We start from the raw sequence: 143,234 nt of genomic DNA, 5'->3' as shown, positions 1-143,234 counted from the left end.
TTCTATGTTTCTATTCTGGGGGCTAAAGGTTTCAAGGATATGGGGGGAGACAGGAGCGGGATATGGAGTTTGACGATCAGCCATGATCATTGTGAATGGGGAAGCAAGCTTGAAGGGCTGAATGGCCTATTCCTGCTTCTTGTTTCTTTATTTACCTCAACTCCAACAGCCCATGTTGGCTCTGTAACCCTTGGTACCAGCACTTAAAGCAAAAGAAAATCTATCAGTTTCAAGTTTTGACATATTTAGTCAGCCCCCAACCTCAATAGTGCTGTGGGAAGGAAGTGAGGGGGGGAGATATTTCCAGACTTGCACAACCCTTTGAATGAAGAACAGCTTCCTGACCTCACGTCTCCCCTCCCATCAATAGGCTGGCTCTAATTTTAAGATGCCCCCCCACATGCAAGTCACCACACCTAGAGGAATTAGTTTCTCGCCTATGACCAGATCCTTCATTCATTCTGGATTCTTCCACTGGATAACCCCTCAATCGTCTATATCGAAGGGAATGCAAGTTTGAGTATGAACAAGTAGCGTATGTGATTGATTTCTTTTATTATTTCTACCCATCATGCGGTGCTCAGTACTGGTACACTGTGCTCTGGATTGGAGGTCTACCCAGAGATTTACATAACTAAACTTCTCATCCTCCTGTGCCCACCCAAGGCCAACATTCTTTCATCTCCAAAATTACATGTTCCGGTGCACTCTTCTTTTGTCTTAAAAAGTGGTTTTCTACATGGGTGCCTCAATTTTCCCTGCGGCATGGTGGCACAGTGGTTAGCACTGCTGCCTCACAGCACCAGGGAACCTGAGTTCATTTCGTGGCTTGGGTCACTGCTTGTGTAGAGTCTGCACGTTCTCCCAGTGTCTGTGCAGAGTCTGCAAGTTCTCTCCGGGTCTGTGCAGAATCTGTATGTTCTCCCTGTGTCTGTGCGGAGTCTGCATATTTTCCCTGTGTCTAAGTGTCTGCATGTTCCCCTGTGTGGAGTCTACACATTCTCCCTGTGTCTGTGCGGAGTCTGCATGTTCTCCCTGTGTCTGTGTGGAGTCTGCACATTCTCCCTGTGTCTGTGCGGAATCTGCATGTTCCCCTGTGTCTGTGCGGAGTCTGCATATTCTCCCCATGTCTGTGTGGAGTCTGCACATCTTCCCCGTGTCTGTGTGGAGTTTGCATGTTCTCCCCATATCTGCATGGGTTTTTTCCAGTGCTCCAGTTTCCTCCCACAGTTTGAAAGATGTGCTGGTTAGGTGCATTGGCCATGCTAAATTCTACCTCAGTGTACCCGAACAGATAACTGGAGTGTGGCGACTAGGGGATTTTCACAGTAACTTCATTGCAGTGTTAATGTAAGCCTGCTTGTGACACTAATAAATAAGCTGCTTCCAAACAGCTTACTATTTTGAAAATATTCTCCTTGGGTCCAAACGCTCAGATTTCCCCCAGGCTGAACTCTGTTCTGCTTGGTAACTTGATCCATCAGTCTACCTTTGTAATATTCTTGCTCCCCATTCTGCACAACCTACGTGGCACATTTGGACGTCTATTTACCAGAGGTTTTAAAATTACTAGGAATTTTAATTGAGTAAATAAAGATAAGATGTTTCCACCAGCAGCGAGCAAATAACTGAGAGGCAGATTTACGATAATTGGCAAAACAATCAGAGATGGGGAGATTTTGTTTCTATGAACAAGCTGGTTGTTATAAACTGTAACATGCAGCAGAAGAGGTGATGGGAGCACATTCCAGCAGTCGCTTTCAAAGGGTAATTCTCCACATACTTAACAAGGGGACAATCAGCAGGTCAAAGATGGAAAGGGCAAGGGAATGGTGCGAATTGGATAGCTTTTTCCAAGAGTCAGCACAAATGAGATGGGCTGAATGGTCTCTTTCATTGCTGCGGAAATTCATACCTATCTTTTCTCCCTTCCTTCCTGTCTCTCTTTGATTTGTTTTGATTTTTACTATCACATGTTAGTATAAGACATAGGAGCAGAATTTGGCCTCTCGGCCCATTGACTCTGCTCCACCATTCAATCATGACTGATATTTTTCTCATTCCCATTCTCCTGCTTTTTCCCTATAACCCTGATCCCCTTATTAATCAAGAATCTATCTATCTCTGTCTTAAAGACACCCAATGACCTGGCCTCCACAGCCTTCTGTGGCAAAGAATCCTACAGATTCACCATTCTCTGGCTGAAGAAATTCCTCTTCATCTCTGTTTTATGGATCGTCCCTTTAGTCTGAGGTTGTGCCCTCTGGTTCTAGCTTTTCCTACTAGTGGAAACATCCTCTCCGCGTGCACTGTATCCAGGCCTCGCAGTATCCTGTAAGTTTCAATAAGTTCCCCCCCTCATCCTTCCAAACTCCAATGAGTACAGACCCAGAGTCCTCTACTGTTCCTCTTACAACAAGCTTTTCATTCCAGCAATCATGCTTGTGACCCTCCTCTGAACCCTTTCCAAAGCCAGCATATCCTCCCTTAGATATGGGGCTCAAAACTGCTCACAACACTCCAAATGAGATCTGACCTGAGCCTTATACAGCCTCAGAAGTACGTACCTACTCTTGTATTCCAAGCCTCTTGACATGAATGCTAATATTGCATTTGTCTTCCTAACTGCCAAGTGAACCTTCACGTTAAGCTTAAGAGAATCTTGAACAAGGACACCCAAGTCCCTTTGTGTTTCTGATTTCCTAAGCATTTCCCCATTTAGAAAATAATCTATTCCATTTTTTAAAGTGCATAATCTCAGACTTTTCCACATTGTATTCTATCTGCCACTTCTTTACCCACTCTCCTAACTTGTCCAAGTCCTTCAGCAGCCCCCCCCGCTTCCTCAATAGTACCTGTCCCTCTATATATCTTTGTATCATCTGCAAACTTAGCGACAGTGCCTTCAGTTCCTCCTTCCAAATCGTTAATGTATATTGTGAAAAGCTATCGTCCCAGCACTGACCCCTGAGGCACACTACTAGTCGCCACTGCCATCCTGAAAAGACCTACTTTATCCCCACTCTCTGCCTTCTACCAGTCAGGCAATCCTCTATCCATGTCAGGATTATATCCTTAACACCATGGGCTTTTAACTTATTTAACAGTCTCCTATGTGGCACTTTGCCAAAGGCCTTTTGGAAATCTAAATAAATCATGTCTATTGGTTTTCCTTTATCTAACTTCCTTGTTACTTCCTCAAAGATCTCTAACAGATTTGTCAGACATGACCTCCCCTTGTCAAAGCCATGCTGACTCAGTCCTATTTTATCATGCACTTCCAAGTACTCCATGATCTCATTTTTAATAATGGATTCAAACCTCTTGCTAATGATTAAAGTCAGGCTAACCAGCCTATTATGTCCCATCTGCTGCCTCCCTTCCTTCATAAATAGTTTACAGTGAAACATGTGTTTCTTATGTGCCATACAGACAAAGCATACCATACATAGAGAAGGAAAGAAGGGAGTGCAGAATGTAATACTACAGTCATAGATAGGGTGTAGAGAAAGATCAATTTAATATGAAGTAGGTCCATTCAAATATCTGATGGCAGCAGGGAAGAAACTGTTCTTGAGTGGGTTGGTACATGATCTCAGACTTTCGTCTCCTTTTCCCAATGGAAGAGTATTTCTGGAGTGTGTGAGGTCCTTGATTACGCTGGCTGCTTTTCCGAGGCAGCGGGAAGTGAAGACAATGTTAATAGATAGGAGGCTGGTTTGTATGATGGATTGGGCTATATTTGTGACCCTTTGTAGTTTCTTGCAGACTTGGACAGAGCAGGAGCCATACAAAATATGAAATAACCAGAAAGGATGTTTCCTGTGGTGCATTTGTAAAAGTTGGTGAGAGTCATAGTGGACATGATGAATTTCCTTCGCCTCTTGAGAAAGTAGAAGCATTGATGGGCTTTTTTAACTAAAGCGTCCTCTATCTTGGTTTTGGATTGCCTTTCATTTGTGGAGATTTAGTGTTGCCCTGTCGCAGTCAAATAACTCAGGAGAAAATGTAGTAAAAAAATTGAATTCTCAGATACTTTTGACCAGTTTGCTTCCTCTAAGGTTTTACCCCAGTGCCCTTATTTGCAAGATGGACAAAGGACAAAGGTTCAACAAGTTTATTAATAATAACACTATTAACCCTTAAATTACCCACATAAAACAAGAGGATACCCCAGATTCAAGTATACTAGCTGCAAAGGTTGTTTGGTTAAACTGCAGGCTCGATTCTCTCAGTCCCTCTGTCCATCATCGCGAAGGTGAATCTCAATGGCAGCTTCTCCCTTCCTTCCTTCTCTGGTCAATCTTCTGGATGGTCAAGGTCGACTCCCTCATCGAGTCTTTGCTGCTGGTGTATCTGGAATGTGTCTCTTTATCCCCCTGCCTCTTTGCCTTTCCAGAAACGTCTCTGGCTTTTGGCCAATGAGGTCCCAGGAGGAGGTTCTAATACCCAGTGGGTTTCTTGATGGCTGCCTGACAGGACACCAGGGTCTGCTCCCAGCTGTCCATTTCCATGCTGTTGCTTACATGTAACCTGTTATCAGATAACGTAACTGCGGGAACTCTCGATAACAGAAAGTCTGGCCCAATCTGGGCTTCTAATAATAGGCCGGTGCATTTCAATGGAGTGCAATGGGTGCTAAGTATCAGTAGAGTGCAACAACCTTTGATGGGTGACTAATGGATCAGGCCCAGACATGTTTGGGTATTTGTACAATTGGCCTGTCTGAGATTTGACTGTGTTTGATTTTAATATGACCAATTCTTTAATTTAGGATATCCAATTTTATCAGCCTTAAAACTAGGTCCTGATTATATTACTACATTCCCTCCGTTGAGCATTAGCGAACCAGATCACACAATTCTTACCAAAACATCTCAACAAGCAAGTACCCCAAGTCTGGGATTGATAGTATTATCCTTAACCCACAAAAGTACCAACAAATTTAAATGAAGTAAAATAATTTTTAAAAATACATCAATAGGGTATATACAAAACAAAGCAATAAACAGTACAAAATGACAAGTGACTCTACATATTAAATATAGATGGGAGAGTATAAAAGCTGTTTATTGTAGAGCCTTTCCTGATGTCAGATGGTCCTTGCCAAGTCCAAGTTTCACAGAAATTCCTCCTTCCATCAGATGAATTTAAATGTGAGGATGGTTAGGTACACTGCCATAAGTAAGATTCCTATTATGGCCAGATATGACAGAATGTGGACGCGGGGGTGGATTTGGCTAGTTCAATGCACCCGTGGTTAGTGTATGTCCACCAATCACAAGTGAGGGTCCTTAGGGAGCAGTAATCAGAGCTCCCATTGTCTTTTCTGACCACTACTCTTTGCTTGTTACACCCATAGGTGATACTCTTATTGGGGTGTAACCATAGGATGCCATCTGGTGGGGTGAACCACATATATCCAGGGTATTGTAGGCTGACCTCCTGGTCTTTGGTTGATGTGGTGACTGTGGGTTGGTCTGAGACGAGGAGTGCCAGATAGCAGAGAAGTATGTAGTTCATTCTGGGGGAGATCAAGGTAGCAACTGTTAATTCTTATTAATATCTGATTCTCTTTTCTTTTTCTTTATTAGAATGTGTATGACTACCCTCTTTTAAAAAAAAGAAGTAAGTAAGTGAATAATAAAGGCCCAATATGAAGGGTTTTTGGCAATCAGTGTTTAATGGCATTGAGTGGGGTAAGGAGTTCACAAAGAACAATGGATCCTTCATCCCACAACCAAACTGTGATGTGTGGGAAGATTATGGCGCAGTATAATGTGGACAGAGAAGAAGCTCTTTTCAACTGGGTGATGCGTGGATGGATAAATCTATTTACAATTTGGACTGTGATGTCCTAATTCTTCCTCAGTGGAGGCAACCTACATGGGTGGGCTTTGACTGCTGGGTATCCACTGCATTACTACATCTGGTAGTGAGCGCCAGGTCAAATGGTTCTGTGAGTCCTGGTACCAGGAGCGTCATAGGGGGTAAGGTTTGCGAGTGCCCTATTTTTTTTGTCGGGGTCCCTGGGCCGGAGTTTTGATTGGGTTACCCGCAGTTATAACACTGTGCTTGTGGGGATATCTGGGGTTGGTTTTATCATGTTCCCTGAACTTGGAGTTAGGAATATATTGGGATTCTGTGTGGGGCTGCCATCTTCTGTATCGATGATTGGCAGAGGTATATGGGGCAGGGGCATGGTGGTGGTGGGGTGGGTGGTGGATGCCCTGAGTTTCTAAATCTCCTGTTTCCACCTCCCCCTTCATTATACCAAACAATAAGTTTATTAATAATAACACTATTAACTCTTAAATTACCCACATAAAACAAGAGGATACCCCAGATTCAAGTATACTACCTGTAAAGATGGTTTGATTAAACTGCAGGCTTGATTCTCTGAGTCCCTCTGGTCCATCGTCATGAAGGTGAATCTCAATGGCAGCTTCTTCCTTCCTTCCTTCTCTGGTCAGTCTTCTGGATAGTCAAGGTCGACTCCCTTGTCGAGTCTTCGCTGCTGTGTATCTGAAATGTGTCCCTTTATCCCCCTGCCTGCTTGCCTTTCCAGAAACTTCTCTGGCTTCCGGCCAATGAGGTCCCAGGAGGGGGTTCCAATACCCAATAGGTTTCTTGATGTCTGCCTGACCAGATACCAGGGTCCACCCCCAAGTGTCCATCCCCATGCTGTGGCTTACATGTAACCTGTTATCAGATAAGGTAACTGCAGGAACTCTCGACAGAAAGTCTGGTCAGATCTGGGCTTCTAACAATAGGCTGGTGCATTTCAATGGGGTGCAATGATCTCCTGCTAAGAATCAGTAGAGTGCAACGACCTTTGATGGGTGATTGATGGGTCAGGCCCAGACATATTTGTGTATTTCTATAATTGGCCTGCCCGAGGTTTGACCGTGTTTGATTTTAATATGCCCAATTCTTTAATTTAGAATATCCAATTTAATCAGCTTTAAAACTAGGCCCTGATTATATTACCACAATACAAATTAGGATCAGGAGTAAGCCACTCGACCCCTCAAGCCTGCTCTATCGTTCAATAAGATCATGGCTGATCTGATTGTATTCTCAACCCCACATTCCTGCCGACACCCGATAATATTTCACCCCCTCGTTAATCAAGAATCTATCCTAGCTCTGCCTTCAAAATATTCAAAGACTCTGTTTACATAAGAACATAAGAACTAGGATCAGGAATAGGCCATCTGGCCCCTCGAGCCTGCTCTGCCATTCAATAAGATCATGCCTGATCTTTTTGTGGACTCACCTCCACTTACCCGCTTGCTCACCATAATCCTTAATTCCTTTACTGTTCAAAAGTTTATCTATCCTTGCCTTAAAAACATTGAATGAGGTAGCCTCAACTGCTTCACTGGGCAAGAAATTCCACAGATTCACAACCCTTTGAGTGAAGAAGTCCCTCCTGAACTCAGTCCTAAATCTGCTCCCCCTTATTTTGAGGCTACGCCTCCTAGTTCTAGTTTCACCTGTCCATGATTCTATCTTATCTATTCCCTTCATAATCTTATATGTTTCTATAAGATCTCCTCTCATTCTTCTAAATTACAATGAGTATAGCCCCAGTCTATTCAATCTCTTCTCGTAAGCCAACCTTCTCAACTCCAGAATCAGCCTTTCCGTTTGAGGAAGAGATTGCCAGAGAATCACAACCTTCTTGGGAAATAAAAATTCTCATCTGTCTTAAGTAAGCGATCTCTTATTTCTAAACAGTGACCACCACCCATCCCCCCCAATCAAATATTGCAATAACTTTTCCCAACTACATAAAAAGGAAGAAATTTGTGGAAGTAAAGGGTGGCTCAATGGTTAGCACTGCTGCTTCACAGCACCAGGTACCTAGGTTCAATTCCCACCTTGGCTCAGTGTCTGTGAGGAGTCTGCACATTCTCCCCGTGTCTGCATGGGTTCCGTCCGGGTGCTCCGGTTTCCTCCCACAATCCAAAGATGTGTGGGATTGGCCATGGTATATTGCTACTTAGCGTCAGGTGGGTTAGCAGTGTAAATACATGGGGTTAAGGGGATAGGACCTGAGTGGGATTGTTCTCAGTGCAGTTCAGTGGGCCGAATGGCCTCCTGCACTGCAGGGATTCTATAATTCTAAATGTGGGTCCCTTGGAGACAGAGAAATAAACAAAGGGAAAATGATCATCAGGAATAAGGAAATGGCAAAGGTTTTAAACAAATGCCTTGTCCTCACAGTACGAAGCAACAAATTATGGGGAGCCAAGGATCTGACGAGAGTGAGGAACTTGTGATAACTGCCATTAGTAAAGAAGCAGTACTGAAAAAAAATAATGGTTTTAAAACCAGACCTGATGATTTTGAAGGAAATGGCTTCAGAGATAGAAGCAAGAAGGAAATAGCAAATACGACATGTGTCATAGCGATGATCTTGGAATTTATTATTGGGTTAACAGAGTACTTGGAAATCATAAAATATTAAGGCAGAAAACTTTATAAAGGGACATCATTTTTGACACTGGATTCTTTCAAGACCATTTGAGAAGATGCCACATAAGAGATTGTTACCAAAAATTAAAGCACACATGATTACAAATATATGAAATAGGGGGCCATTCAGCCCCTCCAGTCTGCTTCACCATTGAAAAAGATCGTGCTTAATCTGTGCGACAATAGTGTACCCTTAAGAGATGGTTCTTTCTCAATCATATTCTCTACAGTTGTAAACAGGCCCTTTCTGCCTTCAGTTATTTTCTCATTATGGCACCGGTTTGTCTGGAGGCATCTTTTTATTGCTGCTTAAACGGGGATTTGTTTATTTTTATTGGGATGTTAATAACTTAACATTGGTAGGAGAAAAACTGGTTGGCAGGTCAAGTGACAGGAGTTCTTTTGTTTTCAGTTTGAGCTGCTGTTCAGTTTGAGTTTTAGAAGGGACAGTGAGCTGAAAAGAAGTGTCTCTCTCTCTCTCTTTCTCTCCCTGGATTTGGAAATTCTGCGGTTAGCTAAAAGCCATCCTGGAGCAGAGAATCTGCTACTGGTGGCTTAAACAGAGTCTACCTGGGGTTCTGGGAGCTGATCTGACTTCAAACTGTTCTGAGTGTGTCAACTAAAGGACTCAATTTCAGTATCATGTGAGCATTAGACATTGCTGTGTTGAACTTGTTTAAAGGGTTTTGTCTATGGAAGGTTTTGGTTTGATTGGAACATTACAGATATATTTGTTGAGGGTCATACATTATCATAGTTGTTTTGTTTTTGTAATTGATAAATGTTATCGCTAATTTTCTTTCTAAACATGCTAACTATATTTTTAATTAAACTTTATTTGATAAAAGCTCCCTAATGGGTCATTTCAATCATGCCTGAAGTGAAACCTATCATGCTTACTCCAGCCAAATTCAAAATGCAAAAATTATGATCCAGATGGGCTTCATAAAACACTTTGGAGTTTCTGACCCAAACCATAACATCTGTTTGTTTCTCAAGAGTCACATTCCCCATCCACTCCAGCAATAACCTTTGATCCCCTTGCCTGACAAAAATCTATTTAGGTCCACCATAAAAATATTCAGTGATCCCTCCCCACCACCTTCTGAGGCTAAGTTCCAAAGTTGCACAATCCTCCAAGATTAGGAAAGAAATTCCCTTGTCTCTGTCCTAAAAGTATGATCCTTAATTTTGAAACAGTGTCCCCTAGGTCTGGACTCACCCACCGTTTAGGATTGTGTCGAGGAGAAGCCTTTTCCCTCAGTGAATGGTTAACCTGTGGAACGGAGTTGAGGAAGAACTTCTTCACTCAAAGGGTGGTGAATCTCTGGAATTCTCTGCCCGTTGAAGTGGTGGAGGCTACCTCGCTAAATATTTTTAAGACGCGGGTTGATGGGTTTTTGATAAGAGAGGGGATTAAGGGTTATGGGGAGAGGGCGGGAATGTGGAACTGAGCCACGACAGATCAGCCATGATCTTATTGAATGGCGGGGCAGGCTCGAAGGGCTAGATGGCCTACTCCTGCTCCTATTTCTTATGTTCTTATGTTTGTGTGATTTCCTTCAGGTTCTCCATTTTCTCCCACACTCCAAAAGAAGTGCAGGCTAGGTTGATTGGCTATGCTAAATTGTCCCTTAACATCAGGGGTACAAGCAGGGTAAATGCGTTGGGTTACAGGGAAAGGGATTGTTGTCAGTGCAAGCTCAATGGGCTGAATGACCTTCCTTTGAACTGTAGGGATTCTATGAATCTATGAAAAGGCTGCGGAAGTCATCACTGAATATATTTAACATAGGTTTCTAGACTATAATGGTGTTGAGGGCTATGGGGAGAGCGCGAGAGTATGTTGTGGAGATAGAGGAGCAGCCATTGTCATATTGAATGGCAGAGCAGGCTCGATGGGCTGAATGGTCTACCCCTGCTCCTGGTTTCCTTGTTTCTAAGAAGAAACATCCTTTCCACGTCCACCTTGTCAAGACCATTCAAGTCACCCTTCAGTCTTCCAAACTCCAGGGGACAGGCCCAGCCTGTCCAACCGATTGAATAAAACCTCATCATGGATTAAGGATTGGTTTGCAGACAAAACACAGTATAGTAATAAATCCAGAACTTTCAAGTTGGGAGGTTGTAACTTGTTAGGATCAGTACCCATGTCTGGGCTATTTTCAATCTATTTCAACAGTTCAGATGAGGGGACCGAGTGTAATATAGTCAACTTGGTGGGCCACATAAAGCAACATTGGGAATTAAACTGTGCGGAGGAATGCAGGGTGGCACAGTGGTTGGCGCTGCTGCCTCACAGTACCAGAGACCCGGGTTCGATTCTGGCCTCGGTTAGCTGCCTGTATGGAGTCTGCGTGTTCTCCCTGTGTCTGCGTTGCCTTCCTCCAGGTGCTGCAGTTTCCTCCCACACTCCGAAGATGTGCAGGTTAGGCTATGCTAAATTGCTTCTTATTGTTCCAAGACGTATGGAATAGGGGGATCAGTGTAAATACGTGGGGTCACGGGGATTGCCTGGATAAAGTTGAGTTTATTTATGAGTGTTAGAAGTAGGCTTGCATTAACATTGCAATGAAGTGACTGAAAGTCCTGTAGTCGCCACACTCTGGCACCTGTTCAGGTACACTGAGTGAGAATTTAGCATGACCAATGCACCTAACCAGCACATCTAAGATGCTCTATTGGGAGTCAGTGCAGACTGGATGGGCTGAATGGCCTCCTTCTGCACCGTGGGGATTCTATAAACCTTCCAAGTGGGATACAGACTGTTAAGTGGCCAAACAGCCAGAATATAATGGGAGAAAATATGAAATTATCCAGTTTTAATAGAAAGAATGGAAATACAGACTCCTTTTAACTGTAAACAATGGGAATCAGGGGGATTTGGACAACCTTGTACAGGAATCACAGTGGATTAATACGCAGGTTTAGAAAACAATTGGGAAGGCAAAAGTACTATTGTCTTTATAGTGAAGGAATTGAATTCATGAGTAAAGAAGTTTTGCTGCAATTACATGGGGTTTTAGTGAGACTACAGCTGGAGCAGTGTGTACAGGTTTGTCGCCTCATCTGAAGGACATCTGCTCATAGAGTGGAAGCAGTTAAAATTCCTGAGATGAGCGAGCCATTTCTTCAGGTAAGATTGAATAGATTGGACCCAGATTCCCTGGAGTTTAAAAGCATGTGGTGTGATCTCATTGAAACATGTAAACCTCTTAAAGGATCAAGCAGGATAATGCTATTCACCCTGAATCGCAGAATTATTACAGCCATTCAGCCCATCATGGCTGCACTGGCTCTTCAAATGAGCATCATGACTTAGTGCTAGTCTCCTGCCTTTTCCCCATACCCTGCATATTATTTCTTATTAAATAATCATCTAATCATGAATGTCTCAATTGAACCTGCCTCCACCACATTTCCAGGCAGTGCAGTCCAGACCCCAACCATTTTCTGCATGAAAAAGTTTTTTCTCACATCATAGTTTCTTCTTTGGCAAATCACTTTAAATCTATGTCCTCTCATTCTCAATGCTTTTATGAGCAGGGATTGTTGCCCCCTATCTACTCTGGCCAGCACCTCCTTCATGCTTTTAAACATCTCCATCAGATCACCTCTCAGCCTCATTCTCTCCAAGGAGAACATTCCTAACCTCCCCAATCTGTCCTTCTAACAAGTTTCTCATCCTTGGAGCCAGTCTTGTAAACCTCTTCTGTCACCTCTCTCCCATGCATTCACATCCTACCTATATTGCGGCACCCAGAATTGAACGTGATAGACCTCAGCTGGAATGACTTACATCTTGTACAAGTACAGCAAAACCTCTTTACCTCATACTCAACACTCCTCTTAGTACAGCCCAGAAAACAACGTGCTTTGTCAACTGATTAGAGAGATCTTCCAGTCTTAGAATAAGAGGTGGGCCATTCAGAGCTGAGATAAGGAGTCATGTCTTCCTCCCTGTTGCGATCAGACCTTTGAATGGACCTACCATATATTAAGTTGATCTTTCTCTAAACTCTCACTGTAACTGTAACACTACATTCTGCACCCTTCTTTTCCTTCTCTTTCATGTACTCTGTGAATGGTATGCTTTGTCTGCACAGTGCGCAAGAAACAATACTTCTTTCTAATCCCAATATGTGTATGATGATAAACCAAGTCTCTTCACTTAGTCAGTAGCGAATCTTTGAAACTCAGGACATCTGGAGACACTCAGGTTGCTAAGCTGGGGAGTGATGCTCCGAGGACTTGTGGTTTGGCCTGGCCTTGTGAGACTTCTTAATATGCCCACACCAGTCCAACACTGGCATCTCCACATCAGGACGCAAGGGCCTGAGTTATAGGGAGAGATTGGACAGGCCAGGACTTTTTTTTTGGAGTGTAGGAGATTAAGGGGTGATCTTATAGAGGTATATAAGGTCATGAGAGGCATGGCTAGAATGAATGCATTCAGTCTTTTTCCAAGGGTTGGGGAATTGAGAACTGGAGGGCATAGGTGTAAGACAGGAAAGAATTAATGCATACCTGAGGAGCAACTTTTTTACACAGAGAGTGGTACATATGTGGAATGAGCTGCCAGAGGAAGTGGTTGAGGCTAGGACATTGACAACATTTAAAAGGCATTTTTTTTTCAATCCAATTCAATTAAATCAAGTCAGCCTCAAGATAAAGGGGGGGCGGTTTAGAACGGAGTTGAGGAGGAACTTCTTCACTTAAAGGGTGGTGAATCTCTGGAATTCTCTGCCCGTTGAAGTGGTGGAGGCTACCTCGCTAAATATTTTTAAGACGCGGGTTGATGGGTTTTTGATAAGAGAGGGGATTAAGGGTTATGGGGAGAGGACGGGAATGTGGAACTGAGCCACGACAGATCAGCCATGATCTTATTGAATGGCGGGGCAGGCTCGAAGGGCTAGATGGCCTACTCCTGCTCCTATTTCTTATGTTCTTATGTTCTCAACAAGTTGAGACATTCCCGATCCAAGCTGACAAGACAGGGCTCTCACCTCCAGTCTTGGGCTTGATCTACATGATCCAAGCTGATTGGAATAGGCGTTGCACGTCCTCCAAGGCTTGATCTCATTTGCATCTTAGTCAAAAGGCTGAGATGCCCCTTTTAAAAATTGCTTTAAATGAAGCTAAAATGTAACCTAATGACTTCAACCAAGTACAGCATGTCCATACTACAGTTGATCTTTAAAAGTCTTGATATTTAAAATGCATTTGGACAGATACATGGATCGGACAGGTTTAGAGAGATAATGGGCTGAATGCTGGCAAATGGGGTTAATTTAGATGCACGTCTTGGCCGGCATGGACCAATTTGGGCCGAAGGCCCTGTCTCCGTGTCATAGATTCTATGATTCTAACTATTTCCAAGAGAAGATAGGTTTTTGACACATTCCCTGAATCAAGGGAATCATGGGAGTTGAGCTCAGGAGATGATCCGCAATTTCATGGAGGACTGGGTTTGAGACGTGTGGCCTGCTTCTCACAGGAACACAGTAAGCCCAAGACAGGAGGTGAGAGTCCTGTCTTGTCAGCTTGGATTGGGAATGTCTCACTTGTTGAGACTCTGAATTGGACTTGATTTAATTGAATTGGATTGAAAAAAAATGCCTTTTAAATGTTGTCTCAGGTTAAAGTCCAATAGGTTTATTTGGTAGCAAAAGCCATCAGCTCTCAGAGCGCTGCTCTTCGTCAGGTGAGTGAGATTTCAGTTCACAAACAGGGCATATAAAGACACAAATTCAATTTACAAAATAATGGTTGGAATGCGAGTCATTGTGAGTCACTGTCCTGGCTGGAGACAATAGGAAGAAGTCTCACAACACCAGGTTAAAGTCCAACAGGTTTATTTGGATGCATAAGCCACTAGCTTTCAGAGCACTGCCCCTTCATCAGGTGAGTGGGAATTCAGTTCACAAACAGGGTATATAAAGACACAAACTCAATTTACAATTGAGTTGCGCACCTTCACAGGTAATCAAGTCTTAAAAGTACAGACAATGTGAGTGGAGAGCATTAAGCACGGGTTAAAGAGATGTGTATTGTCTCCAGACAGGACAGTTAGTGAGATTTTGCAAGCACAGGCAAGTTGTGGAGGTTACAGATTGAGAGTCATGAACCCAAGATCTCAGGTGAGGCCATCCTCATATGTGCAGAATTTGGCTATCAGTGTCTGATGTGGAGATGCTGGCATTGGACTGGTGTGGGCAAATTAAGAAGTCTCACAACACCAGCTTAAAGTCCAACTGGTTTATTTAGTAGCAAAAGCCACAAGCTTTTGGAATGCTTGCTGCTCCTTCATCAGGTGAGTGGGAATTCTATTCGCAAAAAGGGCATATAAAGACACAAACTCAATTTACAAAATAATGGTTAGATGCGAATCTTTACAGGTAATAAATTCTCAAAGATACAGACAATGTGAGTCGAGAGAGTGTTAAGCACAGGTTAAAGAGATGTGTATTGTCTCCAGACAGGATAGTTAGTGAGATCTTGCAAGCCCAGGCAAGTCATGGGAGTACATTGGGGAGACCATGCAGGCGCTACAACAGCGGATGAATGAACACTGCTCAACAATCACCAGGCAAGAGTATTCCCTTCCTGTTGGGGAACACTTCAGCGGTCACGGGCATTCGGACTCTGATCTTTGGGTAAGCATTCTCCAAGGCAGCCTTCATGACACACAACAGTTCAGAGTCGCTGAGCAGAGACTGATAGCCAAATTCTGCACACATAAGGACGGCGTCAATCGGGATCTTGAGTTCATGTCACACTCTCTGTAACCCCCATGCCTTGCCTGGGCTTCCAAAATCTCACTAACTATCCTGTCTGGAGGCTATACACATCTGTTTGTGAATAGAACTCCCACTCATCTGACAAAGGAGCAGCAAGTGCATCAAAAACTAGTGGCTTTTGCTAGCAAATAGACATGTTGGACTTTAACCTGATGTTGAGAGACTTCTTACTATATCAGTCTTTGTTCAGCGACTCTGCATTGTCGTGTGCCATGAAGGCTGCCTTGGAGAAAGCTTACCCGAAGATCAGAGGCCAGATGCCCATGACCGCTGAAGCGCTCCACAACAGGAAGAGAACACTCTTACCTGGTGATTGTCGAGCGGCGTTCATTCATCTGTTGTATTAGCATCTGCATGGTCTCCCCAATGTACCATGCCTTGGGACATCCTTTCCTGCAGCGTACCAGGGAGACAACATTGGCTGAGTTGCAAGATTATGTACTGTGTACCTGGTGGATGGTGTTCTCATGAGAGCTGATGGCATCCATGTCAATGATCTGGCACATCTTGCAGAGGTTTCTGTGGCAGAGTTGTGCGGTTTTGTGGTCACTGTTTTCCTGAAGGCTGGGTAGTTTGTGGCGGACAATGATCGGTTTGAGGTTGTGCGGTTGTTTGAAGGCAAGAAGTGGGGGTGTGGGGATGGCTTTGGCAAGATGTTCATCTTCATCAATGGCATGTTGAAGGCTCCGGAGAAGATGTTGTAGGGAAGTACTGGATAATGAAGGGCACTCAGTCCGCCGTGTGCCGTGTTTGTCTTCTGAGGAAGTTGATGCAATTTTTTGCTGTGGTGTGTTGGAACTATCGATCGATGAATCGAGTGCCATATCTGGATCTTATAAGAACATAAGAACGTAAGAAATAGGAGCAGGAGTAGGCCATCTAGCCCTTCGAGTCTGCCCCACCATTCAATAAGATCATGGCTGATCTGTCGTGGCTCAGTTCCACATTTCCGCCCTCTCCCCATAACCCTTAATCCCCTCTGTTATCAAAAACCCATCAATCCGCGTCTTAAAAATATTTAGCGAGGCAGCCTCCACCACTTCAACGGGCAGAGAATTCCAGAGATTCACCACCCTTTGAGTGAAGAAGTTCTTCCTCAACTCCGTTCTGAACCGCACCCGCCCCCCCCCCCCCCCCCCGGCTTTATCTTGAGGCTGTGCCCCCTAGTCCTACTGTCCTTTCTGAGCAGGAAGAGTCTCTCCACCTCTATCCTATCCATCCCATTCATCATCTTATATGTCTCAATGAGATCTCCCCTCATTCTCCTAAACTCTAACGAGTACAAGCCTAGTTTATTCAGCCTCTCCTCATAGCTCAACCCCTTCAACTCCGGCATCAGCCTAGTAAACCTCCTCTCACTCCCTCCAAGGCCAAAATATCCTTGTGTAAGTGCGGCGCCCAAAACTGCACACAGTACTCCAGCTGCGGCCTCACCAATGCCCTATACAGCCGCAGCAAGACCTCCCTACTTTTATATTCAATCCCCCTCACTATGAAGGCCAGCATCCCATTTGCCTTCCTGACCACCTGCTGCACCTGCAAGCTGGGTTTTTGCGGCTCATGCACAAGGACCCCGAGGTCCCTCTGCACCGTCGCCTGCTGCAGTTTTTCGCCACGTAAGTAATATGAGGGCTTCTTTCAGCATCTGGAGGTGTCTGTTGCGATCCTCCACATCTGAGCAGATCCTGTGTATACAGAGGGCTTGTCCATAGGGGATGGCTTCTTTAACATGTTTAGGGAAGCTGGAGAAGTGAAGCATCGTGTGGTTATAGAACATAGAACACTACAGCACAAACAGGCCTTTCGGCCCACAAGCTGCGCTGATCATATCCCTACCTACCAGGCCTATCTATAACCCTCAATCCCATTTAATCCCATGTACTCATCCAGAAGTCTCTTAAGAGGCCCCAACAGGTTCGCCTCCACCACCACCCAAGGCAGCTGATTCCACTCACCCACCGTCCTCTGAGTGAAAAACTTACCCCTGCCTCTGTACCTACTCCCCAGCACCTTAAACCTGTGTCCTCTCGTATCGACCATTTCGGCCCTGGGAAATAGCCTCTGTGAATCCACCCTTTCTATACCTCTCAACATCTTATAAACCTCTATCAGGTCACCTCTCATCCTTCGTCTCTCCAAGAAGAAAAGACTGAGCTCCCTCAACCTATCCTCATAAGGCATGCCACCCAATCCAGGCAACATCCTTGTAAATCTTTCAATAGCTTCCACATCCTTCTTGTAGTGAGGCGACCAGAAATGCACACAGTACTCCAAGTGGGGTCTGACAAGGGTCTTATAAAGTTGCAGCATTATCTCCCAACTCCTAAACTCAATCCCTCGATTAATGAAGGTTAGTTCACCATACACCTTCTTGGCCACATCCTCCACCTGTGAGGCCAATTTAAGAGTCCTATGAACCCAGACCCCAAGGTCCTTCTGATCCCCTACACTGCTACGAGTCCTACCCTTGATATTATACTCCTTCATCCCACTGGACCTGCCAAAATGGACCACTGCACATTTATCCGTGAAGTCCATCTGCCGCTTCTCTGCCCAGTCTTGCATCCTATCTATGTCTCGCTGCAACTTCTGACATCTCTCCAGACTATCCACAACATCACCAACCCTCGTGTCGTCGGCAAACTTACCAACCCATCCCTCCACTTACTCATCCAGGTCATTTATGAAAATGACAAACAGCAAGGGTCCCAGAACAGATCCCTGGGGCGCTCCACTGGTGACCGACCTCCATGCAGAAAAAGACCCATCCACAACCACTCTGTCTTCTGCAGGCAAGCCAGTTCTGGATCCACAAGGCAACAGCCCCTTGGATCCCAAGCCCTCTCATTTTCTCAAGAAGTCTTGCATGGGGGACCTTATCGAATGCCTTGCTGAAGTCCAAATAAACCACATCCATCGCTCTTCCTTTGTCAATGTGTTTAGTCACATTTTCAAAGAACTCAACCAAGCTCATAAGGCACAACCTGCCCTTGATCAATGCCAGAGGCTCTGCAATCTCTTCCCTCACCTCCCACAGTAACCTGTACATCCCATCCGGCCCTGGCGACTTATCTATCTTGATGCAATTTAAAAGTTCCAACACATCCTCTCAAAGTCCACATACTCAATCTTTTCAGTCCACCGCAAACCTGCAGTACAACCACCCAGATCATTTTCCACCGTGAATACCGAGGTAAGGTATTCATTAAGCACCTCTGCCATTTCTACCGGTTCCGCACAAACTTTTCCCCCTTCACCTTTCATAGGTCCTATTCCTTCACATCTCATCCTTTTACTCTTTACATATTTGTAGAACGCCTTGGGGTTCTCCTTAATCTTACCCGCCGAGACCTTCTCATGATCCCTTCTGGCTCTCCTAATTTCCTTTTTAAGCTCTTTCCTACAGCCCATATACCCCTCTAGATCCTTAACATCGCCTAGCTCTCTGAACTTCCATAACGCCTTTCTTTTCTTTCTGACTAGGTTCATTACAACCTTCGTGCACCACGGTTCCTGTAACCGACCAAAACCTCCCTGTCTCATTGGAACATTGTCGTGCAGAGCTCCAGACAAAAATTCCTTGAAAATCCGCCACCTTCCTTCAGTACTTTTTCCCAAGAACACCTCCTTCCAATTTACTCATCTAATTTCCCCTTACTCCAGATAAACACTTCCCTAGCCTGCCTGATCCTATCTCTTTCCATTGCTATCGTGAAGGAGATAGAATTATGATCACTATCCCCAAGATGCTCTCCCACCAAGAGATCCAACACCTACCCAGGTTCATTAGCCAGTACCAGATCAAGTACTGCCTCTCCTCTTGTAGGCTTATCCACATACTGTGTCAGGAAACCCTTCTGAACACACCTAACAAACTCCTCCCCATCCAAACCCCTTACCCTAGGGATATTCCAATCGATGTTTGGGAAATTAAAGTCTCCCATCATGACAACTCTGTTATTACTACATCTCTCAGGATCTGTTTCCCTATCTGCACCTCAACGTTCCTGTTATTATTGGGCAGCCTATAGAAAACACCCAGCAAAGTTACTGACCCCTTCCTGTTCTGAACTTCCACCCACAGAGACTCCATAGACCATCCCTCCACGGCGTCCACCTTCTCTACAGCCGTGACACTATCCCTGATCAACAGTGCCACTCTGCCCCCTCTTTTGCCTCCCTCCCTGTCCTTCCTGAAACATCTGAATCCCGGCACCTGAAGTACCCAGTCGTGCCCCTGAGACATCCAAGTCTCTGTAATGGCCACCACATCATATTCCCAAGCAGAAATCCACGCTCTAAGCTCATCCACTTTATTCGCTACACTCCTGGCGTTAAAATAGACACACCTCAGACCTTGGGTCTGGGCGCTCCCCTTCTCCATCACCCGTCTATCCTCCCTCTTACATTGACTACAATCCTTCTCTACTGCGAGCTAACCTCCTCGCTCTCAGTCACCTCATCTCGATTCCCTCCCCCCAACCTTTCTAGTTTAAAGTCCCCCCAGAAGCCTTAGCCAACCTTCCCGCCAAGATATTGATCCCCCGGGATTCAAGTGCCACCCGTCTTTTTTGTACAGGTCACACCTGGCCCTGAAAAGGGGCCAATGATCCAGGAACCTGAATCCCTATCCCTTGCTCCAGTCCCTCAGCCACGCATTCATCCTCCACCTCACTCTATTCCTGTTCTCTCTCCCGCGGCACAGGCAGCCATCCCGAGATTACTACCCTTGCGTTCCTCTTTCTCAGCTGTCTACAAACTCCTGTATTCTCTTTTCGTGATCCCTTCCCTCTTCCTATGTCAGCAGTACCTATATATACACCACGACCTCTGGCTCCTCTCCCTCCCCCTTCAGGATTTCTGGGACGCGACCAGAGACATCCCGGATCCTGGCACCAGGGAGGCAAACCACCATCCGAGACTCCCGTCTGCGTTCGCAAAAATCCGTGGGCTTGTGGTATAGTGAAGTGCTGAGGTGACCGTTCTTGATGGAGATGCATATGTCCAAGAATGCAACTGATTCCGGAGAATAGTCCATGGTGAGTCTGATGGTGGGATGGAACTTGTTGTTGTCAACATATAGTTGTTTCAGTGATTGTTCACCATGAGTCCAAAGGAAGAAAATGTCATCGATGTATCTAGTGTATAGCATCGGTTGAAGGTCCTGTGCAGTGAAGAGGTCTTCTTTGAATCTGTGCATGAAGATGTTGGCATATTGAGGTGTGAATTTGGTCCCCGTGGCTGTTCTGTGTGTCTGGATGAGGAACTGGTTATTGAAGGTGAAAACATTCTGGTCCAGGATGAAGTGATGAGTTGTAAAACTGCACCTGGACACTAGCAGTTGTCAGCATTGAGCACTGAGGCAGTTGCATCAATGCCATCGTCGTGGGAAAAGCTGGTGTAGAGTACCCAGAGTGCTCTACCAACTAAATCTGTTGGAATTTAACCTGGTGTTGTGAGACTTCTTCCTGTGTTTACCCCAGTCCAACGCCAGAATCTCTACATCATGTCTCACAGGAACACCAGCAGATGGAGATAGAGAGGAAAGGGTGACTGAGTAAGGGCAGGGAGAAGGGAATACCAGTAGATGGAGATAGAGAGAGAGAGAGAGAGAGAGAGTGAGTGTGTGTGTGAGAGATAGTGTGTGCATGTGAGAAAGACAGAGGGAAAGATTGTGTGTGTGTGTGTGTGGGAGAGAGAGAGAGAGATAGAGTGTATATGAGAGGGAAAGAGAGAGATGGAGATAGTGTGTGTGTGTGTGTGAGAGTATAGTCAGTGTGTGAATGTAGACATGTAAATAGGTGAGAGATGCAGCGTATATCCAACAGGTGCGGTGGGGGAAGGAGGGGACAAGATTGCTGAAGATGTGCATTTACAAAGTGACAGCTTAATAAAGTCCCCTCAGTCCTGATGATATGTATTGGGATGGTGGGGTGGGGGCGGTGTGGTGGTGGTAGGGGACGATGGGTAAAGGAACCAGTTCTGTTCCTGTGTCCGTAACATTTGGGCAGCACAGCGGTTAGCAATGCTGCCTCACCATGCCCCGGACCCGGGTTCGATTCCCGACTTGGGTCACTGTCTGTGTGGAGTTTGCACACTCTCCTCATGTCTGCGTAGGTTTTCTCCCACAATCCAATCATGTGTAGGTTAGGTGGATTGGCCGTGGTAAATTGTCCTTTAGTATTATTGGGCTTAGCAGGGTAAATTTATGGGGTTATGGGGAACAGAGCCTGGGTGGGATGTGTATGTGCACACTCAGTGCACCAAAGGCCTCTTTCTGCACTGTAGGGATTCTATGAATGTACCATGAGAAGATTTGTAAAAAAACACAGTCTGGCTGAGTTTCTACAACAGTCATACTGTGGCTGTGAATCCCTCACTTCAATACAGACCCAAACACCATCGCAGCAGTGAATACCACCTCGTCAAACTGCAGAAACTTTAATTGTTTCTCTGCCATATAAAATCTTTACAAAAATACTGTACAATGCACACACAAACTGATATAAATATATATAAATTAACACATTATTTGGCTGTCTTGATCAAAGCTGTTCAGGCACTGTGTTCTGTACTTGGCTTACCCTCCAGCGACCAGACACAAGGGGTTAAAGGCGACAGAGCATGCTCTGGTCAGGGTGGACTCGGACTCACACTTTGGGTACGCTGCAATAAAATGGACAAAGTCAGTCAACATTAGTCACCATGATCACCACATGACAGTTCAGGATTAAGGACGTTAGTTATCCATCCAATAATATCACAGGGATAAAGGGGAAGAGATTACGTATTCAGCCAGTGGGAGCACAGGGTTAAAAGGGGAAAGCATCAGGTATTCATCCAATGACACTACAGGATTAAAGGTAAAGGGATTGTGTTTTCAGCCAATGGGAGCACAGGGTTAAAAGGGGAAGGCACTGTGTTCATCCAATGGGAAGTCTCTGATGTTTGGTCTCCTCCCACCACAGTGTTGGGGTTCAGTCAGAAATTTCAGGATTTGGTCCCAACGGCAGTGATGGAAAGACAGGTGCTGGTATGTCCTTCAACCTCCAACTCTTGCAAAGTCTCCACTCCCTCTTTGATTTGTTGCACTGAGTGCACCATATTCAGTACTGGACGAGGAGGAAGTTCCAGTCTCTTCCCTATTTATCCGCTGTTGAAACCCTCACCTGGATCTTTGTTACCTCCAGAGTTGACTATTCCATTTCCATCTTCCATCCATCAGTCTTCTGCCTGTGCTCTCAAACTGATTGCTGTAGGCCATGCTTACTGGCCTGGCCTACACTGCCTCTTGGTCCATCTTAAAATTTTCACCCCAATCTCAAATGGCCTCTATCACAGTAATCTCCAGACCCATCAAGATTGCTGTAGGGAGCAGCAGTAGCAAAGGGGAATTGTCACTGGATTAGTAGTCCAGAGACCAAGGGTAATGCTCTGGGGACCCGGGTTCAAATGGTGAAATTTGAATTCAATAAAAATCTGAATTTAATGACCATGAAACCATTACCAATTGTCATTAAAAACCCACTTGATTCACTAATGTCCTTCAAAGAAGGAAATCTGCCATTCTAGTCTGGCCTACATGAGACCCACAGCAATGTGGTTGCCTATTAAATGGTCTGGCAAGCCACTCAGTCCAACGTATGAGGCTGATGATATTAGGGCTGAGCAATAAATGCTCTCAGTGATGCCCATGTCTCACGTAAGAATTAAAAAAAAACCCTGCAACCTAATCACTCAACTTTTGTCCGTGTGTGTTTGCGCACACGTGTTTTCGTGCATGCACATTTGACCGATATGTGTATGTAGACGTGTGGACATTATGTGATGTACTGAAAATATGATGTGGATGTGCCAGCGTTGGACTGGGGTAAACACAGCAAAAAGTCTGACAACACCAGGTTTTAGTCCAACCGATTTATTTGATAGTAAACGCACAAGCTTTCGAGGTTTCCCTCTTCGTCAGGTGAATGGAGAGTTCTGGCCTCAGACAGAGCATATAAAGCACAGACAGTTTAGAGATTACTGATTAGAATGCGAATCTTTACACCTAACCTGCTGTTCAAGTCCTAAAGTGGCCGACAATGTGAGTGGAAGGAGCACTGATCACAGGTTAAAGAGATGTGTATTGTCTCCAGACAGCACAGTGAGTGAGGTTTTGCAAACCCAGGCAAGTCACGGGGGTTACAGATAGTGTGACATGAACCCAAGATCCCTGTTGAGACCGTCCTCATGTGTGCCCTTCCTGTTGGCGAACACTTCAGTGGTCACGGGCATTCAGCCTCTGACCTTTGGGTAAGCGTTCTCCAAGGCGGCCTTCACGACACACGACAGCGCAGAGTCGCTGAGCAGAGACTGATAGCCAAGTTCCGCGCACGAGGACGGTCTCAACAGGGATCTTGGGTTCACATCACACTATCTGTTACCCCTGTGACTTGCCTGGGTTTGCAAAACCTCACTCACTGTGCTGTCTGGAGACAATACACATCTCTTTAACCTGTGATCAGTGCTCCTTCCACTCACATTGTCAGCCACTTTAGGACTTGAACAGCAGGTTAGGTGTAAAGATTCGCATTCTAATCAGTAATCTGTAAACTGTCTGTGCTTTATATGCTCTGTCCGAGGCCAGAACTCTCCATTCACCTGATGAAGAGGGAAACCTCGAAAGCTTGTGCGTTTACTATCAAATAAATCGGTTGGACTAAAACCTGGTGTTGTCAGACTTTGTACTGAAAATACCCAGCAGGTGGAGCTTAGAGGGAGCGTGTCAGCGAGCGGGAGTGTGTGAACGTGTGCCAGACAGATTGGGAAACAGATGTACAAGCCTAAGCAGGGTTGCATTAACTTATTGACCTGACACTGATCTGGGGTTTATGGTTGGTGCTGTTCGCACTCACTGCCTGTACATCACCACCAACCTCAGGAAACCAGAGTCAAGAAGATGGAACAAATGACTTCTTATTTTAGCAGAAAAAATGCATTTCCCTCAATTCTGGGGTAACTTGTTGAACTTTGCCTAAATTTAAGATGCTCAGTGAAAGACTTCGAACTTAATTTTCTTTTCCTTCTTTGTAAAGCATTGCAATGTTACAACTGGTGATATAAGTCAAATTACCAACAATTACATGCAAAAAACCTTCACCTATCACTTTCTCACTTCCAGACTCAACAATTTCACCTCCGGTCTTCAGTGCTGTTGAGCTCATTTGACTGTCCATTTCCAAACTTGCATGGATCTCATTCGACCATCACATCCGTGTTTGCTGATGTGCTCCAGTTCCTGGTCCAACAATACCTCCACCTTCTATGTTCTCATTCTGAGTGTCAAATCCCTCCTTGGTCTCCCTCCCTACCGCCATCACACTCCCGAGATATCTGCATATTGGCCTCTCGTGAATCCCACGAATAATTGTTCGGCCTGTACCAATCCAACAGGATGACAGACGGGGTTGGGGATTGGGTGGCGGGGTGTGGGGGGTGGGGCAGATGTGCTAACATTTAGGATCCCTACAGAGCAGAAGGAGGCCATTCAGCCTATCGAGTCTGCACTGACCACAATCCCACCCAGGCCCCATTCCTGTAACCTTACACCCTGATACTATAATCAATTTAGCACGGCCAATCCACTTAACCAGCACATCTTTGGACTGTGGGAGGAAACCAGAGCACCCGGAGGAAACCTATGCAGACGTGGGAGAACGTGCAAACTCCACACAGTCATCCAAGGCTGGAACTGAACCCAGATCTCGGGCGGTGTAAGGCAGCAGTACTAAACACCATGCCATCCTAGATATCCCAGCTTCCCTCGAATCCTCGCTAGAAGATGTGGTACCTGTCAGTGTGTGAGCCGCCAGCTCCCGGACTCTGATCCCGAGGTACGAGGCAGATAGCACTCGGTCCCCTGGTGCCAAAGATTCCTGGCCAGAAACACCTCGCTGTTCCAAACTGCTGAAACAGAGAGAGAGAGGATTGGTGACCAACTCAAAAAAGGTTAAAGCAGATTTAAAAAGATACTTTTGTGTATAAGAGTCTGTACTTTTTATCAGATTGATACCTGCAATGCTGAATGAAGCTTGAAGTTATTTATTAGTGTCTCTAGTAGGCTTACATTAACACTGCAGTGAAGTTACTGTGAAAATCCCCTTGTCACCACACTCCGGCGCCTGTTTGGGTGCACTGAGGGGGAGTTTAGCATGACCAATCACCTAACCAGCACGTCTTTCTGATTGTGGGGGGGGAAACTGGAGCAGGAGAAGGTCAGGATTTCGAGGGGATTTGAGGAAAAACATTTTCACCCAGAGGGTGATGGGAATCTGAAACTTGCTGCCGGAAAGGGTGGTGGAGGCAAGAACCCTCACAACATTTAAGAACCATTTGAAATACAGCACCATACATGGCATAGCAGCAAGTGCTGGAAAATGGGATTAGGATAGATGGGTGCTTGATGGATGGCGCAAACACGATGTGCTGTAAAACTCTGTGATGATGTGACTGTCCAACAGGGAATGATTGAGAAGGCTGGGCCATTTATTCTCTGGACTTTAGAAGAATTAGCAGTGATCTCATCGAAATGTTGAAACATTCTTAAGAGGCTCAGCAGAGCAGGTGCAGGTAGGATGTTTCGCCTCAACAGAGCACGAGAGGCAGGCAGAGTGCGCACAAGAAGGGGAACTGGAGGGAAGGTGGGGGGAAACAAGTGACGGGAAGGAGTTACCTGCACTGAGACCTGACCGTGTGGCTGTAACATTACTGCAGCATCAAAGCCCTCACACCTTCTTCACAAGTGCAGACAGTGCGGTCAGCGGGCTGCGGGAGGTGGAGTGAGTCTTGGTGTACCTGAAAAACAGTTCACAATAGAAATATCCAGAGTCAGTCACTTCACACACCGTCCCGTTGTACACACCCATAGCCCTGTTGTACACACCCATAGTCCTGTTGTACACACACACACACACACACACACACACAGTCCCATTATACACACACAGCCCCGTTGCGGGTGTGCACACACAGCCCCACTGCGCGCAGACACTCACACAGAGCCCTGCTACACATGCACACACACACATGCAACCACACTGTACACACACACGTACACACAGCCCTGCTGTACAGACTGTTCCCTTCCTGTTGGCGAACACTTCAGCGGTCACGGGCATTCGGCCTCTGATCTTCGGGTAAGTGTTCTCCAAGGCAGCTTTCACAACACACGACAGCGCAGAGTCGCTGAACAGAGACTGACAGCCAAGTTCCACACACATGAGGACGGCCTCAACCGGGATTTTGGGTTCATGTCACACTATCTGTAACCCCCATGACTTGCCTGAACTTGCAGCATCTCATTTAGTGTTCTGTCTGGAGACAATACACATCTCTTTAACCTATAACTAATGCTATCTCCACTCACATTGTCTGCATCTTTGAGACTTGAATAGCAGGTGGGCTGTAAAGACTCACATTCTAATCAGTATTCTGTAAACCGTGTGTGCCTTATATATGCTCTGTTTGAGATCAGAACTCTCTACTCACCTGACGAAGGGGCAAACCCTGAAAGCTTGTGGGTTTACTATCAAATAAAGTGGTTGGACTTTAACCTGGTGTTGTGAGACTTCTTACTGTGTTTAAGCCAGCATCTCCACATCATGTACACACGCACACAGAGCCCCGCTATATACATACACACACAGCCCTGCTATACACACACACACACACACACACAGCCCTGCTATACACACACACACACTTGCACGATCTTTCGAGACTGCCTTTCACTGAGAATGATTGGTAATTTATGTATTATGTACTTGCTGCAAATCCTTTGCCTTGTAAGCACTAGGTGGTGGCAGCTCCTGAAGGAGGGAGAGTGTTATTTGGTGGGGTTTATTTTTAAAAAGATTAGTGAGTGCTTACAAGTCCAGCAGCGCTCTGGCCACCTCTTCATCTGTCTTCAGCTTCAAGCGTTCCTTCACCAAGTTCCAGCGCTCAATCTGTGCTCCGATGTCCAGCATCCCTGGACACTCACACTCGCAATGCCGCTCCGGACCGGCCGGCTCCTTTCTCCTCCTGGTTACTGCCTCCTCTGTCTCCAGCCCCTCTGTCTCACTCTCAGAGGCCGTGTCGAGCTGGCAATCCTCTTCCAGGCTGAGATCACTGTCAGACAGAGGAAGAATAGTTGTCAGAAAGCGAGAGAGAGAGAGAGAGAGAGAGAAAACATGAAGGGGTTTGGATAGATAGAGGAACAGACCCTTTCTAATGCCAGGAGGGTGGGTAACCAGAGGGCTCTGGGATGAGAGATGCTGGCACCGTGGTAATGTCGCCAAATCGGTAATCCAGAGACACAGGCCAATTCCCTGGGGAACAAATCCCACCACCAGCCATTACCAATCTAAGGTCAATTAATTAATAAATCTGAAATTGAAAACTGGTCTCAGTGATGGTGACCATGACAACTATCACTGATCGTTGTAAAAACCCAACTGGTTCACTAATGTCCTTCAGGGAATGAAATCTGCTGTCCTGGCCCAGTCTGGCCTACACGTGACTGCAGAGCCACAGCAACTGTGGTTGGCGCTTCACTGCACCTCTGCATGAGTCACTCTGTTCAAGGGGCAATTAGGGATGGATGAGAAAAGTGCTGGATCAGCCAATGACACCCACGTCCCACCAGCAGCAGAATTGGACAGAAATAGAAAGCCACCTGAAAAGAGGGACGAGTCGTTATAAGGAGGGAGGGTGACAGGGACTTTCCTTGGACAGCTCAATCGAATGGCCGCATGGTCTTTAGTCCGTTCTGCACGATTCCATTGAGCCAAGTGGAGAACACATGAAAACACACACACGTTTAACAGTGAATAATTCGCAAGCTGACCGACAGTCAGACAGACCGCAATGTCCACGTTCCCCCCTCTCCCGCCATGGTCCAAACTGCAGCGCACCCCCCCCCCCCCCCCCAAACCCCATTGCCAGAACTGCCCCCATCCCAGCCTGGCATGATTGGAGGCTTTTCTCCAGCTCATCGCTTTTCGACTCCTATTTCCCCAGGGTTGTGTGAACACCCCCATCCCGACCATAAGGTGTTTCCACCTCCCATCTCTCAACGTCAAAACCCTTTTGCCAATCAGAAGGGATCCTCCGCTCTGCCGGTTCCCCCTCCCCACTCATTCGCCCCGATCCCCCTCAGGCTGAACCGACAGGCAGGTCTGCTCCCTTACCTGCTCGGATGTGATAGCGTGATGGTGGTCTCGGAGCCCCCTGAGGGCACCGGCGATGGAGGGCTGCACAGGTCCTCTAGCTCTGTAGAGAGAACAACACAACCAATAAAAGACTCCCAAATTAGTTGAGTACCTTATGACAGCAGCATTAACCCCCCAGGCATCATCCACCGAATCCCCCCCCACCCCCAATACTATAATATACAGTCTCTCAAGATGCACTGCAGCAACCCACCAAGGCTCCTTAGGCAGCACCTTCCAAACCAGCAACCATCTAGAAGGACAAGAGCAGCAGATATCTGGGAACACGACCGCATGGAGGTTCCCTTCCAAGACACTCACCATCCAGACTTGGAAATATATTAGCTGTTACTTCACTGTTGCTGAGTCAAAATCCTGGGACTCCCTCCCTAAATACCAGGCAAAGCCAGATAGTGGTGGGATTAATTGTGACAGCTCTCTCAAAGAGCCAGTGCATGCTCGATGGGCCGAGTGGCCTTCATTTGTGCTGTCTACCCAATGCAGCATTAGAATGTGGCTGCCTCATCCTTGCTCTCTGAAAGGACTCAGGTCGAGGGCAATTAGGGATTGCTGGCCTTGCCACCGACGCCCACATCTGATAGGAGGAGGTTTTTAAATAAAAACCATCGTCCATCCTATGACAAGTGCACAGCAATCCTGAGTCCCATTAGACTCCTAGGAATTCCTACCTATTTTGACCGCAGGACAGGTCGAGCCACCTCCATCACTGACGTGGACCTGGATGATTTCCCCATCAGGAGATGGTCGCCTCTCAGGGTCTTCGGGAGGTCTGGGGAACACAATCACAAAGTCCAATGACTATTGGAACAGTTCCCACTACAGCCCTTCTCGCATCCCACTGCACTCACCCAGGCAAGCGGAGAGCACTCCTTCACACTCTCGTGTGACTGTCTGTGTGGAGGGAGGATTAGCAGGGTAAATATGTGGGATTACTGGGATAGAGGCTGGGTGGGATTGTTGTCATAATCATAGAATCCTATAGTGCAGGAGGCGGCCATTTGGCCTATCAAGTCTGCACCAACCACAATCCCATGCAGGCCCAATCCCCATAACCCATGCATTTATCCGAGCTAGTCCCCCTGACGCTAATGGTCAATTTAGCATGGCCAATCCACCTAACGCACACACCTTTGGAATGTGGGAAGAAACCAGAGCACCCGGAGGAAACCCACAGACATGAGGAGAACATGCAAACTCCACACAGACATTGACCCAAGCTGAGAATCGAACCCGGGTCTGTGACAACGTGAAGCAGCAGTGCTACCACTGTGGCACCCATAAGTTGTTGGTGCCGACTCAATGGACCGAATGCCCTCCTTTGCACTGTAGGATTCTATGATATATATGAGTTTGCACGTTCTGCGTCTGCATGGGTTTCCTCCGGATGCTCCGGTTTCCTCCCACAGCCTGAAGATGTGTGGGTTAGGTAGATTGGCCATGGTAAATTGCCCCTTAGTGTCCAAAGGATGTGTAGATTAGGGGGGAAAATCGGCCCTGGTAAACGTGCACGGTTATGGGGATAGGGCAGGGCAGAAGGCCTGAGTAGAATGGTTTCCTCTGCATTCTACGATGGACAGGCTTTTGGAAATAAGGAGGTCATTTACCACAGGATTCCCAGCCTCTGAGTTGCTCCGGTTTTCCATAGTATTCACATGGCTGGTCAAGTTCAGTTTCGATGTGGGTATGCCGGCGTTGGACTGGCGTAAACACAGTAAAAAGTCTGACAACACCAGGTTTTAGTCCAACCAATTTATTTTTGAGTCTATTATCAAATAAATTGGTTGAACTAAAACCTAGTGTTGTCAGACTTTTTACCAAGTTCAGTTTCCCCAGGATGTTGATATACTGTGGACTACCAGAGCAGTTCAGAGGCCGGACATCCTGCAGTGAGTCATTCACCTCCTGACTCCCCAAAGCCTGTCCATCAGAGCATCATAACAGCCCTACAGTGCAGAAGATGCCACTTGGCCATCGAGTCTGCACCAAGTCCCTGGCACAGTCTCTTACCCGGGCCCCCCTGCCTGCCGTATCCCCATACATTTACCACGTGCTCCCTCTTTCATTAAAGGAAGGGAATCGGTCAAAAAAGAGCGTTAGTATTACTCACATGTCTGCTGGGACAGTCGGACTCATCTCTGTGTTTCTCGGTTGAGGATCTTCGCTTTTGGAATCAACCCTGTGGCCCTCGCTGGCCGACTCCCAGTCCTCCGGTTCCACCTTGGCTGCAGGACTTGGGAGTGGCAGACGCTCAGACCTCCTGCTCACCATCCCTGGAGATTTGGAAGCGCTCTCTGAAAAAGAGTCTACGCCGCTGAACAGGGAGACGTCTGTGTCCTCCTCCAAGCTGCCAATGCTGAGAGAGGTCAGAAAGTAGAGACTAGGGAATGTTTACAACATTATAGAGTCATAGAGGTTTACAGCATGAAAACAGGCCCTTCGGTCCAACTTGTCCACGCTGCCCTTTTTTTCAAAATCACTAAGCTAGTTCCAATCGTCTACTTTTGGTCCCTATCCCTCAATAGCCATCGTACCCATGTAACTGTCTAAATGCTTTTTAAAAGGCAAAATTGTACCTGCCTCTCCTACTACCTCTAGCAGCTCGTTCCAGACACTCACCACGCTGTGTGTGACAGAATTGCCTCTCTGGACACTTTTCTATCTCTCCCCTCACCTTAAACCTATGCCCTCTTGTTTTAGACACACCCACCTTTGGGAAAAGATGTTGACTACCTAACTGATCTGTGCTGCTCATTATTTTATAGACCTCTGGAAGATCACCCCTCAGCCTCCTAGCCTCCAGGGAAAAAAATCCCAGTCTGTCCAGCCTCTCCTCATTATTCAAAGGACTAGTACCAGGAAAGAGCAAGTTGTTTTATGAGGAAAGCTCAGAGAGCTTGTTTCTACAACAGTTTAAAAGAGTGACAGGCAACTTGATCTAATCCTTTAAGATCCTGAGGGTGTGACAGGATGGAAGTGAGAGGATATTTCCTCTTGTGGGGGAATCTAGAACTAGGGGTCACTGTTTAAAATTTGTGGGTGGCACAGTGGTTAGCACTGCTGCTTCACTGCACTGGGGACTTGGGTCACCTTTTGTGTGGAGTTTGCACATTATTCCCATGCCTGCGTGTGTTTACTCCGGGTGCTCCAATTTCCTCCCACAGTCCAAAGACGTGCAGGTTAGGCAAATTGCTCCTTAGTGTCCCAAGATGTGTAGATTAGGGGAATTACCAGGGGAAATATAGGGATTACGGTGTGCGCCTGGGTAGAATGCTCTGTCAGTGCAGACTCGATGGGCCAAATGGCCTCCTTCTGCACTGTAGGGATTCCATGAAGGGGTCACCCATTTAAGACGAGATGAGAAGAATTATTTTCCTGCAGAAGGTCATGAGTGTCTTCATCCAAAGACAGCGGAAGCAGAATCTTGAATATTAAGGCAGAGCGCGATAGATTCTGAATGAACAAGGGAGGTGAAAGGTTATCGGGGGTCGGCAGGAATGCGGGGTTGAGGTTACAAACCATCATGATCTTATTCAATGGTTTAGCAGGTTCGAAGGGCCAAGTGGTTGAACCACTGCTCCTAATCCTAGCTTCGTAAAGGAGGGGAAATCGAAAAGGTGGCGATGAAGAATTGGGAACCAAAAATTGAGGAGATATTGCAGGAATAACACACAGAAATCATGGTATAATACATCTGTCTATGTAAAAAAAATTACGTGGGAGTTCTAGGACACACCATTGTGGAGAGTGGTGGGGGTGGGGGAGAAACATCATAGCACTGACATCTGACATTTCAGGGGAAAGTACCTGCTGGGATGCGATAAAGTCACAGTTGACTCCGATCCTTCTGACAGTGTTGGCACGCTGTCCAAGTCATCTTGGTCTGGGGGAGAAATAAAATCAGCAAAAGAATAAAATATTAAATTCTGGGGACGTAGGGCAGCACGGTACCACAGTGATTAGCACTTCTTCACAGCTCCAGGTACCTGGGTTCAATTCCCGGCTTGGGTCACTGTCTGTGTGGAGTTTGCACATTCTCCTCGTGACTGCAGAGGTTTCCTCCGGGTGATCCGGTTTTCCTCACACAGTCCAAAGATGTGCAAGTTAGGTTGATTTGGCCATGCTAAAATTGCCCCTTAGTGTCCTGAGATGCGTAGATTAGAGGGATTAGTGGGTAAAATATGTAGGGATATGGGGGATGGGGCCTGGGTGGGATTGTGGTTGGTGCAGACTCGATGGGCCAAATGGCCTCTTTCTGCACTGTAGGGTTTCTGTGATTCTATGGTTTCTATGATTTCGACGTCTGGAAAAGATGAGATAATCTTTCCCACAGCATTGTTCACAACCTCAGGAGGTCCTCAGAGCACCTTAAACACAATGGAATACTTTAGAACTCACTTCTGAAAGAGGTAGTTCCACTATCTGCCTGCAGGACACGGGTTGCATTTCCGTGCCAGACTCTTGCTGGTGCCCAGAGATGGTCACTGCGCCCAGTGGGTCAGCCAGGAGCCAATCCACTACGCACATCTCTGGGGGTTGAAAAAGCAACAGCTTTCTGCATTTTGGTATGCGGGAGGTGAGGGTGCCTTCTGCAATTCACACGGGTAGACAGAACTCACGTATTCAAGTGTCGGGAGTGCTGCAGGCCTCGAGAAATCTGGCAAAGTCTTGGGAATTTCCAAAAAAGGGCCTAACGGACCACGTTAAACATCAGGATGGAACTTGAAATAGACACAGTGCAGGCGCGGTGATGGCCGGACGGGTGTCGATAGCACACGCGTGGGAACACCGTCCCCTGCAAGTTTCCCTCCGAGCCACTCAAAATCGTGACTTGGAAGATATCGGCCGTAACTTCACTGTTGTTGGGTCAAAATTCCTGAAATTCACTCCCGAACAGCAGTGTGTGTGTACCTACACCACAGGGATTGCACTGACTCAAGAAGGCAGCTCACTACCACCTTCTCAAGGGGCAATTAGGGATGGGCAACAAACGCTGGGCCCAGCCAGCAACACCCACATTCTGTGAACAAATCAATAACGATAAAACCAGCTCCTTGAGTAAGAGACAGAACAAACACCAGGAGGGATCCAGGGATCTTGGACCTTGCGGCTTTCCCATATCGTTTCCAAAAAGCAATGGGGGTATTGAACGACCGATTTCTCTTTCCACGCGTCACAAACTCTGGTATTTGTAGTTTTATACGGACATGGGAACTTTGCATTATTTGTCAGCTATCCAATAAACATGACTTCTCATGAGGCAACAATTTTTTGTAGACATTACGGTCTTCCAGGTGACCCATCTCTTCCGGGATCACCCATCTCTCGACTACTTCCAGATTCGCAAAGCAAAGTGAACGGTTATGGAGATGGAAAAGTGAGCATCAGAGAAACATTGGAAAAAATTGGGATTCCACCCCAAAGTCAAGAAAGTCTTGACCCATATATTCAATTAAGGGTTATGGGGGAGCAGGCAGGAAAGTGGAACTGATCCACTTCAGATCAGCCATGATCTTATTGAATGGCGGGGCAGGCTCGAAGGGCCAAATGGCCTACTTCTGCTCCTATTTCTTGTGTTCTTATTAAGTCTCATCCCCAGCTTCATAAAAATTCCATGGCTTTTTAATGACTTTGGGCCCTGTTTATTTGGAAATTCCCTATGACTTTGCCAGATTTCTCAAGAGCTGCAGCACTCCTGGAGCTGACTTTTCCCTATTTCTCCTTGGTTTCATCCAGCTCATCGGAATAATATACGGAATTCATTCTTCCATACAGAATAAAGGCTTTTGGATGAAATTGTCACTCCTGCCCGTCCCCTTTCTGTCTCCATTCCGCCGGATCCAGAATACATCAAAGAACCATAAGAGAATAAGTACCGTTATCCTCCTTGACTGAACCGTGAGTGACGTCTGCTCCTTCATCAAGGCCAGCCTCCTGGATGGTACATCTCGATTCTGGTTGATTCATTCGCTTCTCTATAAACCTTGAAAATCCAAGCAATTCCGATTAAGTCTCAACTTGCAAAGGAAGTCAAGGAATGGGGGCATTGCAACAGATCTTGTGAAATTGCGGTTAAATTAAGGGAGTGCGAAGGCGTGGAGGGGAAGAGGGGAGAAGAGGGAAGAGAAGAAATACAAGGTGTCAGACTGAGCCTTTCCAAGCCCGGAACATGTCTTTGAGGTTGCTTAGGTGAATATTCAGACCATGTTAGAAGAGGAAGGGTTCCTCCTCTGTATTGTGACCCGAAATCGAGTCACAGGATGGTACGGTGGCTTAGTGTTTAGCACTGCTGCCTCACACCGCTAGGGACCCAGGTTCAATTCCAGCCACAGATCACTGTCTGTGCAAACACCACACATTCTCCCTGTGTCTGCTTGGGTTTCCTCCAGGTGCTCTGGTTTCCTCCCACAATCCAAAGATATGCAGGTTAACTGGATTGGCAATGCGAAGCGTCCAAAGATGTTTAGATTAGGTGGATTAGCGGGGTAAACGTGTGAGGTTACAGGGATGGGTCTGGGTAAAGATGTGATGGGCCGAATGGCCTCCTTCTGCACTGGAGGGACTCTATGACTGCCAATGCGCTGGTGGTGGAGGGAGTGAATGCTGAAGGTGGTGTCTGGGGTGTGCAGATCAACTGGCTGATGAGGATGTTGAGTGGCTTGGAGGGGAACCTCCAGGCGGTGGTGTTCCCAGATATCTGTTGCTCTTGTCCTGGACGGTAGAGGTTGTGGGTTTGGAAGGTGCTGCCTCAGCAGCCTTGGTGAGTTCCTTGTGCATCAGTGGTGGAGGGAATGGGTGATGGAGACAGTGGATGTTGAAGGTAGTGGATGGGGTGCCAATTAAGCTGGCTGCTTTGCCCTGTGGCGCCCACGTGACTTTGTGACACCTCATACAGGGTGTCACAAAGTCACGTGGGCGCCAGAGTTGAAGGGACAGTTCCGGATTGTGTTCCGAGCTTGCATGGCAAGGCTCCGGTGAGGGGAGGAGGTCCGGTGAGCAGAGGGGGCTGACGGGTACAGACTTACACATCCAGCAGAATCTTGGCCATCTCCTCATCACTCGGCATGCCAAGGTCGGCCTTCACCGAGCTCCACCGAGCCGCCTGCTCGCCGATGAAGACCCTGCTCCCAAGTCGCGGACTGTCCCGTCTGGGTCTCCCCGGCGTGGCCTCCTCCAGAGGGAGGGGGATGCTCCCCAGTGGCACCCTCCTGCCTGCCTGCGGGATGGGCTCGCTCTCCTGCACCCTCTTTGGAAGATCGGGGGAGCTGCTGCTTTCGGGCCTGGCCAACCTGAGAGAGCGAACGACATGTTATCCATGAACAAGCTCACCTCGTTCGCCCATTGACCCGCTCCCTTGGCGCTTCAGCCTCTCCTGTTCAGCACTGCAGGAAGCTAGGGGAGACAGTTAATAACAATGGTACTTTAATCAGGTACTTTAATCATCTGCAGGCTGAAGGCTGAATTTCTGTGCGACTTAGTCGACATATAAAATTATCAGTGTAAGTAATCAAGCAACGAACATAATTCAGCAAACTCATCATGCAAAGTGGAAACGGTGCATAGATATTAAAGGAAGGGTAATTAAAATTACAAATACACCAATCCTTCATTACAGACACTGACATACATATAATAGTGGCATAACAGTAATGTCCCTGGGTTAGTAATCCAGATGGTTCAAAGGATGTGCCGGTTAGGTGAAATGGCCAAGCTAAATTCTCCCTCAGTGTACCTGAACAGGCACTGGAGTGTGGCAACTAGGGGATTTCACGGTAACTTCATTGCAGTGTTAACATAAGCCTACCTGTGACATGTGACATGAATAAACAAACTTTTTTTTAATGCTCCTGGGACATGGGTTCAAATTCCGCAGCTGGAGGAATTTTAATTCAGGTAATAAAGTCTGAAATTATAAAGTTTGCTCGTGATTGCAACGACTATCACCGATTGTCAGAAAAACCTCTGGTTCACTTCAAGAAGGAAATCTGCCATCTTTAGCCTGGTCTGACCTACATTTGAGTCCAGAGGCGAAACGGCCTAGTGAGCCACTCAGTTTGAGAATAATTAGGGATGGGCGATGAGCGCTGGTCTTGTTAGTGATGCCCACACTCCGTGAAAGAAAATGTAAAGTGCAATTTGTTTGCCCCAATACGATTGGAGGATGCTGATGGCACTTCTCCCTGCCGTGTTCTACCCGGTACATGTCGGGTTTGGCCCTGTAATAATCTCGGGGGCATTGCAGTCTATTAGGTAACTTGTTCTTCCACCCAAGGGACGAAGGGTGTAATCAAGCATTTTATTTCACACTTCTAATTGCCCTTTGTGAAGATGGTGGTGAGCTGCCTTCCTGAACCGCTGCAATCCCTGAGATGTAGGTACATCCATAGTGCTGTTCGGGAGTTCCAGGACTTTGACCTAGATACAGTGAAGAAATGGCTGATATATTTCCAAGTCAGGATAGTAATTGGCTTGGAGGGAACCTCCAGGTGGCGGCATTCCTAGGTATCTGCTATTCTTGTCCTTCTACGTGGAAGCGGTCATGAGTTTGGAAAGTGCTGCCTAAGGAGCCTTGGTCAGTTCCTGCAGTGTGTCTTGTAGATAACACACAAGGCCAATACTGTGCATCGATGGTGGAGGGAGTGAATGTTTGTGCATGGGGTGCCAATTAAATGGACTGCTTTGTCCTGGATGGTCTTGAGCTTCTTGAGTGTTGCTGGAGCTGCACTCATCTAGGCAAGTGGAGAGTATTCCATCACACTCTGGCCCTACCTCCCAGTGTGATGATACTATGCTTTTTAATATATTTTCAGTTTAAGGTGGGGCTGCTTTAGGAGGCAGTGTTTTATTACAAGAGTCAATTTGTCTGAGAAACATGCAACAGTTGCTTAGAATGCAAATAACTGACTTTAGCTAGGAATTGATTACTTTGTAGAGATAATGGTCCTTTTGTTTATTTAGGTTCTCCAGGGATTTTAGGTTAGGGGTATGCACAGTAATGAGAGTTTTTGACTGGGTTGATTGACAGAGACAGTCAGATGATTAAAGAGAAGAGTTAAGCTTGCAGGAAAGCCCAGTTTCATTTTCATTTTTTAAAAATACAAGCAGTTGCTGATTGGACTTGTTCGAAGAGACAGATGTCTCTCTCTCTCTTCTCCAAAGTCTTTCTGAAAGCAACAAGCCTGGTAAATTAAATCAAAGCCTGTGTTTTACTGACTTATTTTAAAGATGGTGAGTCAAGTCTATGAGAAAAACATTGCTTGATTGGAACTAATAGAGACAGCACTTAAAAATTGTGTTCTGCCATGTTTAAGTATTGTTCAATTGTTAAAGGTTAAGCTAATTCATTTGTTATAGGAAAACTGTGCTGTTAAATAAAATTTGTTTTGATAAAAGCCCCCTGCTTCATCAGTAGAATCACAGCTGGAATGAAACAACTCACCCTCATTTATGCGAAATCGGAAAAACTGTCGAGGTCTAATCTGGCTTCACAATATACCCGGGGATTCTGATCTGGGACCCGAACACCTACAGACACAGTGAGACGACAATGGCCAGATAACTCGAGGGGATTTTTTTTTGCAGTGTTGGAGATGGGATAAATATTGGCCATGGCTCCGTGGATGACAATCCCAGTTTCTCTTCGAAGTAGTGCAATTGGATCGTATAAGTTCGTCCAAGACAGCCATGCTCTGCAGTCTCATCGAACAATAGCGCCTGTGACGGCACAGTACTCCCTCTGCACATCATAAGCATGTTTGAATTACTTTAGATAACCCACAACCTTGTGACTCCAAGGCGACAGTATGAGCACCATGCCAATTGTTGTAGGACACTGGATGCGGTAAATTACACACTCGCTGTTAGTCTTTATCAAACGGTGTAGTGAGGCATTAGAATTGGGACTTTATCCCTCACAATGTTGTGCAGTACCTGCCTGAACGCAACCGTCTCCCCCTGGGCTTCGAGTCACTGGGGACTTCCATCTTGCAGGATGCAGACGGGGAACTGAGTGTCCGTTCATTGCCGACAGTGCCCGCTGGCCAGAAAGGAACAGTGTTTTGGACATCCCCCTGTTCTAAAAAGGAGGAGCAAAGGGGAAGCAAATCACAAAGCATCCAACTCATGGCTCAGTTCAGTATCAAACAACAACAAATCTCTCGGCTGCAATAATTACACATCATCAACAAGACTCAGATTGGCTGCATCGCAGCATTCTAACTTCACATATAGAAGCTTCTAGATTAACGTGAGGTGAGGGAGGGTCAGCGCCGAGGGAGCGCCGCACTGTCAGAGAGGCAAAATTAATCCCTCAGCTGACACCAGGAATGATTGATCTGGTTGTTACCTCATTGCTATTTGTGGGATTTCACCATTTGGCTGCTGTATTTCTCTGCACAACAGCTGAACTGGCTGTGTGCTGCTGAGAGGTGATCTGTGAATTGTCCTGTTATTGTGGGTACTCTGACAGCTCGAGAATGGTGTAATGGTTATCTGAGTGAGGTCACCATTGTGAGCCGGGGAGCTAAACGGAGAACGTGGGGACATAACCTTATGTGACTGACCTGGGCCAATCCGCAATAAAATTAGGAACAGCTACTCTGCTTGCAGGGATCACTGGGATTCTCTCACTGGGGTCAGGTAAAGGCCAGGAGTGACAGACTTGCGTTAGCGAAGGGCTAACAAGTTAATGCAAGCTAATGGAATGGGCAGCAGGCTCGAGGCGCTGAATGGCCTCTTGTCCTCCAGGGTGGGTACTGGTAATGTCACTGGTCTAGTAACCAAGGGGTTAATATTCTGGGGTGGGAGACACGGCTTCAAATCCCAGCACCGTAGCTGGTGGAATTTAAGGTCAATTGATAAAATCTGTAATTGAAAGCTAGTCACAGTCACGGTGACCACAACTATCACTGATTTTTGTAAAGACCCGTCAGGTCCATTGTTTGCTGGAGCAGATGAGTGAAGGAGCAGAGAGAGAGCTAAGATTTTACCTGTTAAAAACCTGTTTAAAATAAGTTTAAAGCACTTTGTTCTTTGTAGAACTGTTTAAAGCATTTATTTATTGTATTTACTGCTTTAAGAATTCTGAGGGAGTGGTTAGCAGGCAGTTGTGGGACATCAGCTTTAAATCAGCGCCAGGTTTAAAAGGAGGCCTGGTGTAGACAGCGGGCAGCGTCTGAGCGGTAAGCAGAGTGAGCGGTAAGCAGAGTGAGCGGTAAGCAGAGTGAGCGGTAAGCAGAGTGAGCGGTAAGCAGAGTGAGCGGTAAGCAGAGTGAGCGGTAAGCAGAGTGAGCGGTAAGCAGAGTGAGCGGTAAGCAGAGTGAGCGGTAAGCAGAGTGAGCGGTAAGCAGAGTGAGCGGTAAGCAGAGTGAGCGGTAAGCAGAGTGAGCTATTAGGGCTTAATATCAAAAAGGGCTTGAAGGAAAAAAGGCCAGGTGAGTTCGTTTGAAAAGTAAGGGAAAAAAAACAAAAAAAATTTTTTTCCAAAACTACTACAGTGAATAATGGAGGGGCATGTGATGTGTGGTTTCTGTATGATGTGGGAACTGGTGGACCCCAGGGTCAATCCCAGTGACCATATCTGCAGTAAGTGCAGGTTGCTGGAGGAGCTCCAGCTCAGGGTAAATGAGCTGGCCTCTGAGCTACAGACACTGAGGCTCATCAGGGGAAGAGAGGGTGCCATTGTCAATGGGGTGCAAGTGACATCCACCCCCCCTAGACTGGCTAACTCTAAGGGTCAGGGACAAGAGGGGGCTGCTGGGAGGAGGAAGGGGGGTGAGGAGCGGAGGCCTCAGCCTCTTAATCTGCATAACAGGTTTGAGGTTCTTGCTTCCAGGCTGGACGAGAACGAGGCAGGTGAGGTTGGTGAGCAAACTGCACACGGTACAGTGATGCAGCAGGACATAGGCAAAGAGAGGGAGAAAAGGAACGTAGCAGTGATTGGGGATAGTGGGGTGAAGGGTATTGACACTGTCCTTTGTCACAATGACAAAGTGCACAGAAGGGTGTGTTGTCTGCCTGGTGCTCGGGTACGGGATGTCGCAGCTGGGCTGCAGAGGAACCTGGAGTGGGAGGGTGAGAATCCGGTCATTGTGGTACACGTGGGTGCCAACGACGTAAGCAAAATGCAGACTGAGGATCTGGGGAGGGAGTATGAAAAGCTGGGAATGGAATTAAAAAGTAGAACCGACAAGGTGGTCATCTCTGGGCTACTACCTGAACCGAGTGCAGACGGGTGTAGGGTTGACAGGATTAAGGAAGTGAATGGGTGGCTCAGGGATTGGTGTGGGAGGAATGGGTTTGAATTTATGGGGCATTGGCACCAGTATTGGGGTAGGTGGGACCTGTTTGGGCGGGATGGGGTTGGTCTGAACCGTGCTGGGACCAGAGTGCTGGCGAATCGAGTAAAGAGGACTGTAGACAGGGCTTTAAACTAATTAGGGGGGGGGAGGGTGCGAGGGTAGGTGATGTTACGAGGTCTAAAGTTAAGGAGAGGGTACAGGTAAGGGAAGAGGCCGAGGATGTCCCAATAATAGAGGGAGTAGGGGGCGTGAGTATGGTTGGTGGCGTTACGGCAAATAGGGTCCAGGTGAAGGCTGGGATGAAAGCGCTTTATCTGAATGCACGAAGCATTCGGAATAAAGTGGATGAGCTGGTGGTGCAGATCGACACAAATGGATACGATCTGGTGGCCATTACAGAGACGTGGCTGCAGGGTGACAGGGACTGGGAGCTGAATGTACAGGGCTATCAAGTGTTTAGGAAGGATAGACAGGAGGGAAAAGGGGGGGGGGGCGTAGCTCTGCTGATTAAGGATAGCATCACGGTGGTAGCAAGGGATGATATTGGAGCCAAGGAGCAGAGGGTGGAATCGTTGTGGGTGGAGATTAGGAACAGCAAAGGGAGGAAGACGCTGGTGGGTGTCGTCTATAGGCCCCCGAATAATGATCTGGAGGTGGGGCGGGCTGTTAACGCGCAAATAAGTGCAGCGTGCAGGAATGGGACGGCCGTAGTTATGGGGGATTTCAATCTGCATATTGATTGGTCGACCCATGTTGGACGCGGGGGGCTCGAGGAAGAGTTCTTGGAATGCTGCCGGGATAGTTTCCTCGAACAGTGTGTGTTGGAGCCGACGAGGAAGCGAGCTATCTTGGATCTGGTGCTATGTAATGAGGCGGGTAGAATTAGGGACCTTGTGGTGAAGGATCCTCTTGGGGAGAGTGATCATTGTATGGTGGAGTTTCTGGTGCAGATGGAGGAGGAGAAAGTGGGTTCCCGGACACGCGTCCCCTGTTTGAATAGAGGGGAGTACGGTAGGATGAGAGAAGAATTGGCGAATGTGGACTGGGGGAGCGTGTTGGAGGGAGGGTCTGCTGAGGAGCAGTGGAGGATCTTTAAGGAGATCTTTCTTGGTGCTCAGCGGAAATTTATTCCGATGGTCAAAAAGGATAGTAGGAAGAGAGGTAATAAGCCGTGGATAACGAAGGAGGTGAAGGAAAGTGTTAAATTAAAAGCGGAGGAATTTAGAGTAGCTAAGAGTAGTGGGCGAGAAGAGGATTGGGAGAGGTTTAAAGGTTTAAACAAAGATTGACAAAGAAGTTGATAAAGAAGGGTAGGAGAAACTATGAAGCTGGGCTAGCGCTTAATATAAAAAAGGATAGCAAGAGTTTTTATAAATATATAAAAAGGAAGAGGCTGGCTAGGGTGAATGTTGGTCCTTTAGAGGATGAGAAAGGGGACCTAGTGGTAGGGGATGAGGATATAGCTAAGGTATTGAATAACTTTTTTGTTTCTGTCTTCACGGAGGAGGACGTGAATAATTTGCCGGGTGTTAGCGATGGAAAGGTGGTAGGACTGGAGGGTCTTAATGACATTACTGTTGCTGGAGAGGCGGTGCTCGACAGACTGGAGGGGCTGATTGTGGACAAGTCCCCAGGACCAGATGGAATGCATCCGAGGGTTCTGAAAGAAATGGCGGAGGTGATAGTGGATGCCTTGGTGGTTATTTTCCAGACGTCGCTGGATTCCGGGGAAGTGCCGGATGATTGGAAAACGGCTAATGTTACGCCGTTGTTTAAGAAGGGTGCCAGGCAAAAGGCGGGGAATTATAGGCCGGTTAGTTTAACGTCTGTGGTGGGTAAAATGTTAGAATCTGTCATTAAGGAGGAAATTGCGAGGCATCTTGAAGGGAATTGCTTGATAGAGCAGACGCAGCACTATTTCATTAAAGGGAAGTCGTGTCTGACAAATTTACTGGAGTTCTATGAGAATGTGTCTAGGGCGGTGGATAGAGGAGAGCCGGTGGATGTGGTCTTTCTGGATTTTCAGAAGGCGTTTGACAAAGTACCTCACAAGAGGTTATTGCAGAAGGTCGAGGGACATGGAGTTGGGGGTAGGGTGTTAGCGTGGATAGAGGATTGGTTGTCAAATAGGAGGCAGAGAGTGGGGGTCAACGGGTGCTATTCGGATTGGCAGATGGTGACTAGTGGAGTGCCCCAGGGGTCGGTGCTGGGGCCTCAGCTTTTTACCATTTATATAGATGATCTGGAGGAGGGAACCGAGTGTAGGGTGTCGAAATTTGCTGATGACACCAAGATAGGGGGAACGGCAAATTGTGCGGAGGGTGTGGAGAGTCTGCAGAAGGATCTAGATAGGCTGGGCGAATGGGCCAGGAAATGGCAAATGGAATTTAATGTTGGCAAGTGTGAGGTGGTCCACTTTGGTAGGAAGAATGGTAGGAAGGACTATTACTTACGGGGTGAAAAACTGCAGCAGGCGACGGTGCAGAGGGACCTCGGGGTCCTTGTGCATGAGTCGCAAAAACCCAGCTTGCAGGTGCAGCAGGTGGTCAGGAAGGCGAATGGGATGCTGGCCTTCATAGCGAGAGGGATTGAATATAAAAGTAGGGAGGTCTTGCTGCAGCTGTATAGGGCATTGGTGAGGCCGCAGCTGGAGTACTGTGTGCAGTTTTGGGCACCGCACCTGCGCAAAGATATTTTGGCCTTGGAGGGAGTGCAGAGGAGGTTTACTAGGCTGATACCGGAGTTGAGGGGGTTGAGCTATATAAATAAACTGGGCTTGTACTCGTTAGAGTTTAGAAGAATGAGGGGAGATCTCATTGAGACTTATAAGATGATGAATGGGATGGATAGGATAGAGGTGGAGAGACTCTTCCCGCTCAAAAAAGACAGTAGGACTAGGGGGCACAGCCTCAAGATAAAGGGGGGGCGGTTTAGAACGGAGTTGAGGAGGAACTTCTTCACTCAAAGGGTGGTGAATCTCTGGAATTCTCTGCCCGTTGAAGTGGTGGAGGCTGCCTCGCTAAATATTTTTAAGACGCGGGTTGATGGGTTTTTGATAAGAGAGGGGATTAAGGGTTATGGGGAGAAAGCGGGAAAGTGGAACTGAGCAGCGACAGATCAGCCATGATCTTATTGAATGGTGGGGCAGGCTCGAAGGGCTGGATGGCCTACTCCTGCTCCTATTTCTTATGTTCTTATGTTCACTAACGTCCCTTTAGATTGGGGCGGCACAGTGGTTAGAACTGCTGCCTCACAGCACCAGGGACCCGGGTTCAATTCCAGCCTCGGGTGACTGTGTAGAGTTTGCACATTCTCCCCATGTCTACGTGGGTTTCCTCCGGAAGCTCCGGTTTGCCCCCACACTCCAAAGATGGGCAAGTTAGGTAGACTGGCCATGCTAAATTGCCCCTTAGTGTCAGGGAGACTGGCTGGGTATGTTGGATTATGGGGATAGAGCCCGAGTGGGAATGTTGTTGGTGCAGACTCGATGGGCTGAATGGCCTCCTCATGCACTGTGTCAATGATTCGAGATGAGGAAATCTGCCACCCGAACCCGATCTGGCCTACATGTGACTCCGGACCCATGGTCTTTTAAATGCCCTCTGAAACAGCTGAGACACTCCATTCAAGGGGCAGTTAGGGGTGGGCAGCCACTGCTGACCTCTCTCACGTTCCACACATTCACGAGGAGGGCAGGGTCGGATGACGGGGGTTGCAGAGGGAGAGCATATTGAGATGTCTTCAATGCAGTTTTACCTTTCCTGATGGCACCATGTGTCACTGCGCCTTCTTCACGGATGCGGACTTGAAGGACAGCCTGACTTGGGCTGGACGGCCTCACATGGATCTTTACAAAGCTGAGAGAAACAACACATTGTTTAGCACTCACACTTGACGGAGCAAACTCATTACTGCAGCCCTTAAAGACCAAAATGGGGTTGGGGTGGGGAGGAGGAAGGTGGGTGTTTGCAGGCATTCAAGGAGTCATCATGTAGCATCTGCTATCTGTAGGCGGGCAGACCTACACAGGGCATTCAACAACCAGGGGAGGCCACCCAACCCATCTGGTCTGAGCTGGCTCTCAGGAAGAGTTGTCTCATTAGACCTGGCTCACAGTCCCCGGCCCTTGCTCTCTCTCTCTTTCTCTCTCTCTCCCCCCCCCGCCCCAGCTGTGGTTTCCTCTTCTAAGATTTAAAGAACAAAGAACAAAATCAGCCCGGGAAACAGGCCCTTCGGCCCAACGAGCCCGCGCCGCCATCTCAACACCACCAGTCCACCTCTCTACCCATGACCCCTATCTAATGTTTTATGGCCATCCAGATTGAGGGAAACTGATTTAGGGACAATTTATTCCTGCCAATCAGCCTAACAGCACATCTTTGGGGCGTGGGAGGAAACCGGAGCACCCGGAGAAAACCCAAGCAAGCACGGGGAGAATGTGCAAACTCCCACAGACATCGGCCCAAATCCATGTGTCTGCACAGCAATCAGCGATAGTCACTGAGCTGTCGCCTTGCCCAGTATCTTGTCCAGTTTAGGCACACACTAACGACACGAAGCACTAGGCCAATCTCGAAAGGGAACTGGGTAAATTCTAGAAGATTTACCCAATCTGCCCCATCCAGTCAGCGCCCTTCCCCTCCAGATCATCACAACTCACCGGACGTACACACTCCTCCTTAGAAAGTTAACATGCAGGCATGGCAAACAGTTCAGGAAGGCCATTGATGCAGTGGCCTTTGTTCCAAAGGAGCAGAAAAATTGGGAAACTTTTTGCAGCAGTCCTGACAAGTGGGTGCAATTTTGGTCTCCTTACCCGAGCAAGGACTTAACTGTCTCAGAGGGCAGAACAAAGGCTCACACTAGACTGGTTCCTGGGTGGAGGGGATTGTCCTCAGAGCAGAGATTGAGTTGAATATACTGTTAAGTCGTTTGATAGAAGAGGTTGAGCATTGCTGAAAAACAGACACTTCTATAAATATATACAAGGAGTCTGGAATGCACTGCCTGTAATGTTTAGGAGTGTGGGGAACAGGAGCAGTGGGAATGAGACTAATCACATAGTCCTTGCAGAGAACCAGTACAGAGAGGATAACATGATGAGCAGCCTTGATCTGCCCTGAAATCAGCATCGGGGTACATTTACAGCTCCTCTTGGTTCCAGAGGTACTCTGGGAAGTGAGGATAACAGATGAATGGAAGAGTTTTATCAGTGGATGTTGTGGTCTTTGCCCAGATGGAAAGTCCTCCCCATTTCCCCAGCCTTAAACAGGCAACAATTAATTTGGCCGCTTGTCAATATCCAGGAGGTGGCCATTGGACAGGAAGTGTGATGGACCCTCCCTCAACCTCTCCGTCTCTCAAACTCATCTTCCCCATTGACAGAGCTCCTTACATTCTAATGTGTTCATCAAGCTTTGCCATAATCTCTGTGTGTAAAATAAGGCCAAAATTCTCCTGTGACATCCCACGGCAGAACTTAGATTGGCAAATCTGCTAAATTAATAAAAATTGCTGTCAGTGCAAGCTGTTGGTGTCGGAGGCGCTGTGACCCTGCAAGTTGTTGTTGGCGGAGGCGCTGTGACCCTGCAAGTTGTTGTTGTCGGAGGCGCTGTGTCAATGCAAGTTGTTGTTGTTGGAGGCACTGTGTCAATGCAAGTTGTTGTTGTTGTTGTTGGAGGCACTGTGTCAATGCAAGTTGTTGTTGTTGTTGTTGGAGGCGCTGTGTCAATGCAAGCTGTTGTTGTTGTTGGAGGCGCTGTGTCAATGCAAGCTGTTGTTGTTGGAGGCGCTGTGTCAATGCAAGCTATTGTTGTTGTTGGAGGCGCTGTGTCAATGCAAGCTATTGTTGTTGTTGGAGGCGCTGTGTCAATGCAAGCTGTTGTTGTTGTTGGAGGCGCTGTGTCAATGCAAGCTGTTGTTGGCGGAGGCGCTGTGACCCTGCAAGTTGTTGTTGTCGGAGGCGCTGTGTCAATGCAAGTTGTTGTTGGAGGCGCTGTGTCAATGCAAGTTGTTGTTGTTGTTGGAGGCGCTGTGTCAGTGCAAGTTGTTGTTGTTGTTGTTGGAGGCGCTGTGTCAATGCAAGTTGTTGTTGTTGTTGGAGGCGCTGTGTCAATGCAAGCTGTTGCTCAGGTCCGGGTTCTGTCTCACGGTGAGTCAGGTTTGTCTGGGGCTCAGCCCGACTCCCGGGCACTGAGAGACCTCCCTCCTCCTCTCTCTCCCGGGGATACTCACGCGTCCAACAGTCTCCGGGCCAGCTCCTCATCGCTCTGCAGGTTCAGCTGCCTCCTGAGGCGGTTCCAGCGGTGAATCTGCTCGCCTAGCTGCACCAGGCCGCGGCTCCTCCTCGTCCGGCGGCCCCGGCCTCTGCCGCGCTGTCGCTGCCAGCTCTCCCCCTCAGCCCGGCCTGGCCTCCCGGAGCCTCCGTCTTGCGGCCCACGCGACGCCATCTTTCTGACTGGCGGCGTCATCGCCGCCACCCAGCCAATGGCGGCCAGCATCAAAGATGGCGGGCGGGGCAGCCGGATGGCCAAAGGGCCCTTTAGTGGCACAGAGCACTGCCGATGTCGGCCATTTTTGTGCGGGCAGTCATTGGTCATGATTTGCGGCCTTGTGTGGGCTGCCATTTTTCTGCGGGGCGCTCGACCCAATGGTCAGCATCGCTTCCTGTTTGGACTGCCATTTTGATGCGGGGCCTTGTGCTGCTTCCTCCTTCCTTCCTTCCCTCCTTCCCTCCACCGCGCGACATTTCCGGGGTGATTGCCGGCCTCTCGCGGTAGTGGGGCGGTTTGTTGCTCACAGCAGTGCCACGTCTGTCTCAGGTAAGGGCACCTGGAGGCTGCAGAATGGGCTCCAGTTCACCCACTAGGTTGAGTAGCGTTTATGGGGAGAGAGGGCGTTTCAAGGGTTTTATTATTGCACTGAGGTTGGATTGAAGATTGCACTAAATGTGCAGTGAAAGGATCCCTTGTGAAGGTTGCTTTGGAGGACGTGAAAAGGGATTTAAAATTGCCCTGCGGCTGCATTTAAGATTTCATTTACGGGGGGGAGTGAAAGGGGATTTAAAATTACACTAGGACTGCATTTAAGATTTTATTGGGAGGAGTGAAAGGTGATTTAAAATTTCACTGCGGCTGCTGTAAAGATTGCATTGGGGGAAGTTAAAATTGATTTATGATTGCACTGGGGCTGAATTGAAGATTGTACTGGAGCTGGTGGAAGGGGAATTAAAATTGCATTGGGGTTATAATGGGGAGGTGAAAGGGTCTATACAACTGAATTTGGGCTGCATTAACGATTGCACTGGGGGAGTGTAAGGGGATTTAAAATTGCATTGGGACTGTCTTTTAAGATTGCATTGGGGGAAGTGGAAAAGGGTTTAAAATTGCACTGGGGCTGCGTTGAGCAGGAGGGGTGGATGTGTATTGTGGAGGGAGTGGTGTCCAGAGCTCCTTTCTCAGGCAATTCCTGTAGTTGGCATGGTGACTCAGGCTCTAGAAAGTTGAAGGTTCAAGCTATTAAAGAGTTAACAGGATCAGAACAGGGAGAGGATTTATCACAAGTGTGCTGGCAAATGTGCATGCAGCCCTGGATTCAGACCGATCGTCTGCATCCAAGAGATTGCTTTTGATATTTTGTTGCCCTTTTTTCTTTCTTTAATTAGTGCCTGACGTGGCTCAGAGTCTGAGCAGTCTCGCCTCTTGAGTCCTAACCTTGTGATTTCTACACAGCACTCCAGAGACCCAAGTACAAAAATCAAGGCTGACGTACTCTGGGAAGGTGCTGCCCAAGATGCCATCTTGAATTTGATTTATTATTGTCACCTGTATTAACATACGGTGAAAAGTATTCTTTCTTGCGCACTATACAGATAAAGCATACTGTTCAAATAGAAGGAAACCAAGAGTGCAGAATGTAGTATTACGGTTATAGCTAGGGTATAGGGAAAGATCAATTTAATGCTAGGTAGGCCTATTCAGAAGCCTGACCACAGCAGGGAAGAAGCTGTTCTTGTGTCGGTTGGTACGTGACCTCAGACTTTTGTATCTTTTTCCCGGCAGAAGAAGATGGAAGAGAGAATGTCCAGGGGTGAGTGGGGTCCTCAACTATGCTGGCTGCTTTGCCAAGGCAGTGGGAAGTGTAGACAGAGGAATGGATGGGAGGCTGGTTTGGGTGATGGATTGGGCTACATTCACGACCTGTTGTAGTTTCTTGCAGTCTTGGGCAGAGCAGGAGCCATACCAAGCTGTGATAAAACCAGAAAGAATGCTTTCTATGGTGAGAGTCGTAGCTGACGTGCCAAATTTTCTTAGTGTTCTGAGAAAATAGAGGTGTTGGTGGACATCTTTCAGATGAGACCCTTGGGTAGCAGTAAAAGATTCCTGGGTTGCTATCTTCAAGAAGAGAAGGGGAGTTATCAATACTGTCTCAGCCAATGTTTATCTGTAATTAACCTTGCAAAAAGAACAAATAATTCAATAGTTATCTCAGATGGCTGTTGGTGGGATCCTGTTGTGCGCAAATTGTTTGCCGCATCTCTGACATTACAGCAGCAGCTTTAAAATATAAATGTCGGTTTTATTTTTAAATCCCTGTTCCGGGATACTGCAAGTATGGGTTGCATGGTGGCACAGTGTTTGGCACTGCTGCCTCATATTGCCAGGGACCCAGGTACAATTCAAGCCTCGGATGGCTGTCTGTGTGGAGTTTGCACCTTCTCCCCGTGACTGTGTTGCTTTCCTCCAGGTGCTCCAGTTTCTTTCCACAGTCCAGAGATGTACAGGTTAAGTTGATTGACCACGCTAAATTGACCCTAATGTCAGGGGGATTAACAGGTAAATGTGTGAGTTTATGAGGATAGGATAAGTTTGTTTTGGGTGTGGGCTCGATGGGGCAGAATGGCCACTTTCTGCACTGCAGGGCTTCTATGATTGAGTGTCTCAAGATGGGAAGGAGGGGGTTCACCAGGCAAATTAAATGTTCAAATCACGCACTCTGTTACAGCAACCTGAACAGTGCGCAGGCGACTGGAATTATGGTGCATCTGGTATGAGACCTGAGCGGTGCAAGACAAACAGCCGGAGATTAGTCTCGTGTCAGTCGAGAAGTTCAGGGTTATGCTATTCCTTGTGCATCCAAGGGCATTCTCAGCTGGCCCTCCTGTTGCCACATTTTATCAAGGCATACAAGTCTGCTTTGTCTGACAGGGTGTAACTGCATTTGGTACAGCCAGCAAGCAGTGGAGAAGGCAAATGACTTTTTGGGCTTTGTTGCAAGGAAATTGGAGTGAGGAAGGGAAAACAGAGAGTCTAGCATTTATTAAATTGGGCTGACACTCAAATTAGGAAGAATGTAAGGCGACTCCATCGCAGCACACAAAATAAGTGATTTGACATAGGAAAAGTCATAGGAGGGAACTTCTTTCCCTGGCTGGGGAAGCCAAGGGTTCAAGGAGGGGTGGGTGCTATGATGAGACAGCCTCAGGATAGGAGGCCGACCATGCAGGACTAAGGTGAGGAGACTTTTCTTCGTTGAGGGCTGTGAATGTTGTATCTCTCTCATGGATGTTCTGTCGATTGGCACATTGAAATCTGGGAGGTGGTAGCGAAATGGTATTGTCACTGGACTTGCAATCCAGAGGGCACGGGCTAATGCTCTGGGAGACATGCATTAAAATCTCACTATGGCTAGTGGAATTTAACTTCAATTGATAGAATCTGAATTGAAATCTTGTCTCAGTCATGGTGATCATGACAACTGTCATCAATTGTCGTAAAAATCCATCTGGGTCACTAATGTCCTTTAGGGGAGGAAATCTGCCGACCTTACCTAGTCTGGCCCACATATGACTCCAGATCCACAGCAATGTGATTGACTCTTAACTGACCCTCTGAAATAGCTGAGCGAGACACTCAGTTTAAGGTGCAATTAGGGATGGGCAAGAAATGCTGGCCCAGCCAGAGACCTGCACATCCCAAGACCAAATCTGAAAACAGATAAATATCGAAAGAGGCACAGGAGGGGGAGGTGAGGTGCATATTAAGCAGTTGGCAAACATATCAAATAGTAGAGTAAATTCAAGGGACCAAACAGTCTACTCCTACCCATGCTAATTTTATATCCTTGGGTTCTTATCTCTGAATTTCTTTTCCATAACCCTACAGTATCCGAGGGGTGCCACGCTAAATCTTTTTTAAAGAAAAGAAACTGATCTGCACTTGGATGCCGGGGTTAAATCAGGGTAGGGTTGGCATTAATTGTTTGCCCACTGCCCCCACCCAGTATATAGTGGATATAGTCAGTTGGTGATACAGAATTTGAGTATTGCTGAAAAAAAGAGACATACCGTTGAAGCTTTTCATCTTGCACTCATCAAAACCCATTCATAAGAATGCCAAATTTTATTTAACTTGATGCTAGGCATGTAGGCTGTAAAGTTCCAACAATGGAAGGAGGCGGGGTGGAATCATATTAAACGGCACATCCCTTGGGCTGTTGTTTGTAACAGGCAAAGTACTGACTGGTCTCCAGCCAGCCCATCCTTCCAAAGCCCAGAACGTAGGGCCTAACTTTGAGTATAATTCTGCAATAGGGCAGCACTCGCTAAACAATCCCGAGTGTGCAGCTAATTACCCCGACAACCAGTTTAAGGTTTTTGGTTGGAGTCTCAATGCAGCTCACTTGCGTGTGCTGGAAGCCATGTATGTTCACACATAGGGCCCTGCCCTTTGCAAACACAAAAGAACGTGCTTTTTATCAATAATGATGCAGAGATGCTGGCATTGGACTGGGGTAAACACAGTAAGAAGTCTGACAACACCAGGTTTAAGTCCAACCAATTTATTTAATAGTAAACTCACTAGCTTTCAAGGTTAACCTCTTTGCCAGGTGAATGGAGTGTTCTGGTCTCAGACAGAGCATATAAAGCACAGACAGTTTACAGATTACTGATTAGAATGTGAATCTTTACACCTAACCTGCCATTCAAGTCTTAAAGTGGCTGACAATGTGAGTGGAAAGAGCACTGATCACAGGTTAAAGAGATGTGTTTCATCTCCAGACAGTACAGTAAGTGAGGTTTTGCAAACCCAGGCAAGTCAAGGGGGTTACAGATAGTGCGACATGAACCCAAGATCCCTTTTGAGACCGTCCTCGTGTGTGCGGAACTTGGCTATCAGCGTCTGCTCAGCGACTCTGCGCTGTCGTGTGTCGTGAAGGCCGCCTTGGAGAACGCTTACCCGAAGGTCAGAGGCTGAATGCCCATGACCACTGAAGTGTTCACCAACAGGAAGGGAACAGTCTTGGGTTTGTGTCGCACTATCTGTAACCCCCGTGACTTGCCTGGGTTTGCAAAACCTCACTTACTGTGCTGTCTGGAGACAATACACATTTCTTTAACCTGTGATCAGTGCTCCTTCCACTCACATTGTCGGCCACTTTAAGACTTGAATGGCAGGTTAGGTGTAAAGATTCGCATTCTAATCAGTAATCTCTAAACTATCTGTGCTTTATATGCTCTGTCTGAGGCCAGAACTCTCCATTCACCTGACGAAGAGTTTAACCTCGAAAGCTTGTGAGTTTACTATCAAATAAGTCGGTTGGACTTAAACCTGGTGTTGTCAGACTTCTTACTGTGTTTTATCAATAAAACAGAAGTGTGGGGAAGGCATTCCCTAGTTCATTTCCTATGGCAACGCCTTGACCAATCAGAGTCAATCTGCCTGAATTCAAACAAAAGTTGGAGAACCACTTACCCAGTGCATTCTCTGTGCCAACACTTATCACGCAAAGCCGTCAGCCCCCTTTTCTCGCGCAGTATAAATTGTTGCTTTTAAGACTTGGCATTCTTGCGATTCTGGCCTGGTGAGTGCAGGATGAAAATCTTCGACAGTTTGGCCATGTTTTTTTTCAGCAATGCAATGGGAACATTAGAACAGGAGAGCAACAGCGAGTAATGGATTCTAGATCAGTTGGTGATCACGGATATTCAGTGATGGATTTCAGACTGTGGGAAGGCAGACTGAGTTTAAAGTTTATTTATGTGTGTGACAAGCAGGCTTACATTAACATTGCAATGAAGTTACTATGAAGACCCCCTAGTCGCCACTCTCGCCTGTTCGGATGACACTGAGGGAGAACTTAGCATGGTCAATGTACCTAACCAGCATGTCTTTTGGAATATGGGAGGAAACCGGAGCACTCGGAGGAGTTTGACAAAGTACCTCACAAGAGGTTATTGCAGAAGGTCAGGGGACATGGAGTTGGGGATAGGGTGTTAGCGTGGATAGAGGATTGGTTGTCAAATAGGAGGCAGAGAGTGGGGGTCAACGGGTGCTATTCGGATTGGCGGATGGTGACTAGTGGAGTGCCCCAGGGTTCGGTGCTGGGGCCTCAGCTTTTTACCATTTATATAGATGATCTGGAGGAGGGAACCGAGTGTAGGGTGTCGAAATTTGCTGATGACACCAAGATTGGGGGAACGGCAAATTGTGCGGAGGGTGTGGAGAGTCTGCAGAAGGATCTAGATAGGCTGGGCGAATGGGCCAGGAAATGGCAAATGGAATTTAATGTTGGCAAGTGTGAGGTGGTCCACTTTGGTAGGAAGGACTATTACTTACGGGGCGAAAAACTGCAGCAGGCGACGGTGCAGAGGGACCTCAGGGTCCTTGTGCATGAGTCGCAAAAACCCAGCTTGCAGGTGCAGCAGGTGGTCAGGAAGGCGAATGGGATGCTGGCCTTCATAGCGAGGGGGATTGAATATAAAAGTAGGGAGGTCTTGCTGCAGCTGTATAGGGCATTGGTGAGGCCGCAGCTGGAGTACTGTGTGCAGTTTTGGGCACCGCACCTGCGCAAAGATATTTTGGCCTTGGAGGGAGTGCAGAGGACGTTTACTAGGCTGATACCGGAGTTGAGGGGGTTGACCTATGAGGAGAGGCTGAATAAACTGGGCTTGTACTCGTTAGAGTTTAGAAGAATGAGGGGAGATCTCATTGAGACGTATAAGATGATGAATGGGATGGATAGGATAGAGGTGGAGAAACTCTTCCCGCTCAAAAAAGACAGTAGGACTAGGGGGCACAGCCTCAAGATAAAGGGGGGAGCGGTTTAGAACGGAGTTGAGGAGGAACTTCTTCACTCAAAGGGTGGTGAATCTCTGGAATTCTCTGCCCGTTGAAGTGGTGGAGGCTGCCTCGCTAAATATTTTTAAGAAGCGGGTTGATGGGTTTTTGATAAGAGAGGGGATTAAGGGTTATGGGGAGAAAGTGGGAAAGTGGAACTGAGCAGCAACAGATCAGCCATGATCGTATTGAATGGCGGGGCAGGCTCGAAGGGCTAGATGGCCTACTCCTGCTCCTATTTCTTATGTTCTTATGTTCTAAACCCATGCAGACACAGGGAGAACGTGCAGACTCCGCATAAACAGTGATCCAAGCCGGGAATCAAATCTGGATCCCTGGCGCTGTGAGGCGGCAGCAGTAAACACTATGTCACCGTGCCACTGAGTTTCTGAAGTTGAAGGTGATAGGGTGGGGTGCGGGGTTAGGCGGCAGGAAGCTGTAATGGGAGGGGTGGTGGTGGATGGGGAGTTTGGGAAATTAAAGCACAAAGTGTTTGGTTTGCTGGGAGGGTTCTCAATGATTGAAGTGGAATGATTGTGAAAGGGTCATTGCACGGGGATCAAAATGCTACTTTTATTGCACTTCTGCCTTTTGTGACTTCTGGTTTCACTTGGTCTAAAATATATGTACAGAATTTACTGCCCATTTGACAATCTCAGTGGGTTGTGCCACCATGGTTTTTTATGTGTAATGTTAACTGCAATTTTAAATAGAATGAGTCAGAAATTGGTGGTCGTAGACAGCTACGCTTATGCACACTACCAGCGGAATTAAAGACCATGTCTCTGTGTTTCTACTCCATCAAGTTTCTCCTGCCTTTGAATCATGGAGAGTCATAGTCCTACAGTGCAGGAGGAGGCCATTTGGCCCATTGAGTCTGCACCGACCACACCATCTCTTGTGTTTGGATTCCTTTCTAAATGTCATCAAGTTGAAAGGTTTAGCCATGTCATGAGGTTTAGCCTGTGGGGCATGTGTGCGTGTGTGTCCTGCCTTCAAGGAGCCCAGGCATACACATGGTTGCCTTCTCCCTCTGTGGGCACGGCTCACCGCAATGGGGAGAGGTTGCATATATCAGTGGATTCATTTCTCGTTTGTGTCATGTGTTGTGAAATGATTTGCTTTATCTTAACGTCTCTACAGTTTGGCAAATTATTTTGTCATGCTTTTTAACATAGGGTCAAACATTACAAGGTATTGACAGTGCCAATCTTGGAGGTGTGGCATACCTGGAGGACGATAGTAATTGACAGAAATGCGTTAAGAGTGGGAGGATGGGGTTGGATAGAGTTTAATACAGGGAAGTGGGAGGTGATGCTTTTCAGCCAAAAGGAGAGGCAGAGGCGATATACATTTGTTGACACAGTTTGAAAGAGTGTGCATGCCCGTTGGGATCTCTGGGTGAATGTGTATCGATCTTTGAAGGTGGCAGCACACATTGAGAGAAACCTGCCTGATTCACTAATGTCCATTTGGGAAGGAAATCTGCTCTTATCTGCCCCTCTGCAATAGCCAAGCCATTCAGTTAAAGGGAAGTTAAAGATGGGCAACAACTGCTGAGGCCCATCACAGCTCTGGAATCAATTTTTAAAAATGCAGGGGTGTGAGGAGGAATGTTTTATTTCAGTGCAGTGAGTGGGGACAAGCATTTCCATAAGGCCATGAGATATAGAAGCAGAGTTAGGCCATTCAGCCCATCAGTTCTGCTCCCCCATTCGGTCAAGGCTGATAAGTTAACATAGAACACTACAGCACAAACAGGCCCTTCGGCCCACAAGTTGCGCCGATCACATCAATACCCACCAATCCATAGACCTATCTATAACCCCCAATCCCATTAAATCCCATATACTCATCCATAAGTCTTTTAAAAGACCCCAGCGAGTTCGCCTCCACCACCACTGACGGCAGCCGATTCCATTCACTCACCACCCTCTGAGTGAAAAACTTACCCCTTACATCACCTCTGTACTTGCCTCCCCACACCTTAAATCTGTGTCCTCTTGTAGTGACCATTTCAACCCGGGGAAAAAGTTTCTCAACCCATTCTCCTACCTTTTCCCTGTAACCTTTGATCCCTCGCTAATCAAGAGCCTATCTATATCTGCCTTAAATACACTCAATGACCTAGCCTCCACAGTCTTCTGTGGCAATGAATTCCACAGATTCACCACCCTCTGGCTGAAGAAATTCCTCCTCCTCTGATCCTAGTCTCTTCTATTAGTGGAAACATCTTCCCCACATCCGCTCTATCCAGGCCTTTCATTATTCGGTAACTTGCAATCAGATCCCCGCTCATCCTTTCAAACTCCATCAAGTCTAGACCCAGAGTTCTCAGATGTTCCTCATTATTCAAGTTTTTCATTCCAAGGATCATTCTTGTCAACCTTCTCTGGACTCTTTCCAAGGCCAGCACAATAGATATGGGGCTCAATATTGCAGACAATATTCCAAATGTAGTCTGACCAGAGCTTTATAAAGCCTCAGCAGCACATCCCAGCTTCTGTATTCTAGTCCTCTCAAAATGAATGGTAACATTGCATTTGCCTTCCTAACTACCAACTCAACCTGCAAGTTAACCTGAAGAATCCTGGGGGGACTCCCAACCCCTTTGCGCTTCCAATTTCTGAATTCTCTCTTGATTTCAAAAATATTCTATGCCTCTTCTTCTTACAAAGTGCGTAACATCACACTTTCCCATGTTGTATTCCATCTGCCACTTCTTTGCCCACTCTCTTAACCTGTCCATATCCTTCTGCAGCCTTTCCACTACCTCAACACTACCTGTCCCTCCACCTATCTTTGTATCATCTGCAAACTTAGGCACAATGCTCTCAGTTATATCAACTAGATCATTGATTTATAATGTTAAAAGTTATGGTCTTAACAGTGACCTCTGCGGAACTCCACTAGTCACAGGCTGTCATCCTGAAAAGGACCCCTTTATCCCCCCTCTCTGCCTTCTGATAATCGGCCAATCCTCTACCCGTGCTAGTACCTTGCCTCTAACACCATGGGTTCTTATCTGACTCAGCAGCTTCCTGTGCAGCACTTTGTCAAAAGCCTTCTGGAAATCCAAGTGGATAACGCCCACTGGCTCCCCTTTGTCTAATGTACTTCCTCAAAAGATTTCTGACAGATCAGTCAGGCGTGACCTTCCCTGGATGAAACCGTTCTGACAAAAGGAAATTGGAAGGGAATTTGAGGGAAACAAGTACTCAGGGCAACGGGGGTAGAGCAGTATGCCCCAGGAGGAGGGGGCATGAGGAGTTAGCATTGCCTTGATGGGTCGAATAGCCACCCTCTGTGTAGCAATTGTGTTTAAATGTTTTCGAGGAAGGGCGTGGTTTTCTGCGGAAGGAATTTGAATGTTACTGATGAGCAAACCCCATGATTCTCAATTCCACGCCCCCCACTTTCCGCCCCACGAACCTCGATTTTTTTCCCCCCACCCATGGCTTCAGGGTTCTGAGCTTTGCATTCTGATGATAAATGTTACCATGGTGACAGAATTCTCTGATGTTGTGTCGATGGGGATGGGAGGGGTTTGGTGTTTTTGCCTTGTTATTGGGGCTGGATGTGCATCTGTGATGCAGGTTTGCTGATCGTACGTAGCTTGGTAGGCCTGCAAGGGAGGAGGAGGGTGTGCAGGGATGGGTGGGGATACAAGTGGGTACGAAAGTGGCAGATGGGATACATACAAATTGGGGAAATACGAAGAAGTTCGTTTGGGTGGGGCTTTGTTTTTTTCTTAAATGGAATAGCTTCGAATGGAAGGATTGAGAAATGTTTGCATTCGTAGAATCATAAAATCCCTGCAGTGCAGAAGGAGACCATTCAGTCCATCAAGTCTGCACAGACTCTCTGACAGCATTTTACCCAGACCCACGCCCTGTCCCATTCTCGTAACGTAGAGATGCAGGCATTGGACTGGGGTAAACACAGTAAGAAGTCTCACAACACCAGGTTAAATAAAGCTGTTGGACTTTAACCTGGTGTTGCGAGACTTCTTACTCCATTTCCATAGCCCCATGCATTTACCCTATTAATTCCCCCCCAGTCATCTAACCTGCACATCTTTGGAGTGTGGGAGGAAACTGGAGCACTCAGAGGAAACCCACACACACACGGAGAAATTGCAGACTCCACAGTCACCCAAGGCCAGAACTGAACCACGGTCCCTGGCGCTGTGAGGCAGTCGTGCTAACACTGTGCCATCCAGAAAAATGCTTAACCATACCTAGTGAGAATTGAACTCATGACCACTGGTTTACAAGATCAGTGTTCAAACCACTGAGCTATGTAGCCAATTTGGGGGGAGCTGTGCCTCTTCAATGTGATTCACATAAAAGTCAAAGTGCAACAAGCGATGGTGAGGCGAAGTCTTGTTACAAAGGGACTGGAGTAGAAGAGTGAAGATTTACTACAGTTGCATAGGACATTGGTAGGTCTCACCTGGAGCACTGTGAGCAGTTTTGGTCAGTTTACCTGAGGAAGGATGTACTTTCCCTTGAGGGAGGCAAAATGAAGCCTCACTAGACTGTTCCCAAAGTGAGGGAATTGACCCTTGAGGGACGATTAAGTAGACTACGGCTAATATTTCTGTGGTTTAGGAGACTGAGGGGTGCTTATTGAAATGCTACGTGATTCTCACAGGGCAGGCACAGAGAGATTGCTTCCGCTTTTCGGTGAATCTAGTGCACAGTCTGTCAGTAAGGGAGTGGCCATCTTGCACTAGGATAAGGGTCCTTTATTGAACTGTACTAGAGGGTTGTGGGTAGTCAGCCGTTGAACACATTCGATACAGAAGCCGAGAGAATTTTGGGTACTAAAGGGTACAGGGAAGATGGAATTGAGACAGAGGATTGGCAGTGATCTCATTGAATGGAGGAGCAGGTTCACAGTGGGCCAAAGGGCCTCCTGTTTCTTACATTTTGATGTGATTCTTCCAGTTTGTGAATCCCTCCTTGGTCTTTGATGGTGAGGGGAGCCTCAACCTGAGTGATTGTGAGATTCTGTCGCGAGCTGGCTTTTCTGTGGCTCATGCTCCTCCTGCTTTTTTGCAGTGCTCGATCCAATCCCTGCCCAGGAAGTAAATGGCGGCCACACAGAAATTACTGCGGCCCAGGGGCCTCCCTGTCCTGCTCGCCCATCTCGTCTGCTGTGGGCTGGCCCTTCAGATGGTGGTGGGCCACGGACATTCTCACAGCGGTGAACACCATGGGCACTCTCATGGGCACTCTCACGGGCACCATGGGCACTCTCACGGGCACCACGGACACCCACATGACCACCACGGGCACTCGCACGACCACGCTGACGATCTTACTGGCCACTCCTATCCAGACGATCAAAATGCGCACTCCCAGCAGCAGGAACACGAGGGGAAGAGTCGCTGGAAGCAGCCCGCGGCACCAGAAGGCCGGATGGAGGTGTCCAACCCAGTTGAGCTGTGGTCGCAGGTTGGTGTCTTCTTCCAATTCCTATCCGATCAGTCAAATTCTTTCGGCCAGTGTAGTTCCATTCCAAATGCGGGGCCAGTCCAACTCTTGACTCAATCGATTCAAGTAAACTAAGGGACAAAGTAAAAGTGGCAGCCCCTTAAAGGTGAACTGCCTTAAACAAACACTAATGCAACTTAAAGAGCAAAGAACAGCACAGGAACAGGGCCTTCAGCCCTCCAAGCCTGTGCCGATCATGAGACCCTAAATAAACTAAAAAAAAAATCTTCTGCCCTTACTCAGTCTGTATCCCTCTGTTCCCTCCCTATTCATTTACCCATCAGATGCCTCTTAAATGTTGCTAATGTGCCTGCTTCCACCACCTCCTCTGGCAGCATGTTCCAGGCACCCACCACTCTGCATGAAAACTTCCCCTGCATATCTCCCTTAAACTTTCCCCCGCTCACCTTGAACCTGTGCCCCTTGTAATTGACTCCTCCACCCTGGGAAAAAGCCTCTGACTATCCACCCTGTCTATGCCTCTCAAAATTTTGTAGATCCCTATCAGGTCTCCCATCAGCCTCCATCTTTCCAGTGAAAACAATCCGGGTTTATTCAACCTCTCCTCATAGCCAACACCTTCGAGACCAGGCAACATCCTGATGAGCCATAGAACATAGAACATTACAGCGCAGAACAGGCCCTTCGGCCCACGATGTTGCGCCGACCAGTTTTTTTAAAAAAAAAACACTGACCCACTAGCCTATACCAATCCCTTTTCGTCCATAAACCTATCCACAGATCTCTTAAACTCCCCCAAACTAGGCGCATTTACAACTGCAGCAGGCAGGGCATTCCAGTCCCTCACCACCCTCTGGGTAAAGAACCTACCCCTGACATCCGTCCTATAACTACCCCCCCTTAATTTAAAGCCATGCCCCCTCGTGCTAGCTTTCTCCATCCGAGGAAAAAGGCTATCACTATCCACCCTATCTAAACCTCTAATCATCTTATATGTTTCAATAAGATCCCCTCTTAGCCTCCTTCTTTCCAGCGAAAACAACCCCAAATCCCTCAGTCTCTCCTCATAGAACCTCCCCTCCATACCAGGCAACATCCTGGTAAACCTCCTCTGCACTCTCTCCAAAGCCTCCACGTCCTTCCTGTAATGTGGGGACCAGAACTGCACACTGTACTCCAAGTGCGGCCGCACCAGAGTTGTGTACAGTTGCAACATGACGCTGCGACTCCTAAATTCAATCCCCCTACCAATAAACGCCAAGACACCGTATGCCTTCTTAACAACCTTATCTACTTGATTCCCAACTTTCAGGGATCTATGTACACATACACCTAGATCCCTCTGCTCCTCCACACTGTTCAAGTCCTCCCGAGCCTTCTTTGCATTCTCTCCAGACCTTCCATGTCCTTCAGGTAGTGTGGTGAGCAGAACTGCACGCAATGTTCCAAATGCAGCCTAACCAAGGATTTATACAGCTGGAGCATGATTTCCCAATTCCTGTACTCAGTGCCCCGGCTGATGAAGGCAAGCATGCCTTTGGTCTTCTTAATCACCTTGGCCACTTGTGTTGCCATTTTTAGGGAACTGTGGACCTGCACACCTCTGGATTTTAATGTGCCTTATACATTTACAGTATCATTCTCACCTAAATTTGATCCTCCAAAATGCATCACTTCGCATTTGTCTGGATTAAACTCCATCTGCCAAGTCTCCAATCTATCTATATCCGTTGTATTCTCTGACAATCCCCGGCATTATCAGCAACTTCACCAATCTTTATGTCATCCGCAAACTTACTAATCCAACCACCCATGTTTTCCTCTACAACATTTACATATACAACAAATAACAAAGGTTGAAACAGACATCAAACCAAAAGGTGATTAAAGGGGTCAATAACACACTTTGGTCCCTGCAGTGCCCAACAGGCACAGAAAGCCTTAATGGTGCCTGTGGCCTCCACGCTCTCTCTCGAGGGACACCTGGCTATGAATGTAGCCATAGTAGAGGAACAGACAGACAGTCAGATGACCTCGTTGATTGCCTGCTGCCTGGATCTGTTAATGGCAAGTTTGGCCAGGCCCCAGAACAGTTTCACTGGGGTCCTCCTGGAATGTTAACCTCTATCATGAGGATTTGAGTACATAAGAACATAAGAAATAGGAGAAGGAGTAGGCCATCTAGCCCTTTGAGCCTGCCCAGCCATTCAATAAGATCATGGCTGATCTGAAGTGGATCAGTTCCACTTTCCCGCTTTCTCCCCATAACCCTTAATTCCCTTGTCTGTCAAAAACCTATCTACCCGTGACTTAAATATATTTAGCGAGGTAGCCTCCACCACTTCAACGGGCAGAGAATTCCAGAGATTCACTACCCTTTGAGTGAAGAAGTTCCTCCTCAACTCTGATCTAAACTGCGCCCCCTTATCTTGATTACTGCAGTAGCGAAGTCTTGCTTCAATTGTGTAGGAGCTTGGTTAGACCACACCTAACATACTGTGTGCAGTCATGGTCCCTTTATCTCAGAAAGGATATTATTGCCACAGAGGGACTGCAACAAAGGATCACCAGACTTGTTCCAGCGTTAGCAGGAATGTCTAATGAAGAGAGTTTGGCCACACTTTGTCTGGATTCTCCAGAGTTTCAAAGAATGAGAGGTGAGCTTATTGAAACCTACAAAACACTTATAGGAATGGACAGGGTAAATGTAGGTCAGATGCTTCCTCAGGGTGGATAATCTAGAATCGGGCGTACAATTTCAAGATAAAAGCAAATTCAAGATAAAAGCTGGAATCTGAAACCAAAAGAGAAAACGCTAGAAAATCTCAGCAGGTCTGGCAGCATCTGAAAGGAGAGAAAATAGCTGATATTTCAGATCCAGACAACGGATCATCTGGACTCGGAGCGTCAGCTCCTTTCTCTCCTTACAGACATTGCCAGACCTGCTGAGATTTTCCAACATTTTCTCTTTTAGGCACAATTTCAAAATTCACCTAGAACCAAGATGAGGAGAAATTTCTTTACAGAAGAATCATAGAATCCCTACAGTGCAGAAGAAGGCCATTTGGCTGATCGACCCTGCACCGACCACAATCCCACCGAGGCCTCTCCGCATAACCCTACGGACTTGCACTGCTAATTCCCCTGACACTAAGGGACAATTTAGCATGGCCAATCCACCTAACACGCACACCTTTGGAGTGTGGGAGGAAACCAGAGCACCTGGAGGAAACCCACACAGACACGGGGGAGAACATGCAGACCCCGCACAGTCACCTGGATCCCTGGAACTGTGAAGCAGCAGTGCAAGCCACTGTGCTGCCCCTTGCTCACAGGGTGATGAATCTATGTGACTCTCTGCGCCAGAGGGCTGTGAAAGCTCAAGTCATTGAGTATATTTAAACAGAGATTGATAGATTTCTGATTAACCAGAACGTAAAGGGTTATGGGAATAGTGGGTGTAAAAGGCATTGAAATGTCCGGTCAGCCATGATCATATTGAATGGTGGACCAGATGCGATGATGGGCTGAATGGCCTACACTTGTTCCTATGTTTAAAAATTAACAATTGAGCAAATGTGAATTACCAATTACAAACGCAAAGTCCAAAATCCTTAATGTAAAAGCAAAAATGCTGGATAAATTCACCAGGCCTAGTTCAAGACACCCCCTCCCCGAACCCTCCCCCCCACCACCCTCCTACTAACCTAACCCTTGGAGTTGAGGTATCATTTTGGTAAATCTGCACTCCCTCGAATGCCAGTATAATTCCTGCTAATATATGCCATATTGACAACTATTCAGTGTGCTCCAGATGTGGTCAAACTAGAGCTTTTTGTGCAGCTGAAGCATGACTTCTGACCTCTTAAATTCCACCAACATGGTGAGTCTTTCTGAATGTTTAATGGTCTATGTACCTGAACCTTCAACTCCCTTTGGTCCTCCAAAATTTCTTGCTGCTTCTGCTGTGTCCCAATCCAGTCCAGTTCAGTGGGCCCCTTGGATGATGCTGATTGAAGTCCCCAAATCCCTTGCTCGCTGTTCATCAAGCTCGACAAGCTTCAATGCAGAATATTTCTGAGATGATCCAACTCGGCCACAGACTTGGGAATGTGCTGGTTAGTCTGTGCCCCGGACCCAGAGCAGTCCAGGCGGTGTGTCCCCAACAGTGTGGTAAAGGCAGCTGCTTTGAGCAGAATTATTGTTTGCAGTTTGATTGTGAAGTCTGAGTGTGTGGAAGTGAAGCTTGAGTTAAAGTTGTGACCCTTTATCGGTGGATGACCAGAGAGGAGAGCTCCAGATTTTGAAGGTGGTGTTGGGGGCTTTCTGGTTCTCTATTTTTCCATCCCTCTGATGCAGAGCGGGAAGCTGTCCTAGGTTGGTCTTTGGATGCGGCTCAGTGGGGCCACCCTGTTAACACAAATGGGCAGTTCCCATCTACCCACTGCCCCTCCCCACAACATCCACACTGGTGATGTTTTTGTTTTTCCCTTGGCAGCATATTTGTGACTTCACAGAAATCTGGATGTGACCTCACAGAGCCCGGTGACCTCTGGGCCTGGGGGGCACTCGTTCTGGGGCTCCACGTTTGGGCTCCCAGCACTGGACCAAGAGCACTCATCCCCATTCGTTTCACACAATGTTTGATGCAAATCCCAGCTGCTTGGTGAGACCTTTGTCCAAGAGTGAGATTACAGAATCCTTTTCATGATTCACTCTTGTCCTCCTGCAAGAACAGATCGGACCTCCTGAGCTCCTCCCTGACAGCATAGCACTCCCTCGGTACTGACCCTCCGGCAGTGCAGCACTCCCTCGGTACTGACCCTCCGGCAGTGCAGCACTCCCTCGGTACTGACCCTCCGGCAGTGCAGCACTCCCTCGGTACTGACCCTCCGGCAGTGCAGCACTCCCTCGGTACTGACCCTCCGGCAGTGCAGCACTCCCTCGGTACTGACCCTCCGGCAGTGCAGCACTCCCTCGGTACTGACCCTCCGGCAGTGCAGCACTCCCTCGGTACTGACCCTCCGGCAGTGCAGCACTCCCTCGGTACTGACCCTCCGGCAGTGCAGCACTCCCTCGGTACTGACCCTCCGGCAGTGCAGCACTCCCTCGGTACTGACCCTCCGGCAGTGCAGCACTCCCTCGGTACTGACCCTCCGGCAGTGCAGCACTCCCTCGGTACTGACCCTCCGGCAGTGCAGCACTCCCTCGGTACTGACCCTCCGGCAGTGCAGCACTCCCTCGGTACTGACCCTCCGGCAGTGCAGCACTCCCTCGGTACTGAAGTTACTGTAAAAATCCCCTAGTCGCCATAGCCCTGTGTTTATTCGGGTACACTGAGGGAGAATGTAGCATTGTCACTTCACATAACCAGCATGACTTTCGGATACACTGGACTGTCAGCTTCTGAGCTTTCTGCTTCAATCTTCGAATTGCAATTTAAACCCTTGCAAATACGCTGCCCCTTGAACCACAGCTGACATTCACTGCCTGCACTAGTTGGAGTTCAGTTAAGGTGGCACAGTGGTTAGCACTGCTGCCTCACATAGCGCCAGGGACCTGTGTTCGATTCCAGTCTTGGGTCAAAGACGTGCTGGGTAAGTGCATTGGCCATGCTAAATTCTCTGTGTACCCAAATAGGCCCCAGAGTGTGGCAACTAAGGGATTTTCACAGTAACTTCATTGCATTGTTAATGCAAGCCTACTTGTGACAAATAAATAAAAAGTCATGGGGCAGCTGGGATATTGTGTAACTGGAGCTAACACTTCTGTATGTCCTGCAGGCAATTGGAGCAACAGTGCTGATCAGTGCTGCCCCGTTCTTCATTCTCTTCTTCATCCCTGTTGAGTCCAACACCTCCAAACACAAATGCCTTCTCAAAGTGCTGTTGAGCTTTGCCTCAGGAGGACTCTTAGGAGACGCGTTCCTCCATCTCATCCCACACGCACTCGGTAAGTCAACATGTCTTGGTCAGGGATGAGTGAAAAGTAAAGGTGTCAGACATCCTTGGGTACCAGCAACCTTAAGCACACTTAGTCAACTCTTAAAACAAACAGCACTGGATACTATGCATCCAATGCAAGGTGTTTAATTACCTGTGCACAAGGAGAACTCACATCCCTCCATCAAAATGACTGGAGTAATTCTGATATTACAGAGAAGCAACTTGGCAGTTATGCTCAATTTACAGCAAATCAGGCACACGTATTTTGTTCACATCCTTTATTGACGTATTTGCCAATAAAATCCTGGCTTTTTGTCCTTTCTCATTTGACGAAAAATTGATATCCCTATATCTCAGGAGCATTAGGAGGGTAAACGTGAGGTTTCGGGGATAGGCTCGGACTTGGGTGGAATTGTCATCAATTGTAGTGCAGGCTTAATGGGCCAATTGGCCGCCTCCTGCACTATCAATTCTACGATCTATGCAAATTCTGGTGTTTATGTAGCACTGTGGCTGAGCGTTCCAAGTTATCCCTCTGTCTGGCTTTTGACAAGTGGGAATTGGGTCATCTCCAGTGGGAGTCACACTGAGGGGTTCCTGTTGCTTGACTCCAGTTTACGTTGCTGTGTAGCTGGCCATGGGGCGCGCTCCTGGACACAGATGTTCAGAGGAGTGGTCGGCTCCTGACAGAATGTCCAAGACAACCTCGATGCCAGGGTGCTGAAAGGTCTGTGCCATGTCGGCAGCTATCTGGAGGTTGGAGGGGGACAAGGGCGCTGTCACCCAGAGAGAGGCGGTGGGGGCAAGGGTAATAGGAAGGACGAGGGGCAATTGTGGGGGGGGCGGGGGGTGATACTGCAGGGGCTATCAGTAGGGTGCACTGAGGATGCTATTGGGGCATGGTTTGCAAAGAATCAAATGGGGGTTGGGAATGGTAGGGAGGGGTAGCACAGTGGGCATCAGGGCACTGAAGGGAGGATTGGGAGTTGTGAAGGGACAATCGGGGGTTGCGAATGAATGTAGGTAGCAGGGAGGGGCAGAAAAGTATTGTAGGGACGTAGCGAAGTGTTTGGACAGAGCAATAGATGGTGGGAGCTCAAGCCCAGGGAGCAACAGTGCAGGGAGGGTTTGAAGAGTTGGGACTTTCAGCTGGAGCAGGCTGTTGGATGAAGGTACTTATTTTGGAAAATAATGTGTGTTTTTTTTTTGTAGATCCACATTCCAATATTGAGGCCCCTGAACACGCTCACAGTCACTCGGAGAATCTGGACATCAATAACAAACACTCGCATGGGGGTAAGGGAGAAACAGGACCGCTGTGACCCTCCGACAGTGCGGCGCTCCCTCGGTACTGACCCTCCGACAGTGCGGCGCTCCCTCGGTACTGACCCTCCGACAGTGCGGCGCTCCCTCGGTACTGACCCTCCGACAGTGCGGCGCTCCCTCGGTACTGACGCTCCGACAGTGCGGCGCTCCCTCGGTACTGACGCTCCGACAGTGCGGCGCTCCCTCGGTACTGACGCTCCGACAGTGCGGCGCTCCCTCGGTACTGACCCTCCGACAGTGCGGCGCTCCCTCGGTACTGACCCTCCGACAGTGCGGCGCTCCCTCGGTACTGACCCTCCGACAGTGCGGCGCTCCCTCGGTACTGACCCTCCGACAGTGCGGCGCTCCCTCGGTACTGACCCTCCGACAGTGCGGCGCTCCCTCGGTACTGACCCTCCGACAGTGCGGCGCTCCCTCGGTACTGACCCTCCGACAGTGCGGCGCTCCCTCGGTACTGACCCTCCGACAGTGCGGCGCTCCCTCGGTACTGACCCTCCGACAGTGCGGCGCTCCCTCGGTACTGACCCTCCGACAGTGCGGCGCTCCCTCGGTACTGACCCTCCGACAGTGCGGCGCTCCCTCGGTACTGACCCTCCGACAGTGCGGCGCTCCCTCGGTACTGACCCTCCGACAGTGCGGCGCTCCCTCGGTACTGACCCTCCGACAGTGCGGCGCTCCCTCGGTACTGACCCTCCGACAGTGCGGCGCTCCCTCGGTACTGACCCTCCGACAGTGCGGCGCTCCCTCGGTACTGACCCTCCGACAGTGCGGCGCTCCCTCGGTACTGACCCTCCGACAGTGCGGCGCTCCCTCGGTACTGACCCTCCGACAGTGCGGCGCTCCCTCGGTACTGACCCTCCGACAGTGCGGCGCTCCCTCGGTACTGACCCTCCGACAGTGCGGCGCTCCCTCGGTACTGACCCTCCGACAGTGCGGCGCTCCCTCGGTACTGACCCTCCGACAGTGCGGCGCTCCCTCGGTACTGACCCTCCGACAGTGCGGCGCTCCCTCGGTACTGACCCTCCGACAGTGCGGCGCTCCCTCGGTACTGACCCTCCGACAGTGCGGCGCTCCCTCGGTACTGACCCTCCGACAGTGCGGCGCTCCCTCGGTACTGACCCTCCGACAGTGCGGCGCTCCCTCCTGACTTGGAGAGGCGAGTGTCTCCCATTCTCCACCCCCCCCCCCACCCCCTCTCTCTCTGTCTGCAGTGCAGTGTGAAGTGCTGTTCTGATTATTCGATCTGTCTCGTGTGTTGATGGAGTTATTCGCCATTGTGTCTCATGCTTGCCCGTTCTCCTGCAGCTCACAATCACGACCATTCGCACGTGATGTCTGTAGGCCTCTGGGTCCTCGCTGGAATCATCACCTTCCTCGCCGTGGAGATGTTCGTGCGTCACGTAAAAGGAGGTCACAGTCACAGTCACACTCACGGTGCGTGGACCGATGTGGTTAGTCACCCACCGGTGTGGGGGAGGGGTCCAGACCTGTGCTTGGAAGGATGGAGTTTGACTGAAGCATGGCTTGTCTCCATCTCCTCTATGTCCTTGATTTAAATTCACCGGGATCGTGTCTGAGCTGAGGACATGGCGGAGCACTGAGCAGAGCACTGCTGCTAACTACGGGCGGAGGTATTTCAGGGATGGGCTGCTTGGACCTACACTGTCACTTCCTGGTCTGGACTGAGATGTGTAACAGGCTGCCTGACACTGGGATAATATTACCCTGGGAATGTTTGATGGGGACAGTGTAGAGGGAGCTTCACTCTGTATCTAACCCCGTGCTATACCTGTCCTGGGAGTGTTTGATGGGGGGACTGTGTAGAGGGAGATTTACTCTGTATCTAACCCCATGCTGCATCAGAGGAAGTGGAGTTGTCAGCCCGACGGTTTGACTCTTTGTTAATTGTTCTTCAGCCACTGCTGCGAAGGCCAAAGAAAGCTCGGAGGAGGAGGAAGAGGTGACGGATAACAAACATGGCGAGCCAAGGGCTGGCACCAGGCGCAGGAAGCCGGAGATCCCCAGCACCAAGACCAAGTCCAAGGTTCAGGAACACGGTGAGTGCTGTGGGCTGCCGTGGTGACAGGTCACTGTGACCAGGGCGGAGTGTGGAATGGAGGTGGGGAAGGAGGGGCGACAAAGATGGGTGTGAGGTCTCGGATCCTGCTGTTTTGGTCCAGTGAGCCCTGCGATTGGGAAACAGGTCACGGCCTCTGACCGGGTTTGGGGAAGGGGTGGCAATGATTGGTAAAGCAAGATGGCAGCTGGTCATTGATTTGGGTGGGGTGTTACAATGCATTTGGGCTGGGGGGGGAGGAGCAGTGATGGAGTTCCAGTTAATGGCAGAACATGCAACACGCAAGGACATGGGGCACCTGAGAGGATAGGGAGATGAGACTTTGGGACATTTAGGTACGCACCCCACAGGACAGAGTGGAGAATATGGGGATGGGGGGGGGGGGGATTGGCACAGAGCAGCAGGATCAGATCCTGTCACTTTGGGACCCACACATGGGACATGCCTTCAAGGAGGCAGAGACATGGTGGTGTTGTCACTGGACGAGTAATGCAGACATCCAGGGTGATGCTGTGGGGACCGGGTTCGAATCCCACCACAGCAGATGGTGAAATTTGAATTCAGTAAAAACATCTTTATCATAGATAATCATAGAATCCCTACAGTACAGAAGGAGGCCATTCGGCCCATCGAATCTATACACGATCCCACCCAGGTACTATTCCCGTAACCCCTTATTTACCCTGCTAATCCTCCTGATGCTAAGGGACAACTTAGCACCGCCAATCCACCTCACTCGCACGTCTTTGGACTGTGGGAGGAAACCGGAGCACCTGGAGGAAATCTACGCAGACAAGGGGAGAATGTGCAAACTCCACACGGACAGTGACCCAAGGCCGGAATCGAACCCGGGTCCCTGGCGCTGAGAGACAGCAGTGCTAACCGCTGTGCTGCCAGAAATTGAAAGACTGGTGATGACCATAAAACCATTGTCAATTATCAGAAAACTCCATCTGGATTCACTAAGGTCCTTTAGGGAAGGAAATCTGTTGTCTTTACCCGGTCTGGCATACATGTGACTCCAGGGCCACAGCAATGTGATTGACTTTAAGTGGCCCATTTACAGGGCTCCCATAATTCAAGGGTAATTAGGGACGGGCAATAAATGCTGACCCAGCCGACAATGCCCCCCATGTCCCACGGATGAATTTAAAATGCGCACGTGCATATGCGCTCTCACACACGCTCACAAACACTGCGACTCACGAGGCCGTGTCGCAAGAAACGCACCGAGTCATGGTACATGTTGAAACAGGCGTGAGGTTGAGACATGGGGGGGCTGGGGGTGGGGGTGCGGGAATGTGATTTGCTGAGACAAGTCAGAGACAAGTCAAACACAAGGCTGGGGGCGTCCCATAAACCGTTACCTCTCTCTCTCTCTCTCTCTCTCTCTATTCAGTCTCAGATATTAAAGTGTCGGGGTACTTGAACCTGGCAGCGGATTTTACCCACAACTTCACCGACGGCCTGGCGATCGGCGCCTCCTTTCTGGTCAGCACCAATGTGGGGGTGGTCACCACCATCACCATTCTGCTTCACGAGATCCCCCACGAGATTGGAGACTTTGCCATCCTGGTGCAGTCCGGCTGCAGCAAGCACAAAGTAAGTGGTGTGGAGGGGTTGGGGAAGGAGTGAGGGGGGTGGGTGGGGGCGTGGGAAGAGAGAGTGGGGGAGAGCGTGTGGGAGAGGAGGGAGCCAGGTGCGGCTGAGAGCGACACGGCCACCCAGTAAGGCCAGAGCTCTCCGCGTGCTGCTCCTCACATACACTGCAGCTTCAAAACCCTCAGTCCTGGGGACAGCATCACACCCAGTAACCACCCCCCCCCACCCCCCACCACACACAAATCCACCACACTTGCTGACCGACTCTGACTACCAATCGAGCAGTAGCTTGAGTTTCTCCTTCCCATCCTTGTGATCCAATCCCTCAGTGGCCTCCGCCCCCCCCCCCCCCCCCCCCCCACACTCCTAACCTCCACCAGTCCTGCAACCTTCCTAAGGTATCTGCACTCCCTCAGTTCCAGCCTCTTGAGCATTCAGATTTTTAATTACTCCGCTGTTGGCAGCCGTTCCTTCAGTTACCTGTTCCGAGCTCTGGAATTCCCTCCCTAAGCCTCTCTTTCTCTCTACTCTTAAAACCTACCTCACCTGCCCATGTCTTTCCTCACAACCTGGTACGTCATGGGGTGATTGAACGATTGAGTGAGGTTGTGCAGGAGGAGGCCATTCAGCCCCCTCCTGTGCATGCTGGCCTTTTGAAGCAACCAACGTTTTGTTTTCTTTCCCTTCAAGTATTTATCCAATTCCCTTTTGAAAGTTACCATTGAATCTGCCTCCGCTGCTCTTTCTGGCAATACCTTCCAGATCACAACAACCCAGTGCCTGAAATTAATGTTTTCTTATGTCTCCACCGGCCCTTTAGCCAACTGCTTTTTTTGCCCGCGTCCTCTGGTTCTCGTTTCTTCTTAAGTTCATAAGATATAGGAGCAGAATTATGCCATTTGTCCCATTAAGTCTGCTCCGCCATTCAATCATGGCTGATATGCTCCTCATCCCCATTTTTCTGCCTTCTTCCATAACCTTTCAACGCATTACCAATTATAAGTTCTTCTGCCACTGAAAACCGTTTACCGGTTTGTAACCCTTCATCAATTTCAATTTTAAACTATGTCTTATCCTTCTGTAGGGATGTCTTACTGCAGTTAAACTGGGCCTTGGTGAGACCACAGCTAGTTATTGTGTGCAGTTTTCACGTCCCTACCTAAAGAAAGGTATACTTGCCATAGAGGGAGGTTCACTCAGCTGGTATTGGAGTTGGCGGGACTGTCTGTGAGGAGAGTTTGGTTCCACTGGGCCTGTATTCACTAGAGTTTAAAAGGGTGAAAGGAGACCTGATTGAAATGTATAAAATGCTAATGGGGCTGGAGAGACTCGATGCAGGGAGGATTTTTCTTTCCCGGTTTCAGAATCTAGAATCAGGGGTCACAATCTCAGGATAGGGGGTAGACCATTTAGAACTGAGATGGGGAAAGGTTCCTTCACTCAGAGAGTGGTGAACCTGTAGAATTCTCCACCACAGAACACTGGAGGCCAATCAATGAATGTATTTAAGGAAAAGAGATTTTTTTTAGATTTTAATAGCATTGGGTGTGGGGAGAAAGCGGGAGTATGGCTTTGAGATAGAGAAGCAGCCATGATTGTATTGAATGGTGGAGCAGACTCGAAGGGCCAAATGGCCTACTCTTAAGTTTCTATGTTTCACAGCTCGAAGGAGAACAATCCAAACCACTCCCGACTCTCCACAATAACTGAGGTCCTTCATCACTGGAACCATTCTGGTAAATCTCTCCGTGCTTCTGGCATCCTTCCTAATGCTGGACGCAAGGTCAAAGCAATGATTTATAAAGGTTTAGCTGGCTCTCATGTGACTGATTTTTTTTTTCTCTTTCTCTCCCTCTCCCTCTCCCTCTCTGCATCTCTCTCTGTCTGTCTCTCTCTCTGTCTCTGTCCAAAGGCTATGATGCTGCAGCTGATCACAGCGCTGGGTGCGCTGGCTGGCACTGCCTGCTCCCTGATGGCAGAGGGAATCGGCGAGGCCGCCACTGCCTGGATCCTGCCCTTCACCGCAGGCGGCTTCATCTACATCGCCACCGTGTCAGTCATCCCGGAGCTGCTGGACGACTCGAAGCCCCTGCAGTCGCTGCTGGAGATCGCGGCTCTGCTGGTCGGGGTCCTGATGATGGTCCTGATCGCGGAATACGAGTAGGATGCAAGGGTGCGAGCGGGTGGAGGGATGGAAGAGAGGGAGAGGATTCATGAGGTTGAGGGTGGGGAGGGAGAGAGACATCACAGGCAGATGAGGGGGTTTGGGGGAAGGAAACATGTAATTAATAGGAACCACTGGGTCTGAGGTCTGCAGCGAATCACTTGGTCCTCAACCTGTCGCGATCGGGTCTCCTCTCCTGGAGTGTTGTAATGAACATTCAGGAGTGGAATGTGTATCAGCTGATAATCAGTTTTATATATATAAATATATATATTTTTTACAGAAATGTCATTGTGCTGGTCTGGATAATGATCCGGGCCCTTCTCAACCCACTTGTGCGCAAGAGAGTGTGTCACCTGGGAACGCTGGCGACACGGGAGGCTTGAATGTTAGTGACCGGCCCTCGCTGTCTCCCGCCGTTCCTGATTTTCCGGCTGCTTTGTGCCAGGAACTTTGTCGTCAGTCACTTGTCCTGTGCCATCTTGTGTTGGCGAGCTTGGCTTTCTGTCAAGGCTGAGCAGCCAGCACCCCCCCAACACCCTTCCTCCCAGTCACAAAACTTCTTCTGCCTGTCCAATCTACTTATCCCAAAGTGTGAGCCAACTGCACCCTTCAGGGTGGTGGAAGTGGATGGGCACAGAAGGTGGGGAGTGGGTCAGGGGTTGGTAGGGTAGGGTGGCGAGAGAGAGAGACAGGAAAGCAAGCCTCTTGCTGTAACTAGCGGGGTGGGGGGGAGACACTGGCTGTGTTTCCGCACCCTCCCCGTGCGTGGTGGCAAGTGGCCCAACTCTGAACAACCCCAGGGAACCTTTCTGCATCGTCTCTCGCTTTCTTACTGATAAACGCAGATTATTCCATTGTGCAAATTGTGTTTCATTTCTTCTGAATGTGAGGCAGGGGGGAAAAGAACTGACAAACCGGTGGAGATTTAACCCGGCTGCACCAGAGCGCCATTAGCTGGTGGCTGGATGGTTGGGTTAAAATTGCCCCCATTTTGTGTGCATGCGTGTAAATATATATATGTCTGTGTAACTTTTTTTAAATTGTAACCTGAAGTTTCTGGGTAGTTTTTTTTCTTTGTTTGAAGTACTGTATTCAGACTCCGTGTAGGAGGAGACACATTGGAAGATAATCATGGCTGTAATTAGTTGGGTTGCCCTGTCATTTTCTTTCTACTGCATAACTCCTGTATCAACTGCTCTGAAATGATCAAAATAAAACTCGATCCTTTGCATCCAATAGAAGTGTGAAACAAAAGCACCTTTCGAAACAAAGCACACACGCAAACAGTCCGAGAGGAAGCAGGCAGTCAGGGGTCAGCTGTCCTGATTTATCTGCCGCCCCCACCCCCCCACTTCAATGGCTAGGTTCACTGCTGGCTGCCTCTGGTAAAGGGAGCAAGTGATGTCTGCTGACAAACCATTGTGGCCCATACCCTCTGGACACCGCAGGGACCTGGGGGCACGTAATTGACCCCTTTAATCACATTTTGTTTACTTTGCTAATTTAATGAGCTGCGTTTTAATTTGTTCCTCAGATTTAGTTTGTTACCCAGAAGAAGTGCAGTCTGAGGGGACGTCTGTCACCAACACACTGGACTTATCCAGTCCAAGCCTGTGTCTGGTGCCAGGTATCTGCTGGCCTTCTGTGGTCATTGGGTGGTGTGGGGGTGCTTAGAGTAGACACTCTCTCCCTCCCAAAACCACATTTTCATTTGAAGTTTGATCAGATTCCTTTAAGAGATTTGTGGTTTGTGACAGTACCCCTTTAAAGGGGACTGTCACCTTATTTATCAAAATGTTTAATTTGCCAATTTGTTGACTTTTAAGCTGTTCATCCCATGCTGAGTTCTCATAAAGAAGCACGCATTCTGTTTGTTGTGACCTGGATCCCTCAGCTGGCCTCGAATTCATATCTTGGTGCAGTTTCTCTCCACTCCCTGATTTCTTGCGGTAGTCCCAGTTCAGCCCAGGGAATTGGGAAGATTTGGTGGCTGCAGTATCAGCAGACTGGCAGCAGGGGGCAGTGCTGCCTGATACTGGCAGAGGGGCAGGAATGGAGGGTGGAGGCAGAATCCTCATCTATCCATCAGGAAATGGCTGCATTTTATTTTCCAATTCAGCTGCTAACTATGTGAAGTGCACCACTTGTTTCCTATATCAAAATTTATTATTGTTCAACATCTGATGTAAAGTAGTGAGACCCCCAGCCACTTCAAGAAAGAAGCCAATTTTATACTAAATAAAATATCACCTTGCCATTAGTTTATTATCTCCATCAGTTGTCTCCAACCTCTTGCTGGAAAATCCTGCTGGCAGTACAGGCTGGGAAAATTCAACACTTTGAGTCATCTTTTGTAGTTGTAGAGCTAGAGCCAGCAACACTATATTCACTATTCCAAACATGGCTTTGCTTCACTCCCTGCCCCACCCCAAACTCATCTAGCTCTGCATAACTCTCCCTGAGATTTCTGCTCTCTCGCAATATACAGATGCCAGTGTTGCACTGGGGTCAGCACAGTAAAAAGTCTCACAACACCAGGCTAAAGTCCAACAGATTTATTTAGAATCACAAGCTCTCTTGAACTGCCAGATTTTAAGCCCTCCAACATTGTTGGCTATGCCTTCAGAAGCCTGGGCCTCAAGCTCCGAGTTTCCCTCTCTAAACCTCTCCCCGTCTCAGCGCCTGCACGATTTTTCCTGAAAGCTACCTCATTGAATACATGACAGAGTGAGGCTTTATTTGAAGAGGAACTTCTTCACTCAAAGGGTGGTGAATCTCTGGAATTCTCTGCCCGTTGAAGTGGTGGAGGCTGCCTCGCTAAATATTTTTAAGACGCGGGTTGATGGGTTTTTGATAAGAGAGGGGATTAAGGGTTATGGGGAGAGGACAGGAAGGTGGAACTGAATCGCGACAGATCAGCCGTGATCTTATTGAATGGCGGGGCAGGCTCGAAGGGCTAGATGGCCTACTCCTGCTCCTATTTCTTATGTTCTTATGTTGATGACACCACCCACTTGCACGATTTGAGATGTGACAGGCCAGCTCCACTTGATTGGTACCCCCATCCACCAGTTGAAACATTCAATCCCTTCACCACTGACACATTGTGGCAGCCGTGTGCCATCTACAAGATGCAATGCAGCACCTTCCACATCTACAACCACTACAACTAGAAGGACAAGATGTGGAGTTGCCGGCTCAGCTGACGAAGGAGCAATGCTCCAAAAATTTGTGATTTCAAATAAACCTGTTGGATTTGAACCTGGTATAAGACTTCTTACAAAGAGGACAAGAGCAGCAGATACTCAGGAACATCACCACCTGGAAGTTCCCCTCCAATCCACTCACTACCCTGACATATCGGCAGTTCCTTTGCAGTGGCTGGGTCAAAAATCCTGGAGGTCCTTCCCTAACAGCACTGTGGGTGTACCTACACCTTAGGGACTGCATTAGTTCAAGAAGGTAGCTCACCAGGAATAGGTATTAAGTGTTGTCCTAGCCTGTGACACCCATATCCTGGGAAAGATTTTATTAAAAATCCCCCTCCACTCACTTGTCTCTGTAACTTAGCAAATTGCAAACAGAATCCCCTGACCTCTCAGTTGCACGCAGCAGCAGCTGGAGGCTATAAGGAGCAGGGCTGGAGCAGTGGGCGTGGTTGGTGTGAGAATGGTAGGTGGGAATAATCACCCTCACGCCTAGATTAGCAGACAAGGAGCACACGAAGAAACAGCAGGCTGCCAACGAAGCTTCTACAAAACTCTTTAATTAAAGTCCAGGAGTGTCTGTAATACAAAGCAGCCTCTGCTGACTACTGCCCGCCTTGTTCAGGTGGACTGTTTGCACTGCGTTATCACTGCACTCCCTCCAGGTCAGGTCGATCACCAGTAATGCGCGCAGACTTATTCCAGGAATGCCACCAGTTCCTCGTGAAGTGTCTACATGTAGAAACATGGAACCAGCTGTTGTCTCCCCAGGGTTTTGGAAGGGTATGGGAGGTAGTATTTGAATCTTTACGTAGTGTTGAGGGCCTGTTGACCCAGATTATATCCTATTGAGAAACAGCAAACAGACTGGGACTCCTCTGTGTAGCAGTGGCTGAGAGAGTACGGAAAACCTGGAATTATGATTAGAAGAGAGTTGGATTGGATGGGCAGATGTTTCTATTTGTGTGGGGTGAGGTGGGGTTGGTTGGGATGGTGATGGAACTAAAAACTATGTCCTAAATATATTTTAAAAAGTCACAAATAAATCTAACAGGTGTTGGAAAAGAAAAACAGAACAGGGAATTCAGGAGAAACATCTTTTGAGACACCTTCCAGAGCATGGAACTCACTACCACAGAGGAGTAACTGAGGCAAATAATGTTGATGCATTTGAGGATGTAACCGAACAAGGGGGAAAAGAACCGAGATTATAAATGGAGTGAGAAGCATCTCGTGTAGTGTGTGCGCACTCCCGTCAGTACACATGGCCTCTTACTGTTGACTCAACGAGAGTCACTGGAAGTCCTGATAAGGGAAATGGAAGAGGAGAAAGAGGATCCTTGCAGCAGATCCAGTTCCAGTTAGATGTTGGAGACTGATGAGATGTCCCAAGTATTCGAATCGATAGTTGGCATCAGGATAGGAGGGGAGGTTGCACCATCCGTGTAACCCAGCGCCCAATAAGATTCTCACAGTCAGACAGGAATATGAGTTGTGAAGGCACTGACAGGCATTGATGCCAGGGGGCTCCTGCCCCCATCTCCCACCCCGCTGCTGGGCAAGCTGTCAGCCCAGAAACCTGGACAGATCTTCCTTGATCTCCGCCTCATCCCAGGGGCCGTGGATGTTGCTGGAGGCAGAAAGAGGAAAAAGGGGTCAATGAATCAGCGTGGCAAACTGGTCCCTGCCCTCTGTGCCTCCCTCCCACCCACCCCATCCACATCAGCAAAGCCCACAGACCAAATGGAGAATACCTCACAGAAAGTCTCTACCCCCCGCCATAATCGCTGCCGTTACTGCACTGTGTCACAGATAGGGGGATAGGCTATTCAGCCGGGATGGGGTGGCTGGGGTATCCCTGAACACACCCAGTCCAGCAGGACTCTGCATGGAACCTGTCTAAGGACAGTCCACGCATCCACTGTAAACCTCCTGTCACTGTGAAGCCTCTCCACAGGAGAACAGATTGAGTGAAAAGAACCCGCATTTAGATAGCGCCTTCTGCAAACTGAGGCCCTGCCAAAGCACTTTACAGCCAATGATGTACAGCAGTAAGACATGGGAGAACAATTGGTGTGGAGCAAGCTCTCAAACACCAACATACTAATAACCAGCTCACCTGCTTTAACACATTGTGAGGTTTAAATCTCGACTCCCCAGACCCTGCGCATCAGGAACAACACTCCCTTCTCTTACAATAGCGGACATGAGATCGCATTCCCATCACAGAGGGTAGATGAAGCCTTTTTTTAAAGTGTCTTTTTCAAAAGATGGCAACTGTAAAACTGCAGCACTCCCTCAGCACTCGCACTCTGGCAGTGCAGCACTCACCCGCTTTTTTTTAAATTCATTTGTGGGACATGGGCGTTGCTAGCTGACCAGCATTTATTGCCCATCCCTAGTTGCCTGAGGGAAGTTGAGAGTCAACCACATTGCTGTGGCTCCGGAGTCACAGGTAGGCCAGACCGGGTGAGGACAGCAGATTTCCTTCCCTAAAGAACATTAGTGAACCAGATGGATTTTTATGACAATCAAGAATGATTTCATGGTCATCAGTACATTCTTAATTCCAGATATCTTTATTGAATTCAAATTCCACCATATCTCCGGTGGGATTCGAACTCAGGTCCCAGAACATTAGTTTAGTTTCTGATCGAGTGATAATACCATTAGGTATTATCATTGCCTCTGACAGTGCAGAAGCCCAGGGGGGAGTGGATTTTTGGACTGTCTCTCAAGGATCAAAGCCACAACCCCATAAGCCATCATGCTACCCACTGTTCCACTGGTGGGATATCTGGAGACCTGTTGCTGCCCTGTCCTTGAAGGGGGTCAACATGTAGCCTTTAGGCGACAGAATGAGGATATAGTCTGCCAGAGGGAAGCGTGCTCACGCTGTTTGCGCCAGGCAGTGAGACTTACTCTTTCGAGGACTGTAATTTGATGAGGTAGTGAGGACACAGGAAGGCGACCGCCAACAGCAGCAGAGCAAAGAGCACAGCCCCGGTGACAGAAACCGTCAGCACACCCAGCACGGCGGCGAGCGTGAAGACCACACTGACAGCTAGGTAGCAGCGAGGAGTGATCGCCTGAAATACGAGACAGAGGGAAATCCTTAAAGATGGTAGAATTGCCAATAATATCACATTGTCTCTTACCCAGCCATACCACACAGTGCCACACCAGACAGTGCCTGGCCGTTTCACTGTAATGACAGGCTGGTGTGGGGCCGAGACGGTAATGGTAAGAAGACATCCGTCAGAACTTACATGACTGGTCTTCCAGGGGCCACTCTTCACAGACTAAAGACCATCCAAAACCCTACTCCCTTTCCCTCACTCACAGCAGGTATATTCCACCCCGTGTTCCCAGACCGACGCTGTCTCCCAGTCCGGCAATACCTTGATTATACAATCTCGTCATCCTCATCTCCAAATCCCTCCCTACCTCCTCCAAACTCACGACCCTCTGGAGATATCTGTGCTCCCCTTACCCAATTTAATCGCTCCCCCATTGGCGGCTGAATCTTCAGCTGCCCCCGCACTCTGGAATTCCCTCTCCGTGTTCATCTCTCTCTCTCGTCCTTCAAAATACTCCTTCAAACTTAAGCTTTTGGTCATCTAACTTGACATTTTAACGTGGCTCAGTCTCATATTTAGTTGTGTCAAGTCCCTGTGAAGCACTTTGGGGCGTTTTATTACATTAAAGGTGGCATGAAAATGTAAAGGTTGTCGTTATCTACTGTCGCACTGTAGAAAACGCAGCAGTCATTTTCTGTACAGTGAGCTGCCATGAACCAGCATTGGGATAATGACAATCTGGTCTTGACTCGCTTTGGAATGTGGTTCAGTTGCGTGCTGATGCAATGCTTGGCAATCCCAAGTCGGCAGTGACCTGCCTGCCTGCGGCCTGACCAGATTCAGCCCAGAGACTTGAGGCATTTTGGACCAGTCCCCATCAATCCAGCATATTGGACAATCATCCACTTGTTAGCAGGCATGGTAAAGCAGTGTGGCAGTGCTCGATGGGAAGAAGGGTGGGATTCACACCTGGACAGAGATTCACTCCTACCCAACTGGGAGGTAAATCATCTTGAACTGGCTCTGGGGTGCTGCTACGGTCAACAGACAAGATGGCGGAGAGAGAGGTGCCATTCATGTCCTGTAGTCCTCCAGCATCTCCCTCCCCACCCACCTATTATCACCCCAACATGCATCTCCCAGCTCACAACCCTCTGGCCTCCACTATAATCCTGCAACCTCCCCTCGTCCTCCTCCCTCCCCCACACAATCCCAAATTCCCACCCCCATACCTACCCAACCCTTTCCGCCTTGCCAACTTTCCAACCTTCCTTCCTCGTTCCCTCTTCCCCAATGCAAGCTCAAATCCCCTCCTCACCATTCTCTGGCCTCCACAACAATCCTGCAATCTTTCCTTCTCCTCCCTCCACTGCAACCCCACATTCCCACCTCCTCAGTCACCCACCCGCTTTCAGGACTGCCACACCTACCCTTTGCACCCTATCCACCACCCTCCACCGCAACCACCGTCCTATACTGTCCTCACACTCGCAGTTACAGCAGCACCTTTAGCTTCTTCTGGAACATAGGCCAGAGGGCAAAGACCTCAATGGCTAGGGTGACAGTCACAAAGGCGTGGAGCGAGCTGGGGAGTCGCGAGGCCAGGCACACGGAGGCAAAGATGGCCATGTTCAACGAGAGTGTGCTCGAGACGCTGTGAGGAGAAAGAAAGGGAGAATGTGAGAAAACCGTCAGGGAAGAGACAGAGGAGCAGAGCTGGGAGGAATCTGGTCCAGGCAAAACCATCCACTCAATGCAAATAATGCTGACTTAAAAATAGCTTTCTGTGGGACTGGGCAGGAGGTGGAGCTGGTGTGGGGCTGGGGCTGGGGAGGAGATTGCCCATCCCCCTTTCCTCAAAGAAACCATAGCCAAGTTAGAATGTTCCAGCAGCCTGACACCTCCTGCCCCCAACATGACAGTCGGAAAGGTTTATGTCTTTAATCACGTCTTTCACCACCTCAGGACGTCCCGACTCGTTTTCTCGCCCAGTGAAGCTGGCAGTGTTTTTAAAGTGAGGTCACCGTCGGAAAGGCAAGGGAGGGTGCTGTCATTTGGTGCATAGCAAGATCCCAGGAACAGCTCTGCAGTAAAGACTGGGTAAACCATCCTTTAAGGAGAAACGGTGAACCCACTTGAAGCTGACAATGCCCTGGTTTGACCCACCACCTCCTCAAGGGTCAGCCTGGGAATGCAATAACTGTCACCCTTTTCAGGGATGCCCACATCTCAAGAACAGGTAACTGAAGAAGCACCAAGCTTGGAGATAGTTTCTTTGAGGAAAGGAGGTGGGGGCAACCCACCCTGCACCCCCTTCCCCACCATTTCTATCTCCCCTCCATCAAGAATGACGAATGTCGCCACTGTTAGTAGTGGGGGCGTGGAGGGGGTAGAGAATGGAATCCATTCTGGACAGTCAGGGTGACTATGAAAGCAGTCTCCGGGGTGGACCTACTTTCACAGAAAGTTAGTATGTGGGTGCAGCAGGTAACAAGGCAGGCAAATGGAATTGCTAATGGAATAGAGGTATAAAGATAGGGAAGTGCTACTGCAAATGCATAGGGCACTGGTGAGACTGCATCTGTGGTACTGCACACAATTTTGTTCCCCTAACTTGAGCAAGGACATAAATGCACTAGAGATGGTTCACTAAATTGATTCCAGGAATGAAGCTCATATCCGATGCAGAGAGATTGAGCCAGTTAGGCCCATACTCGCTGCAGTTTAGAAGATTGAGAGGAGGTCTAATTGAGTTATATAAGATACTAAAGGGAATTGACAGGGTAGATGTAGAGAGGATGTTTCCCCTTGTTGGACATTCCAGAATGACAGATCATAGTTTTAGGCTAAGAGATGGAAGATTTAAAATACAAATGAGGAAGAATTACTTTACTTAAAGGATTGTGAATATGGAATTCTCTACCCCAGAGTGCAGTGTATGCTGGAGCGCTAAACAGATTTATGAAGGAGATAAATAGGTTTTTTAATTAATAGCGGACTGAAGGGTTATGGTGAGTGGGCAGGAAGGTGGAGATGAGGTCAAGGTGAGATCAGCCATGATCGTATTGAATGGTGGAGCAGGCTCAAGGGGCTGAATGGCCTACTCCTGCTCCCAGTTCCTAGGTTCTGTGACTACGTGCAGGACAAAACTCCCTTTACTGGGAATCAGCACAAAACTTGGATGACTTCTCATCTCAGACACACTTGTTCAACAGTCAGTACCCAGACCGAGTGGGCAGGGGAGGAGGTGGTGTCAGCAACCTGAGGCTCCGACACCCTTAGCACCTCTTTAACCTCTCATTTGTTGCTTGTACCTTTCCCAGTTGGATCACATGAACATACAATAAGCCTAATAATGCACAATTAAGCCAAGCAAAGAAAGAGCTGTGATTTTATTGTGGGAGAAAGGGGAATCATTGTGCTGCACTTTACTGTTTCAATGAATATTTCCATGAACAATAATGTCAGTTCTAACTAAACCTGTTTGAGTGGCATAGACACGATGATTACAGATAACACCTTTGATCTGAGGACTAGGCTTTATGGTTGTGACTATTACTGTTTTGATTATATCTGAAGAGATGAATTATGAATAATAATTGGGCAGCACAGTGGTTAGCACTGCTGCCTCACAGCGCCAGGGACCCAGGTTCGATTCTGGTCTTGGGTCACTGGTTGTGTAGAGTTTGCATGTTCTGCCCGTGTCTGCGTGGGTTTCCTCCGGGTGCTCTGGTTTCCTCCCATACTCAGGTTAGGTTGATTGGCCATGCTAAATTTCCCTTTAGTGTCAGGGCACTTGGTAGGGTAAATACATGGGGTTACAGGGATAGGGTTTGGGTGATACTGTCAGTGGTGCAGGCTTGATGGGCCAAATGGCCTTCTTTTGCATTGTGGGAGTTCTATGAACGAGCTATTGGAAGTAAGTCATAAAAAAACAAACAGCTAACAAAATTGTCTTATTTTAATGCATCTTAAGTTAAGGTTTGTTTTAAAGATGACTTTACTGACAAAATGACATCGTTATTTGGTTAGCTCAGAACTTGAGTATCATTAAAACTAAAGCCATTCGTTGACAAGATTGTCAGTTGGGCTTGCAGTATGGTGCACTTGCGTGTACTGGAAGTTGCATATATTAATACCCAGGGCCCTGTTCAGACAAAGGTTGCTGATTAGACTGCTGACCCCTGACCTGGATCTGTACTACACATAACCCTGATACTTGCAGGCACCGAGGACCAATTTCCATTCTGGCAGTGCCTGACCTGCCCATTCAGAACTTACATAGCTGCAGTCGCTCCATAGTCGAAGAATATCAGGTGACCCAGCAACATGAAGACCTGCAGAAGGAGAGAGCGCGAGCATTACTCAAGATTTAGATCAATCTGATTACACAATTCCTCACAAAGGCTTGGGACTAATGGGCCCAGAGACACGGGTTCAAATCCTACCACGAGAGGGTGGAAGCAAATGGGGAGGCAATGGCCTAGTGGTATTATCGCTAGTCTATTAATCCAGAAACTCAGCTAATGTTCTGGGAACCTGGGTTCAAATCCTGCCATGGCAGCTGGTGGAATTCAAATTCAATAAAAAAAAATTTGGAATTAAGAACGTACTGATGACCATGAAACCACTGTTGATTGACTGACTGACGGAAAAACCCATCTGGTTCACTAATGTTCTTTAGGGAAGGAAATCTGCCATCATTACTCCATCTGGCCTACGTGTGGTTAGCCTCACAGCAATACCTACTAGGGATGGCCAGCCAGTGACCCCCATGCCGTACAAATGATTAAAAAAAATCCCTTCAGGGAAACAGGGGAAGAACCTGCTGCTGTTATCCATGCTGACCCCGCTCAAGACACATGATCCTCGGCAATGTGTTTTTTGGACCACCCGCCCAGCGAATGGCTGAGCAATCCACTCAGTCCTATCACCCAGCTGCAGAAAAGATCAGCAGTTTGGGAAGGTGGAGGGATTTGAACACGGGGATCAGTAACTTTTCTTTTTTAAAGTTGGACTTGCAGGGAGCCAATACAGGTCACCGTATCCTGGGGGTGCTGATGATGGGTGAACAAAACTTAATCCGATGAGGCAGCAAAGCTCAAATTTATGTAGGATGGCATTTGGGAGACTGACCAGGAGTGTGCTGGAATATTCCCGTTCAGAGGTATGGATGAGGGCTTCAACAGCACATGAGTTAAGGAGGGGGTGGGGATGGAGGGAGCTAAAGTTAATCTCAGTATTGGTGACCACAAAACTATCAACTGTTGTAAAAACACAGATACCTCTCCCTTTTAGGAAAGAAGTTCTGCCATCCTTGCCCGGTCTGGCCTACGTGTGACTCTGAACTGCCCTCCGAAATGACCCGAGTGAGACACTCATTTGAAGGGGCAATTAGGGATGGGCAACAAATGCCAGCCTCATCTTGGGAGGGTTGTGGAACTGGGCGAGTTTACACAGATTGGGGGGGGGGGAAGGATAAGCATTTTAAAGTCCAGTAAGAGCCGGAAGAGGAAAAATTTAAAGTCAAATAACAGAAAGGACAGACACCGAGAAGCAGCTACTGCCCTCGGCTGTGTTTCACTGTCAGGATAGACTGCAGAGTGACCACTTACAGACATGGCGTAGATTGTGTCGGTGCTGATGGATTCTGTCAGTGTTTTCAGAACTGGGGAAAATCCGTATGTGAATGCCACAAAGACGACCGTGCTCTTCAAGTCAGCCCACCCTGGAAGAGGATGTTGGGACGGTTAGAGGTTAATTCCACAGCATAATCTGACAAACACGCACAGACGCGTTGACGTGTGCACACAAAGATGCATACATAAACAAAAGCACTGTGCTTTAAACAACGGCTCAAGGTTCAAAACACTGGCAGCATCCGTGGAGAGGAAACAGAGCTAACATTTCCAGTCAGATCATTCTTCTTCAGAGCTCTAATCAGCACTGACCTTTGTTCTCCCATTAGCACATTCTGATATCCTTTTAAAGCACCTTTTATAGCCCTTCACACCGTCACTAACCCTTCACCTTCCTCACAACTGAGGCATGTTTGTTGCCATCTCCCCTAGCTCCCACCAATCACTGACCTTCTCTGCTCCAGCTGCCCTACTCCCTCATACTGTGTATAACCGTCACATCTCTCACTCTCTTCAGCTCTGAAGAAGTCATACGGACTCCAATCAGTAATCCTATTTTCCCTCTCCACAGATGCTGCCGGACCTGCTGAGTATCTACCAGCACTTCTCTCTTTTTGTTTCACCTTTAGCACCTCGCACCTCTTCAATAATTCCACTTCGAGCGATGTTGAACACTGGCCAATGGTGGTGGTGGTGGGGGCTGGTGGGGGCTGTTTGGGGGGGGGGGGGAAGCTCCCTGGTTCTTACATACATAGCAACATACAAACCAGGGGCTATTCAACCCCTTGGCCCTCCTGTCCCATTCTGCCCATCCACGATAATCTCTCAACTCCCTTGTTAGACAGTAATCTATCTATCTCTGCCTTAGAAACGTTCTGCCTCTGCCACTATGGGGAACATACAAATTAGGATCAGGAGTAGGCCATTCGGCCCCTCGAGCTTGCTCTATCATTCAATAAGATCATGGCTATCTGACTGTAACCTCAACCCCACATTCCCGAATAAACATGAATCTATCCAGCTCTGCCTTTAAAATATTCAAATACTCGGCTTGCAGTGCCTTTAGAGGAAGAAAGTTCCAGAGACTCCCCACCCCCAGAGGAAATAAATTCTCCTCATTTCCGTCTAAGAAAGGGGACCTTTTAATTTTAAGCTGTTTTATTCCTAGTTTTATTTTTTTCCCAGAAAAGAAACATCCTTTCACCATCCACCCTGTCTCATCCCCTCAGGATCTTATGTGTTTGAACGCGATAATCTCTCAGGTCTTCCCAATAAGTTTTTAAGTTTATCATTAGTATCACAAGTAGGCTTACCTTAACAGTGCAATGAAGTTACCGTGAAAATCCCCTAGTCGTCAAACCCCGGTGCCTGTTCAGGGACACTGAGGGAGAATTTAATACGGCCAATGCACCTAACCAGCGTGTCTTTCGGACTGTGGGAGGAAACCCATGCAGACACAGGGAGAACATACAGACTCCGCACAGACAGTGACCCAACCCGGAAATCAAACCCAGGTCCCTGGCGCTGTGAGGCAGCAGTGCTAACCACTGTGCTGCCCTGATTTGGGATTTTCAGCATTCACCCTTGAGAATACAGGGCACCTTGGTTTAAGAACTCACCCCACTACCTCAGCACTGTAGTTGCAGTGCCAATCGGGACTGTGCGTGCAAGTCTCTGGAGCGGGACTTGAACCCCTGATCTTGGACCCATAACCTTCTGGCTCTGGGGCTTATGGGTAATACAATGAGGGAGTCCTTGAGCCTCATGCTAAATGAGAGAAGGACCTAACTCCTCATCGAGTGAAGAAGCTGCTTGTATTGAAGGAGGAGGGTCTACACTCACGTGTTCGGCCGCTGTGATTCCGCCCCTCCCCCGAGTCAATGGTGTCGAACATGAGGTAGCCAAAGAGAGAGACGACGAGACCGGAGATGAAGAGTCGGTGAGGGGAGAGAGAGTCCTGGTCCATGTACCACCACAGGACGACAAACACGCACACACTGGGGAAGGGGAAGAAAACAATGGAACGGTGAGAGTGAGAAGCAGAGTGAAACACCCACTATTCACACAAACAGAGATAACCTGAGCATTCGGGATTATTATTCCATTATGGGACGTGGGTGTCACTGGCTAGGTCAACATTCATTGCCCATCCCTAGTCACCGTAGGCAGCAGGCTGCCTTCTTGAGCCGCTGCAGTCCCTGGGGTGTAGGTACACCCATACTGCTGTTAAGCAGGAAGTTCCAGGATCTTGACCCAGCGGCAGTGAAGGAATAGCCGATATATTTCCAGGTCAGGTTGGTGAGTGACATGGGGGGAACCTCCAGGTGGTGGTGTTTCCAGGTACCTGTTGCCAAATGGTGTAGGTTTGGAAGGTGCTGCCTAAGAAAGCTTGGTGAGTTTCTGCAGTGCATCTTGTAGATGATACACATGTCTGCCACTGTTGGTGGTGGAGGGAGTGAATGTTTGTGGAAAGGGTAGCAATCAAGCGGGCTGTTTTATCCTGGATGGTGTCGAGCTTCCCAGCACCCCACCCACAAACATTCATTCCCTCCACCACTGATGCACAGTAGCAGCTGTGTGTACCATCTACAAGATGCACTGCAGGAACTCACATTTCCAAACACATCTTCCCCTCCACTTTCAAGAATCCAAGGACACTGTTCCCTTTTTGGCACTCTGGCCCACTCTTCAATCAATTCTCCTGCCCTGTGCCTTTCCTATGGAATTGCAGGAGATGTAATAACTGCTCCTTCCACACAGCTCAAGATCCTTCCAGGTAAAACTGCGATCTACTCAAATGTCTTTCCATTTTAGTATCTGGTGCTCGCTGACCACAGTGTGGTCTCAACAACTGGGTGATCCCTTTGTGGAACAGCTCTCCTCAGTCCTATGACCTGTTACTTTAATTCTCCCCTGTCTCGGCCCCTACCTCCATCCTCAAACTCCCAAACTGCTCCAGTGAGACTCAACCCGACATGCAGGAAGAGCAGCGGACCTCATACTTTTGAATGGACCTGCCTTATATTAAGCTGATCTTTCTCTACATCCTAGCTATGACTGTAACACTACATTTTGCATCCTCTCCTTTCCTTCTCCCTTATGTACTCTATGAACAGTATGCTTTGCCAATATAGCACGCAAGAAACAATACTTTTCACTGTGTACTAATAATAATAAATCAAATCAAAATCTTTCACTTTGGAGCCCCCTGCACTCCCACTGAACTCAAACCATTTTGGGTCTTTTGTTTTGATGATGTTACTGCTGCTGCCATTCACATCTTTTCTACGCCCATCACTTGTTTCATTGCTAGTCCCATTGGCCGCTCTCAAACGGCCTACCTGATCCAACCGGCCTGACAGGAACTGAAACGAAGCTTGGGCAGTTAACTGCCAGCCGCCAGTTAACTGGTACATTCTCCACGGCAACACCCACCCTCACCAATCAGAGCCCACTTACCAAATAATCTGCACTCTCTTTCCACGCAGTATAAATTGCTGTTCTCTTTACAATTTGGTATTGTTGCCAATCAGGCCTGATGCACGTAAGAGAAAAAGCTTTGAGGTTGTTCACCTTTTTCCCATCACAATCTGTTCCTTTTTTTCCTTCATGGGATGTGAGCATCACTGGCATGGCCAGCATTTGTTGCCCATCCCTAACTGCCCCTTGACCTGAGTGACTTGCTCGGCCATTTCAGGGGGGAAGTTAAGCGTTAGCCACATTGGTGTGGCTATGGGGTCACATGTCGGCCAAACCAGGATGGCAGATTTCCTTCCCTAAAGAGACATCAGTGGCCCAGATGGGTTTTCATGACAATCGACAACGGGTTCACGGTCAACGGTAGATTCTTAATTCCAGATTCTTTTTATATTGAATTCAAATTTCACCATCTACCATGACGGGATTCGAACCCAGGTTCCCAGAGCGTTACTCTGAGTCTCATGGATTGGTAGGCCAGCGACAATACCACCATGCCACTGTCTGCCCTACTGTCAAACTACTATTACGATGACCAATTTCTTTGGCCTTGGCTCTATTGTCTCCTTTGTCTCGAATCTCTCTTGCTTCCCGTTTGGTGTCTCCCTCCTTTGCCTGCACTCGCTGGCATCTTTAAACCTTTCCCCAATCCGAACAGAAGATCATCAGCCAAAACATTGACTCTATCTTTCTCCCTCCTCCCAGCAAGACGCTGCCTGGCCCGATCCGCTCCGCCCTGCAATCTGGCATCTTCCAGGATTGCTGTCAGGTTTCCACTGTCCAGCCTTTCGGGAGGTCTGGCCTCCTTACCTGGACAACTGCTGGGTGACCACAGTAGATTCACGCACCACTGTCCAAAACTGGTACTGCCGCACATAAACTGGAACAAGAGAGAAAGAAACACCGAATGAGGTAATCGTGGACTCGCAGCGTACAGAGGCTGTTCAGCCCATCTCGCCAGTGCCAGCCCTTTGAAAGAACTAAGAGGTCCCACACCCTCTGCTCTCTCCCCCACAGCTCTGTGATTCCCCCCACCCCATGCCAAGTATGTATCTAACCTCTAACAGCTACTCTGAACCTGCTGCAGTCCTACAAACATGAACCTGAACTCTCAGTCACATTTCATTTGCCACCTCGTGCTCACGTTCCTTTCCTCAACCTTCTGCAGCGTCCCACTGAAGCTCAACACAAACTCAAGTAACAACACCTCACCTTTTCACATATCGGATTCTTAAAGGGCTTGACAGGGTAAATGCTGAGAGGATGTTTCCCTTCATGGGAGAGTCTAGGACCAGAGGGTATAGTCAGAGGTCAAAGGTGCCCCAATTTAGAATCACAGAATCCCTACAGTGCAGAAAGATGCCATTCGGCCTATTGAGCCTGCACCGACAACAATCCCACCCAGGCCCTATTCCCTTAACCCCATCAATTTACCCAACCTAATCCCCCTGACACTAAGGGTCAATTTAGCATGGCCAATCAACCTAACCCACACATCTTTGGAGTGTGTGAGGAAACCCACACAGACACAGGGAGAACATGCAAACTCCACAGTCACCCGAAGCCGGAATTGAACCTGGGTCCCTGGTGCTGTAAAGCAGCAGTGCTAACCATTGTGCTACCGTGAGACTGAGATAAGGAGAAATTTCTTCTCTCAGAGGGTTATGAGTTTTTGGAACTCCTTGCCACAGAGAGAGCTGTGGGGACAGAGTCACTGTGTATATTTAAGGCTGCGATAGATAGATTTTCGATCAGTAAGAGAATCAAGGGTTATGGGGAAAGGGCAGGAAAGTAGAAGTGAGGAATGTCAGATCAGTCATGATTCTATTGAATGGCGGAGCAGGCTCGAGGACACAAACAGCCTCCTCCTGCTCCAATATCTTATGGTCTTATCGACTCCACACCCAACAACCTTCAGGAATCAACATCTGGGTTCACCAGCTATAGATCAATAACTTTGTCCTCACTTTTTAGTCTGCTTCCCCCTTACTCCGCTCTTGCCATGCACCAGCCCGCATCCCATGTTTTTGCTTTCAGACGGAGATGTTCATTATTCTGACATTATCACCTAATCCAGACAAATGATTTATTCCTTCACTCCAACCGCTCTCTTCTCGCTTTGCGTTCCACGGTATCTGTCATTTAATCTCTCCCCTCTCCCACTCTGTTTCCCCCCTCCTCCTCCTCCTCCTCCCTCCCCACCTATTACGTTTCTACCCTCCATCTGCTTTAAAGTCCTCATCGGGACTCGAGGCGTTAACTCTGGTTTCTCTCTCTACAGAAGTTGCCATACCCGCTGAACTTTTCCAGCACAATTCTGCTTTTAGTTATTGTTGAGGCTGCCTCACCTTGTTGGCTCTTTGCCAATTAGTTTAAATTGATAATAAAAAATAGTGTTGGAAAAACTCAGCAAGTCTGACAGCATCTGTGGGGCACAGCGAGCGAGAGAGAGAGAGACAGAGACAGAGTGTGTTAATATTTAAAGTCCAAGATGACTATTCTTTGGAACAGCTCAAATCAGCGTCCTCTGGTTACTGGCTGTTTATCGTTGCAATCAGTTTCTCCTTATTTACACCATCCAAAACCCTCTTATTAAATCTCCCCTTAACCTTCTCTGCTCTAAGGTGTACAAGACAGGTCCCTGATACCATTCTGGTAAATCTTCTCTCACACCCTCTCCAATCCCTTGGCAGCTTTTCTGAAGAGCAATGCCCATGACCGAGCACAAAACGAGAACTATTACAAGCCGCCAAGTTATTTCTGCCTCACCATTATTTCCGGGAGAGTGCAAAATACATGTTACTCATCTCAGTGATACCTGAATCACATATTGTATTGAATGGGGTGACAAGATTAAAAAAAAGGGGAGGGGGGCGGCAGGGGAGGTGGTGGAGAGGTCCCCGCCATCTTTTTGTAGTGGCTAAATGGACAACCCAACATCAACCTTATCCCAAGTCCTAGGTTTGAAGAGTGGACATACGAGACTGATCACCCTGTAGCTGCTTCATTAAGCTGTCCAATTTAACACTCATTTCCTACTTATACTGTACAGGGTTAATGCAGGAATTGAATTAAGAGGGTGGCAGTACATTAAAAGGCTGTGCGCACAACATGAGATACAAGTGACCCCCACCCCACCACTTTTCCATTCAGATACCGGTCTCTGAGGTAAGGGGGAAGGTAGAGTGAGTTGAAGGAAAGGAACATTAAAAAGAGCAGCCTCCAACAATTGTTGGGGTTCAGTTGAAAATTTCATAGCGGGGTTTGGATAGATTTCTGTTGAGAGAGAACTCAACAGAATCTGGAACCAAATTGGGTAAATGGGTCAATAACAGATCAGCCATGAGCTCACTGAATGAAACGAACAAACTCGAGGGGCTGAATGTCCTCCTCCTGTCCCTGTCTTCCTTTACCCCTCTCTCTCTCTCTGCCCCTCTCCTTATCTCCCCATTTCTATATATCCCTCTCTCCTCTCCCTTTCTATCCTTCTTTCCCTGCTCTCTATCCCTCTTTTCTCTTTCTTTATTTCTCATCCTTCCCCCTTTCCCACTCTAGTTTCCTCTCTCTCTGCTCCTCTCTTTTCTATCTCTTCCTCTTTCCCTCTCTTCTCTCCTTTTCTATCCTTCTTTCCCTGCTCTCTATCCCTCTTATCCCTTTATTTCTCTCCTCTCTCCTTCCCACTCTTTATTTCTCATCCTTTCCATCTCCCTCCCATTTTCTCTCCTCTCCCCCCCCCCCCTCTCTCTCCTCCTCTCCTCTTTCCCTCTCTCCCTTTTCTCTCTGTCATTTTCTGCCGCTCTTTCTCTTTCTCACTGTTTTTCCGCAGTTCCTCCAGGAAACTCCCATCCACGAAGTTATCCGGGAAAGGTTGCCGCTCGTACAGGACCTTCTTCCAGCGGGACGGTCGGTACCGGCTCTCCGAAGCCCCGCGCTCTGGGGCGGCCGCTCTCATCGAGCTGGCGGGGGAGGCAGCGCGGGGCCGGAACTGCCGAACGCCGGGAATTGCACCCGGGGGGGAAGGAAATCAGAGTGACACCAGCCAGGCCGGATGTGGGGACCGTCACCATGGAAACCGCGGAACGTAGCTCGGCAGTGTGTTAACTTTTCTTAAATAGAGGCCCATCGACAAAACGTGTTGTTGTTTTAAAGTAAAATGAAGCAGCGTATTTTTTTCCGGCGCAGATTGAAATGAGGAGAAAGAAATTATGTCTACCATCTTTGGTATTGGCGAATCCCTGGGGGGGGGGGGGTCCACCATTTTTGATATTGGCCAATATGTGCAGGGTTGGTCCACCATCTTTGATATTGGCAGTTATGTGCGTCGTTGCGTCCACCATCTTTGATATTGGTGGATAATAGGGTGGGGAAGCAGAATACCATCTTTGATGCTGGCAGGTAACTGGCGACTTATATCCATCGGCTTTGATACTGGCCAATGGGGCTTTTTTTTGCGGTAATGATGTGGCGGAGGTAGGGACCGCCATCTTTAATGCTGGCGAGTAAGTAGGGATTGATATGTGTTATCTATCATGCTGGCAAATGATGCGGTAAGAATTCTTACAACACCAGGTTAAAGTCCAACAGGTTTATTTGGTAGCAAACACCACTAGCTTTCGGAGGGCTTGCTGTTCCTTCGTCAGGACTCACCTGACAAATTCTAGCTCCAAAAGTTCGTGGCATTTGCTACCAAATAAACCTGTTGGACTTTAACCTGGTGTTTACCCCAGTCCAACGACGGCATTTCCACATCGTGGCAAGTAGTGCAGCCAGGCGGAGTGGATTCAATCACCTATTCTGACTTTACAACCTGCTCCACACCAAAATTTTGATATCCTTCTGCTGCTTTGGTTGTGTTGGCATCAAAGACTAATATCCCTATTCCATCAACATGTCCATGGTTTGAATGATAGAACAGAATCAGAGAGTCCCTACAGTGCAGAAGAAGGCCACGTGTGAATTCTAATCATGATGTGGAGATGTCGGCATTGGACTGGAGTAAAAACAGTAAGAAGTCTCACAACAGCAGGTTAATGTCCAACAGGTATATTTGGTAGCAAAAGCCACTAGCTTTAGGAGCGCTACACCTTTGTCAGCTAAGTGGGAGTTCTATTCACAAACAGGGTATATAAAGACAGAAACTCAATTTACAAAATAATGGTTGGAATGTGAATCTTTACAGATAATCAAGTCTTAAAGGTACAGACAATGTGAGTGGAGAGAGGGTTAAACCCAGGTTAAATAAATGTGGACTGTCTCCAGCCAGGACATTAGTGAGATTTTGCAAGCCCAGGTACCCGATACAGACTTTTGCAACTCGGCCAACATTGTCTACCTGATTCGCTGCGGGAAAGGATGGTTCACTGGGGAGACCATGCAGACACTACGACAACGAATGAATGAACACTGCTCGACAATCATCAGCCAAGAGTGTTCTCTTCCTGTTGGGGAACACTTCAGTGGTCACGGGCATTCAGCCTCTGATCTTCGGATAAGCGTTCTCGAAGGCGGCCTTCACAATTTACAACAACGAAGAGTCGCGGAGCAGAGACTGATAGCCAAGTCCACACACATGAGGACAGCCTCAACCGGGATCTTGAGTTCATGTCACACTAGCTGTAACACCCACGACTTGCTTGGGCTTGCAAAATCTCACTAACTGTCCTGGTTGGAGACAATACACATCTCTTTAACCTGTGCTTAACCCTCTCTCCACTCACATTGTCTGTACCTTTAAGATTTGATTGCCTGTAAAGACTCACATTCCAACCATTATTTTGTAAATTGAGTTTGTGTCTTTATATACCCTATTTGTGAACTGAAATCCCACTCACCTGATGAAGGGGCCATGCTCCAAAAGCTAGTGGCTTTTGCACCAAATAGACCTGTTGGATTTTAACCTGGTGTCGTCAGACTTCTTACTGAATTATAATTCCAGGATAGAGCAGAAAACCCACTGTGGCAGCACCACGGAACCATGTCATTGAGGCATTGATTTTTACAATACAGCCACAAGCCTTTCAGCCCATTGTGTCTGTGACGACCATCAAGTATCTAGCTGCCCTAATCCTATTTTCAAACATTAAATCCATAGTCTTGTAAGATATAGTAGTTCCAAGAGCTCATATAAATGCTTCTTAAATATTGTCAGGTCTCCTGCCTCTACTACCCTTTCCAGCAGTGAGTTCCAGGTTTCCATCACCCTCTGGGTGAAAGGTTTTTTCTTTAAATCCTCTCTAAATCTGCTGCCCCTTACCTTAAATGGGGGCGACATGATGTCACAGTGATTAACACTGCTGCCTCACAGCGCCAGGAACCCAGGTCCGATTCATTGTTTGTGTGAGTCTCACGTTCTTCCTGTGTCTGCGTGGGTTTCCTTCGGGTTCTCCAGTCTCCTCCCACAGTCCAAAAGACGTGCTGGTTAGGTTCATTGGCCATGCAAAATTCATAATGTTTGTTTGGAGAACCAGTGCAGACACATGAATGGTCTCCTGGGATTGAGACTAGCTAATTTGCTGTTGCAGGGGTACTTTGTGTGATGTAACCATCCCACAATTAGGACTTAGGAGCATGATTTGGCCTTCCACCTTATTTTCCTTCTCACTTCTCACTGTCTAGGGAATCAACAAATCATGCCTCAAAGAGCCAGGGACCCAGGTTCGATTGGGTGACTGTGTGGAGTTTGGACATTCTCCTTGTGGGTTTCCTCCGGATGTTCCACTTTCTACCCACACTCAAAAGATGTGCAGGTTAGGTTGATTGACCGTGCTACATTGCCCCTTAGTTTCCCAAGGCGTGTAGGTTAGGTGATTTTTCATTGTAAATGTGCAGGATTACAAGGATAAGGCAAAGGGGAGGTGAGTGAGGTGCTCTCATCCGCAGCCTAACCTCTCTTCATAGCTGAAAGACTTCAGCCCAGGCAACATCCTGGTCCCGAAATGTCTAAGCTTAATGGATTAACTATGCGCAGGGTTATGGGGATAGGCCTGGGTAAAACACTCTGTCTGTGAGACGGTGCAGACTCAATAGGCCGAATAGCCTCCTTCTGCATTGTAAGCTTTCTGTGCTGGCACTTAAATTGGGATTTGTGTCCCACCATCTTTGATGCTGATCCATAGGTGTTATGTTTGTCAGCCATCTTTGATGCTGGCAAGTAAGTGTCACCTGCTGTCCAAGGCTATTGATTCTGGGGAGCAAATGGGAATTTTGTGTTTGCCATTTTTGATGCTGGCATATTGACCTGCTATCTTTGATTCTGGCGAGTAGTGCAGCCAAGCAGAATGGATCCAACCAGCTGCCCGACAATCACAGCTGCTCAGTGTATGATGCATTGCGCAGTGAGGAGACCAAAGGCAGACTGGGTGATCGCTTAGCAGAACATCTCCGTCCAGACCACGAGCCTGACCCTGATCTTCCTGCAATCTCCTGTCATTTTAATCTCTCCATCTTACTCTCACACTGGCCTCTCTCTCTGTCTCTGTCCTCGGCCTCTTGCAGTATATCAGTGACGCTCAACACAAGCTGGAAGAGCAGCACCACATCGGAGTGGAGGGTGACTTGCTTCCACGCTAAAAATGAGTTCTCAGGTGATTGCGGAATCCAATGCATGACCTACAATCGTAGAATCATTGAATCTGTACTGTGCAGAATGAGGCCATTTGACCCACTGAGTCTGCACCAACCACAATCCCACCCAGGTCCTATTTCCAAAACCCCTTGGAGGCAGCAGTGCTAACCATTGTGCTACCTGCCTCTGTCGCAGGTGGGGCAGATGGTGGATGGTCGCATGGGTGGGAAAGGTACCGGGATTGCCACACACTTCTTTCACTTTGGATTCAGCTGGCTCTCTGCGATGAAACTCGAGATGTTCAGCTCCTCCCCAGGTGCTTTGCCTCTGACTGTAAGTCACTGGAGTTTAGAACAGTGAGAGGCGACGTCATTGAGACATATTGAATTCTCAGGGGGGCTGACAGGGTAGATGCTGGGAAAGTCGAGGAGCAGAGGGCATCATCTCAGGGTGAGTGGTCGCCTGTTTTAGGCATAGACGAGAGAAATTTCTTCTCTTAGAGGATAGTGAATGTGTGGAATTCTTTACCATAGAGGTTCGTAGTGGCTGGGCCATTAAGTATGTTCAAGGCTGAGATTTTTAACCAGTAAGGGTTATGAGGGTAGGGCAGGAAAGTGGAGTTGAGGATTATCACATCAGATCAGTCATGATCTCATTGAATGGCTCAATGGGCTGAATGATCTACTTCTGCTCCTAAGTCTTATGTTCTCATGGTCTCAGTTTGGGCTGTCTTGGGCCAGGGATTCCCAGGAGTCAGTGGGGATGTTGCTCCAACTCCTCAAGAAGACTTTGTGGCTATCAGTGAAACATTCTCTCTGTCCTCCTGGGGCTTGACATGTCAAAGTTCTGAGTGGCGTGCTTGTTTTGGGAGTCTGGTGTCAGGCATTTGAATGCCGTGGCCCGCCCAGTGGAGCTGGTCGAGGGTGGTCAATGTGCTGGTGGCCAAACTCTCAACATCGAGTTCAACACTTTCAGACTGGAATCTCTTTCCCCCATTTTGTTTCTTTTTCCATGCAGGTTTTGTTTTGACTCCTGTTTTTGCCTTTTGACAGTCGTCCATCAGTCTGCCATTCACACCTCCTCTCGACACACCCTTTGTTTCTTTTCTTATTCCATTGCCAGCGACACTGTCTCCTTTTACTTTGCACCATCTACCCTATTCTTCATTCATCTCTCCAGCTCCGTTCAGTCCTTTCCTCCTCTTTCGCTGCCTCTCGACAATACTGGCTTAACACATCTTTGCTTTGTCAACTTTCCTCAGTTCCAATAAAAGGCCATGAAGGTGTAATGTTAACTCTGTTTCTCTCTCTTCACTGACCTCCCTAACCTGCTGAGTATTTCCAGCACTTTCAGCAGCTTCTCATTTTGCTTTCTTCAACCCTGTTTGATGTTGGCAGCGACTACCCCAACAGCATTGATGCAGCAGTGAGTTATGCAGTCATTTTTGATGTTGGCAAGCTTCAGGAGGTTGGTACTGTTCTCCTGCCATATTTGATGCTGGCAATATGAGTGGCACATGAGCACAGTGACAGGCACAACCCACGAGCTATTTGCTTCAGGACTAATGATCGTGATGGATGAATGGCTGTAGACTCCACAAGGGATCAATCAGACACAATTGGCAGAATTTGCCCTCGAAGTTAGGTTACCAACTCAGGTGGAATCATGTGTTTTGCCACAATCCCACTCAGCGAAGGCCATTCAGCCCAACATGGGCTGTGCCAGCTCTTGGGCAGCTCAAGGACATTCTGCTATACACTGGGTCGATAATTTATCCACAGCTTCCGAGTGAAATTCCACACTTGCCAAAATCCATCCACATTGAACAGTCCCCAAGGCATTAAATAGATATTTTTCTTTAATCACTGCTGCTGCTTATGGATTTGCTCAATATCTGTGTCATTTACCCACTGGTGGAACCAATCTTCCATGTGTGTGCTGATTAGATTGATTGGCCATGCTAAATTGCACCTTAGTGTCCCAGGATGCATAGGTTAGAGGGATTAGCAGGGAAAATATGTGGAGTTACAGGGATAACCCCACATATGAGACTATCCGGGTGGGATTGTTGTCAATGCTGGCTCCATGGCCTCCTTCTGCACTGTAGGGTTTCTATGATTCCATGGTTTGTATCCCCAATCATTGTTGCCACTCTGTTTAGCAAGACTGACCAGTTAACTGATACAATTGGCTCTTCGTACAAACTGACTGCATGCAAATGTTTTTGCTTTCTCCTTACAGTTTGTATGTTTTTTTATTCATTTGTGGGACACAGGTATCGCAGGCTGGCCAGCATTTATTGCCCGTCCCTAGTTACCCTTGTTCAGAGGGCAGATGAGAGTCAGTCACATTGTTGTGGTTCTGGAATCACATGTAGGCCAGACCAGGTAAGGATAGCAAATTTCCTTCCCTCAAGGACATTAGTGACCCTGATGTGTTTTTCTGACAGTTGACAATATTTCATGGTCATCTGTAAATTCTTAATTCCAAATTTTGTTTATTGAATTCAAATTCCACCATCTACCATGGCGGGATTCGAACCTGGGTCCCCAGAACTTTAGCTGAGTTTCTGAATTAATAGTCTATTGATAATACCACTAGGTTATCGCCTCTTCTAAAATTGGAGAATAGTTACATGGCAGAATAGGGTAGTATGACCCATCATGGCTGTGCTGGTTCTTTGCGAGAGACATTCAGCTTGTTCAATTCCCTCCACCACTTCTGGACCTTTCCGCCATGCCCTCCAAGGGCTTCCCTTTGGATCATAATCCAAATTCCCTTTCAAAAGCCACCATTCATTCAGCCTCCACCACATGGTCAGGCAGTGCCAGCCATTGGCTGAGTCAAGAGCCATTTCCACAAGTTGGCATTTTTTTGTTCCTTCTGTCTGTTGTTAGAAAACCTCAATTTCTATTGGAGCCCTGGACCAGAACACCAAGGTATATTGTGAAGCCAGATTGGATGCTAATGTTTCTATTTTGGCATAAACATAAAGAAAGTATGCTTTACTCCAGGAATAATTCCGCCGACAAATTAAGGATTTTTTTTACCAAAACACGCTTTCTTCATAATACAGTTTAAGTATAACATGAACAAAATGAAGTAGCTTAATTCTTAAGTAAACAAAAGTTCATTAGCTCTTCCTAACATAACCACTTGAAATAAGTAATTATTCAGCTCCTTAATATCTGAATTGTATTCCTCCCAAACATACTGACTACCTGTCAAATAAAGCAGAACTACAGAACATTCTCTTTAACCATAAAACACACACATAACTATTGTTCAGACTCCTTGAGATTTTGAGCAAATCTTCTCTTGACTTTCTCAGAGGAGAACAATCTCAGTTTTTCCAATTCATTCATGTAACTAAAGTTCCTCATCTCTGGAGCCATTCGTGTGAATCTTTTCTGCACTCTAAAGCTTTCACGTAGGATGGCACAATGGTCAGCACTGCTGCCTCACAGTGCCAGAGAACTGATTCGTTTCCTGACTTGGGTTACTATCTGTGTGGGGTTTACACATTCTCCCCGTGTCTGCATGGGTTTCCTCCGGGTGCTCCTGTTTCCTCCTACACTCCAAAGATGTGCAGGTTTGGTGGATTGGCCATGCTAAATTGTACCTTAGTGTCAGGGTAAATGCATGGGGTAACGGGGTTAGAGCTTGGGTGGGATTCTAGTTGGTGCAGACTCGATGGGCTGAATGGCTTCCTTTTGCACTGTAAGATTCTGTAAAACTATGACTTCTGAGGTGTAGTGCCCAGATCTGGACATCCTACTCTGGTTGAACTGAAGCAGTATTTTATAAACATTCATCCTAACTTCCTTGCTTTCATACACTCAGCTCCCTTAAATGGAACAGCTCTTTGTTATTTTTTAACTCATTCTGGGGACTTGCTGTCACTGCCTGCGCCAGCATTTATTCCCCATCACTAATTAACCCTTGAAAAGGTGATGATGAGCTGCCGTCTTGAGCCTCTGCAGTGGTGTGGTACACCCAGGGTGCTGCTAGGGAAGGAGTTCCAGGATTTTGACCCAGTTACAGAGAAGGAACGGTGATTTATTTCCAAGTCAGTGTGACAAGTGTCTTGGAGGGGAACTCCCAGGTGGTGGTGTTCCAGGTATCTGCTGCATTTGCCCTTCTAGAAGGTAGCGGTCAGGGATTTGGAAGGTGCTGTCACATACACACACACACATAGGCACACACTCCCAGACACACTCTCACACACACACATTCCCATACACTCATAGACACACTCACACAGACAAAATCTCACACACACACTGCCAGACATACTCTCACACACACATTCACTCAAACTCACACACAGACTCACTCACTCACACACACACATTCACACACACACTCACTCACACATATATTTACACATATTCACACACACACATTTACACACACATACACATGCACACACATTCTCAGACACACACACACTCTCACACTTACACAAACATACACACACATACACTCTCACCACACTCACACACACTCATTCACGTACAAACATACTCACACACACTCATACAATCACACAACGCTCACACACATACAAACACACACTCACACAAACACATAGACACACAGTCACTCACTCACTCACACACAAACACATGTGCACACGCACCCACTCAAACACACACACACTCACATACACACACATACACTCTCTCATGCATACACACACACTCACACACGCACACACACACACACACACACACTCTCACATACACACGCTCACTCACTCATTCACTCTCTCACTCACTCACTCAGGCACACACATACACACACAGACCTGGGGCACAGTCACTACTGGGGAGAAGTTGGCCTTGTGGTGGTGTCGCTAGGCGTGTAATCCAAAGTCTCTGGGGGCACGGGTTCAAATCTCACCACGGCAGCTGGTGGAACTTAAATTCAATTGCTAAAATCTATATATATATATATATATAAAGTGAGTCTCAGTAATGGCATCTATGAAATCTGCGATAGGTTTAATGAGCAAAATAATGCAGCAACCTGTGTGAAACTAATGGGAGGGAGAGGGAGATAAGGCAGTAACATTCACCTCCAGTGGACTGGGTGTCATTACCTCACCACAAGTCTCCTTGCAGACCCTATCGCCTTTTCAGTGATAGGCTGAACAAAAAGTTCATAAGGAAAGTTAAAATCAAAGCTAGCTATGGGGTTAAAATCACCCCAGGGGCTGCCAACACAGCTCTCCCAGAGCTAAAATATTCTGTCACCCTTGCAGGGGGTGGGGATAGCTGAGGATAAGTCTCTCTCTCTTCGTCTCTCTCTCTCTCTCTTTGCCCATCTGTTCACCCACAGCTGCTGAGCAAATCTATAAATCTCCACAAAGGACACCACACTGCCTCTGTGTACGAGGGAATGAAAGGAGCTGGTGGAGACAGTTCCGAATGCCACTGTGAGGCACGGCATCAGAACCGGACCCAACACTGACCTACTCTTTTGTCTCTGTGCTCCACACACTTAGCTTCACTTTCCCGGAGAGAGAACTCCATTCAGCTCGAAGAAGGACAGAGAGAAAGGCTGGGGGTTTATGCGGGGTGTTGGGGGGGAGGCATTAAGCAAATCAGTGCCCCAGCTATACTCCTGCAAGATGGTGTAGGGGGCACATAGGGAGGAGAGGGGGGCAACTGATAGGTGAGCAAAAGGGCAAAGTTGTTAAACTTCGACTTTGCAGCCATTCAAGCAATCATATTCTTTTCCTGTCTTACTTTGAGGCACTGGAGTCAGGTCCTCTGCTATTGCTGTATGTGTAGCCTGGAACAGTAACCCTTCCCCTCCCCCTCTGGGCAGTATGGTGACACAATGGTTAACACTGCTGTCTCACGGCACCAGGGACCCAGGTTCGATTCCCAGCTTGGGCCATTGTCTGTTGGAGTTTGCACATTCTCCCCATGTCTGCGTGGGTTTCCTCCAGGTGGTCCAGTTTCCTCCCACAGTCCAAAGATGTGCAGGTTAGGTGGATTGGACATGCTAAGTTGACCCTTAGTGTCAAGGGGATTAGCAGGGTAAATATGTGGCATTACGAGGATAGGGACTGGATAGGATTTTGTCAGTGCAGACTAGATGGGCCAAATGGCCTCATTCTGCACTGTAAGATATAGATAGGCTGGAAAATTAGGATATAGATAGGCTGGTAAATTCGGTTATAGATAGGCTGGAAAATTGGGCAGAGAAATGGCAGATGGAATTTAATCCAGACAAATGCGAGATGATACATTTTGGAAAAACTAACGTAGGGGGGAGCTATACAATAAATGGCAGAACCATCAGGAGTATAGACACATAGAGGGACCTAGGTGTGCAAGTCCACAAATCCCTGAAAGTGGCAGCACAGGTGGAGAAGGTGGTGAAGAAGGCATATGGCATGCTTGCCTTTACAGGATGGGATATAGAGTATAAAAGCTGGAATCTGATGTTGCAACTGTATAGAATGTTGGTTAGGCTACATTTGGACTACTGCGTCCAATTCTGGTCGCTGCACTACCAGAAGGACATGGAGGCTTTAGAGAGAGTGCAGATAAGGTTTACCAGGACTTTGCCTGGTATGGAGGGTCTTAGCTATGAAGAGAGATTGGGTAGACTGGGGTAGTTCTCCCTGGAAAGATAGACAATGAAGGGAGGCCTAATAGAGGTGTACAAAATTATGAAGGGTATAGATAGGGTGAATAGTGGGAAGCTTTTTCCCAGGTTGGAGGTGACAATCACAAGGGGTCACAGGGATATCAGAGGGACGTTTTTTTATGCAGAGGGTGGTGGGGGCCTGGAATACACTGCCAATTAGGGTGGTGGAGGCAGACACGCTGGCATCGTTTAAGAATTACCCAAATAGTCACAAGAGCAGCCTGGGAATGGAGGGATACAAACAAATGGTCTAGTTGGACCAATGAGCAGCACAGGCTTGGAGGGCCAAAGGGCCTGTTTCCTATGCTGTACTGTTCTTTGTTCTTTGTAAGGATTCTATGATTCTGTGATTCTTCACCATGTGCGATCACTGAGTGAAGATAAACTCTCCTATCCACTGTTTCACATGTCCCATTGGACACGGCTAGCTGTCCCTCGTGAGTCAAGATGAACATCATGCTCCCCATTGACCTATGAAGAAGGACCCTTCCCTGGGAAAAGGGAAAGTTTGAGATGGATAGGGGGTGAAAGTGCACTTCTGTGGACTCACCAGCTTGGAGAGGAACGAGGGGTTCGGAGGTCATTATATTGACCGAATGTTACCGGCTCAGTTTAGCCCCAGCACTGTCAAAGAAATTCATTGATCTGCACGGGCACTTTAACATTGATTATGTGGATGTAACTGTATGGCTTTCCAAAAGACATTTGATAAAAGTCCTTATAAGAGACTGTTAGCCACAGTTAAAGCTCATGGAACTTTTTAAGACATTATTTTTAATCCTTTTTTTATGAGATGTGGGCATCGCTGGCCAGGCCATCCCTAATTACCCCTTGAGAAGATGGTGGTGAGCAGCCTTCTTGAGCCATTGCAGTCCCTGTGGTGTAGGTACATCCACAGTGCTGTTAGGGAGGAAGTTCCAGGATTTTGACCCAGCGACAGTGAAGGAACGGCTGATATATTTCCAAGTCTGGATGGTGAGTGTCTTGGAGGGAAACCTTCAGGTATCCTGTGGCGAAACCTTTTCGCCACAGGATTCCTGGCCTCTGACCTGCTCTGGTCGCCACAGTATTTATATGGCTAGTCCAGTTCAGTTTCTGGTCAATGCTGCAGGATCCCCAGCCTCTAACCTGAATTATTGAGCAGGCTAGGAGATTGGCTGAGTCAATGGAGAAAGGGGGAAAGGGTGAATGGACAGTTGCTCAAATTGGAATCATAAATCTAGTGGTGTCTCGCATAGAGTTCCAGATCGGGCAAGGACAGCAGATCTCCTTCTCTAAAGGACATCGGTGAATCAGATGGATTTTTGTGACAGTTGATGATCATTTTGTGATTGCCATTACTGAGAATAGCTTCATAATTCCAGATTTTATTAATTGAATTTAAATTCCACCAGCTGGAATTTGACCCCATGTCCATGGAGTATTAATCGGGGCTTGTCGGAATGCTAATCCAGTGACAATACCACTGTTGCCACCATGTCCCTTAATTTAGGCAACGGGATAGAAAGCCAGCAATCCAACTTTGCTGATTACCAGATGGCAGGTGACACTCAGTACACTTGGTGTAAATGCATATGAGCATTTGGAGCGTTGCAATCTGATTAGGGATACGCAACATGGCTTTGTTGGAGGGAGGTCTTGCCTTACGAATCTGGTGGAATTCTTTGAGGAGGTGACAAAAACAGTTGACGATGGGAGAGCCGTTGATGTCATCTATATGGATTTCAGTAAGGCGTTTGACAAAGTCCCTCACGGTAGGCTGGTAGAAAAGGTTAAGGCGCATGGGATACGAGGCCAGGTAGCTAGGTGGATTGAGAACTGGCTGGGAAATAGGAGACAGAGGGTAGTTGTGGAGGGGACCTTGTCGGGCTGGAGGCCAGTGACCAGTGGTGTGCCGCAGGGCTCAGTACTGGGACCTCTCCTCTTTGTAGTCTACATAAATGACTTGGAAGAGGGCGTAGGTGGTGTGATCAGCAAGTTTGCTGATGACACCAAGATGGCAGGGTTGGCGGGTACGGAACTGGATTGTCAGGTGATACAACAGGATATAGATAGGTTGGTGCAGTGGGCAGATAGGTGGCAGATGGCATTTAATCCTGACAAATGCGAGGTGATGCATTTTGGACGGAATAATGCAGAGAGGAGCTATGTGATAAAAGGTAGGCCGATTAGGAGTATAGACATACAGAGGGACCTGGGAGTGCAGGTTCACAAATCCATGAAGGTTGCGTCACAAGTGGAGAAGGTTGTTAGGAAGGCTTATGGGATGTTAGCCTTTATAGGAAGGGGCATAGAGTATAAAAGCTGCCGTCTAATGCTTCAGTTGTACAGAACGTTGGTTAGACCGCATTTGGAGTACTGCGTCCAGTTCTGGTCACCTTACTACCGGAAGGACGTGGAGTCTCTGGAAAGGGTGCAGAGGAGGTTTACGAGGATGTTGCCTGGCGTGGGGGGACTGGGTTACGAGGAGAGATTGAAGAAACTGGGGCTATTCTCCTTGGAAAGACGGAGATTGAGAGGGGACATGATAGAAGTATATAAGATACTGAAGGGAATAGATAGAGTTAATAGTGAGAGACTGCTCCCTACACTGGGTACGAACACGAGAGGTCATCATTTAAGGGTGAGGGGGGGGAGGTATAATTTGGAGGTGAGAAGAAGGTTCTTTACGCAGAGAGTTGTGGGGGTCTGGAATGCGCTACCGAGTAGGGTGGTGGAGGCAGGAACGTTGGACTCGTTTAAGATGCAGTTAGATAGGCACATGAGTGAAACGAGAATGGAGGGATATGGTAGGGGCTATTAAATAGGGTTAAACCTCGGGAGACACCGGAAGGGCAGGCTGTATGACTAATATTTTTTGTCTTTATTCCACAGGTGGAGGTCCACCTCGTGTCAAGCGAGGGGCATGCACACGGCGGGTCGTGCGTGGGCTGCTCTTGGAAGTCCAGGAGTGGCCTAGTACTTCGTGTCGGTGTGTGTGCTTGATCCTGGACCGGTAGACGGGCGCCGCAACAGCTCAGTGACTAGCACTGCTGGCTGTGCAGACACATGGATTTGGGCCTGTGTCTGTGGGAGTTTGCGCATTCTCCCTGTGGTTGCATGGGTTTCCTCCGGGCGCTCCGGTTTCCTCCCACACCCCAAAGATGTGCTCTTAGGCTAATCGGTTTTTACCAAATTGACACTATTTCTTCCCTGAATCTGACTGAGTAGGGTCCCATTCGTAGACATGCAGGGTAGAATAGGTGTAGGGTGATGCAGCGGCGCGGGCTCGTTGGGCCGAAGGGCCTGTTTCCCGTGCTGGGTTGTTCTTTGTTCTTAGTAAACAGGAACAAGAAAATGAGAGGTTAAGTCAATGGACAATAAATACTGTGACAAATGGATTTCAAAGCAGGCAAATGTAAGACCATCCACGTTAAATCTAAAAGAATACAACAGGGTACATTCTAAAGGGTGAGAACCTAGGCACAATGGAACTGTAAAGAGACATGGAGATCCAATTACACAATTGGTCAAATATCGTGACCATGTACATAAGTAAAAAAGTCCAATGAAATGCTGACCTTTCTATCTGGATGATTAGAATACATAGAGGATTCTTAATGGGCATGAGAGGGTAAGTGCTGAGAGAATGTTTCCTCTCTTGGGAGAGTCTAAGACCTAGAGGGAATATTCCCAGAATAAAGTGGCGCCAATTTAAGACTGAAGTGAGGAGGAATTTCTTCTCTCAGAGCGTTGTGAGTCTTTGAAACTGTGTGTCACAGAGAGCTGTGGGAGCAGAGTCCTCAAGCGGAATCTTACGGCCTCACTCGAGCGAGACTGGAAAATCCTGCTCAAGGTCCACAGACATTTCCATTGTCCGCCCCTCGCCCGCTCTGATTCTGTGGCAAGCGGGGCAGTGGAATTCCAAGTGTTTGTATAAGGCTGAGATCCATAGATTTTTAATCAGTAAGGTAATCAAGGCTTGCGGGTAAGGGCAGGATGGCGAAAGTGAGGAATGTCAGGTCAGCCATGATTCTATTGAATGGCAGAGCAGGCTCAAGGAGCCAGATGGCCCACTCTTCTTCCTATTTCTTATGGTCTGACACAAGTCCTTCGAAGTTATGATTCAGCTGTTCAAGGCTTTGGCTGCAATTAGATCAACCGTAATCTGACTGAGTGGTAGAATATGCTCGAGGGGCCAAGCGGTTTACCCTTGTTCCTAATATGTACAACCGTATGCTGGTTAGTAGATCACACCTGGAGTACTGGGAGCAGTTCTGGGCACTGCACCTGAGGAAGGCCTTTGAGGGAATGCAGTGGAGATTTACTAGAATGGTTCCTGGACTCAAGGATTCAACTGCAAAGAGAGGTTACCCAAATTCTCCAGGATGTAGAAGGTTAAGGAGTGTTTTTTTTTTAATCAGAGTTTTCAGGGTATTAACGGAAACAAACAGGATGGATAGAAAGAGGACAACTCGTGTTAGGACAGACTGACCCTGTCACCTGTTGCTTTACACAGAACCATGGAATTACACTGACATTTACTGCATCACCAACAGGCCATTCAGCCCAGTGGATCCGTACTACATCTATGCTCCATCCCTCCGACCCTAGTTCCTCGCATTCAATGAACATTTATTTTCTGCCTCGTGTGCTAATCAAATTTCCCTTTAAGCAAGTCTGCACCATTAGGCTCCCTAAGTCAATGGGTTCCACATTCTGACCATTCTTAGGGGGTTCTCCTTAATTCCTTGCTGATTTTTCATACTCCATATATACTACCATTTTGACTTTAGCAATATAAAGAAGAGGAGATGGTAGTGTAATGGTAATGTCACTAGGCTAGTAATCCAGGGGCCCAGGCTAATACCCTGATCATGAGATTGCAAATCTCCCCACGGCAGCTGGTGGAATTCCAATTCAATTAATAAAATCAGGAATATAAAGCTCATCTCAAGTGGTTACAAAACTATCATCAATTGATATAAAAACCTATCTGGTTATTAATGCCCTTTAGGGAAGGAAATCAGCCTTCCTTACCTGGTCTGGCCTACATGTGACTCAGCAATGTGGTTGACTCTTAACTGCCCCTAGAACCATACAATCCATACAATGCAGGAGGAGACCATTCAGCCCATTGAGTCTATACGGACTCTCCAAAGGAGCATCTTACCTCGCCCTAACCCTCTGCCCTATCCCCATAACCCCTTGCATTTAGCATGACTAATCCACCTCACCATCTAGTCTGCCTAAAACATCTTTGGACACTCAGGGACAATATAGCATGGCCAATCACCTAACTTGCACATCTTTGGACAGTGGGAGGAAACTGGAGCACCCAGAGGAAACCCATGCAGACACAAGGAGAACATGCAGATTCTGCACAGTTACCCAAGGCTGGAATTGAACCTGGGTCTCTGGTGCTGTGAGGCATCAGTGCTAAGCACTACGCAACAGTGCCCATCTGAAGGTCAAAGGAAATTTGGAATGTTGCCCTTGCTAGTGGCGCCCACATCCCCTACCAAATAACTAAACAAGGATGGGATGAGTAATCCAGAGCTGTGGAGATGCTTTACTGGCACTGGTTTAGTTGTGTGCCTCCAGAAACAAAGATGGAATTCACTGAGCACAATCTGGGTCAGAGTGATTGTGGGTTTCAGAGACTTGAATGTAACATACACTCCAGCACATGACTGAGAGACTGCTGCACTATCGGAGGCTGGTGTTCTGAGGCAGTGGCCTCTGCAAGTGGTCCATGGCCTCTATGTTGTCCTGGCCAATATTTATGCCACATCCAAAAAAAAACTTAGTCATTATCAAACTGTTGTTTATGGGATCTTGCTGTCCACAACATGGGATGAGGGGAGGAGTGTTGTCATTTTTCTGGCACAAACAGTAATGACTACGTGTCATAGAATCGCTACCATGCAGAAGGAGGCCATTCAGCCCATCGAGTCTGCACCAACTCTCTGACAGGGTACCCCACCCAGCCCATTTCCCTCATCCTATTTCCATAACCTCACACATTTCCTGTGGCTAATCAACCTAATCTACACATCTTTGGTTATGAAGAGGCAATTTAGCATGGTCAATCCACCTAACCTGCATGTCTTTGGACTGTGGGAGGAAACCGGAGCACTTGGAGGACACATGTGGAGACATGGGGAGAATGTGCTCACTCCACACAGACAGTCATCCAAATCCAGAATTGAACCAAGGTCCCTGGCATTATGAGGCAACAGTGCTAACCACTGTGTCAGAAGAATATTTGATGGACTGTGAAGCAGTTTGACATGACCACATTGGGCACCATTGTTCTGGGGCAGCACAATGGCACAGTGGTTAGACTGCTGCCTCACAGCGCCAGGGACACAGGTTTGCTTCCAGACTTGGGTGACTGTGTGAGGTCTGCATGTTCTCCCCATGTCTGTGTGGGTTTCCTCCAAGTGCTTCAGTTTCCTCCCACAATATAAAGATGTGCAGGTCAGAAGACTTGGCCATGCTAAATTGGCCCTTTGTTGTCCCAGGATGTCTAGGTTAGATGGATTAGCTATGAGAAATAGGTGGGGTTGTAGGGATAGTTCAAGGGATAGGGCCTGGGTAAGATACTCTGTCAGAGATTCGGTGCAGACCTGATGGGCTGAATGGCCTATCCTGCATTGTAGGACATCTATGATTCAATGGCACATCCTCAGGGTATGATAGGCAATAGGAGCGAGGTTAGACCACTCAGCCCATCTTTCCTCTCCTTTCATTCAATAAGATCATGTCACTGCGGTCTCAACTCCGCTGTCCTGCCTGTGTGCCCCCCTCCAACACCCTCAATAATCCTTGACTCCATTGTCTATTGAGACCAAAGATACAAAAGTTTGAGGTCACATACCAATTGACGCAATAACAATTTCTTAAAGTTAATTTATTAGTCACAAGGAAGGCTTACATTAACACTGCAATGAAGTTACTGTGAAATTCCCCTAGTTGCCACATTCTGGTGCCTGTTGGGTCAATACACTTAACCAGCATGTCTTTCAGAATGTGGGAGGAAGCCAGAGCACCCGGAGGAAATCCATGCAGACCTGGGGAAAATGTGCAAATTCCACACAGACAGTGACCCAAGCCACGAATTGAACCTGGGTCCCTGGTGCTGTGAGGCAGCAGTGCTAACCGATGTGCCACTGTGCCACCCAGACTTTTGAATGGACCTACCCTGCATTAAGTTGGTCTTTCTTGACACCCTAGCTATGGTTGTAACACTACATTCTGCACTCGCTCCTTTCCTTCTCTATGAATGGTATGCTTTGTCTGTATAGTGCAAAAGAAACAATACTTTTCACTGTATACTAATACATGTGACAATAATAAATCAAATCAAATTAAATCAAGACTGTCTAATTCAGTCTTGACTGCATTCAATGAGTCAGTCGCCACTATTTGCTGTCTTGGGCTTAACAAATGCAAGTCACAACAAGAGCAGCAAACCATGTAAGAAAAACACACAAACACACAAAAAGCACAAGAAATAATGATTTCAAAATGTTCAATGTCTCTACGTCCTGGCCAAGTTAATCTCTGCCCTCTAAAAATTGAAGATGACAGCGGCTGAAGAAGACTTCAGTGGAATGAAGTAATGGATGACAAGAGAATAGACAAGAGGAGAAAAATCAGACTCTCTCTCGCCCTTTGCACTTGATCACTGACTTCACCACCACACACACACCACACACACACACAGAGTTCCTGCTGCTGACATCAGGAGCAAGAGAATGCTGCGAGGCAGAGCAAGTGATAAGGGGCCCCGACAAGTCTGACCCTGTAACAGACAGGAACGTCCAGGTATTATCAAGCGGAGATGCATTATCATGTGGCAGGGCTCCCGGGAATCGTGCCAATCTCAAGCGTCGAGCAATGGGGCTTCAGTTAAGATTAGTGCAGTATTGGCATTCTGCCACCAGAGGTCACTATCATTGCTCTCCTCCTCCCTCACCCCTGCCGCCGCCGCCTCCCCCGCCTCTCCCGCCCCGCCATATAGCATTGTCTAGCCTTCAGAAACACACTGCACATTTCCTGGGGGAGAACTTTGGGTTATTACCACTTTTCTGACACGTTTCCACAAAACATTAACCCAGGATAAGCAATTTCAATCAGTGGATTCCCTGAGAAAGACAGCATTAGGGTGGGCAATTACCAGAAGTCTAGTCTGCTGTTTTTATCTTAGTAAGAAGTCTCACAACACCAGGTTAAAGTCCAACAGGTTTATTTGGTAGCACAAGCCACTAGCTTTCAGAGCACTGCTCCTTCAGCAGGCCTTCACCGTTTTTTATCTTACCCATTGTACACAATCTTCTTTCTCAGTTGTCAGTGTGGGGATTTGACACTCTAGATTAAGTAAGCGCTCTTTCCACAACGATAATTTACCATAGAACCCCTACTGTGCAAAAGGAGGCCATTCAGCCCATCGAGTCTGCACTGAGTTCTCTCCCAAAAGAGCGTCTCACCAGGCTCTGTCCCACACCCTATCTTTGTAACTCTGCACATTCACCATGGCGAATCCTCCCTAACCAGCCTGTCTTCCTTTCACATAGCGCCTTTCAAATAGTTAAAACAAATCCCATGAAACAGTTGTCAACATAGCTTGACACTGAGGCACATTCAGAGATATTAGTGACCAGAAAGGTTGATTGAAAAGGGTGGAAGGGGAGGTTTTGGACAGGATCTGAGAGGAGAAAGAAAGGGGTATCACAGTGAAGAGGTTTAGGGAGAGGATTCCAGAGCTTAGGAGGTGAGACAGTGGAAGGCACAGTCACCAAAAGTGAAGCAGTTAAAAGCAAAAATGTTCAATAGGTGTAGATATCTCGGACGGTTGCAGGGTCCGGGGGGGATTCAAGAGATTGGGGGCAGGGGCAATGCCTTGGATGGATTTGGAAACAAGGTTGAGGATTTTGAAATCGAGGCATCACTTGACCAGGAGACAGTATAGGTCAGTGAGCGCATAGAACTGGTAAAATATGGAGAATGGCCTCCTTCTGTACTGTACGATTCTGTGGGGAGACGTAATCAGTGCTTTCATGTGTTGCGCAGAGTGCATGATCCTATTGCTAAGACAGAGCTCTGCATGGAACCTGGCCTATCTCTTTAAGGTTCTAGCAATCGACACATTAGGGCAGCATGGTAGCACACTGATTAGCACTGCTGCTTCACAGCTCCAGAAATCTGTGTTCGATTCCTGGCTCAGGTCACTGTCTGTGTGGAGTTTGCACATTCTCCTCGTGTCTGTGTGAGTTTCCTCCAGGTGCTCCGGTTTCCTCCCACAGTCCAACGATATGCAGGTTAAGTTGATTGGCCATGCTAAAATTGCCCCTTAGTGTCCTGAGATGCATAAGCTGGAGGGATGAGTGGGTAAATATGTAGGGATCTGGGGATAGGTCCTGGGTGGGATTGTGGTTGGTGCAGACTCAATGGGCCAAATGGCCTCCTTCTGCTCTGTAGGGTTTCTATGTTTCTAAGGACACGTCTCAATGTGACAGACATGAACTATCAGTTTGGACACAGGCATTTCCATAGAGAACTACATATGAACATACACATATGAACAAGTTTAGGAGCACGAGTAGCCCTCTTGACCCCTTGAGCCTACTACACAATTCAATAAGATCAAGGCTGATCTGATTATAACCTCATACCCACGTTCCTCCTTACCCCCTGATAACCTTTCACCATCTTATTTATCAAGAATCAACTCTGCCTTAAAAATACTCAAAGATTCAGATTCCCTTACCTTTTGAGGAAGAAAGTTCCAAAGACTCACAACCCTCTAAGAGAAACAAATTCTCCTCATCCCCATTTTAAATAAGTGACCTCTTAGATTCTCAACAAGAGGAAGCATCCTCTCCACACCCACCATATCAATACCACTCAGGATCTTAAAGGTTAAAATCAAGTTGCCTCTCACTCTTTTAAACTCCAATGAATAAAAACATAACCTCGCCAACCTTTCCTCATGAGACAATTTGACCGTTCCTGGTATTAGCCTGGCAAACAATCTCTGAACTGCTTCTAATGCATTTACATCTTTCCTTAAGCAAGGAGACTGGACTGTACACAATATTGCAGATATGGTCTCACCAATGCCCTGTTGAACTGAAGAATAGCCTCACTATTTTTCAAATCAATTCCCCAAATAAATAATAACATTTTATTAGCTTTCCAAATTACTTGCTGTTCCTGTGTACCAGCTTTTTGTGATTCGTGCACAAAGACACCCAGATCTCTCTGCATCTCAAGTTCTGCAATCTTTCACTATTTAGATAAGTTTCTTTTTTATTCTTCCTGCCAAAATGGACAATGTTGATTTTGCACACATTATTTTAAAATTTAAAATTTATTTATTAGGGTTACATGATTACTGCAATGAAGTTACTGTGAAAATCCCCCAGTCACCACACTCCAGTGCCTGTTTGTGTACACAGAGGGAGAATTTAGCCTGGCCAATGCACCTAACCAGCATGTTTTTTGATGACTATACTCTATTTGCCAGAGTTTTTTTTTCCTCTCACTTAACATATCTCTGTCCTTTTGTAGCCTCCTTACATCATCTGGCCAATTTACTTTCCTATCTCAATGAGTTATAGAATCAGACGGTACAGAAAGAGGCCATTCGGCCCATCAGGTTTTCATCAGCTATCGCGCACCTATCTATTCTAATCTCATTTTCAAGTTCCTGCTCCGTAGCCTTCTATGCTATGACATTTCAAGTGTTCATCTAAATGCTTCTTAAATGTTGTGAGGGTTCTTGCCTCTACCACCATTTCAGGCAATGAGTTCCAAATTCCCACCATCCTTTGGGTAAAAAAGTTTTTCCTAAAATCCCCTCTAACTCTCCTGCCCCTACTTAAATCCATGCCTCCTGGTTATTGACCCCTCTACTAAGGGGGTAATGGTTCTTCCTATCCATGCTATCTATGTCCTTTGTAATTTTGTACACCTCCATCAGGTCACACCCTATCTCTTTCTGCTCTTAAGGAAATCAACACCAACCAGCCTCTCTTCATAGTTGAAATGCTCCAATCCAGGTTACATCCTGGTGAATTTCTTCATCACCCTTTACAGTTCAATCACATCCATCTGATAGTGCGGTGACCAGAATTACACACAGTATTCTAGCTGTGGCCTAACCAGCATTTTATGCCGCTCCACCATAATCTCACCACTCATATATTATATGCCTTGGCTAATAAAGGCATGTATCCCATATGCTTTCTCAACCTCTTTATCTACCTGTCCTCTGACATGCACACCAAGTCCCTCTAGTCCTCTATACTTCCTTGTGTCCTACCATTCATTGTATATTGCTTTGCCTACCTTTGTGTTATCAGCAAATTTAGTAACTGACTTAGAAAGTTCATGGATGAACACAAATGTGTAGCAGAGAAAGCTACTTAGCCCATCATGTCTGTGTTGGCTCTTTAAGAGAGCCATTTGATTAGTATCTCGTGCTAGTCCCAGGATCATTTCCCCCTTCAATTTGTTGGTCCATATCCAAGCCATTAACTTATATATAATTACACTGTATGCATTTTTCCTTATAGCTAATGACATTGTGTATATTATACTGATATATTTAACGTATTGGATGCATTATTTAATCTGCCATCCTTACCTGGCCTGGCCTACTTATGACTCCATACATACAGAAATGTGGTTGACTCAGCAGCCTCCTCAAGGGCAATCAGTGATGGGTAATAAATATTGGCCCAGCCAACAATGCCCGCATCCCATGAATGAATAAAAAAAAATCGCAACAATTCACCACGTAAAAAACATTTCCCACGTGCCCTTCTGCCTCCCTTGCCTAAACCTGTGTCATTTGGTTATAGTCCCTGCTCCCACTGAAAACATTATGAGTGGGAGTTTACAGCCTTGCTCACCCCAAAACTGTAAAATCCCACCCCAGGTCAATGGACCTTTCCATAGTCCACTCCTTGCCCATTTTGATTTGTGTGGCAGGCAGGTGGTAAAATTCCGGCCAGTATTCCAATAGAATCCAATGTTTTCCATGATTCTCTATATTGTCCAGAATTTGTCACTGTTGTGTCTATATGTGATGCTGAGCCAATTGTTGTACTGTAAGCTTTATACTGGTTAAATAATGTGCCACAGTATTAAAAGGTTTGTTTTTTTTATTGAGTCCTGCTGTGTGTATTTTTTTATTGATTCACAGGATGTGGGCATTGATTGCAAGGCCAGCATTTGTTCCCCATCCCTGGTTGTCCTTGAACTGAACAGGCCATTGTCAAAGTTTTAAGTTTATTGATTAGTGTCACAAGTAGACTTACATAACACTGCAATGAAGTTGTTCTGAAAATTTTTGAGTCACCACACTCTGGGTACACTGAGGGAGAATTTAGCATGGCTAATGCAACTAATCAGCATGTCTTTTGGACTGGGGGAAGAAACTGCTGGTAACTTAAACTTAAAAAAACTTAAAGCTAATTGCCCTTGAACTGAACAGATTTACATGCCTTTGCAGAAGGCATTGCTGTGTGCCTGAAGTCACATATAGGCCAGACCAGGTGAGGATGGCAGATTTCCTTCCCTAAAGGGACATTAGTGAACAAGATGTGTTAAATGGTAATTGATAACAGTTTCATGGTCATCGTTACTTAGAGTCACTTTCGATTGCAGATATTAGTGATTGAATATTAAATTCCACCCGTTGTGCTGATGGGATTTGAATCTGTGTTTCCCCAAAGTATCAGCCTGCACCCTCTGGATTACGAGACCAGTGGCATTGTCACTATGCCCCCCTTTACCTGGACAAAGAGGAGGTCATGCACTCTCTTGAGCTTACTGCCCCATTTTATAACCCCTTGTTTGTCCTTAGATAAGAAAAGTCAGTGTATCCTGATCTTTATCTGATTCCCAGCACATGAATTAGGAGCAGGAATAAGCCACTCAGCCCCCTCAGGCCTGCTCCACCATTCAATAAAATCATGGCTGACCTGCCATAATTGCAACTCCATATTAATTGAATATTAAATTCCACCAGAATATCAACCTGGGCCCCTGCAATTCCAGTCTAGTGACATGACCACTTTGCTACCATTACTCCCACGAATCACGCAAGAAAAGTATTGCAAAAGGCTTGACAGATATTCTTGGAGTGGCACAGTGGTTAGCACTGCTGCCTCACATCCAAAGATGTGCAGATTAGGTGAAACGGTCTACTGAATTGCTCCTTGGTGTCCCAAGATGTATGAATTAGAGGGACAAACGTGTGGAATTATGGTTACAGGGCAGGGGGTGGGCCCGAGTAAAGATGCTCTATTGAAGCGTCCGTGCAGCTCAATGGGTCAAACAACCTTCTTCTGCACTTTAAGGACACAATGACCCTATGAAATCAATATTCTAGCCAATCTCTCAATAAAGATTCTTCTTTTCCTATGGCGTCTGCTGCCCTCTTTCTAGCTTGTCTGAGTCAACAACTCACAAGTTGAAACTTGTCTGGTTTAAGGTTCAACTCCTGGACCTGAGCACCAAATCACAGTTCACACTCTGGTGCAGTACCGAGGGAGTGCAGCAATGTTAGAGATGCTGCATTCTAGAAGAGGCGATTGTCTGATGCTATTATCACCATTCATATCAATCCAGAAACTTAGCTGATGTCCTGGGGAATCCATGGCTTGAATTCAACAAAAAAAGTCTGAAATTAAGAATCTACTGATGACCATGAAACTATTGTTGATTGTCGGAAAAAACCTATCTGGTTTCCTTTAGGAAGGAAATTTGCCGTCTTTACCTGGTCTGGAATACATGTGACTCCAGAGCCACAACAATGTGATTGACTCTCAACTGCCCTCGGGCAACTAGGGATGGGTAATAAATGTTGGCCAGCCAGCGACACCCATGTCCCATGAATACCACCCCCTCCCCCTTAAACCCCGGTCTCATTTATCTATTTGGTTCTATCATATTCTATTTGGCTAGAATGTTGATTACTTGGATAGATGTATTCTGTGGGGATTGGAGGTGGTTTATCTGCAATATCTCTCAGCCAGCCAACTTCACAGAGAACAGACCCTCTCAGAAGGCGAGAGACAGTTAGATTCTTGATTAACGAGAATAACGGAACAGATTGGAGGGGCTGAGTGGCTTACTCCTGCAACTAACTCGCATCCTCGTCCGACCATGATCACAGTTGCTGCTGGTGGGGATCTTGCCGCGCGCAAATAGGTTGCTGCGTTCCCTATACTAAAACAGCAACTGCATACTAAAATGTACTTCATCGACAGTGAAGCACTCGGAGACATCCCGTGCTGATGAACAGCGACGTACAAAAATACAAGCCCTTTTCTATCTCTCGCTCTCTCTCCCTTTCTCTCTCCGCACACTGGATATATTAGTGACTATCTCATCTCTAAATGGACCATAATTCTAGGGTCACCCCTTTTCTTCCCATCCCCACACACAAGTGGAAACATCTCTATATCTACCCCCCATGGAACTCTTTCATAATCTCAATGACCTCTGCCACCCCATCAGAGAACAGAGCTCCAGCCTATTTAATGTTTAGTTTCTATGTGGTTGGATGCCCTATATACGTGCGAATCGTATGTAAATTGAAAGTGTCATGCATCTCCAGTTTTGTTTTAATATAGTGCAGTTAGTGTGTAATATAATTTTCCCAATGCTGTTAACTTTCCCCTCCTTTGATCCTGTCCAGACACCCCCTCTCTTTGTTGACTGCGTTCTCTTTAATAGTGGTGCTTGGTTCTTTCTTCTCTGGCCCAGTCTTGGGACTGAGTGCTCAGGGAGGGAGGTGGAGGGGAACAATGCGATCGTAAGCTGCAAGCGCGCAGCCTCACACAGACAGCTTACCTCTGAAAGGATTCCCTCTTGAAGGCTTCTCACACTGGGACTGAAGGCGCAAAGCCTTTCATTGTATCCTGCTTTCACCCTCCCCGTTTTAAAGTGTGTGTGTGGGGCGGGGGGGGGGGGGGGCGCGGTGGGGGGTGGGGGGGGGGGTGATGACTGCCATGAAGTTTAGCCCTATTTCCATGAAGGAAACAGAATTAGGAATGTAACCACTTCACAAACTCAACTTCCTCCCCTTGCAAGCAGAAGTTTCTATCTTAACAATATTTACTATATATGTGAAGGGGATGCGGGGAACTAAGAGATTTGTACAGAATATTGTTTAAGACATATCGAGAGAGAGGGAGAAAGGGAGAGATCCCCGGTGGTCTCTCAAACAACCCACTCTAATGAACCAAATTCGCGTTAAAAAAAACAAATAAATCAAACAAGTAATCGGTCTCAACGTGTTGTTTTCCAGATTTAAGATACTGGACTCAACATTGCAATCATAGTCGCTTCATTAATGTAAGCCTACTTGTGACACTAATAAATAAACTTTAGACTGTATATCTCATTATTTGTCTGCATTTAATTGAAATCATCTTTAAAAAAATACGCGTGTTTGTTAAGAGTTAGAGCTTTAAGCAGTTTTAGACATTTAACAGTAGAGATTTGGGGGTTTAAGAGGGGGTTCAGGTAGAGGGGGGGGAGTACCCTCCCCTTCTGTTATTTACACAAACTGGTCACAAAAGTTGCTGGAGATTTCGTTAAATTTTGTTTTAAGGTTTTCAACTCGAGAGTTCATTTCACATCTCGTAAGATTTACCAGGTAACTCCTTCCCGCATTATCCCGCCGTCAAGAATTAGAGAGCAAACACCGAGGACACTTTCCCTCACTTTAGATTGGCTGGCCATTATATTATTTGCTTCTCTCTCTCTTTCTCTCTCTCCCCCTCTCTCTCTCCTTTTGTATATCGGTTGCCAGGCGACCCGGGAGACTAAGAGAAAGTATTTGCCCGATAAATTAAAGAGAGAGAGAGGGAGGGAGAGAGTGAGAGGGACAAGGGAGACAAGAGGACTTGCAGGCATAGCAAAGTTTGAGATTGAATTGTCCTCGCTCTGGCGTCCCAAACTTGCTGAATCTATATATATATTTTAAAACTTTTCTCCAAAAGAAAAATATAGTTATTGGGTCTCCCTCTGCCTATGGTCAGGGAAGAGGGGATAAAACACTACCCTCGTTATAAGACAAACACAATCGCGTGTTACAAAACTGCCTTTTGCAAATCGGCACAACGGAACCTGTGTTTGTTTCCTCGACTTGTCAACCACCACCACCCTCCCACCCCACCCCCCGCCGCCCCGCCGGGCCTTGGTACCAAGCGTCCAAGGCACAGCAACATCAGGGTTGCCATTGAGATGTTCTGAGTGTACATGAGGTGAGGCCTTTCTGTGTTTTGCTTTTGAAAAGAGAATGAGGAGGGGAGGGAGTGAGAGAGAGGGAGGGAGGGGGGGGGGATGGAAGGCTTAAATAGTCTCCACACTGCCATAGTGACCGGAGGAGGGAGAAGAGAGGAATGGGAGGGGGTGGTTGGCAGGGTTGGTGGGTGGGGTGGAGGGGGGGGGGTGGATAGCTTTAAGAGTCACAGGAGCTAAAGAGATCTCCTCCATCCATCACAACGCAGGTTCATTGAGCAGCCCACCACCCCCCCCCCCCTCCCCGCCGTCCCCCATCCCCTCCCCTCCAGGCTGGGACAGTCGGCGGTGGCCCGGAGGATATATTGCCAGCAGAAAGGACTCACTTGCCCACTGACTGGAGCAGCTCGGATGGAGGGGGGGGAAGAGAGGCAAGATTCAAGGAGGACATGCCGGGGTTGTTGGCTTGGGTTGGGTTGGGTGGGGGTTATGTGGAGTGGGGTGATGGTGGGGGGGGGGGGGGGTTGCTGAGAGAGAGAGAGAGAGAGTTTTCAGAACCCCACCGCGTTTTGAGGGGGGTGGGGAGGGGGCAGCCAGACTGAGAGAAAGTGAACGGCACATCAAAGAGGGAAAGAAAGAAAGAGAAATCTCTCTCTTTGCAAGACAGCGGAGAAGGAACCGGCCGCAGGACTTCGTGGAGGCGAAGATCAACCCACTCTTCTCCTTCCCAGACTCAGTCAAGGAGACAATGAGAGCTGCACAACTGGAACTGGATGAGTTGGAAGCGGCGCCGACCTTTCCTCGGGGAAATTGTTTGGGCAGAGTTTTTGTGCGCGCGATAATTCTTGATCCTCAAACTGAAAGCTCGTTTTCCTTCTCTCCCGCAGCCAACTGGATGAGACTGTCTCTACTCACCCCACATTGAGAGAGGGTGAGAGAGTGTGTGTGTGTGTGTGTGTGTGCGGGTGAGAGAGAGGGAGAGGAGACTTGCCTGAGGACCCCAGCTCCTGATTGTCCGAACGCAATTCTTGTGCTACATGTTAACCAAACCAAGAATTGTGGCTGGGCATCTGAAGCTGGGTTTTGTCCACTTGCCGACCGATCGATTTTCTCTCTCTCTCCTCGTGGGGTTGGGGGTGGAGGGGAGAGTGTTGTGGGGTGGCGGGGGGAGAGTATATCAGTGACTTGTTTCCCCCCCCAACAAAAAGTAAACAACTCTACAACTCTTCATTTCAGACTGTAAGGTAATTTAAAAAGTATTAACAATTCCCCAAGAAAGTCAAGTTGTTCACCTTTCAATATACCGTCAGGCGAGTTGAGATGTTTTAAAAGTAGAAATAATCAGTCAAAAAAAAGGGGGTCACATACACACACATGGTAGGGAGGTTCTAAAGGACTCCAATTATTGATCAAATTGGGCATTTTTTTAAGTCAGAGCTGGTTAAATCAATTTAGACTATTGACGAGTGGATTGACTGCGATTTCGGAATTTTAAAAACGCGCACGCAGTCACACACACAGACTCAAACATACAGGCACACGCACCCAGGTATACACAGACACAAACATACAGACAGATGCACCCAGATATACACAGACGCAAACATACAGACACACGCACCCAGATATACACAGACTCAAACATACAGGCACACGCACCCAGATATACAGACACAAACATACAGACACACGCACCCAGATATACACAGACACAAACATACAGACACACGCACCCAGATATACACAGACTCAAACATACAGGCACACGCACCCAGATATACAGACACAAACATACAGACACACGCACCCAGATATACACAGACACAAACATACAGACACACGCACCCAGATATACAGACACAAACATACAGACACACGCACCCAGATATACAGACACAAACATACAGACACACGCACCCAGATATACACAGACACAAACATACAGACACACGCACCCAGATATACACAGACACAAACATACAGACACACGCACCCAGATATACACAGACACAAACATACAGACAGATGCACACACACAGATACATATAAGAGACACATACGCACACAAAAACACAAATATAATCTCTCTCTCACACACATACAGAAACAGACACACCGTTACACACACAGAGACACATGCACAAACAGAGAAAGACACACATACACAATACACACACAGAGACACATATACACACAGAGACACAAACACAGACACACACAAAGATGCTCAATGGAACTCAGCAGGTCTGGTCGCATCTCTGGAGGGACCATACGCTGATCAGAGTAAACTTTGATCGGAGCATGGTCCTTCCTCGCTCATTGCAAAGGCTTCGATCAGGTTAAACGCGGAGAGTCAGGACCGTAAGTTTAAGTACTCAAAAGGATTGGATTCCACTCAATTTTGTCATTTGGTCATGCAAACCTCTTATTTTTCTCTTTCTCACTTTTTATTCTTGCTTTCACCCTTCTACAACCTCCTTTTCGTCTCCCCACCTCACCTCCCTCTTTTCACTCTCGCTTTTCTCCTCTTCAAGGCGTTCTATCTTTCCTTCTCTCCGATCTCCTCTCGCACACACTCCTTTCTTTTTTTCCTGTTCATTTTTCTCTCAGTTTTATTGTTTAGTGTCTCTTTTTTTTAATTCTCAAGCTCTGCCTTCTGGCTGGTTGCATCCTGAGTGGGGGTACGTATCTTTGGAGGGAGGGGGGAGGGTGGGAGAGAATGCGGGAGAGTAACTGAAGTGGTCACTGGTCATTTCTGGCTGCTTAATCCGCCAAGTTTGAGACGGTTTCACGGTTATGGTCCTTTGACTGAAGGACACAAAACAAGAAAAGAATGGAGAAAGGGGGAAAAAAATCAAAACAGTCCGCTAACTTTCAGACGGCCGCTCCTGGAAATGAATTAAAGACAACATTACAATCGTGTTTGTTTGTTTGATTGTTTTAAGATAAATATTTTTTAATGTAAGTCCACACAGCGCGCTGCAGCTGGCTGCCTTCGCTCGCTGCTCTCCCAGTCTCTCATCTAGACGTCCCCCTTCTCCTCGGGGTTACAAGGATGATCTAGGGCCAGCTCTTTGGCTGGAGGGCTGAGGACAGCTTGTCACAGCCCTCACTCTCTGTCTCTCCATCCCGTGCTGCGATACCAGGGAATTCTCGCCTTTTTACAGACTGCCAACCATTTCAATCAGACTGGCTGCTGTATGTACATATACAACCCACGCAGCTCTATCGTTTTGCTGCTGCGGGGTCTTGCTAACTTTTGTTTATTTGTAAACGGCGCATTCCGAGCGAATATTTGAGAAACCTGTGCGCCATGGGAAAAAGGTTGGGTGGAAGAGTTCATTGCGGTCATCACAGTGTGTCCCACATGAATACCCAAAGCAGTGCCACACTGTATCCCACATCAACTAATATTTCCAAACAATCTGGGGACAGCTCAGTGCCTCACAGCAGGGACTCGGGTTCAATCCCGTCCTTGTGTCACTGTCTGCGAGGAATTTGCATGTTCTCCCGTGTCTCCTCCTGTTTCCTTCTATAATCCAAAGACGTGCAGGTTAGGTGGATTGGCCATGTTAAATTGCCCCTTCGAGTTCAAGCTGTATAGGTTAGGTGGATTAGTAGGGAAAATATTGTTAAGGCGATGGGAACTGGGTAAGTAAGATGCTCTGTTGGAGAGTCCGTGCAGACTTGATGATCCGAATGACCTCTTCCTGCCCTGTCAGGGTTCTCTGATTCTACCCTGTTCTACAGCAATCCCATTCCAACATTGTGTCCCAAATCCATGCCAATTTCCATACTACATCCAACTCGATCCAAATTCCCACAGTGTATCCCACATCAGTTCTCTGTATTCCAGGTCAATTCACATGCCCACACTGTACGCTACATCAATTCAAATTCCAACAATGCGTCCAATATCAATCCCATTCCCACACTGCATCCATCCCAATTCCCACACTGCATCCATCCCAAATCTGATACTGTATCCCAGATCAATTCCCAGTCCCACACTGTATCCCACACCAATCCCATTCCCACACTGCATCCATCCCAATTCCCACACTGTATCTGTCCCATATCCCAAACTGTATCCCGGATCAAATCCCATTCCCAAACTGTATCCCACATCAATCCCAATTCCTACACTGTATTTTACATCAATCCCAATTCCCAAAGTGTATCCCACATAAATCATAATTCTCACACTATATTCCACACCAATCCCAGTTCTCACATTGTATCCCAGACTAATCCCATTCTTAAACTGTACCCACATCAATCCCAATTCCCACACTGTACTGCACATCAATCCCATTCCCACGCTGTATCCATTCCAATTCCCACACTGTATCCATCTCAAATCCCGTACTGTATCCCAGATCAATTCCCATTCCCAAACTGTATCCCACATCAATCCCAATTCCCACACTATATCCCATGTCAATCCTAATTCACACACTGTGTCCCACATTAGTTCCCATTTCACACTGTAACCCACATCAATCCCAATTCACACACTCTATCCCACGTTAGTTCCCATTTCACACTATCCCACATCAATCCCAATTCCATACTGTATCCCACATCAATCTAAATTACCACATTGTGTTCCACATCACTTCCCATTCACACACTGTATCCCACATTAATTCCCATTTCCACACTGTATCCCACATCAATTCCCTTTCCCATATTGTATCCCACAAATATTCACATTTCCACACTGAATCCCACATTTATCCCATTCCCACCGTATTCCACATCAATGTCAATTCCCATCCTGTATCCCACATCACTCCCACACAAATTCCCATCCTACATCCCAAATCAATCCACATTTCCATACTCCATCCCACATTAGTTCCAATTCCCATACTGTATCCCATATTAACCCACATTTCCACAATCTATCCCACAGCAATCTGCGTCTGCACACTGTATTTTGGTTTATGGGATATGGGCAGCATTTATTCATCCATTGTTTACCATGCATTCTAATTTCCCTTGAGAAGGCAAGTCACCTTCTTGAACCATAGATACACCCACAGTACTGTTAGAGAGGGAATTCCAGGATTTTGACCCAATGACAATGAAGGAGTGGTGATATATTTCCAAGTCAGGATGGTGAATGGCTTGGAGGGGAATCTGAAGATGTGGTGTTCCTAGGTATAGGCTGGCCTTGTCTCTTAGCAAATGTTGTAGTTTTGGAAGATGCTGTTGAAGGAACCTTGATCTTTTGGTTGCTTCAGTGATGGGTAGGGAGCTAATCAAATTGACTAGTCTGTCCTGAATGATGTTGAGCTTCCTGAGTGTTGTTGGAGCTGCATTCACCCAGGCAAGTGAAAAATATTCCATCACACTCCTGACTTGTGCCTTGTGGACAGGTTTTGGGGAGTCAGGAGGTGGGTTATTCTCATCCAATTTCCCAGCCTTTGACCTGCTCTGGTCACTACAGTCTTTAAATGGCTAGTCCAGCTCTGATTCTGTGGTAAACCCAAGAATTTTGATGTTGGAGGATTTAGTGAAGGTAATACCATTGAATGTCACTGGAGGCTGGATAACTTCTTTTATTTTTGGAGTTGGGCATTGCCTGGCACTTGTATGATATGAATGTTACTTGCCACTTTTCAGCCCAAGTTTGGATATTGTCTAGGTTTTGCTGCATTTGGACATGGACAGTTTTAATATCTGAGGAGACACGAATGGTGCTGACCATTGTACAATCATCTGCGGGCATCCCCACTTCTGATTTGGTGGTGGAGGGAAGGTCATTGATGAAGCAACCAAAGTTGTTTGGGCCAGGACATTACCTGAGGAACTCCTGCAGTGGTGTCCTGGAACTGAGAGGATTGATCTCAAACCACCACAACAACCTTCCTGTGTCACAGGTATGACTCCAAACAGAGTGAGTTTTCCCGAGATTCCCTTTGATTCCAGTTTTGCTCAGGTTCCTTGATGTCACACTCAGTCAAATGCTGCCTTGATGTCAAGGGCAGTCACTCTCACTTCACCTCTGGAGTTCAGCCCTTCTGTTTATATTTGGGCTTCAGCTGTAATGATTTCAGGAACTGAGTGGTGGTGAAGGAACCCAAACTGAGTGTCCATGAGCAGGTATTACTGAGGAAGAGAATTCCAGTGTTTGGTGCAAGACAATTGAAGACATGGACACCAATGGTGAAACCATCAAAACCTGCCATTCTCAAGAGGTCAGAATGAATGGAGTAGAGGTGTCTGGGAGGGCAGTGGAATGGGAGGTGTTGGCAGGGATTGGGAGGGAACAATTTATGGAGGGATTTCAAAGCAAGGATCAGAATTTTGACATTGAGGTTTTGCCAGATTGGAGTCAATGAAGCTAAGGGAGCACAGGGGTGAGAGGGGAATGTGATGTGCCACAAATTATGACACTCTTCCCATTTCTTGTTTAAACAACACAGAAGGAGTCAATTCAACCCATTGTGTCTGTGCTGGTCCTCTGAATGAACAATTCACCTAGTGCCATTCTCAGATAGTACATTCCAGATCCTAACCAGTCACTGTGTGAATCTGTCACACTTTCAGACAGCGCATTCCAGATCCTAACTACTCACTGCATGAATCTGTCTCCACCACACTCTCAGACAGTGCCTTCCAGACCCTAACCACTCACTGTGTGAATCTGTCTCCACCAAACTCAGAAAGTACATTTCAGATCCTAAACACTGGCTGTGTGAATCTATCTCCACCACACTCTCAGAAAATACATTCCAGATCCTAACTACTTGCTGTGGGAATCTCTCTCCACCATACTCTCAGACAGTGCATTCCATATCCTAACCACGCACTGTATGAAGTGGAATTCCTCATGTTGCCAATTACCTGAAATCCATGCCCTCTGCTTCTCAGTTCTGCCACGATTGGGAAAAATTCTGCACAATCAGCTTCATCTAGACCCCTCCTGATTGTGAATGCCTCCCTCAAATCTCCTCTCAACATTTGTTTCAATGAAAAGAACAACCCCAATCTCTCCAGTCCATAATCAAGAACCCCACGCACCTTGGGAACTCTCTCTTCCACCTTCTTCCTTCAAGGAAAGATACAAAATTCTGAGGTCACGTACCAACATACACAAGAACAACTTCTTCCCTGGTACCATCAGACTTTTGAATGGACCTACCTCATATTAAATTGATCTTTCTCGAAACCTTAGCTATATTGTAACATACATTCTGCACTCTTTCCTTTCCTTCTTATGAATGGTATACTTTGTCTGTATAGCATGCAAGAAACAATACTTTTCACTGTATACTGATACATGTGACAATAATAAATCAAATTAAATCAATCCTTCTGCGTAACTGGAGTTGGAAATCTCACTGCATGTTTGAAAACCATGGGTCTAACACTCATCTTATTGACACTCACACTAAAATCCCAAACCCAGGACCGGTCAGAGAATGGGGATTCTTTTTCATCAGGTTCTGTTTGTGGCTTTTGCTGATACCAATGCAGATTGCGCAAACTCTAATAAACAACAATGAAAAGATCACTGTAACTATGCTTTAGGGATCCCACTATTTTGAACTTGTCTAAGTAATCAGTTCTACCAATTTGGAATCTGTTCCATAATTGTTTGATCCCAATGGACCAGCCATTTACAACCCATGCATCACGAAATTTGGAATCTCCTTCTTATGCAGCATTAACTCAAATCTTCCCATCATGTAAACTAACCAGATCACTTGCTACATTTGAAGATAATTATGTTAAAAAATGAACCTCTCTATTGCAAAATGAGAGAGAATCTAACCATGTCCACTGGACATTCAATGCCATTATCATCACTGAATCTCCTACTGTCAACATGTTATTAACATTGACCAGAAATTGAGCTGGACTGTGGCTACAAGAGCAGGCCAGAGGTTGGAATTCTATGGTGAGTAATTCACCTCCTGACTCTGCAAAGCCTGTCTACCATCTAGAAGGCACAAGTCAGGAATGCAGTGGAATACTCCACACTTGCATGGATGAGTGCATGAAATAATTCCCCAGAGACCAGTGTCGCTTCACCAGATTCCTTTTATTTGCAAACCTATCTCCACTCCTAAGAGTGCCTCAGATGCAAAGTCAGAACGTGGAGCATCTGTAGACCTGAAACTCCAACATACATATCTATATATACATATGGTGAGACTCCCTGATTGTCTAGGTGGTCAATAGCTCAATTAGGGAGCTCATACTCTACAAAGCCAACTTCATGGGTCATACTGAGGTCCTTACAGTGTAGCTCCAGCAACACTCAAGAGGCTCCAGGACAAAGTAGCTGGCTTGATGAGTACCCCTTTCACCACCGACGTACAGTGGCAGCCATGTGCATCACCTATAAGATGCACTGCAGGAACTCACCAAGGCTCCTTCGATGGTACCTTCCAACCACTGTTACCTAGAAGGACAACAATAGCAGATACTCGTGAACACCACCATGTGGAGTTTCCCCTCCAACTCACTCACCACCCTGACTTGGAAACATATCACCTTCACTGTTACTGGATTAAAATCCTGGAACATACTCTCTAACAGCACTGTGGGTGTATTTACAGCATAGGGACCTTGGCAGTTTAAGAATGCCGCTCACCACCACCTTCACAATCGACAATATGAGATGGGCAACAAATGCTGGTCTAGCCAGTCATGCCCACATTCCTAACACAAGGAGAAAAAAAAAAGATGGCTACTGTTTATGCTTTAAAACCATCCACATGAGTTGTTGTCCACTGCTTGTAAACAATTGGACTGCATGAAGCATCAGACACAAACCCAATTACAACCTGGGAGGAAGGGATCATTGATGAGCTGTCATGCATGGCGACCATTTCAATTTGCTCCCTCCTCCTTGCCCTGTTGCTGTCTACAGCCACCTCAGCCAAAGCCAGCACTGATCCAAGAGCAGAGAAAAGAGAGGCTGGCATCTTCCTGGTCTACCATGGTGGGCACTTGAGTAACCAGCTGCTTTTTCTTTTGAACAGGAGAGTGAGTGATTGACAGAGTATGAGAGAGAGAGAGACAGAGAGTGAAAGAGCATAAGAGAATATGAAAAAGAGAAGGAAAGACAGAGAGAGACAGACAAACAGAGACGGTGGGGGGGAGGCGGCAGAGAGAGAGACAGAGAGACAGAGGGAGGATGAGAGAGAGAGAGAGAGAGAGAGCAAAAAAGAGAAAGAAAGAGAATGAAAGATGTAGATTGAAAGTGTGAAAGAGAGAGTGAAAGAGAGAGAGAAAGAGAGTGAAAGCAAGAAAGAGAATAAAAGACAAAGATTGAAAGGGTGAAAGAGAGAGAGGAAGAAGAGTGAGAAGGAATGAAAGAGAGAGAAGGGGAGAGAGGAGAGAGAAAGCAAGTGAAAAAGAGAGGAAAGACAAAGAGAGATCAAAAGAGTGAGAGAATGAGAGAGTGAAAGAGAGAGAGAGAAAAAGGGTGAAGGAGTGGGAGAAAGAGAGACAGAACAGGATTGCACCCCAGTACTGTTAGCAGAGTAGCTCCATTAAATTTCTGAATCACTGGAGTCTTTTTAGAGGGCCTTAGTAACCAGCTCCTTCTTCAGATGAGCTGCTAATTGACAGTCAATGTGCTGGTAGACTGTACAATCCCCTGACAGGCACACACATGACATAAGCTCGTTGATCATCTCCTGGAAGTCTGTCCGGCTGACTTTGGGAGCTGCTGACCCCCTCTCCACTTTCACCTGCAGTGGTGTCATCACCATGGTGATGGGCAGGCTTGCGGACAGCAGATGGGCACCCCGAGAAACTCTGCTATCCAAAGAAAAAGCAGTTTTGAAAGAAAAGGGAACAGAAAAGACAAGCAGGAGTTTCTCTCGATTGCATTTTTGGAAACATTAGCAGTGACGCTTTTGCGTTGATTCCCACAGCCTCAATTGCTCAGATCCTCACTTGCTTTCTGCGGACAAGTGTTGGGGATTTCTGTTCTTCCCACTTCAGTTGTAGCAAGACATATTTCTGTGTTAAGTCAGCTTTGCTCCCAAGCATCAGCTAGTGGGCTGTATAACTGATGTGCAGAAGAGGGTGTCCTCCAGGCCAAACTGCCAGTAAAGGCAATGTTGTCATGTCACAGGCTCAGTTTTTCATTTGAGGGATTATCCTAGGCCCAGGGCCGAATGTCTAGGCCTGGCCTACCTGCCTGGATGTGAAAGATGCCTCTGCGATACACAATGCTAGGGGACATGTCTCTCCAGGTTTCCTGTTCCCTTTCAATCACCTGGGGACTTGGATGTCAATGTGAGTGGTTCTTTATTCGAGTCAATGCAGGGACAGTCACCCTCATAAACACAAATGGCTACTCTGCTAATGTGTCATCAAATTATACCATCTCAGAATTTGAGCAGGCATGTCACAACTTCACGTAGTCACTTGACCAACTGCTTATCTTAACAGATTTACTCATTGTTTTTTATTCATTCAAGGCTTTGAGTGTCACTGACTAGTTCAGAAATTTTATTGCCCATCCCTAGTTTCCCCTTGAGAAGGTGGTGGTGAGCTGCCTTCTTGAACCTGCAATCCCTGAGGCATAGGGACACCCACAATGCTGTCAGGGAGGGAATTCTAGGGTTTCAAACCAATGATAAACAAGCAACAGTGATATATTTCTAAGTCAGGATGGTGAGCGATTTGGAGAGAACCTCCATAGAACATAGAACATAGAACACTACAGCACAAACAGGCCCTTTGGCCCATGAGTTGCGCCGATCACATCAACACCTACCAATCTATAGACCTATCTATAACCCCCAATCCCATTAACTTCCATATACTCATCCAGAAGTCTTTTAAAAGACCCCAGCGAGTTCGCCTCCTCCACCACTGACGGCAGCCGATTCCATTCACTCACCACCCTCTGAGTGAAAAAGTTACCCCTAACATCACTTCTGTACTTGCCTCCCCGCACCTTCAACCTGTGTCCTCTCATAGCGACCATTTCAACCCGGGGAAATAGCCTCTGAGAATCCACCCTATCTATTCCACTCAACATTTTATAAACTTCTATCAGGTCGCCTCTCAACCTTCGTCTCTCCAGGGAAAAGAGTCCCAGCTCCCTCAACCTAACTTCATAAGGCATGCCTCCCAGTCCAGGCAACATCCTTGTAAATCTCCTCTGTACCCTTTCAATAGCTTCTACGTCCTTCCTATAGCGAGGCGACCAGAACTGTGCACAGTACTCCAAATGAGGCCTGACAAGGGTCTTATAAAGTTGCAGCATTACCTCCCGATTCCTAAACTCAATCCCTCGATTAATGAAGGCCAGTACACCATATGCCTTCTTGACCACATCCTCCACCTGCGAGGCCGATTTAAGAGTCCTGTGGACCCGGACCCCAAGATCCTTCTGCTCTTCTCCATCTTGTGATGTTCCCAGTCATTTGTTGCTCATGTCCTTCTAGATGGGATAGGTTATGGGTTTGAAATGTGCTGCCTAAGGAGCCTTGGGAGTTCCTGTAGTGCATCTTGTAGATGATACACACGCTGCCATTGTGTGTTGATGGTGGAGGGACTGAGTGTTGAAGGTGGTGGAAAGGGTACCAATCCAATGGGCTGCTTTGTCCTTGACGGTGTCAAGCCTCTTGAGTGTTGTTGGAGCTGCATACATCTAGACAAGTGGAGAGTATTCCATCATACTCCTTTTTGGCTTTGGGGAGTCAGGTTAGTAATTCCCCATGGAATTCCCAACCTCTCACCTGCTCTTGTAGCCACAGTCCAATTCAGATTCTGGTCAATGATATCAGAATATTGATAATAAGGGATTCAGTGATGGTAATGGCATCAAATGTCAAGGGGAGATGGTTAGATTTTCTCTCATTTTGCAAAAGAGAGGTTCAACTTCAAACACTGTTATCTTCAAATGTAACAAGTGAGTTGGTTAATTTGCACAATGGGAAGATCTGAGTTAACACCTCATGGAGAGGAGAATCAAAATTTTGGGATGCATGTGCTATAAATGGCATATCCACTTGGATCAAACAATTATGGAACACATTCCCAATTGGTGGAACAGATTCAAAAGAGTAGGATCCCTAAACTTTTGACAAGCATAGATACACAATTATTTTATTGATGTTTATTAGGGTCTGCGCAATCCACACTGTCATCAGTAACAATGCACAAACAGGAACTCAGTAAAACAAATCCTCATTCCCTGACCGGTCCTGGGTTTGGGATCTTAGTGTGAGTATTATTAGGGTTGGTGTTAAATCCATGGTTGATGTTTTCAAACATAGAGTGAGATTTCCAACTCCAGTTACGCAGAAGGAATGGAGAGGTTGGGATTACTCTCCTTAGAGAAGAAAAGGTTGAGAGGAGGTTTGAGAGAAGCGTTCACAACTAGGAGGGGTCTGGAGGAGTGGATTGGGCAGATCTGTTCCCAATGCTGGCAGAATGGAGAAGCAGGGTATTTTGTAGATGACACACACTGCTGTTACTGTGTGTCAGTGGTGCTTCTTTTTGTTCAATGCCAAACTGGGAATCTACCACTGCTCAGCCTGACTCCATGTGGCCATCCTTCATGTGAGATCTTGGAGGTGGTGAGTTCTGGAAAACTATTTGATTGCAACTGGGCATGGAGGTCCCCATTTTAACCTGGACATTTCCAAAGAACAGATTTTATTGCCACAAGTACTACTAAAGTTGTGACTGTTGTGAATCCTGAGAGAGGTAGAAGGATTGGTACTGACTCCCAGCTCTACAGCAGTAGCGATGTGCAGCATCCCTAACAAGTAAAGTGTTCAAAAATGTTCAAAATACTTGAAGAAAATATTAACTGAGCCACATATGCAGAGATGAAAAGGCTTGAAATGTTAATCGAAGAGCTAGGTTTTAAGGAGCTTTTTAAAGGGGGAAAGAGGGGTGGAGAGGGGAAGAGCTTTCAAAGGGAATTCCCAGGCTTCCATCTCCAGGATCACCAATAGTGACACGATTAAAATTGGGAAAACGTGATGTGTCAGAATTTGAATGTCTTCCAATCCACTGAAACCTCTGATGTATAATGCCCATCTTTGCAAATCCTGCCATGACATCACCACTGGTTTGACACCCCTTCCTATTCAGGCCAAATTGGGGAAAAAATGCCCTCTTTCTTTGACATTATTTACAGTTTGGACCACTGTAAACCCAATTTCCGCCACACACAACTGCCTACGACTCCACACCACTGGTTGCTGTGTTATCAGCTTCACTGTAAGAAACTACAGTGGTCACTAGGGGGGACATGGGAATGATACACAATGGAGAGAAAATGGCTAAAAGCAAAGAGGGGATTGATAGAGCTGTCAACCAGGGTACAACAGCATGTAGGGGAACAAGGTGCTTTCACTAAATGGTGTCTGTAATAATTCCCAGGTCCTGCATAGATTTCCTGATTGACTTCCCGGTTGGACTTATTGAATACGAGCTCCACGGTGATTGGTAATTACCTGACCAGATGGAGCTCATATAACAAGCCCTTTATAAAGCAGGCCCCCGAGCAGGTCCATTATTCCAGTTACCTGTTTACATCAACACAGGCTTGTGGTTTTGCTTTACTTTATTTTGTGCATTAAAGCACTATTCCTTTACAGTGAGCCCCTGGAGTTATTATGGCGTCATCTGATCCTTATGTGCATCTGTAGAGGCAGGCAGGAGTCTGAGTTAAATGCCATATCTGAAGATGGCACCCAAGGCAGTGCAGCACTCCCTTTGTACTGCACTGGAACGCTGGTCTAGGTAATATGCTCAAGTTTCTGGAGTGCCACTGAATCTAAGATAGGCAGAACAAGAAATGGCCAGGGAAGCACCATGAGAGCCAAAGCTTCATGACTAACCTAACCTCAGCGAGGTTATGTTGCAGCTGTATATCGTGCTGGTGAGGCCACATCTGGAATACTGTGTACAGTTTTGGTCTCCTTATTTGAGAAAGGATATACTGGCACTGGAAGAGGTGCATAAGAGATTCAATAGTTTGATTCTGGAGCTAAGAGGGTTGGCTTATGAGGAGAGACTGAGTAGACTGGGGCTAAACTCATTGGAATTCAGAAGAATGAGGGGAGATCTTATAGAAACATATAAGATTATGAAGGGAATAGATAAGGTAGAAGCAGGGAAGTTGTTTCCACTGGTGGGTGAAACTAGAACTAGGCATGGCCTCAAAATAAGGGCAAGCAGATTTAGGACTGAGTTGAGGAGGAACTTCTTCACACGAAGAGTTGTGAATCTGTGGAATTCCCTGCCCAGTGAAACAGTTGAGGCTACCTCATTGAATGCCTTTAAGGCAAGAATAAACACATTTTTGAACAGTAAAGGAATTAAGGGTTATGGTGAGTGGGGGGATAAGTGGAGCTGAATCCGTGAAAAGATCAGCCATGATCTTATTGAATGCCGGAACAGGCTCGAGGGGCCTAGTCCTGCTCCTAGTTTTTATGTTCTTCAAAGCAAACACTTACCTTTGTTTGGCACTTTTCACAAATCCAGAATGTTGTGAGGTGCTACAAATTTCAGAGGGTATTAATTGTAGAATTCTTTACCGCAGAGGGTTTCAGGACTGGGTCGTTAAGTAAATTCAAGGTTGAGATAGACAGATTTTTAATCAGTAAGGGATTTGAGGGTTATGGAGATAAGGCGGGAAAGTGGAGTTGAGGATTATCACATCAGATCAGTCATGATCTCATTGAATGGCTCAATGGGCTGAATGATCTACTTCTGCTGCTAAGTCTTATGTTCTCATGGTCTCAGTTTGGGCTGTCTTGGGCCAGGGATTCCCAGGAATTGAATGGGCTGAATGGCTGACTTCTGCTCGTATGGACCTATGGAACATGTATTCAAACGTAAACACTGTTGCAATGTCGGAAATACAGCAGCCAATTTGTGGACAGCAAGATCCCACAGCCCTGTGATTGCCCAGGTTTTTAGTCATGTTGGTCGATGGATCAATGTTGGCTGAGCCTCCTTGGGGACAATACCCTCCTCAGCACACCCCTCTCCTCCCACCCTCTATCCTTCTCCAGATAGTGCTGCGGGATCTTTTCCGTCGACCTGAGAGGGCAGACAGAGGGTGGGTGGAGAGTTGTAAACTGAGGAGGGTCAGTCAATGGGTTTGGCAGAAGTTAGGGTGCAGGAATTGGATCTACCACTCTAATGCCATGTTTCTTTTAATAATCAAAGATGCCTACTGACTGTAAGGATTGCCAGCCTTCTTTTCCAATCCCTCCGTGGGCTTTATCCCTCCCTATTTCTGCAGTCACACCCACAACCCTCTGAGACTTCTGCGCTCCTCCAATTCTGACTTATTGGGCTTCTGGATTTTAAATCACTTCCCCTGTTGGTGGCTGTGCCTTCAGCCGCTGAGCTCCAAAGTTCCAGAATTCACTGCCTTCCACGTTCTCAGCCTCCCTCCTTCAAGGTGCTTTTTGAAACCTACCTCTTTGATGAAGCTTTTGGTCACCTAGCCTAACGTACCCCACTGTGGCTCAATTTTGTGTTTGGTTGTGAAGCATCATCAGCTATTTTGTCACATGGCAGGCGGTGGAGAAACATAAGTTGTGGTTGTTGGCAATGTCCCCATTGAGAAATGGGAATGTGGCAGAGGTTTTGATTTCATTTGACTTGATTTATTATCACATATATTGGTTGGGATACAGTGAAAGATATACCAAAAAAACATACAGTTTGATAGAGTACATAGGGAGAAAGAAAGGAGAGGGTGCAGAATATAATGTTAGTCAAAGTTAAGGTGTAGGGAAAGTTCAGCTTAATATGAGGTAGGTCCATTCAAAAGTCTGATGGCAGCAGGGGAGAAACTGTTCTGAAGTCAGTTAGTATGTGATCTCAGACTTTTGTATGTTTTTTCTGACCGAAGGAGATGGAAGAGAGTATATCCCACGTGCTTTTCTGAGGCAGCGAGAAATGTAGACAGTCAATGGCTGGGAGGTTGTTTTGAGTGATGGACTGGGCTATGTTATAAGAACATAAGAAATAGGAGCAGGAGTAGGCCATCTAGCCCTTCGAGCCTGCCCCGCCATTCAATAAGATCATGGCTGATCTGTCGTGGCTCAGTTCCACTTTCCCGCCCTCTCCCCATAACCCTTAATCCCCTCTCTTATCAAGAACCCATCAACCCGCTTCTTAAAAATATTTAGCGAGGCAGCCTCCACCACTTCAATGGGCAGAGAATTCCAGAGATTCACCACCCTTTGAGTGAAGAAGTTCCTCCTCAACTCCGTTCTAAACCGCCTCCCCTTTATCTTGAGGCTGTGCCCCCTAGTCCTACTGTCTTTTTTGAGCGGGAAGAGTCTCTCCACCTCTATCCTATCCATCCCATTCATCATCTTATACGTCTCAATGAGATCTCCCCTCATTCTTCTAAACTCTAACGAGTACAAGCCTAGTTTATTCAGCCTCTCCTCATAGCTCAATCCCCTCAACTCCGGTATCAGCCTAGTAAACCTCCTCTGCACTCCCTCCAGGGCCAAAATATCCTTGCGCAGGTGCGGCGCCCAAAACTGCACACAGTACTCCAGCTGCGGCCTCACCAATGCCCTATACAGCTGCAGCAAGACCTCCCTACTTTTATATTCAATCCCCCTCGCTATGAAGGCCAGCATCCCATTCGCCTTCCTGACCACAACCCTTTGTAGTTCACAACCCTTTGTAGTTTCTTGTGGTCTTGGAAGAGCACGTGCCATACCAAGCTGTGATACAACCAGAAGGAATGTTTTCCATGGTGCATCTGTAAAAGTTGGTGACAGGTGTAGCAAACATGCTGAATTTCCTTAGCCTCCGGAGAAAGTACAAGAGTTGATGAGCTTTCTTAACTACAACATCGACATGGAAAGACCAGGACAGGTAGTTGGTGATCTGGACACCGAAAAACCTGAAGCTATCTAAGATCCTGAACGGTCTCTACAATGTAGATGTGGAAAGGATGTTTCCTCTTGTGGGTGAGCCCAGAATTAGGAGGCACTGATTTAAAATTAGGTGTCGCCCTCATAGGACTGAGATGAGGAGGATGTTGGTGTCACCCTCATAGGACTGAGATGAGGAGAATGTTTTCCTTTCAGAGGGTTGTGTGACTTTGGAACTCTGCCTCAGAGGACGGTGGAAGCAGGGTTCATTGAATATTTTTAGGGTGGAGGTAGATAGATTCTTGTTAGGCAAGAGAATAAATGGTTTTCAGAGGTAGATGGAGAATGTGGAACTCAAGACAAACAGATCAGCCATGATCTTATCAAATGGTGGAGAAGGCTTGAGGGGCCAAATGGCTTACTTCTGTTCCTATTTCATAGTTAATACGTAGTTCATTCTGGGTGTCTGCAAAGGAACTTGCAGGGTAGGTGCGTGGGATTACAGAGATAAAACCTGGGTGAGATTGTTGCCGGTGCAGGCTCGATGGGCTGATTGGCCTCCTTCTGCACTGTTGGGATTCTACGACTATGTATTTTGTATTTTGGTCACTCCAAACTTCTGGTGGCCGAGATCAGTTATCACCCATGGCAACCTTCTTCCCCTGCCTGCCACCCGACTCCATTTCATGGCAAGTATGGTTCTACCACATGTTCATTGGCATTTAGCTGGGTTGCCACCTTCCTTATGAAGGTTTGAATCCCTCCATCAGAAAGCATGACAAATGTGTATTTCTTTAACACCTTTCACACCCGCCAGATATCCCAGAGTAATTTCAGAAAGTGAAGTACCATCGAGGTGTGTGGAGGAACATTGTAGAATCTTACTGTGCACCACCTTGCTGCCAGAGACCAATTTGATATTGACCAGAGAGTCTGTCTCTGACTTAGAAAAAGTGATGCTAAGCCCAGGACGGACGTGGAGAACTCCACCCCAGCACCAGCCCCCACACCCACTCTGAAACAGTGGCTGTTGGGATGCTTCACCTCATGGAGCTGTTTAATTCGTCTCGGAGCAGTGGCAAGCACTGCTATATCACAGCGCCAGGGACCCGGGTTCAATTCCAGCCTCGGGTCACTGTCTGTGAGGAGTTTGCACATTCTCCCCGTGGCTGTGTGTGTTTCCTCCAGGTACCCCGGTTTCCTCCTGCAGTCCAAAAATGTGCCGGTTAGATTGATTGCCATGCTAAATTGACTCCAGTGTGAGGGGATTAGCAGGGTTACTGGAGTAGAGCCTGCTTAGGATTGTGATCGGTGCAGACTCGATGGGCCGAATGCCTCCTTCTGCACTGTAGGGATTCTATGATTCTACAAAAGAAGGTTTAAAGTTGAAGCGTTTTCATTTTCAAACACCACCGCGCCACCGCGCCCCCCCCCCCCCCCCCCCCCCGGCCCCCACCACTCACCCAAATCCTCATTCACAGCCCCAGCCCTCAGGGGTGGAGAGAGTTGAATTACTTGCCTGCTCGCTGTCTTCAAATACCATGGAATGCATTGCGAACCCCAGAGGGGCTTTGTAATGGAAATGAGATGGGGGGGTGCAGTGCCTCAGAGAGCGCAACCACTGAATACATTTGCACACAGCCTCGATACGGCCATGCCACTATAATAGCGGCGAGGGCACTCCCCTTCCTCCACCTCCTATCAACACTATTAGCTCTCCTAATTAATACGTGCACGCCATTGCTCCCTAACTTCATTAGCATCCCTTCACAATGAAGGAACTCTCGGCTGAGGCCCGCTACTAGTCACCTCACCTTGCCTTAGGAATTCCTCTGGTCACTATGTGCAGAGACATTGCCAATGCCTGGGTAACAATTTCAACCACTCATTATTTCTTACAAATGCAGTCAGAGATGGGAAACAAAAAAATGAAAGACCTTCCCCCCTCCAAACAATTCAGCTTACAAAACCATTCTGTTCATTCGAGACGAACAACAACATTTAAGTTCAAAGTTTATTGTTCAGTGTCACAAGTAGGCCTACATTAACATTGCAGAGAAGTTACGGTGAAAATCGCCTAGTTGCCACACTACGATGCCTGTTCAGATAAACTGAGGGAGAATTTAGCATAGCCAATCCACCTAAGCAGCATGTCTTCCGAACTGTGGGAGGAAACCCGGGCACCCGGAGGAAACCCACGCAAACACGGGGAGAACATGCAAACTTCACACAGTCACCCGAGGCCAGAATTCAACCCAGATCCTTAATGCTGTGAGGCAGCAGTGCTGACGGCTGTGCTGCCATGCTGCCCATAGGCTGACATAAAGAGATTTTTAAGCAGTAAGGGGATCAAGGGTTATGGGGATAAGAGGGGAATGAAGAGTTGAGGATTATCATATCAGATCAGTCATGATCGTATTGAATGGTGGAGCAGACTCGATGGGCTGAATGGCCTACTACTGCTCCTACTTCTTATGGTTTTATTGCAGACTTGAAGGGTCAAATGATCCCCGCCTGCTCCTACTTTTTGCACCTTCATGACAAAAACAGAATACTGAAAGTAATGCCAACAGCAGCGATACCGGTTTCAAAGGGCTTGTCTGACAAAGTGGTGAGTGTTATTACTGGATGGTGGTCAACTCAAAGTAATCTGAAGGACAGTTATAGGCCACACAGCCATTTTGGTTCTCAGTATTTATGGGCAAAATGGGCATCACTGGCAAAGCCCATTCCAACTGAGCCAGGCCATCTTGGAGGGAAATTAAGTGTCAATCACATTGCTGTGGGCCTAGAGTAACATGTAGGCCAGACCAGGTAAGGACAGCAGATTTCCTTTCCCAAAGGGGACATTAGTGAACCCATACGGGTTTTTACGAAAATTGATGAGAGTTATCGTTGTCATCATGAGCATTACTGATAATCCCAGATAAGTTAATTAAACTTAAATTCCACAAGATGCCATGACAGGGATTTGAACCCCTACCTGCAAAGGTTTGGCCTGGGCTTCGGGATTATTAGTTCACTGACATTACCATTAAGCCACCATCTCCTGCTGATGAAGTCTGTTGGGATGTTTTAGAGACTTTCAAAGTTGTCCTCTGTAATTTCAGATTGATAAACCAAGCTGATACTCCAAAGTTGAGACTGGCAACTCCAAACTGATGTTTTGTTCCTTCTCCAAACAATTTGCCGGATGAATCATAGAATCCCTACAGTGCAGAAGGAAGCCTTTTGGCCCATAAATATGCACCAACAACAATCCCACCCTGACCCTATTCCCATAACCCTATGCATTTACCCTAGTCCCCCTGACACTAAGGGTTAATTTAGCATGGCTAATCCATCTCACCTGCACATCTTTGGTATGTAGAAGGAAACTGGAGCACCCAGAGGAAACCCATGCAAACAACATGCAAACTCCACACAGACAATGGCCCAAATTTGTAATTGAACTGGGGTCACAGGTGCTGTGAGGCAGCAGTGCTAACCACTGTGTCACCATGCTGCCCTACCTTCCTGATCTACTTTCATATATCACCTAACCTGCTAAGTTACATGGTCAAAAGTTTGTCTGTATTCACTGTTGAAACTTAGTGAACCTGATAAGCTGAAGTATAACTGCAATCACCCAGGAATGGTTAAGGTCAAATTGATTGGAGTCTTAATGACTACTTAATGATGTTTTCTAGTCTCGCCAAAGTCAATGGACATTTGAATGGTTCGCCACATTTTCCAGTTCCACCACCACCCACCCAACACAACATGAAATTCCACCCAATGTTTTGGGTTGTGGCTTTTTATCAGAACAGGGAGTTTCATTGAAAAGTTTGAAAACAGTTGATTTAATTTTTGTCACTTTATCTAATCTCCTTCATAGCTTCTCTGTTCAAAATAGAATATTTGATTTGATTTATTATTGTCAAATGTGTAAGTGAAAATTATTGTTTATTGCCTATACCTTACATACAGAAGGAAAAGAGAGGGTGCAGAATGTTGTGTTACAGTCATAGCTAGGATGTAAAAGAGTTAGAGTTTTAAAAGCATAGAACAAGAGTAAAAGATAGAATTAGAGACAGCTTGAAATCGCTAGGCTCAGACATTATCTTGGATCACCTTTCCTTCTCAGATAACTTCATCCTTTGAACTACCCTAGTGAACCTTTTCAGAATGTATCCAAATTACTTCATATCTTTCCAAAAGTGTGGAGTGGGGTTTTATGGCCTCGTTTGTCCCAAAACCGAAAAATCCCACCTGAGGTCAACGGACCTTTCCATTGTTTGCCTCCCGCCCACTCCGATTCCTGTGACAGGCAGGACAGTAAAATTCCAGCAGTGGCATCTGGAAGTGGATGTGATACTTCAGCTGGGGTCAAGCCTAATAGTTTACGACAGGTTTGGCACCAATTCTTTAGTTTTGTACTTGGTTCCTCTATTTATAGAAGGACAAGGGCAGCAGATACCTGGGAACACCACTATCTGGGGGTTCCCCTCCAAGTCACTCACCATCCTGACTTGGAAACATATTGGCCGTTCCTTCACCGTCACTGGGTCAAATTCCTGAAATTCTTTCCCTAACAGCACTGTGGGTGTACCTACATCTCATGGACTGCAGCAGTTCAAGACAGCAGCTTCTTGGAGAGAGTGAATGTTTGTGGAAGGGATGCCAATCAAATGGGCTGCTTTTTCCTGGATGGTGTCAAGCTCTTTGAGTGAGCTTGGAGCTGCACTCATCCAGACAAGTGAAGAGAACTCTATCACACTCCTGACTTGTGCGTTGCAGATGGTGGACAGGCTTTGGGGAGTCAGGAGGCGAGTTACTCACCACAGGATTCCTGCCCTCTGACCTGATGTGGTATTTATGTGGCTAGTCCAGTTCATTTTCTGGTCAATGATTACACCCAGGATGTTGATAGTGGGGGATTCAGTGACGATAATGTCAAGGGGCAATGGTTAGACCCACTCTAACCATTGGAGATGGTTATTGCCTGGCACTTGTGTGGCGCAAATGTTATTTGCTGCTCATTGTTTGATGTATGTCATGGCCCAGAACAGTGGGGAGATGTTCCCATGATTCTCCATCGTAGTGCTGTGGGTTCTTTGGCGTCTTTTTTGGAGTCATAAAGCCATAGAGGTATACAGCACAAGAAAGGCCCTTTGGCCCATCAAGTCTGCACCAATAACCACTATGACTAAAGGCGTGCTAATCCCATTTCCTGCACTCGGCCTATACCATAGAGGTTTACAGCATGGAAACAGGCCCTTTGGCCCAACTTGTCCATGCTGCCCTTTTTTTAAACGACTAAGTTAGTCCCAATTGTCCACATTTGATTCATATCTCTCAATAGCTATCTTACTCGTAATTGTCCAAATATTTTTTAAAAAACAAAACTGTACCTGCCTCTACTAATACCTCTGGCAGCTTGTTCCAGACATCCGCCACCCTCTGTGTGAAAAAATTGCCACTCTGGACCCTTTTATGTTTCTCCCCTCTCATCTTAAACCTATGGCCTCTAGTTTTAGACTCCCTTACCTTTGGGAAAAGATATTGACTATCTAGCTGATCTATGCCACTCATTATTTTATAGACTTCTATAAGATCACCGTAAGCCTCCTTCGCTCCAGGGAAAAAGTCCCAGTCTATCCAGCCTCTCCTTACAACTCAAACCATCAAGTCCTGGATATCCTTGAATGTTTTGATATTTGAAGTGCTCATCCAAATATTTTTTTCAAGGTTATAAGGCTTCTGGCCAGGTAGTGCTTTCCAGATTCCCACCGGTGGCAGATGTGGCCTTGAATGGCGTTGCTCTCCCTTAGCACAGCATCAGCCTGTTTGTGTTGAGGTTTCTGACAGTGGCACTGAGAACACACCACCTCCTGGCCCCACTCAGTTCAGAGTGGGTCATCACGAGAATGCCAAGCGTATTACCCATGTTTGGGTAAAGCCCCTCGCAGGTTAAAATAGTAAAATCTGGCAGTGCTGATCAGAGCTGTCCTCGAAAGATCAGTTGTCAGATGCCCCCTGGTGGCTATTTTAAGTCAGGGCGGCTCAAAGACTCCAAACACTGCCTGACTTCACAACAGTTGAGTGTCAAGTCCCCAAACATGAGCTGCTTCAGGTTCAGAACAACAGCCATAGAGTCGCAGAGTTATGTGGCATAGAGAAGGCCCTTCTGCCCATCGAGTCTGCAGTGACAATAACTACCACTAAAGGCGCATTAATCCCGTTTCCCTGCACTTGTCCCACATCCTTGGATGTTATGATATTTCAGGTGCTCATTCAAACATCTTTTAAAGATTGGAGGGTTTCCAGCCTCCACTACCTTTCTAGCCAGTGTATTCCAAATTCCCACCACCCTCTGAGTGGAAGAGTTCTTTCTAAAATCCCCCCGAATCTCCTGCTCCTTACCCTAAAACTTGTGATTGACCCCTCAACCAAGGGGAACATCTGTTCCCTAGTCACCCTGTCCATACCCCTCATAAACTTATATACACCAATCATATCCCCTCTCAGCCTTCTCTGCTCAAAAGAAAACAATCCAAGCCTATTTACTTTCTCCTTATAACTCAAATGCTCCATCCCAGACAACATCCTGGTGAGACTCCTCTGTATCCCCTCCAGTGCAATGTCCAAATCATAATGGATTGCATATGAATTCACTGGATTAGGATAAACAAACAATTCCTTTACCTGAAATGTATTTATTTATTTTGCTAGTGTCACAAGTAGACTTATATGAGCACTGCGATGAAGTTACAGTGAAAATCCCCTCGTCGCCACAATCCGGCGCCTGTTCGGGTATACTGAGGGAGAATTTAGCATGGCCAATTCATCTAACCAGAACGTCATTTGTACTGTGGGAGGAAACCGGAGCACCCGGAGGAACTCCACGCAGACATGGGGAGAACATGCAGAATCCGCACAGACTGACCCAAGCCAGGAATTGAACCCAGATCCCTGGCACTATGAGGCAGCAGTGCTAACCACTGTGCCAACATGCCGCTCCAATATTCAATGACTCTGCTTCCAAAATCTTTTCAGAAAGGAAGTTCCAAAGACTCACGACCCTCTGAGAGGAGAAAAAACTCTATCCCTGGCAACATACTTGCAAACCCCACTTCTCATTGCGATCACTAATAAATGTGCTATGTCTATGCTCCAAAGGATTTCAAGGACATCTTTGTTGGAGAAGCTGGGGTTGTTCTCCATGGAGCAAAGGTGATTGAGGGAAGATTTGATCGAAGCATTTAGGCTTAGTTAAGGTAGACAAAGAAAAGTTGTTCAGTCACACATGTAGGCTAGACGGATTAGGACGGCAGCTTTCCTTTCCTGAAGGGGTATTAGCGAACCAGATTGATTTTATCTTTACTTAGATCAGCTTGATACTTCAGATTAAATTTAAATTCTACCAGCTGCCTTCTTGGGATTTGAACCCCAGAGCAGTGTGGGGATTTGATTTGATTTATTATTGCCATGTGCATTAATATACAGTGAAAAGTATTGTTTCTTGTGCACTATACAGACAAAGCATACTGTACAGAGAAAGAAAAGAGTGCAGGATGTAGTGTTACAGTCACAGCTAGGTTGTAGAGAAAGATCAACTTAGTATGAGGTAGGTCTGTCCAAATGTCTAATGGCAGCAGGGATGAAGCTGTTCTTGAGTCAGTTGGTAAGTGACCTCAAACTTTTGTATCTTTTTCCCAATGCAAGAAGGTGGAACAGGATATGTTCAAGGTCCTTAATTATGCTGGCTGCTTTTCCGAGGCTGCGGGAAGTGTAGACAGAGTCAGTGGATGGGAGGCTGGTTTGTGTGATGGACTGGGTTTTGTTCACAACCTTTTGTAGTTTTTTGCGGTCTTGGGCAGAAAAAGAGCCACACCAAGCTGTGATACAACCAGAAAGAATGCTTTCTATGGTGACCTGTAAAAGTTGGGTTGAGTCATAGCAGTCATGCCAAATTTCCTTAGCCTC

At 47.1% G+C, this 143,234-nt stretch overlaps 3 protein-coding genes across 5 annotated transcripts; 1 reads left to right on the top strand and 2 right to left on the bottom strand.

The window, feature by feature from the left end:
* Positions 1 to 21,743: 21,743 nt before the first annotated feature.
* LOC145348131 (uncharacterized) lies at positions 21,744 to 47,531 on the bottom strand. 2 transcript variants are annotated; one of them, XM_080196281.1, is made up of 13 exons: positions 47,068 to 47,531; positions 44,590 to 44,690; positions 38,465 to 38,609; positions 35,560 to 35,823; positions 34,411 to 34,517; positions 32,342 to 32,417; positions 30,645 to 30,890; positions 29,206 to 29,306; positions 28,496 to 28,577; positions 27,195 to 27,434; positions 25,999 to 26,120; positions 25,117 to 25,232; positions 21,744 to 21,950 (listed from the first exon to the last, which is right to left on the bottom strand). In XM_080196281.1, the coding sequence occupies exons 1-11, from the start codon at positions 47,457 to 47,459 to the stop codon at positions 26,051 to 26,053; spliced, it is 1,824 nt and encodes a 607-aa protein (XP_080052407.1). In that variant the 5' UTR covers positions 47,460 to 47,531; the 3' UTR covers positions 21,744 to 21,950; positions 25,117 to 25,232; positions 25,999 to 26,050. The 2 variants fall into 2 exon arrangements, with proteins under 2 accessions (XP_080052407.1, XP_080052408.1); XM_080196282.1 differs by having other exon boundaries at positions 25,117 to 25,229.
* slc39a7 (solute carrier family 39 member 7) lies at positions 46,924 to 73,801 on the top strand. 2 transcript variants are annotated; one of them, XM_080196284.1, is made up of 8 exons: positions 46,924 to 46,984; positions 59,018 to 59,413; positions 65,197 to 65,365; positions 66,571 to 66,654; positions 67,990 to 68,118; positions 68,601 to 68,741; positions 70,161 to 70,363; positions 72,276 to 73,801. In XM_080196284.1, the coding sequence occupies exons 2-8, from the start codon at positions 59,048 to 59,050 to the stop codon at positions 72,525 to 72,527; spliced, it is 1,344 nt and encodes a 447-aa protein (XP_080052410.1). In that variant the 5' UTR covers positions 46,924 to 46,984; positions 59,018 to 59,047; the 3' UTR covers positions 72,528 to 73,801. The 2 variants fall into 2 exon arrangements, with proteins under 2 accessions (XP_080052410.1, XP_080052409.1); XM_080196283.1 differs by lacking the exon at positions 46,924 to 46,984 and adding an exon at positions 47,587 to 47,654.
* Positions 73,802 to 76,296: 2,495 nt separating this feature from the next.
* Positions 76,297 to 91,905, bottom strand: pigc (phosphatidylinositol glycan anchor biosynthesis, class C). The gene is made up of 8 exons (XM_080196668.1): positions 91,746 to 91,905; positions 88,743 to 88,812; positions 86,298 to 86,452; positions 84,432 to 84,544; positions 83,098 to 83,153; positions 80,323 to 80,470; positions 78,659 to 78,825; positions 76,297 to 77,366 (listed from the first exon to the last, which is right to left on the bottom strand). The coding sequence occupies exons 1-8, from the start codon at positions 91,882 to 91,884 to the stop codon at positions 77,303 to 77,305; spliced, it is 912 nt and encodes a 303-aa protein (XP_080052794.1). The 5' UTR covers positions 91,885 to 91,905; the 3' UTR covers positions 76,297 to 77,302.
* Between the last annotated feature and the right edge of the window lie 51,329 nt (positions 91,906 to 143,234).

Source organism: Carcharhinus amblyrhynchos, chromosome 9, assembly GCF_965287045.1.
Source record: "Carcharhinus amblyrhynchos chromosome 9, sCarAmb.v2.hapA, whole genome shotgun sequence".
NCBI classification, from domain to species: Eukaryota; Metazoa; Chordata; class Chondrichthyes; order Carcharhiniformes; family Carcharhinidae; genus Carcharhinus; species Carcharhinus amblyrhynchos.
Note: the sequence above shows the minus strand (reverse complement) of the source record. Positions and strands in the feature narration are given on the sequence as shown.

Coding starts and splice junctions, on each gene's coding strand:
- LOC145348131 (XM_080196281.1), bottom strand. CDS start 47,459: ATGGCAGCCCACACAAGGCCGCAAATCATGACCAATGACTGCCCGCAC. Junction 35,824..38,464: donor AGACGGTTGCGTTCAGGCAG/GTACTGCACAAC, acceptor TCGCTCTCTCAG/GTTGGCCAGGCCCGAAAGCA. Junction 30,891..32,341: donor ACTTTATCGCATCCCAGCAG/GTACTTTCCCCT, acceptor GACCTCTCTCAG/CATTGGCAGCTTGGAGGAGG.
- slc39a7 (XM_080196284.1), top strand. CDS start 59,048: ATGGCGGCCACACAGAAATTACTGCGGCCCAGGGGCCTCCCTGTCCTG. Junction 65,366..66,570: donor TCTCATCCCACACGCACTCG/GTAAGTCAACAT, acceptor TTTTTTTTGTAG/ATCCACATTCCAATATTGAG. Junction 66,655..67,989: donor TAACAAACACTCGCATGGGG/GTAAGGGAGAAA, acceptor GTTCTCCTGCAG/CTCACAATCACGACCATTCG.
- pigc (XM_080196668.1), bottom strand. CDS start 91,884: ATGAGAGCGGCCGCCCCAGAGCGCGGGGCTTCGGAGAGCCGGTACCGA. Junction 88,813..91,745: donor GGAGGAACTGCGGAAAAACA/GTGAGAAAGAGA, acceptor CTCTTGTTCCAG/TTTATGTGCGGCAGTACCAG. Junction 83,154..84,431: donor ACACAATCTACGCCATGTCT/GTAAGTGGTCAC, acceptor CTCCTTCTGCAG/GTCTTCATGTTGCTGGGTCA.